The sequence below is a fragment of the Xyrauchen texanus genome, chromosome 14 (assembly GCF_025860055.1).
Source record: "Xyrauchen texanus isolate HMW12.3.18 chromosome 14, RBS_HiC_50CHRs, whole genome shotgun sequence".
NCBI classification, from domain to species: Eukaryota; Metazoa; Chordata; class Actinopteri; order Cypriniformes; family Catostomidae; genus Xyrauchen; species Xyrauchen texanus.
Window position 1 is genome coordinate 2,055,079 of NC_068289.1, and position 144,179 is coordinate 2,199,257.

The following is a 144,179-nucleotide window of genomic DNA, read 5'->3' on the forward strand; positions in this document are numbered from 1 at the left end:
ACACACACACACACACACACACACACACACACACACACATGTTTTGTTTCCATGTTTTATGGGGACTTTCCATAGACATAATGGTTTTTATACTGTACAAACTTTATATTCTATCCCCTAAACCTAACCCTACCCCTAAACCTAACCCTCACAGAAAACTTTCTGCATTTTTACCTTTTCAAAAAACATAATTTAGTATGATTTATAAGCTGTTTTCCTCATGGGGACCGACAAAATGTCCCCACAAGGTCAAATATTTCGGGTTTTACTATCCTTATGGGGACATTTGGTCCCCACAAAGTGATAAATACACGCGCACACACACACACACACACACACACACACACACACACACACACACACACACACACACACACACACACACACACAATCTCAATTGCTATCGGATATCACAATATCATCCTTCCATATCTTTACTTTTCTTATCTTCATGTTCCATCCTTTACTTTTCTCTCTTTTTTCTCTCTCTTTATCAATCTATCTCATTCTCTGCCCCACTCTTTCACTTAATCTCCCTCTTTTTCTCTCTATTTGATCAAAGAGCCCCAGTTCTGTCAATGTGAGGGGCTGTTTGGGATTAACAGACCTCTGGTTCAGGGTTTAATCTAGACTCAGACATGGGAACTGAGAATACTGGTCACAGTTCCCGGCGGAGACATGCTAAGAAGTCGGACCACACCACCGGGCCTTGGCCTTAGACCCAAACGCCTTTCAAAACATTTAAGGTGAAAGGGTATGTGTGGGGGCAGGATTTGCCTACTTTGTGGAAACCAAAATGTCCCCACAAGGATGGTAAAGCCAGAAATGACCTATATTGCAAAGAGCAGTTACATGAGGAAAATGGCTTTATACATATAGTAAATAATGTCTTAATGAAAAGTTTTGTGTAAGGGGATCTAGTAAACAGTATAAACAAAAGAAGTCCAAGGAAAGTCTCCACCATTACAAACATGCATGTGTGTCAGATGGTTTCACAATCTCTCGTTTAATTTCTTCATGGCCTTTTCTCAGAAGTTGAATGTTTATCGAGAGGCTTAAAGATCCTGTTCACCTGTCCTCACTTTTAAAAAGAAAGAAAAACCCCTTGAGTGCTTCTTCTCTTCCCCTCTCTCATTTAGCTGTGCACTCTCTCTAAGATGAAGTGACAGAGCAAACACACATCACACAGCAGTGGAGTTTGAGTGTGACCGGGCCGGCTATTCACCCTGTGTGTTTCATAAACACTGGATTAACCCCACGCACACACAGCACCTATCTCAGAGAGTGATGGCCCTCCAGCCGTAATACAATCTGACATTGTTAGTGAACTCAACCACATTCCTCCCTCTAATTCTCTTTCTGTCTGTCTCCCAACTTCTGCACACACACACACACACACACACACACACACACACACACAACCACAAAGACAGCGAGAGAGAGAGAGAGAGAGAGCGAGAGACAGAGAGAGAGCAAGAGACAGAAAGAGAGAGAGAGCGAGAGAGGGAGGGAGGGAAGGAGGGAGAGAGAGAGCAAGAGAGAGAGAGACATAGACAGAGAGAGAGCGAGAGAGATAGTGAGAGAGACAGAGAGAGAGAGAGAGAGAGAGATAAATTACCTCGTGCGCATGCTTCTTTGATTCTTTGAAGATGCAAAGTTTGCCAATATGATCAACGAGACTTTACGAGAATTAAAGAAATCAGACTAAAGGCAGAAAAATGTGGAATGACGCAAGTAATCGCTCATACTTTGGGTTTGGAATTTAAACAATCCTCCAACCATAAGTATTAATTTCTGTAACCTGTCCTGGACGTTACAGCTAAACATGAGTGACACATCAAATCATGCGGCTTGTTGAAGAGAGGTGTGCTATTGTGCTAAAACACCTTAGCAACCACATAGACCTTATTCACAGCAGCGCCATCTTTGATTTTTGACCGGAATGACAACGAGTCTGTGAGGGATTGACGTGCAGTTGTTTTTGGATTATTCCGCTGACAAGATATTGAAAAAATATCACAAGGAAAGAAATTTCAGTACGCAAAAACATGAGTTGTGTAAATTTGGTTGTGATCAAGGAGCTTTTTGGCAGCTTTATACAGTCAGTGCATGTCATCAGAGACTGTAAATCGAATCACAGCCTCGTTTTCATAACCGTCAAAGATGGCACTGTTGTGAATAAGGTCTATTACAGCACGAATCTGTGTCAAACTCGTTTAATAGCTAAACCAAAATAAAGTATGCTTGTCATGATAACAGTCATAAAAAGGGAAAAATAATAGTCGATCCTGCAATAGCAGCATTAATCCGCCTTCACACAAATCCTAAAGAGGGTGAACAAACATTTATGACTTTTCACTGCAGCAGTTTTGGAGTTAATATAGGATATATCTTTCTTGTTTTTAAGCACATCTCTGGTGTATGGCAATGAAAGTGGTTGAAAGTGCCTCTTTGAAAATGTTAAACCAAACCATGTGAAAATCGAACTGTTACACCCCTAATTAATAGGCTATAATGTATAATATATGAGGCCCCTGAGCTTTCCAGATTTGAGTAGGCCTGCCTTAGTATCACGGCGGTGAGTTTGCATAAATTAGCACAACTCAAATGCACAAGGAAAATGTAAAAATCCAGTTTTATTCTGGAGTTTTGAGGAACAAGGTGGAGTTTTGGGCCAAATCACTTACTATAAAAAAAAAACGATTTAAATATGAAATGTGCTTTAAAATACTGTGAGATGACAACAACCCAAGAAAAAGATGTCGAGCAACACCAACCCTCTGCCTTCTTGCCTCTAAAGCAGATGTTTGACAACCTATTTGAAAGCTCATTCTTTGCACCATTCAATACTTCTTCATTGCACCATGCATTATAATATCATATTACCCGCTTAAAAGCTGCTTTAAGCTGTTTATCTTTCAATGAGTGAATCTCATGAACCGGTCCAGGTCATGTTTCACCACAAAATATTAAAAACAAAATCACAAATGACCAATAAGTTTGCTTTTGCATATGTGACATTAACTTCATGACGTTTCAGCACAACAGCTTGATCATGCAGCCATATTCTTCCCAATCCGCACATCTGCGAGACTTCAAAGACTGATTATGGAAAGAGCTAATTTGACGTGCAGATGCATAGGACTGTAACATTCCTAAAATTATCTATTAACACATTTAATACATACAGTATAGTATGCTAATGGTAGCACACGTGTCAGAGGCACAACTTTTACAGAGACCATTATTTCCTGTGTGTTTGTCTCCCTCTAGTGGATTATAGTAGTACAGCGCGACAATACACATACACAGTGAAAGTATGACTGAATTTCTGGTGCTTTCTGGTACTGCAATACAACATAAAATGTTTAGGTGTTGTAAAGCTCTTGTAAAATTAAGGTTTCCATCTGGTGGCCGAAATGTGCGCTGCATTCAAAGCCTTTATTTAACTAACAACCCAATAGAAATAAATACATGCTTTATTTTTTCTTCATTAAATCTTCATATGTACATTTTATGGTCAGATTAATTAGCTTTACCTGGAACAAATGTGTTTATATATTTTGTATTAGGGAAGCCATTTTTATTGCAAGATCATATCACAAATGTAAGACTGAGAATTAGCAAACCACATTGCTATGATGCGGTTTCCTGTACGAACAGTGCTGAATGGGGTTATGCTGCACTCAGAGATGTGTTTCAATGTACGTCCTGCCCTCAAACAGTTCAAGTGGAAACTCAGTGTCACAAATCATTTTCATTTAAGGAATGTAACAAGTTGATGATATGTTTTTGTCTGGTTTGAGAAAAAAAAAAATACTTATACTTATATTTGGTTTTAAGGAGATCAAAAAAACGATGTCGCCAGACATCACAACAATACAAAGTGGTACGGAACAATATCTAGGCTTATTACGTCTCAATCTGTTGGAAATCATTGCTGAATTTGAACCTTTATAAAGATCTCAAAGCCCAACAGGATTGTCCACACAAACAAATGTAACACATTTCCAAACTGTCAGTCAATATGATCGTTTCTTTCACTACGGACCCTCTGAGATGGTGCTGATCTCCTTTCACCGGTTCTTGTGAGCACGTACAGCGGCCATCTTAACCTGATGTTGTTTCAGGCCTCAGGAAGTGAAGAGTGTGACAGCAGAAGCCCCATTTATGCCCTAATTCTTGCACATCTTGAGAGACCAAGTTTGAGTCTCCCACGTGACTCGTGCACTTCCTCTAAACTACACTTTCATTCTCTCTCTGTCTCCACTGATAAACGCTTTGATCATTATTTTCTGGAACACGACTAAGAATCAGGTACGAGTGTCTACTGTAGTCATCTTTAGTACAAATGATTTAAAGAGATGCAGCTTTTATGGTTTTGTTGTGAAAAGATGAACATGGTCAGAGATGATGAGGTTAATGAAATGTATCTGTGGCAGCGGTTACTGATGCTTTGCATGGTTGCTTACGGTACTTTTTCCTCTGCACAGGTTTCTAAGGTTGACGTTGATAGAGAGTTTTATTACATATCCAATAAATGTTGCTTGAAGAGAGTTTAAGTCCTGACAGGGGCCGTTATGTGCAATTTCCAGTACATGCAATAATATGACTGACTATTATTTGATGCAATTATACATATAAAAGTATTGTTTACCTTGATATACTAAAACATGTAGGGTCAAAATGTAAAGAGGTTTAGTGCGCAGCCTATAGCAGGTCATAAAACTGATTGCATGTTTAATTTGATTTATAATTTTTATTTAATAATTTTTATTTAAATGCAAGTTCAATGATTGAAACTGTTGCCCGCTCTTGTAAACAACCGAAAGAGAAGTGTCTTATCATGCATGACTAAAAGTGGCATTGTGTTTCCGCTATACTTTACAAATGTTTTTATTTTTTTAAGATTTATTCATTTCCTGTGTGTTACCATGTCAACAACAGACTTCATGTATGTGTGTGTGTGTGTGTGTGACTGTGTGTGTGTGTGTGTGTATGACTACGTGTGTGTGTGTGTGACTATGTATGTGTGTATGTGTGAGACTGTGTGTGTGTGTGTGTGTGTGTGTGTGTGTGTATGACTACGTGTGTGTGTGTGTGTGTGTGTGTGTGTGTGTGTGTGTGACTGTGTGTGTGTGACTATGTGTGTGTGTGTGTGTGTGGCTGTGTGTGTGTGTGTGTGACTGTGTGTGTGTATGTGACTATGTATGTGTGTGTGTGTGAGACTGTGTGTGTGTGTGTGTATGACTACGTGTGTGTGTGTGTGTGTGTGTGTGTGTGTGTGTGACTGTGTGTGTGTGTGTGTGTGTGAATGTGTGTGTGTGTGAATGTGTGTGTGTGACTATGTGTGTGTGTGTGTGTGTGGCTGTGTGTGTGTGTGTGTGACTGTGTGTGTGTATGTGACTATGTATGTGTGTGTGTGTGTGAGACTGTGTGTGTGTGTATGACTACATGTGTGTGTGTGTGTGTGTGTGTGTGTGTGTGTGTGTGTGTGTGTGTGTGAGTGTGAGTGTGTGTGTGTGTGAATGTGAGCGTGTATTTATCACTTTGTGGGGACCAAATGTCCCCATAAGGATAGTAAAACCCGAAATTTTTGACCTTGTGGGGACATTTTGTTGGTCCCCATGAGGAAAACAGCTTATAAATCATACTAAATTATGTTTTTTGAAAATGTAAAAATGCAGAAAGTTTTCTGTGAGGGTTAGGTTTAGGGGTAGGGTTAGGTTTAGGGGATAGAATATAAAGTTTGTACAGTATAAAAACCATTATGTCTATGGAAAGTCCCCATAAAACATGGAAACACAACGTGTGTGTGTGTGTGTGTGTGACTGTGTGTGTGGCTGTGTGTGTGTGTGTGACTGTGTGTGTGTGTGTGTTTGTGTGTGTGTGACTGTGTGTGTGTGTGTGGCTGTGTGTGTGTGACTGTGTGTGTGGCTGTGTGTGTGTGTGTGTGTGACTGTGTGTGTGTGTGTGTTTGTGTGTGTGTGACTGTGTGTGTGTGTGTGGCTGTGTGTGTGTGGCTGTGTGTGTGTGAATGTGTGTGTGACTGTGTGTGTGTGACTATATGTGTGTGTGTGGCTGTGTGTGTGTGTGTGTGTGTGACTGTGTGTGTGTGTGACTATGTGTGTGGCTGTGTGTGTGTGTGTGTGTGTGTGTGTGTGCTGTGTGTGTGACTATGTATGTGTGTGTGTGTGTGACTGTGTGTGTGTGACTATGTGTGTGTGTGTGTGTGTGGCTGTGTGTGTGTGGCTGTGTGAATGTGTGTGTGACTGTGTGTGTGTGTGTGTGTGACTGTGTGTGTGTGGCTGTGTGTGTGTGTGTGTGTGACTGTGTGTGTGTGTGACTATGTGTGTGTGTGTGTGTGTGGCTGTGTGTGTGTGTGTGGTTGTGTGTGTGACTATGTATGTGTGTGTGTGTGTGACTGTGTGTGTGTGTGACTATGTGTGTGTGTGTGAGTGTGACTGTGTGTGTGACTGTGTGTGTGTGTGTGACTATGTGTGTGTGTGTGTGTGACTATGTGTGTGTGTGTGTGTGTGTGTGTGTGTGTGTGTGACTGTGTGTGTGTGACTATGTGTGTGTGACTATGTGTGTGTGTGTGTGACTATGTGTGTGTGTGTGGCTGTGTGTGTGTGTGACTATGTGTGTGTGTGTGTGTGTGACTGTATGTGTATGAGTGTGTGTGACTATGTGTGTGTGTGAGAGTATGTGTGTATGTGAGAGAGTATGTGTGTGTGACTATGTGTGTGTGTGTGAATATGTGTGTGTGTGTGTGTGTGTGTGAGAGAGAGAGTGTGTGTGTGTGTGACTGTATAAGTAAGTTATTGCCTGTTTATTCTGACCCCATACAGGGTGTGTGTTTATATGTGTGTGTGTGTGTGTGTGTGTGTGTGTTTTATAATGTTGCGTGCGCTAGACTAACAGCCACGGAAAGGTTTCAGCTATATTTGCACATACTAACGGTGCTTGTATGGCCTTGGCGAGTGAGAAATTGTCAAACTATTTGTTTAATTAAAAATAATAACAATAACAGGAAATAATGTGTTATTGCTAAATAGTGATTATAGCAGAATTATTACTGGTTATTAATTTGTACTTGTGCAGAAATATAATGTGTCTCTGATTTTGATTTCAGATTGTTGCCATAAGTGTGTGTTTACTGAATATACAGTTCTGTGTCTTACATAAGATGTTTCCCAAAAGCATTTGTCTTGAGATGGTTAATTATATCTGCTACTTTAGTGTGTCAATTGGAAAAATACACTTTAGACTCCCAAACATTACTTTTGTGAATAGAAGAGATAAGAATAGAAGAACAGGGAGCCCTGCAACAGATGGCATTGCCCCACAGTGTGCCCACAGTGCCCCACAGTGCCACAGTGCCCACAGTGCCCCACTGAACATGGAGTCAGTCTGAGATTACATGAAGAGACAGAAACAACAGAGACAGCCGAAACAGATAGACGAGATCAGGTTACTGAATTTTGAATGCTGTTAATTGATTAATGAAAGATTGTAAGAAATCGTCACTTTGAAAGTTTTTCACAAGTGCATAAAACTGTTGCACAGTACTGTATTTAATCTTGAATGAATAAAGCACCTAAAAATAAAGTGGACTAGTGGTGGACGTAAATATTACTGTATAAAACCTGCAACACTAAAAACATTTAATTTTGAAGAGCAGTTCGTTGTTTACTGTGACTAACGCTTTAGAGTGAATGATTTCAAATTGATTTGATTTGGTTTAAAATTAAAATTCAGTGCAAACGGAAACCTCAACTTGACCATGAATAAACTGAAAGAGAAAGCAAGAAGGGCTTTCTATGCCATTAAAACATCTTTCCAATCTGAAATACCGATTAGAATCTGGCTCAAAACAGTCAGTCATAGACCCTGTTGCACTATATGGCACAAATTTGACAAATGCGACAGAAATGGGATTGAAGCCCTGCATACAGAGTTCTGTAAAAGCATCCTTGGGGTACAGAGAAACACACCTAATAATGCATGCAGGGCAGAATTATACCCTCTATTAATCCACATTGAGAAAAGAGTCATTACATTTGGGAAACATCTAAAACTGAGTGACCCCAACTCTTATCAATTTAAAGCCCTTAAAAACCATGAAGTGAACGCTGAGAAGAGTCCCATCATTCAGCTGGTCCTGAGGCTCCACAAACACAACTAACAATAATCAGCCTCAGGACACGGACACCCTCATCCACACAATCTGGCCCAACCACATCATTCATGCACAAATAGAAAAGTACCGAACTTATTGACACAAAAACAAAACAAACTACAATGTTATCTGTCCCTAAACAGAGATTACACAACAGCAGAACACCTGAGTACAGTCAGACACCACAAACTGAGGAAACACATGACGAGAGACAGAATGAGAGACCACAGACAGACTATAGAGAAGGGCAGATACAGACAGACAGACAGACAGACAGCACTGGTGATAGAGAAGGGCAGATACAGACAGACAGACAGCCTGGAGATAGAGTAGGGCAGATACAGACAGACAGACAGCACTGGTGATAGAGAAGGGCAGATACAGACAGACAGACAGACAGACAGACAGCACTGGTGATAGAGAAGGGCAGATACAGACAGACAGACAGCACTGGAGTTAGAGAAGGGCAGATACAGACAGACAGACAGGCAGACAGCACTGGAGATAGAGAAGGGCAGATACAGACAGACAGACAGGCAGACAGCACTGGAGATAGAGAAGGGCAGATACAGACAGACAGACAGACAGACAGCACTGGAGTTAGAGAAGGGCAGATACAGACAGACAGACAGGCAGACAGCACTGGATATAGAGAAGGGCAGATACAGACAGACAGACAGCCTGGAGATAGAGAAGGGCAGATACAGATAGACAGACAGACAGACAGACAGACAGACAGCACTGGTGATAGAGTAGGGCAGAGACAGACAGACAGACAGACAGCACTGGTGATAGAGTAGGGCAGAGACAGACAGACAGACAGACAGCACTGGAGTTAGAGAAGGGCAGATACAGACAGACAGACAGACAGGCAGACAGCACTGGTGATAGAGAAGGGCAGATACAGACAGACAGACAGCCTGGAGATAGAGAAGGGCAGATACAGATAGACAGACAGACAGACAGACAGACAGCACTGGAGATAGAGAAGGGCAGATACAGACAGACAGACAGACAGCACTGGTGATAGAGAAGGGCAGATACAGACAGACAGACAGACAGCACTGGTGATAGAGTAGGGCAGAGACAGACAGACAGACAGACAGACAGCACTGGTGATAGAGAAGGGCAGAGACAGACAGACAGACAGACAGACAGACAGACAGCACTGGTGATAGAGTAGGGCAGATACACACAATCACACACACTCGCTCACGCACTCACACACACACACACACACACTGTTTATTTTATTTATTTATTTATTTTCCCCCTTTTTTCCACACTTGTTTAATACAGAATTTGTTCTACTTTGTTCATTTTTATTTTTCATGCTCATATAAATGCTTTTTGCAATACAATGTACAAATTGTCATGCCAGTAAAGCTCATTTGAATTGATTTGAATCGAATGACAAACGAAGGGAAAATGAATTTGAATAAATGAGAATTTCCTTATAAAAATACGTAACACTTTTATTGCTGTTCAAGCAATCTAGCTTAAAATGTAGTAGTTGAGAAATGCATTTGAGTCAAGCATGATAGATTAGTTCCTCAACTATGTGCTGGTGGTGCAATCAAACTGATGTTGCAACTTACAGTAGAAATGTTCGAACGCTGCTTACAGGCAGCAAACGAATGACACTAACAGATTCAGATACAGAAAGCAATACAATTTAATCTACTGCAGTTTAGAAGATGATCAGGAAGTGAATTCAGTCCATTATGTCAGTTCAAAACACATATTGATATATAATGATGAATTGGAACTGATATAGGCCCAATTTTAAGAGCGCCAGGGCTATGCCATATGGTCAATGGTATGGCCAGGAAGTTTTTATATTTTTGTGCAAAAATGTGCTAAGTTGGGGTCTGGGTATCTCAGCGAGTATTAACGCTGATTACCACCCCTGGAGTCGCGAGTTGAATCCAGGGTGTGCTGAGTGACTCCAGCCATGTCTCCTAAGCAACCAAATTGGCCCGGTTGCTAGGGAGGGTAGAGTCACATGGGGTAACCTCCTTGTGGTGGTGATTAGTGGTTCTCTCAATGGGGCGTGTGGTGAGTTGTGTGTGGATCGTGGAGAGTAGCATGAGCCTCCACATGCTGTGAGTCTCCGCAGTGTCATGCACAACGAGTCACATGATAAGATGCGCGGATTGACGGTCTCAGACGCAGAGGCAACTGAGACTCGTCCTCCGCCACCCGGATTGAGGCGAGTAACCGCACCACCACGAGGACCTAATAGTAGTGAGAATTGGCCATTCCAAAATTGAGAGAAAAGGGGATTAAAAAATACTTTAAATTGTGCTAACTCTAGGTGCAAGTGGTTTTGGTGAAACTGCATGTGCAAAGCGCTAATGGGCGGGGTCAAGTGCAATTTAATTAGGACGTTATTCTCTGGCACCGTCTGCATTCTATTATATACAGTAGTCCATCTCCTGTCAAGCAGCAGTGATTTAAACAGCAGACAGCACATTCATTAGAAGTTGCTTGTGTAAATGGCTGTACGCAATGAATTAGAAGTATAGAAATAAGGACTTTTGTGCATTAACTCTTGAATGTCGAGCAGTGACACGCTCCTTTTATACACATGGGAAATGTGGTTCTCACCAGGATTTGTATTTACGCTCTGTTAAATTATAGAGAATGTAAGTATTATTATTAATTTACATCTACTGAAACACAAATCATATTAATACCATGTGATGTTCCACACTATATTTTCAGAGTTTGAACACAAATACTTATTTCTTATTACTTATTGCGCTTTGCGGCACTTCATTTACATACTATACACCAACAATTTGCATGCATACACCCATATACATAGCGCAAACACTCCCACCCATGGCCATTTGTACTTTGCACTGGCACGAAAATTGCGGTTACATATATCGCTCTCACAAAAACGTGATAAGACCATTAGCACACTCATGAAAATAGAGCCCATGCTGTCAAATGTGACCATACTTGCAATTCTAGTTTGACGCCTCCTTTAAAATTAGTCATCATGCAAAAAGAGATTTGAACCATAGTTTAAAATAGGCCTGTACTACAAGACCAACATACAGTTGACAACAATTCGACAACAATTCGATTAGTGACCTAGAAACAGTGCAGAATCTTGAAGCTTAAGTATGTAATTTCTGCGCCACCAAATGGAAAGAAACAGCTTTCTGAAACAGTCTTCCATTGTTCAAATAAAGTGATAGTCCCGCCCCTTACTCATGCTATTGGTTGAGTAACATGGTTGGGGCGGGTCTAAGCAGGTTGCTCAAAACAAACAAGGGTTCATTCCCCAAAAGCATCGTTAGCCAACTATGGTCGCAAGTTCCATCGTTACTAACATAGTTCAACGAACATTTGTAAACCCCAAAGTTACACTGTTGGAACTGCAGGTCTTTAACTGTGGTTAGAAGCATAGTTCCTTGATAGTTTGATGTGTGGACATCATTCGACATTGCTGAGGCTTCTTTCATTCTGTCAAGACTTTGACCATGTTTTCATGCATTTAAGAAAATGATTTTTTCCAGGGTGTTGTCAGAAAACGGCATTCTGAAATGTCACGTAAACACGAGTGCAGCATTTTAAGGATTAATGGTGGTTCAAGTCTCTTTCTTCTGTGCTAGTAGCACCTTTACTACTCCAGCCACTGTGAGGACTTGCCAGTGCGATACTGAAGATATTGTTGACTTCTGTATTTCAAATTTATTTTTTGTTCCTTATTTGTAAGCCACTTTGGATAAAAGCATCTGCTTAATGTAAATGTTAAGATAAAGCGCTTTATCACGCACGGTTTCTGTCGTAGAACACGGCTTTTATGTGTTTATGTAAACACATAAGTGCCATTAATATGTTTTTGAAGAGTGCACATGTGGATATGCTCAAGTGCGTCAGGGGAACACCGAAGACCCATCTATTGCAGCGCAATACATCTGTTGCCTTACAAGGGGCATGGCACTTTCGTGTCTTCAGCAGAGTTCTTCTGGTGTACGTGTAAATGAGATATTATAATTTATATTAATTTAAGTTATTAATCTACCCATCATTAACGACAGCTCAACCAATGTGGTTTGAACAATGGATGTGCGAAATAGTTACTACAGTTTCGGGAAACAGTCCTGACTAGCTTGTTGATTTCCAGAACAAAACATCATACTATGGTGGTTATGCAGTGAGTTACGTCATTGTATGGGAAACGCACGCTGGAGCAATTTTCATAGTCCATCCATCTTCAACCGCTTATCCTAAGTTGGGTCACGGGGGCAGCTGCTCCAGCAGGAGGCCCCAAACTTCCCGATCCTGAGCCACATTAACCAGTTCTGACTGGGGGACCCTGAGGCGTTCCCAGGCCACTGTGGAGATGTAATCTCTCCACCTAATCCTGGGTCTTCCCCGGGGCCTCCTCCCAGCTGGACGTGCCTGAAACACCTCCCTAGGGAGGCAGCCAGGAGGCATCCTTACCAGATGCCCAAACCACCTCAACTGGCTCCTTTCGACGCAAAGGAGCAGCGGCTCTACTCCGAGCTCCTCATGGATGACTGAGCTCCTCACCCTATCTCTAAGGGAGAAGCCCGCCACCCTTCTGAGGAAACCCATTTCGGCCGCTTGTACTCACGACCTAGTTCTTTGGGTCATGACCCAGCCTTCATGACCATAGGTGAGGGTAGGAACAAAAATTGACCGGTAGATCGAGAGCTTTGCCTTTCGGCTCAGCTCTCTTTTCGTGACAACGGTGTGATAAAGCGAGTGCAATACCGCCCCCGCTGCCCCGATTCTCCGGCCAACCTCCCGCTCCATTGTCCCCTCACTCGTGAACAAGAACCCGAGGTACTTAAACTCCTTCACTTGGGGCAATACCTCCTTCCCTACCCGGAGTACGGACTCCATCGGTTTCCTACTGAGAACCATAGTGCCTCAGACAAACATTGTTAACAGTTTTAGAGAAAATGTATATGAATGGCATACTCTGCATAATAAGCTGTGCTAAGAGAAAGTATTCAACACTGAAAAAGTCGATTTTGAATTCACGATTTTCAATGTGGTCTCAGACTTTTGGACCCCCTCTATATGCTAATATAATACAGTGCATGTCCCATGCATCATTACATTTCTGGCAATCAAAAACAACAAATAATTCAATTCAATTTAGTTTTATTTGTAAAGCGACTTTTACAATACATATTGTTTCAAAGCAGCTTTACTGAGCAAATAGCAATAAAAGTTTATAGTATGTTATTCCTTTTTTCAGTGTCACAGCAATGCACAAGCAGCCCGCACTGGTGCTTCCTGGAGCCGTTCAGATGAGGATCAAGAACTCCCAGAGCAGTACTGGAGAGAGACTCAGCCAGACAAAGTCTATGGTCATACCAGAGCCTGAATTACTACAGAAACCAGTGAGCTCTGCAAGTGTTCACATTGACACATTCACGACACATTTATGCCTTTCTTTCATGAACCCTTATACTTCGGGACATCAAGGTTGCATGGATGTGCATAACTGCATTGCATGTAACATGTTATGTGTAGCTTCCTGTTGCATTGGTCGAATGAGCAGAATGTGTCACTTACAGTTAAACAGCAGAGGGCAGGCCAGCACTACTGGAGAAGGCCTGCTGTTCGCACTGCTTTGTTCCTGCACACTGAGGTTATAGATTCAAAATCTATACGACCATGCAAAACATACAGCAAAATGAACAAAATCTGCTTTACATGCTCCTTTCATAAAATGTGACAGTTTCAGGTCTATTCATTTGTTTGACTATCTGTCAATATACACTTTATATAAATACACACTTCAAGATACTTAACAATTAAACACCAGTTACATCAGTTTGTCATTTTTAATTAGAATTCTAAAAAATATTTGAATGTAACTGTGTAAATAACGTAATTTAAATGAAGGTTCTTGAAAGTAGTTTGAAATTTTGTCAGTTATTGGATGTTATTTAAATAAATCCAATTGATCTAATGTCCAGTGACTGTATAAAGCAAACCATAAATTGTAGGAGACATTAAAGCACCAAGTTAATGCATATAAAGTTTAAGGAAATGTCAATGAAGCTATAGTTTAGTTTTCAAAAAAGTCACAAAAGAGTTGCTTCTGAAAATCATCTGAAGAATATACAATTACAGACTTTTGGTTGGTGTTGTAACTTGCTCATTCATAATTCATTTAATAATATTCTGGTAAGAGATAATACAGATTCATTTGCATTAGCAACACATGCTCTTTGTTTAGATCAACCGCCACCGGAGGAACCAGTCTCAGCATAACGTTGATATTGGGCTGCAGGTATGATCTATTGCACCCCTTTCATTATGACATCATTTGAAATTGGGTTTTCAGAGCCAGGGAAAATGGGATAATTAGCCAGCGGTTGCTCACAAAACTTAATAACATAATGATTACTATAAAGAGCTGAAATCAGGGCTGTCTAAACATACAGTAATTGTCGTTCATCACCAGAAATGGGAAGCATGGTTTCAAACAGCAAATTATCAAAACAAAATATCCAATGCATTTTTGACCCATTGTCTCAATGTTCTGATTGTTTTTAAATTCTCAAAGACTAAATATTTTGTGTGATTCAGCCTGTTCTAAAAGGAGAATATTTGAACAAAGCAAAAATTGCTGAAGGAGGAAAGAAACTGAGGTACCCACCAACTTATCTATATAATAATTATACTATTTTATTATAATTAGTAATATCACTAACAACAACAGCAACAAAAATAATAACTGGCAAATGACTTTGCTGTTTTTACAGGAAAAACTGGACTTCAACCTGGGTTGTTCTTTGCTCTAATGAGCTTTTATTCTATAAGGAGAGCAAACAAGAAGCTGTGGCTAATTTGGTAAGACACGTTTGTCAAAATACCTATTCCCAACTATTGAAAACATTGTTGAGAACAATGTACCCATCGTGCAAAGAATTCGACAGCATATAAGTACTCTGCTAGGCAAGTTGCAGTGCAAGACAGAGAAAATGAAACCGATTAAAAGCACAAGAGAATTTGTTACCTTCACTTGTAAATGAAATGTCGTGGCCATCACTGAGGTTAATGCATATTAGTTTCCACATCACTCATGGTCAAGTGGCTTCAAAGCCCCCAAGCTCTCTGCCATTTCTGAGGGCAATACACAGAGGTTATCAGGATGAAGTTAAGTATTTTTGCCACCTCATTAAAACTGCAGGACTGTGAAGTGGCCCTTCATTTAGTTTAAAAGCCTGTGGATCTTTTTCTTTATTCTATATGTGATATTTTATGCTGCTATCACGCAAGAGACTACAACATCACGCATAATGTAGACAATATGAAAGGAAACTTTAAAATCTCCTGACAAATGTCATCTTTTAATATATAATGTTTTATTTAAAGGGTGGCCTGTCCTTCATCAGTTGTTTTATTTCACAGAGTTAAATTATACATGGGAAAAACTGTTTATATTTAGTATCTTGGCCAAAAATGGTCATGTAATTGTGCTTTCTCCGTAGAAACCAGGTTGTAAACCAGATGGTGTGGATCTTTGTGGGGCTGTAATAGAGTGGACAACAGAGAAATCCAGCCGGAAAAATGTGATTCAGGTAGGATAGTCAATAACAGAACACTGAGCCAAATTTCATCCTCTAAACCTCTATTATAGTTTAGAGGTCGACCAATAGTGGATTTTGCCGATACCGATAACTATGGTGGTGGAAAAGGGCGATAACCGATTAATTGGATGATACAAATTTATGTTAAATGTTAAAACAAATCTTAGTCTTTCATTACTATGCTAGGCACAGACACAAAGGCTACAAGAGTCCAAAATAAATAAAATAACATGCAGTTTATTGTTTAACCGAAATCTTTTTTGGTGCATAACGCAGGACTTTTAATTATAAAAAGCCTGAAACACACCAGGGACTTATTTTAAAATTACAGAGACTTGGCTCCATTATAACACTCTATATTTAAGTATTTAACAAATTAAGCTTTTAATAGCTTATATATTCAATTGATGTAGGGATTTGTGTGTGTATATTACATTTACATTTATGCATTTGGCAGACGCTTTTATCCAAAGTGACTTACAGTGCACTTATTACAGGGACAATCCCCCCGGAGCAACCTGGAGTTAAGTGTCTTACTCAAGGACACAATGGTGGTGACTGTGGGGATCGAACCAGCAACCTTCTGATTACCAGTTCAGGGCTTTAGCCCACTACACCACCACCACTCCCGTATATACAGTATTTATACACTTCGCCAGATGAGGTTTAATGACCGTGCGTTCACACCAGAGGCAGCGAGAGCGTCAAATCGACCAGAAGTCATTCATTTTCAATGACATCCAGTGTGTCTCGGCGGCGAGAAGCGGCGCGGCGAGTCTTGGGCGTTGTGGGTGTCATATGAAAGTTCAAGTGCAGTCAACATTATGGTAATGAGCTGTGATGCGGTTTGGTGGCAACTTATTGGAGTATAGAAGTGCTCTGCTCTAGCGAAGTCTAGAGAACACAACCGTGTAAACTTTGGTTCCCACCAAACATTCGTTCCGAAGATAAAATGGAGGAGAAACTGATTATTGCCGTGGCGGGTTTGCCTGTAATATATGACCAAGACCACAGTTATTATTACAAATGTATTTTATTTTGATAACAAACAACTATAATTTTAATTACTTTCTGCCATCGATCGATTTTAAAGAGTTTGTGAGGATATGCGCTACTTGTGATCGGTCGGCAAAAAGTAAATTGGCGACATGTCTGGATGTTTAAATTGCGGCCCCTTTAAATATAGTTCACAAAACAAAGCATTCTGAACAAACGTTACCGCCTATTTCAACTACGTCAGAGCGTCCACGAGCGTCCTCGAGCGTTGAAGGCAGGGCAGCCAGAGCGAATTTTAATGCTCTCGCCGCTTCTGGTGTGAATGTACGGTGAGAAATAAGGTGTATTATTCAAAAGACGGAGCATGTTTCGGTCTATTCACATACTGTGGCTCAGTTGGTAGTGTGGGTCGGCCACTAATCGCAGGGCCGGCGGTTTGATTCCCGCCCCACACGACTCCACATGCCAAAGTGTCCTTGGGCAAGACACTGAACCCCAAGATGCTCCCAATGGCAGACTAGCGCCTTACATGCAGCTCTGCCGCCATTGGTGTGTGAATGGGTGAATGAGTCAAAGTGTAAAGTGCTTTGAATACCTCTAAGGTTAAAAGGTGCTATATAAGTGCAGACCATTTACCATTTAACAAAATACGCATTGAAGTGAGGAAATTGGGATACATTAAATCTCCACAAAGTGTCAGTGATTGTTTTTATTTCACTTCTGCTGCTGTTATAAGAACCGTAGAATCCTCCAGAGCTGCCCACAGTGTAACATGGAATAATAATGATAATAAAAACTTTCAGCAACTATCGGCACAGACTAATTGGTAAAACTGATATTTTGGTTTACCTTATTTATTGTATGCAGGTATTATTCTATACTGTACCGGTGTACAAGTTACGCAAATTAGCAAACACTAGATACAACTAAATAACTGCACTGTAAACTTTAGTAAACATGATCAGAGCTAGATGTCAATTTTATTAACACATTTATGTGATTGGAATTTTGACTCAAAACCCGAGTTACTGGGATAGGGTCCCTTGTGACCCTGTGTGTGAACTAGCCCCATATATTACGCAGATGAATAAATGTCTTGGAAATCTGACGGTGAAGCCATATTGTGACACATTTGTCAGTACAAAGTAAAGCTCTTTGCCATTCATCTTGAAAACAGAGTCACAAGGTCTCACTTCAGATAACATCTTGGGCTCGCTGATCCTTTTTCGACATTGTAAGATCACGGCTTAACGGAGTTGCTCAATGCATTTATGAAGTCTCAAGGGATTGAAACGACCTCAAGAAATCCAATTGCTCAGTTAGCTTAGCAGCCAGGGCTTTGGCCAGGCCTGCTTCTTAAAGGCTTGATATTGTCTGTCATAACTGGTGTCATACCTCTTAAAAACCCTCAAGTATTTCTCAAGAGATTAGCTAGAAAAGATGAGCTGCCTTTGAAATAACCACACAGTCTTTTAGCTGCACACCAACGTTTAAATGGAACTTTTAGGAAGTTCTCGAACATCCAAGAGCATTTCCTGATATTTCTATCCAGTCATTCTTGTTGTGAAGACTTTTCATTAAGACTTATCTAAAGAGAGATAATCTCGACAGTATTTCGAGGCAGCAAACGTTTATCAATAAATTGATAGCAGAGTTAGCTCTCATAATGAGGCAAACTGCGGATAAAAAGCCGATTCCGATCTCATCGCACTCTTATGTCTTATCGCCAGCACTGTGCTCGCTGTCCAGTATTTCGCCCAGAAATCTTTTTCTGCAGGAGAGATTAAAAAGGCATTAAACAGTAATCTTAAATAATCCCAAACTCTCACAGAGGAAAAAAGTGCTTGTAATGATGGTACCAAGCCATTTCGTAGTCTGCCATCGCTGTCAATCAACCTCAACTGGGATTAGAAATTAGTGTGGAAGGTCATTAATTCGACAGCATGGAGAGTCCGATTTGCAATCTCAAGCATTTATCCGAGGTCTTGAAGATCTGCTCGGTTTAGGGCAAGACAAAACACTCGTGTCAGATGAGGGATCGTAGCGATTAAGAAAGTTCAAATTCTTTTATTAGATGTTTTGATCAGAGTATTAAGCGTCTAGTGTTGACTTTTATTCCTTTTTATGCTTCTGTCACTTCTGATTTTACCCTTAAATGCTTGTGCGGATCCTAATATCTCTGCTAATCCAAGGATTACAGCATTTATCAGTTGAAATTTAGAAGCCTTGAATTAAAAAAGCAATGCTGGAGGTGATGTATTTAGCATTTTTTTAAATGAACAAATGTAAAAAAAGACCATGCATTTTGGAATATGAGCACAAGGGTCTGGAGCCTAAACTGTTGTAACACATATTGGCGTACAGTGATAGGAACATTTCATTCGACTATGAAGTCTGTGTAAAGGGATATAGATGGGCAAGGAGGAGGCGAGAACCGGCTTGACGATATAAATAATAGTTTTAAGGATAAAATGAAACAAAAGACACAAACACACACACATGACGGTCAGCTGCCGTAAACAATCTCTCTCTCTCTCTCTCTCTCTCTCTCTCTCTCTTGCACCATCTTCCACAGTCGGCCTTTATCCCTCTCGGAGGCTTGATTAGCCTGAGAAGGGACCGGGTGTGTATGATCACGACCCAGCCCTCCGCCCTGCCACAATCTGGTTATAGCAATACTGTAATTTTGGAACAACATGACATACCATTTGTATCATCATATTAACACATTGTCATCCTAACCACAACTGAAAGCCTGTGAGAAAAGAACACTTTCCATAGTTTTTTTGCTTTTAATCAACCCATGGAGAAGTATTATCTTCCAAAACAGTCGTCCTGAACATCGAACATGTTTCTTGCACAGCCGATCATTTACTGTAGCTGTGCAGCAGGAAACAAAAACGTCAGACAATGGAAATCTGAATCTCATCACGTCCCCACTTGTGTCACCTGCGTGAAAAAGACGATTAAATCCAGAATTTAATATATATTTGATGAATATAAAACAGAAAAGTAACGTCTCGCTTTGGCGTAAGCCCCGTCTGGTGGTCCGAAGTTGTAGTACTCAGAACCATCATGTCCTGCCGGAGATAGGAGGCAGGGGCGAGGAGCCTACCCCCATACAGGACGGGACTCAACAGGTGGTGGTGGGGTGGAGGAGGTTGCCGTGTTAGCACACTGAATCAGCAATGTGATAGATTGTGAGCACACTTATAAAGCAACAGCTTACATGTGATTGGCTGGGAGTTACCCCGCTAATGGTGCCATGATGTACAGCTGCTAGTCTTCCTAGAACTAGACTGCGCTTACATTTATACATTCATATACTTTAAGAGCACTAGCCCTAAGCACAAAGCTTTGCTTTACGTTATAAGTGCAAAGTCAGAATGCATGGCCATGAAGATTTGGTATTTTTTTGCACGCATTTGCTAAGTCTAAGTGCAAGGGGGTTTTGGTCAAATTATGAATGCAAAGCACTAATGGGCTCAGTCAAGTGCAACTTAATTCTGAGTTTTCTCTCTGGTAATTGCAGTGTCTGCGTCCTATGATATAGTCCATTCCCTCAAGCATCAGTGATGTAAACAAAGACAGCACATTCATAAGAAGTTGGAAGTTTAAAAATGGACTGAATGCATGAAATGAGAAGAATAGATATATGGAATTCTCTAATAATTTTTTGTGAATTAACAAAACAACATTTGTATGACAGTGACACGCTCCTTATATATATGGAAAATGTGGTTCTCGTCAGGATTTGTATTTACACTCCATTAAATTATAGAGAATGTTTGTATTATTAATAATTTTCATCTGATGCAAAAATCATGGCTAGTATTAATGTTTTAAGTGAATGCGCTTCACTTCCGGTTCATTTTGGTTTTGAAAAATTGTATACATTTATTGGAACACGAAAAAAATAGACCAAAAATATCTCTAAACTTCAAAAGAAACTAAAATATTATCAAAATAACTAAATAGTCAAATAAATCAGACCAAATCCAAACTATTTACTCCAACTTCTTCCACCGGCCCCTTTTGCAGTGAATTAAAATCATTCTATGACAAATGGTGGAAAAATACCAATACAAATTACAAATAAATCATGAAATATAGGTAGTTTATCACAAATCTAATACAATATTTGTTTAATAAAATGGCTATTGTAAGGGACATTTGATGTTCCACTCTATTTTCAGAGTTTGGTCATTAACTTTATTACCACCTGCTGGTGGAATATCCAAACTGCAAATGCAGGAACTACATTTAGAAATGTGCACCATAACAGGCTGGTTGTGACATCATCATAACGACATTAAGTAGTCAGAATACAGAGTGCATTGCACACCCGATTTATACCAAACCAGCTTCCAAAATTGTAAAAATGACTGTGTTTATAGTTTTATACCATTTCTAAAGCAGCATGTTGCATTTGACATTGTGTGACTTGAAGTGGTAAAGGTTGAAGAGGTAAGACAGGGGCCTTTGAAGATCAGTGATAAGATGATCCAATCAGACGTCACTTTTCTTTGTGCAAAGGACAAAATGGCAAGTTTACCTATTTTAATGAAATGTCAGAATTATAGTCCTTTCCAGGAATATACCGTAACATCTGTTGATGTTTCTGCTTGGGGACTTACTATTGGCTGTTGTGTTCGCATAGTTAATGAGGTAGGTCTGTGTAGGTTTCGGGACTGTTTGGGGGTTTTATTAACTAACATTTAAAAGTAACTGGGGTTATAATTATGTTTCGAGTTCAGCTTAATATTAAATATGTAATTTTATGTCATGAAAAGGGGTTATTTTTACGTTACCCTGGGTGAGATTATTGTTTCTTTGAGATAGTTGTGATCTTGTGCGTCTTCACTGTACATTAAATGCCATTTTACAATGTTAATAATTTTTATTTTAAACAGTAGATAGAAATTTCATCATGCTTGATCAACCAATGTTCTTCCATATAATATCCACACTACAATATTTTTAATGCAAGTACGTGAAATGTACATATTACTGACAGTTGAAATGCAGTTGTGGTGAATATTGTAAACAGTATATTATTAGTATAATATCAATGGATATTCAGCACTCTTACAGCGTATTGGAGTTGCAATTTCAATGTCAAACAAATATACTATAAGTTTACATTGCATAGATGATCTGGTACGAATCCAAAAGCTTGAGTTACATTTGATCAGGAATTACCTGGGGGAAATCCTTGGCTGAGGTCAGTCAGAGGGGCCAAAATGAATCAAAGAATCCTTTCCCAAAAAATAGGCAGAGAATATACTGCAATCTTGATCCAATTCATGCTGTTTGGAATGTGGCCAGTGGTGGCAATTGCAATGTTTATAGGCACTATGATAACTAGCATGTGGTTCATGCCCACACGCCATCTCATGAACTGTCCATGTATGTGAAGATCTTTGGCCAGGCACTGTCAGATCTAGTGTCTTATTACACAGGGCACCTTTCGGGCATGTTTACCACAGATTATGACAGACTGGCAGGCCTTACATTGAGTAGGAGAGATCTGACACTTGCCTAGAAGGACTGCAAAGTATCATGCTGTTGAGAGGACATTTTATAGAATTGAGCTAATGAAGTGACGTATTGTCTAATTACAAAATGTTGTTTAGATTGTCTTTGTAATTCGTAGAAACTTTGTGCAGTTTCAAGCACTACTCAGATCTGTAATATATTACTGCACCTCTAAGCTTCCGAGCACAAAATCTTTCATCTCTTAAAACCACTTTACAAGAGAGTTGGAAGAAAGGTATTTGAAGTGCTTTCGCTTAGTGTATAAAGCTTCTTACATTGTATTGAGCATTAATTTCAGTATTCATAGCAAAACAATATACTGTATATTCGGGAATAATCATGGGGTGAAAGGAAGGATTTGAGATTCAGACAGCAGATTACAAAGGAGATTAAAGCAGCAAAATGACTTTCTTTTAGCCAGTGCGTATGAATTACCACGACTCAGGACAAATAAAAGACATTCTTGCATGTAGTACTGTAGCAATGTCCCTTTTGTAGTATAGGGGAAGTTACAAAACATTTACACATTTGAGATGCACACATTCTTAAAAATATTTTCCAGTAATATTGTGTACTTGATATGATTGTTTAAACTATGTTTCCCTGGATAAGGTGATGGAGGTTATGAACACGTATAGGGGAAGCCGGGGGTAGTTGTCATAAGAGCTACAGTATATCTCAGTAACTTCTTGGTTACTGTCATAACCTCCATACCCTGATGGAGGGAACGAGACTTTGTGTTGATGTAGTGACACTAGGGGTCGCTCTTGTGAGCCCCAAACACCTCAGATCATTGAGAAAAGGCCAATGGGAATTGGTGAGTGGAATTTGCATGCCACTCCCCTGGATATACAGGTATAAAAGGAGCTGGCTCGCAACCACTCATACAGGTTTTGCGTTGAGGAGCCGAGACAGGGTCCTGGCCATTTCAGCGGGTAGCTCAGCGTTGTGGCAAGAGGGACACAAAGTCTCATTTCCTCCATCAGGGAACAGAGGTTACAACAGAAACCAAGACATTACAAATCTGTCACTCATTACAGATTGTCGACACTATTGTGTCGATGTAGTAACACTAGAGGTCCCTATACGAAATGCCACTGTGTTACGTGGACTGGCGGTGCAGGTGCAGGCAAACCACTGAGTGCCTCATAGCAAGTGCACCAGGCCCCCACGTAACCTTCCACAATGCCCCACGAGTGCAGTACAGCCCCTCGCACCCTGGAGACAAGACAAACTCATAGTGGGGACAGGCCACGCCAGCTGTGGCCTCTTATCTTCTTTTTTCTCCCACTTTTCCCAATGGGAAAGACACCACGGAGACCACACCCTGCTCGAAGGGAGGATACGTCACATGGACTTACCAACCGGCAGTATCGGATGTGGAAGAAGTCCCCACGGTAGGTCCTACCTGGAGGGGAGGAGCTCTACAAACACGGCGACCATTGGCAGAGGGAGCTCTGCCTAAGGAAGATGTGGATTTACCAATAGGGAACCAGCACATGTGGAGCACCTACCCCGGTACAGGGAATACTAGCACGTGTGCTCATAGTCCCAAAGGAGGCGGCACGTCCTGGGCCTGGTATGCCAAAGCTATGGCATCCAAGATCCAGTGGGCGATCCTCTGTTTGGAGATAGCCCTCTTTGTCCGCTGTCCTCCAAAGCAGACAAAGAGCTGCTCGGAGCTTCTAAAGCTCTGTGTGCAGTCCATGTAAATGTGCAAAGTGAGTAAAACCACTCCCTTTGGGGTCCCCAAATCACCCCCAGCACTAACCGTCGTGATCTCGTACCCGTAGGTAGAAGGACCGGTGCGGGGAGCGGTTGTAGTGTAGTTTCCCTCTGAAGAAGGAAAGCCTCGACCACAACATTTCGGTCGCAGTGAGAGCATGAGCAGCCTGGTTGCAGTCGTTACCTCTATGCCTCTGACGGCCACGATCGCTGTCTCACCTGTTTGGGCTAGAGCCACGCTGAGACAGTGTTCATGGCCGTCAGAGGCAGAGAGGTAACGACTGCAACCAGGAAGTATTCACAGATGGACAGGCATCTTTAAATAGACACTCAGTGTCACACTTTTAGAGGAAAATACTCTCTCTTTTTAGCTGTCGAAGCACCCAGGGGCGAGAAACCGCTGAAATGCACCATATATCCAACAGCATACACCGAGGTGAATGGATGGAAAAATCTGAATGAGTGGTTGCGAGCCAGCTCCTTTTATACCCGTATGTCCAGGGGAGTGGCATGCAAATTCCATGTGCCCATTCCCATTGGCCTTTTCTTAAAGATCAGAGGTGTTTGTGGCTCACAAGAGTGACCCCTAGTGTCACTACATCAACACAACGTTGAGTGAGTGACAGAAATACAAGGTTTTGAGTCATAAGTCCAACACAAATACAGTTTACCCAAATGAGTGTTTTCTTTTGCAGTGGTTTTGTCTGTTGGTTTCAAACACAAAGTTCAAAATCATCTTAAATAAAGGAATATTTTTTAATAAATTTTCCAATTCAGCAAAAGCAACACCACACTGGCATACAATTATTCAATTAACTAAACATTGGAAATGCACAGTAACGTTTTTCTAGTAAAGACTTAAAAGTATGCGCTTATACATAAATTGATTATTATTGATATTACATTGATATTATTTTATGCATCAATATTTTATCATGTTTTACAATGACTTGCAATTCAGTACTTCAGTAGTGGATGTTTTTGGGGGTTTTTATATTACAACTTACTATTTTAATCAAATCTACGTACCAATTAATCCTTTAAAGAATGGCTTGCTCATTAAAATGGCAATCTAGAGAATGTAGGATACAGAAACAGTATTTCCTCCTTGTGAAACATTTTACGTATATTTTGTTTCTGACTTTTGTTTTTATTATTATTTTTAATCGGGCCTATGCAGTTATAAACAATGAATTAAACATTGCGTGATACGTCACACAAGAGAATGCGTTAGAGAATGCAATGGACTGTCTTTCATTCCCTCTTCTTTTGCTTTTGTTTTCTCTCGGCAGCTGATAGCTCTCTAATCCATCTCAGGAGTTGTGCAAAATTGGAGATAATTAACCCTGCTATCTAAAGCGCTTCAACGTTGAGTTGTGTCTTTATGTAGCTTTCAAATTAATGTTTAATTTAACAGCAAAACACAAATGTTAAGTCACAAATGGCATTCCGGTCTGCATAATTAAACATTAATGAACAAAGCGAGAGCCCAGATATTCAAATTCATCCTCATTAAACAGTGTGATTAAAAGTGTTTTGCTTTTATGATATACTCGTTCTTATTTCCATTCAAAATACACAAAACTTCCCACTAGTCCCAGTTTTCCAAATGTATTCTTTTACATTTGTGTTTTATATACAGAACTGTATTATATAGATGTTAATGTCAGATTGTCTTGCAGTCTATCCAAAGCCAACTTTAATGGTAGTAACAGACACTGTGGGTTACAAAATAAGATTCCTAATGTTAAAACGGTCATGGTATCCCTTTTTTATTAGTTCAATATGAACTCACTGAGCACTTTATTAGGAACACCTGTACACCTACTTATTCATGAGATTATCCAATCAGCCAATCGTGTGCCCAGCAGTGCGATGCATAAAATCATGCAGATATGGGTCAGGAGCTTCAGTTGATGTTCACATCAACCATCAGAATGGGGAAAAAATTTGATCTCAGTGATTTCGACCGTGGCATGATTGTTGGTGTGTATTTTTGTAATTGCTGATCTCCTGGGATTTTCAACAGTCTCAAAGAGTTTACTGGCCAAAAACAACAACAACAAAAAACATCCAGTGAGCGGCAGTTGTGCGGACGGAAATGGTTTGTTAATGAGAGATGTCAACGGAGAATGGCCAGGCTGGTTCGAGCTGACAGAAAGGCTACGGTAACTCGGATAACCACTCTGTACAATTGTAGTGAGCAGAATAGCATCTCAGAATGCACAACACGTCAAACCTTGAGGCGGATGAGCTAAAACAGCTGAAGACCAACCACGTTGGGCTCTTTATTAGGTCTATAGTGTTCCTAATATCATGTTCAGTGAGTGTATATCTTGAGGTTGACTTATATTAGTGGAGTTTGTTTGCACAAAAAACAGTCATATATTTGTAAAACATGATCGTTTTCCACCCTCATTCTGACCCTCTGTCAGAACACTTGGTTTTGGTGCTGATTCTCCTTTAAGACTTGACAGTAAACTCCCACTGTTATGATTGGCTCTCTGCTCTTGACAGACCGCTACTGGGCGGGCTACGAAAGTGATAAGGTAAATTAGAGTTTGATGTGTTGTCGTGGAGGCGGTCAGATGCAAATGTCTACCACAGTGTGACATCACAATGTGGAGAATGTAAACAACGAGTCATTTTGGAAGCTTGCTTTTAACAGATACACTCTTTTTACAGGGAGAAGGAAGTTTTGAGTTCTAAAACATGCAGAATATTTTTATAGTATAATAACACTTTATTGTCAAAAGATCAAGGAAAATTGTATTCCTCCATTTATTCCACATTAATTTCACTTATGGACACAATATTTGCATTATTTCCACGGACTCATACTTTTCTTATTCTGGGCATCACCACATGCATAAATTACGAGTTCTGTTTCCAAACGGGTAATGGTGAATATGCCAATGGGTATTTGGAGAGATTATTATCATTTTTCAGAAATAGAGGGAGCAGATCTCATGATTCACCAGCTAATGTTATCAGATGATTGCCGTGATGTTAAGGACCAATGGTTGACAGGACGAGCTATTTTGAAATAAATATAAAATGTGTTTTAGTTTAACTTAACAGAGCTTTGGTGTTGAATTTATTAAGGCTGGTTTGGCTTTTAAATTCTTTTTGAATTATTTGATCAATTGCTTGCTGTGTTGTGAAACATTACCACAGTACTTTGTTTCAAAGTACATCAGAAGATGAGACACTACGCTTGTTTAATTTTGAATGGTTTCTTCTTCGGACAATGTTATCACGTTGTGTCGCATGCATAAAACATCTGTCAACTCTGCATAAAAGATCACTGATGTTGCACGAGCTTCACACATATGACAACAAGATCAGAAAGAGATGTGTAACTGTCATCTGAAAGTTTTTGATGACCTGCAGCATGGATATCCTTCATTACAGTGGATATGTTTCACCCGTTCAAACCACCAATGAGGACTCCAACAAGTCCAGCCCCATACAAACTATTACTGTCATATCCGTAGGCAGCCTCCAGGAAATACAGCGCTTCAGAACAAACATGCTCTCTCCAATGTTCCACTCTGAAGAATAGAGGGATCGCAAACACACTCTGACAAGAATTGTGCCCCTAACCATTCCCTCTATATTCACTCCATCCCCAAAGAGACTGCTTGATTCCCCCTGCCACCCTCTCTCAAAGTCAGAAAAGTCTGTTTTAAACGGGTGAAAACTTTGGACATCAATGTGGAGTGACTGTATTGGGGGAGAAATCTATTCTGTGATATGGTCTGGTATTTTAAGAGACTGACCACTCCAAAATTATTTAACATTTTGGAAATATGCAATGTCACCTCTCCTTAAAATAACAAGTATCTGTTCGGTGCAACGGTATTTGACAATTCTGACCTTAGCGTTGGTGTTTGCATGTACTTTTCAGGGAAGGCTGCTTATACTATGCGACAATGCCACGTAGTGTTATCCCAGTCTTGAGAAGTAAGTCTAATGTTTAGTCAGGTATCAAATGAATAGCCTTGTCAAAAGGCTTATAATGTCAGACATTTCTCTGTTCAAAGCAAAATCTCTTTAGACTTTGTTTGATTGTGTAATTGAGTACCAGAAGTCATCCTTCTCCAATCCAAATGCTCCAATTGGCATTTAAATGTTTATGAAATGATCTTGTATTGCTAGCTTCTCTTTATGCTTTGTCCATTGTAACCAAAAATATATTGGCTTTATATTGGAGGGAAAATGTAAAGCATTTCAATGCGCTTTAATACACACAAGTCTTACGTTATTGGCAGATGACTGTTAACACAAAGCTCGCTGGCTGTGTTTGAATGTAACTTTTTGGCTTTCTTTTCAACCTTCTATTCCTGACAGATCACCACCCCCTCCGGTCTAGAATTTTTGCTGCAGGCAGATCACCTTCCAACCATCTCGAAATGGCATGATGCCATCAAAAAAGCAGTGGACAGTCTGGTGAGTCATTTTCATTTATTTAACTCAAAATTGCATCCGTATTAGCTGCTGTTTCTAACAGTGTTGCCTGGTATCACTGCAATTTGTTGTCACTGATGTTATTGTCATATCTCAATACATAGAGCTTAGAAAACTATTTCCACTCAGTGCTTATCAGGCATTAGGACCATGGGTCTAACTTCAATACTTTAATGAATATTATAGGAATAGTAATTGTATAAATAAATATAATATTTGACTGTATTAATAATGACTACTGTGACTATTTTTGAACGTTTTCTGCATCAATATGATTATTGCTTTTATATCATGTTTTGTTGTAGTCGAGTGGAGCAGGAGGCCAGAGCTTTGCTAGACCAACCATACAGAAGTCCAACAGTTCAGAATGTTTGTCCAGACCAACTGGCAATCCCCCTAAACCCAAACCAAAAGAGCCCAAATCTGAACACAGACGCTCCATCAGTGAGTAACACTTCTGTGTGTGACAGAGAGAGAAAGAAAAGTGATAACTGGCAATCAACACAGACTTTAGGAACAGTGAGTGTGTCAGTCAAGCAGCCTTGCTTCACCACTGTTTAATATCTACATTAATGAGTTTGCAGTCCTGCGGAGACAATCTGTTGCCCCTTCCAATCTCTTTATTGGCGAATCTCACGAAACCTGTCAAGAGCATGTCCAGATCACACAAATAAGACATTATATTGTGTTAATACAAAATTAAGCCTATTTTTAGGAAATAATTTGTTTATTTAGAATTTGTTGCAATGCCTTTATTGCCTAAATGTCCATTATTCTCATTGGTGGCTCTAATTAGATTTTCATTATAGTAATACAGTGGGCGGGGGCAGGCAATGTAGAAATGCTGCATTACAGTAATTATATTCTAATAATAACTACCATTGAGAATTCTAAAAATTCGCAAAAAAACACTAACAAAAAAAAAACAATTCTGTACACGTTACAATTATGAAAATTTGGAGGTTGGGGAAATGTGCTTAACCTGTTGATACGCCCCCTTTTTGAGCACAAACCATGAAAATGACCTGAACTTAAATGGTTGTATTTACGGGTCCCTTTGGAGTTTGGACACAGTTGTCGTATCTTTTGAAAGAGACACTTTGGGTTTTATTTCCCAAGTTTCAGAATGAATATATGTTGTTATTTTTTAAAGTTAGAGAAGCTGAAGTTTATAGTAATGGAAATATTTTGTGCTTAACATGTTTTTATAATCTAAAAAAACAATAATAAAAGTGCAAAGACAACCCAGAAATACAATGTTCTCAAAGCCACGAGTCTAAAGAAGTTTCGTTTCTAATCTGAAGATGATTTAATAATAAATGAGTTCCTGCAGCTTTAATCTCTGTAAAATCTCTGGAAGTGTTCAGAGTAAAATTAAGGCTCCGCCTCTCAAGACGACACTAAATCTGATGGCACTGCTCGACTATTATGAATAAAACTACGCCACATTTTTAAAACTAGACTTTGGAGACGGGCTGGTTTTGTTTATGAGACTCTAATATATCAGATCATAAACAGTTTTACAACATGAATGCGGCTCAGATTGCAGTTTGTTGAAGAACGATGACGAAGGCGAGATCTCATGTAAACAATGGAGAATATATCAATATTTCTCACATTTATCACTTTTATGGACAAAAAGTGCGATTGGATGTTTGTCAATGAACGCTTGTCATGGACGGTTGACCCAAGTGTGTTGAACTGGATTCATCTGCCGATCGTGTTTTCATAATAAAAGTCCCATTTTGATATTGCATGTTTCATTACTCCTGCACAAATAACTCAATCACTGTTTCTGGAGGATTACTGTCGTGAAACAGAGATCCAATGTTGAACCCTCAGACCTTTGAAAAGATGTATCATTTGTTAACATTAATTACATTTATAGATGGTAAATTATATATTAAACGTAAAAAGAGTGACGTCACTCCCGAGTGCGAGCGATTGTGTATCAACAGGTTAATTGTCATGATGATGACACAATGCAACAGTAAAAATTACGATAGTCCTAAAAATAGGCATCCTTTTGATTTTGGGCTTGTTAGTTCATGTTAACTAATGTTGTTTACTAATTATTAACAAATGGAACCTTATCGTAAAATAGATCAGATTCACCATTATGAGGCATTGATGATCACTTCCTGTTCTGTGCTGCTGGAATATATGCTTGACAGGAAGTACAGCAACACTTTGACCAAACACAGTTTGTTACTGTTAAAACAACATGCCCTTCTGTAATACATGTGACTACTGTAATAAAATCCAGACACATTTTTGACATCTTATTACATCATTTAGCATCTGAGACTGAGACTGATACACTGAACATGCTATAAATTTGACTGAATTTCAGACACTATGCGGCTGTTCTGAATTCCAGTGAGAGATGGAGTGAGACTGAGTCAGGCTGCTCTCTGTCAATCATTATTATAAATTGTAAGCTACTTGACATCCACCAAAACGCCTCACTCATTGGTAATTGCAGCATTTTCTGCCCTGAATGAGTATCAAAGAGAATTCATTTATTACTGTACTGAATACTGGGCAGTAGCTCACATGCTAATCACTGGACTCGCAAAGCTGGTGTAATATTGACACTAACATTGGCCAGAATCAATAAATAAATGCTGCAAAATGAGATATTCCCTTACATCGGAGAATAGTTTACATAAGTGCTGTAGCTCTCTTCTGGTGTGCTTGCCATGTTTTGGAACAATGTGGAGAAAGGAAACGGCCTTATTTGCATGAGTAGGACTGGCACAAAGACAACCTCAAAAGAATGTGGCAAGTGTTCAGTGACAGTATTGTTCCTGTGTCTCTTGTGATCCCCTGCGCAGTGTTCAAGCTGAATTACAGCGCTTCAGACAGCGCAGACAAGAATGGAGTCAAGAACAGACTGAAGAAGTTCATCTCCAGACGGCCCTCTATGAAAACACTACAGGAGAAGGGCCTTATTAAAGGTGAAGGTCTTCCACACATTCAAGCAGCCAAAATCTTTATTTTAGGAAGTCCCAGCAGCAAATTCGGCCATTCGTCAACACCAAACCAGCAATGTGTTTCTTTTATAAACACAAGATTGAAATAACAGATTCTTGTTTTTCATTTTTACCTTTAATAATTGAAATATAGTGTGTTCTGCACTTAAGTGGTGACCTGCAAACCTAACCATTCAATTAGTTTGTTGTAATCAGGTTGAATCAGACATGTTTTGTACTCAAAGTTAATTTAGATGTTAACGCATTTTAGGTGTATGTTTATTTCAGTGTATGTAATGTTCTGAGGATCCAGATAGGGTGGCTGTTTGATTATCATTAGGTAGATAACTCATTTGTCTTGTAGTAAAAAAAAGAAATAGATATCATATGATAGTAAACTTATATAGATATAAAAATGTTTATGAAAATATGATTTAAACAAGTGGAAATGTATATTGTGATACTATTATACTGGATCTCCGGTTACTAAAGACCCTAAACACTTTTGGTAATTAAACAATTTAAATTTTTTTGTTTTGCAATTTTGGCATTTTTTTATGTTGGACTATTCATATGATGTTGTGGCATAACTTCAAAAAAATGTATGAGGTTAAGGGTTAATACGGTACTAAACTATGCTCTAACACAGGGGTGCCAAATACGTCGATCGCAAAGACAATGCTGGTAGATCGCACAAAATTTAAATGTATTTCGTTAAATTTTAATACAAATAAATATGTTTTTCCATATTTTTGTTTCTGTCTGACTTGCACTTGACGAGTACATTTTGACCAGGCGAGATTTTTGTTTATTCAGTTGCCATGACAACTAGGTTCGCGCCTTCAAAGGGCTTCTTAGAACAGAGCGCGAAATTGCGAAGCTAGCAGTTTGAGGCTAGCTACCAGCAGCTAATGCCCGGATTATACAAAACTGTCTGATTCAATTAAGTGCAAATCATCAGAATAAGGTAAATGCCCTGGCTATTGTTTATATTGTGCTGTAGGTGTTTTGGGTTTTGGTTTAAAACTGAATGATATCAACATTGAACATTGTTATATATTTTTCATTAATTAGAAGATGAATTCCATGTAGGCATAAATGCAGTAGTCCCTGCATTTTTTTTTTTTAAACAAATTATTATTTATTTTTTAGTTGGTAGATCTTATTGAGTTGGTCATTTAAAAGTAGATCATCACGCAAAAAAGTGTGGACACCCCTGCTCTAACATATAGTTAACATACAACTTTTGATAAAAAAAATATCTATTACTATATGTTGAAATTAATTTTAACTAAGTTTAATAAAGGCAATATAAGAATTGTTCATTGTTAGTTATTGTTAACTAATGTTGTTAACTAATAGAACCTTATTGTACATCATTAATATTCTTAAAGTAACATTCTAAAAATGATACAATTGTTAACTTGAAGGGATGGAAACAGGAAATAATGTTTGATGGGGAATCTTTTTATGTGCACATGCATGTTCTGCTACAAGAGTTATCCACACAAATATTATTATGTTTTCTGTTCAAATGAACTGAATATGTTAAGCTATTACAGTAATTACCAAAAGAACAAAATAAAAACCACATAAAAACAGCCCATATATTTTTTTAAATCCATTATACGTTTAATAAAACAATTTTTTTCCAAGCAACCCTTGTAATCTGCTTATGTAACCCATAAGTGAAAATCACTGCATTAACACAGCTCAGTGAAAACTGAAAATGTCATACAAATATTTTTTGTACAAAACATATCAGTTGAGATGATCACGTGCAAAACTTTGTTGCAGCCCAATTAATAGTCATAATTGCATGCTTCATAATTACTGGTTACATATTACATGATGACATGTAAACGTGCAATGTTAGGACATTCATTTATTTTGGCTCTACGTGTTTCCATATTAAACAAAACTGTGACCCATTTTATATTTTTTTCCTTTTTACTGTATACCAGTTCAACAAGCAACCCCTGACGCCATTACTTAAAGACTGTAACTAATTTATTCCATTCATGGCATGCACCAAACATAACATTAAAAGGATATTTTAAGCATACTTGGAACCCTCGGATGAAGGTAATGATATCTTTAATTTCCTCTGGTGTCGAAAAAAAATACCCTTTAATGTAATATCTGTAGGGGTAAATGGGAGATCAAAGAGGACAATGTTGAAGGAATGAATAGAACAACTGTGGGATTAACACAATAGCGCAGGTGGCACCTAACGCAGCTTTCGCTGGCAGAGCTCCAAGGCAAGCTTGCCCGCTAAACATCCATCTAAAAATTAGGATCCTTCCATATTGTACAGACTCTTTTTAATAGTAATTATTTAGAAATGCCCCTCCCGTGCAGTATTTCTCTTAAAAAAAACCTTCTGAATGCACATTTGTATGCAAAGGTGGCTTGCTTGCAGTCATTTATGCATTTAGCACATTGCCGCTGCACCCCGCCGCCCCTCCACCCCCTCCTCGTGGATATTGAAATGAGAGCAGGACATCTTTGATGTTCCAGAAGCCTCTGGGACAGCTCGCCTGAACTCAAAAACCCAACTGATGAGGACACTGACTCAATGCACCTCTACACTGACAACCGTAGTTTTGTTCAGTGTGGAATATTATGATCTTCTCTGGGCCATTTTTGAATCGCACCAACACTTTTCGTTATGCGTTTCATCTGTGAAATTAAAACAAACTATGGGGTTGCTCTAATGAACTACATAAATTTAATCTGCAATTACTTTGTGGAGCAGCTTGTAATTACACATTGCAATTATTATGTCTATGGTCATTAATTACTTTAACAAAGCCTACAGTATACATGGACACTCTAATGCAAACCAAACCCTGCTATACCTTAATATGCTTGTTATAAAAATGTTTACAAAATATAAATACTAACATAAATATGTTTTTTCATAGACCGAGTGTTTGGATGCCATATACTGACCCTGTGCGAGAGACAAGGGACCACAGTGCCCAGATTTGTCAAGTTGTGTGTGGACGAGTTGGAGAAACGAGGTACGATTCGAAAAGATGATCCTTGTAGAAGGAATTGTGATGGTTTCATCACATGCCAATCTGACCCGACTGATAGATGTCTTTATCTCATCCTCACAGGCCTGGTGGCTGATGGGTTATACAGAGTGAGTGGCAATTTGTCCACTATCCAAAAACTACGCTTTCTAGTTGACCAAGGTAAGATAAGCTCAGTATCTATTCTCGGTTTGTTTTCATTTAAGGGTGAGGAACCACTAAAACGTGCAAGCAGGTTCTTTTGGACTGTCCTGCTTTTAATGTAATTGGGCAACATTTCTATTCAGATAATATTTTGTAGGATTTGTTGAGTACAGGGTCACCTGGAAACCTTTTATAATTACACAAATAATATATTTACATTTATGCATTTGGCAGATGCTTCTATCCAAAGCGACTTACAGTGCACTTATTACAGGGACAATCCCCCCGGAGCAACCTGGAGTTAAGTGTCTTGCTCAAGGACACAATGGTGGTGACTGTGGGGATTGAACCAGCAACCTTCTGATTACCAATTTTCCAGTTATGTGGTTTAGACCACTACACCACCACCATATATATATATGTTCTCTGTGATTGGTTATACGACTTGTTTTTTCTTTCTTTCTGTTGTCACTCTTTTTCTTACTCACCGTGGGCTTTTAATAAGGCACTACTATTTGGAGCTAATTTAAAGGAACATGCTTTGTGAAAAGCGCTATTGAAATTGAATAGGTTTGAAGGGCACCGCTTTTAGATTTCATTCTTGACGTGACTCTAAAGGCTTGTGTACAGTTTGCTTCAAAGGTATAAAGTGGTTACTGTGAATTAAGTGCCACAAATTGTTTGATAAGGATTTTCAATAGGGTTTCATACGCAGTCAAAATGCAGTCAGGACAACGTGCTCCGTTCTCAAGAGGCGTATTAACGTTGACATAATGATTAGCATTTTTTAATTTCCTCATCAAACGACTGTTGTTCTAATTCTCTCTGTTGGCTTCTCTGACTGTGCCTCTCTTTCCCCAGAGGAGGAGCTTGACTTGGGCGACAGCCAATGGGAGGACATCCATGTCATCACCGGAGCGCTAAAGATGTTTTTCCGCGAGCTGCCAGAGCCCCTGTTTCCCTTTCGCTTTTTCGAACCGTTTGTGGAAACCATTAGTAAGTACCAAAATCAGTTACAATATAAGCAAATCAGTGCTATTGCTACAAATATTGAAAATGTATTAAAAAGGCATGATTAATGACCTTTCTCAGAGATGTGAGACTTCAGAATACCCAAGAATTCCAGAGCAACATCTACAAGTTGTTTCCATTCATTGTTTACAGCTTAGCTTGACCCAGTCCTCTTAACTGTAATTCAAGCTATGGATGGCTAAACCACTTGCCACTCTTGGGCAGAGCAGGGTATTTGGGACTGACCCTCTTAGAAGCATTCGAGCAGATCTGACAGCCAAAAGGGGTCGCTGTTTGTCAGGGAGGTGCTGAGATCATTCAAACTCCCTGTTTGGGGAATGAGGGAATTTCTCAGGCCAGAGGGCAAAGTCAGGGCCTGTGGTCCAGACAGGAACTGTCACTAGATCGGCCTTAGTGTCACGTGTTAGCTCCCCCAAACAGCACAGAGTAAACTCTGGGCCTCATCACAACCGTCCAACTGACGCCAATGTGTTTCTCTTGGGCAATCAAGCTTCCGAAAGGCATACACTTTATGAAATATGTCTATGTACCTTTGTGCTTCAAAACTATTTTCGCACGCTTTTGTTTTATGACTTGTTTTGTTTCTGAAACCTCAAATTAGAGTCAAATTAGAAACCGTGTGAACTGTGTCTACAGTGGACATAAACTATGTTCTGAAAACGTACACTGGCATGTGAAATGAATCCCAAACAATTCCAAAATAGAGAGGGTAGAATGGACTGATTGCACATTGTAGGCAGGGAATGGACAGCAGGAAAAAACTATGTTAAATGGAAATAATTAAGTATAATTGGCCAAATAAGTGAAGTAGGTAGGATAGCTAAATAAATAGGCTGATCAATGTTTAAAAGTGAGTATAAAATGCCTTTCATATCTTTTGCAGTTGATGTTTAAATCCAGTCAATGAACGCTTTGGTATTTTGTAGCAGATTCAGCTGTCAGTTGGTAGAAGCTGGCCAAATTAGACAGATGCCAACGTTAACAGACTGCGTGACATGTCCTCATCCTCAAAAGCATGAACAAAACTATGCAAGGACAAATAATAAATGACACAGACTGCATTAAATACAGGTTCACTTGCCAAAGAAGTATGATTTTCGCTAACCAGTTAGCATGCTAACCTTGCATAACGTGGTTTGCTATGAGCATGAAATAATTTAAATTCAAGAGACATGTAGAAACCAAATTGTCCATTTTTCCTTTTCAGCCTGTCAAAATGATAATGTAGCAAATGATTGGGCTTATGCAGGTCATTGCAATATTAGCACATTTTAAAGGAAATTTAAATGTTAAACAATCTTGTTATTATGCTGGTTAAAATCTGGGTTCTAAAGCAAAACCATTTGAAAACCACTGGTTTAGAGTACAGCATGAGTGTAACCTATTTTAATAACATTTTTATTAGATTTGTACTAGTTTGTTTAACCCGTAAATGCACACCTCAGGTCTTTAGTGACCCGTGACCTCAATCCACTCCTTGTATCTAATCAATTTTTTTGAAGTTATGCCCACACTTTTCTCTTAAGAATAATGTAACAAAAAAAAAAATATATATATGTTGATCTGAAGGCACCAGCTTAAATGTTTGAAATTAGATTTGTAGACAAAAATATAATTGTGCCACCATTTTAATTTATTTCATGATAAAACTAAACATTTTTGAAATTGATGACTTGGACCAAATAATAAAGAAAAGCAGCCAATAAGTGCCCAACATAGATGGGATTTTACATATAAGATTGTTATTTGTTGCAGAAGCAATGCATTAGTATGTTATAGCAGGTACAACACAAGAACAATATGATAAAACTATTGTCATGTGTGTGCTGCTGATATTATTTATTATAGTTGTGCGTCTATTTAGGCTCAATAAGTGCCTGAGAAAAATCATTTTTGTAGCTCCTGTGTAGGTTGTGTGTTGTTATGTGTAGCCCAAAATGTGTTTGAAAGCCAGCTGCGTCTAATGAAATTTCAGTGTGGAAGTAATGAAGGATGTTATGGGATTTCATGCATAATCTCTTTGCTATAAGAAAATAAAACATCAAAATATATCAAAATACACCAATAAGCCACAACATTAAAACCAGCTGTCTAATATATTGTGTAGGTCCCCTCGTGCTGCCAAAACAGCGCCGCTATTCTGCTCACCACAATTGTACAGAGTGGTTATCCGAGTTACCATAGACTTTGTCAGTTCAAACCAGTCTGACCATTCTCAGTTGACCCCTCTCATTGGAGTAAACTCTAGAGACTGTTGTGTGTGTGTGTGTGTGTGTGTGTGGGTGTGTAAATCCCAGAAATACTCAAAACAGCCGGTCTGGCACCAACAATCATCCATGCAATTATATAATCAGCCAATCGTGTGGCAGCAGTTCAGTGCATAAAATTATTCAGATACAGGTCAGGAGCTTCAGTTAATGTTCACATCAACCATCAGAATGGGGAAAAAATATGATCTCATTGATTTCGATTGTGGCATGAGTGTTGGTGCCAGACGGGCTGGTTTGAGTATTTCTGGGATTTTCACGCACAACAGTCTCTAGAATTTACTCCAAATGGTGCCAAAAACAAAAACATCCAGTGAGCGGCAGTTCTGCAGACGGAAACACCTTGTTGATGAGAGGTCAACCGCATCTGACAATGTCTACGATAACTCAGATAACCGCTCTGTACAACTGTGCTGAGAAGAAAAGCATTCTGAGATGCGGGTTGGCTTTGTTTTGCCAGCACGAGGGGGACCGACACAATATTAGGCAGGTGGTTTTAATGTTGTGGCTGATCGCTGTATATTCTATTCCATTGTTTTTAATTGGTAATTGTATTGAAAATGCTTTGAAAATGTGACACTATCTGGGGATTTTGTAGATCCATTTGTGATAGATATACATGCCAGGTCGCTAAATACCCGAGGTATGTAATAATGTTTGATGAAACACTCGTGCATTAAGGGTTAACTCAATGAATAATTTATATTCTCAGCATCTGGAGATATGGACTACCAAAGAGCCAGTTCATGTACTACTATTCAGCTATTCAACTATCATAATGGCAGGAATATCATTATGAAAACAGCACCTTAGTTTTGCCCCACTGGATCAAGATATGAGTAAGACAGAATGGGAACAGGCCTGAGGTGATGTTGTAATTTGCTAATAAATATTTACTTGAGCCGCATGTAGGCCAAAGTACCACAAACTGCTTGTATCCAATTAATCAGTAGATGAGCCTGATCACTTACAGATAGTATTTAGACAACTAATTATTACAGCAAAAAGCCCCTAATAGCAGGAGGTATAATTAGCTCAACCTGCAACATGTCGCATCAAAACAGAGTATATTTTAAGGTTATTTGTCTGCACTGCCAAGAGTTAAATGGAGTGTTCACCCCAAAATTAAAATTCTGTCATCATTTACTCACTCTCATGTTGTTCCAAACATGTAGGACTCTTTCTGTGGAACCCAAAAAAGGAGCTGCTAGGCAGAATGACAGCCTCAGTCACCATTCACTTTCATTGCATAATTTTTCCATGCAATGAAATTGAATGGTGCCTGAGGCTTTCATTCCTTCCAACATGTTCTTTTGTGTTCCACAAAAGTCAACATGAGGGTGGGTATTTGACAGATTTACATTTTTGGGTGAACTACTCCTTTAACCTCATTGTAAAGTGATCAATGGAAAGGAGGAGGTGAGAACCGGCTTGACAATATAAATAATAGTTTAATATAAAACTTAAACAAAAGACAAACACACACATATGACAGAAATGTCCGTTAACGATCTCTCTCTCTCCGGCACGATCCTCTGCAGTCGACCTTTATCCCTCACGGGAGGCTTGATTAGCCTAATACGGGACCGGTTGTGTACGGGACCCGGCCCCGCCCTCCGCACTGCCACATTCCTCCCTCGTTCTCTCAGGCTGGGGAGCCCCCAGCATGATGTACACCCCCCCCCTTTCCCTGGGGGTGGGCGTGGCCTAAGCCCTGTCTGCCGGCAGGTCATCCCCGTCTACCTGGACGAGGGAGGGGACAAGGGGAGGGAAACAGAAATAATTAAACTGGGGGGGTCCTCGATCACTACTCCACCCTCTCAGGCAGAAGACAGCCGCTTCTCCCCGGGCAGACCGGAGTTCAGACTCACGACCCCAGGCGGAAAGAACGCCCCTCCACGTTCTCAGCGACTCGTGGGGACTCTCCTCCGCCCCTGGCAGTGGCCCTACCACTCCAGGCGGTCGTGGAGACACTTCCCTCCTCCCCTCGTGGACGGCAGTCTTCCATCGACCCCTCCGCGTTTCTGGGGGATGGCAGGGCTCTCCTCCGCCCCTGGCAGCGGCACCATCACTCCAGACTGTCGGGGAGTCCAGTCCCCCACTCGCCACGCAGATGGAGGCCGTTCACCGCGTCCAGGCGGTCGGTCTACTCCCTACCACGGTGGATGGCAGCGGAGCTCCCCTGGGTGGACGGCAGTGTCGAGGACTCCGCGATGGGCATCCCTCCTCCTTCCCAGGCTTCGGCACCAGTGTAAAGTGACCAATGGATAGGAGGAGGTGAGAACTGGCTTGACAAGTTTAATATTACATTTAAATTTAAAATTTAAATTTATGCATTTGGCAGACGCTTTTATCCAAAGTGACTTACAGTGCCCTTATTACAGGGACAATCCCCCAGGAGCAATCTGGAGTTAAGTGTCTTGCTCAAGGACACAATGGTGGTGGCTGTGGGGCTTGAACCAGCAACCTTCTGATTACCAGATTACCAGTTATGTGCATAGACCACTACACCACCACACCAATATAAAACTTAAACAAAACACAAACACACACATATGACGGAAATGTCCGTTAACGATCTGTCTCTCCCGCACAATCCTCTGCAGTCAAACTTTATCCCTCTCGGGAGGCTTGATTAGCCTAATACGGGACTGGGTGTGTAGGATCATGACTCGGCCCCGCCCTCCGCCCTGCCACACTCATGTATCTCCTTAGGTTTTTACACTGAAACATGTTTTCGTCAAAAGATTAGTCTCTAGTCTCATCCGCTTTGCCATTTTTTAAATTTGAGCAATTTATGTCCTGCGGTGTGGCAAGGTATTGTACTAGTTTGCCTGGCAAAGGGCTGTGATCAACACCGTGGAGTGGTGGTGGTGGTGGTGTAGTGGGCTAAAGCGCATAACTGTTAACAGAAGGTTTCTGGTTCGATCCCCACAGCCACCACCATTGTGTCCTTGAGCAAGCCAATTAACTCCAGGTTGCTCTGGGAGGATTGTCCCTGTAGTAAGTGCACTGTAAGTCCCTTTGGATAAAAGTGTCTGCCAAATGCATAAATGTAAATGATCTGTCCTGAGACGGATGTGTTTGGCACAATTATGCTCAGATTAAGTACATTTGCAAAACTGTAGAAACTACACAATTCATGCTTTTTCAGTGTTGGTGTAGTTACTGCATTTTTCTTTTGTAGGGCAGTATTTTAAGCAGCATTTTGCCAAATCTTTACAATATAATTATATTACAGGCAGCATTTATGACCTCATTAATTAAGAGACAACATCAATTATGTTGGAATGGAATATTTGTCACACACAGGACCATCTAAAGTGAACTAGGGAAGGCAAAAAGTGGATTAAAACCAGCAATACATAAAATACATTTTTACATGTACAGCGGTCACACTGACGGGTCACAAAAAGGGGAAAATAAACGAAACATAAAACATTAAACTCAAAAGATGAACTCAAAACACTCTAAAATATCGAAATCTTGATGGACAGCTCCTCTAGTCCTTTCTCTCACTATCACTGCCCTTGATTTGGGTGATATTAAAATAAGGTCTCTGGAACCATATTTTGGATAGGGATACATTTCATTAGGACAGCTGCCCAATAGCACGCTGCTTCTGGAACTCTTCAAGGAACTCTTCAAGGAACTCTTTAAGATTGATGGAAGTTCTGACAAATTATTCTAATGTAATCTTTGGGTTGAAGGCTTCACCCAACATTAAATGGCCATTTCACTCACGATTGGTAAGATGCTCCAAGCACATTTCATCTTCTCATTAGCAATCTGTGTATTTATTTAAAATGTGTGTATATGTGCTCGCTTTCTCAAATCAACATTTGGACTTCACGGCGTGCTCAGGTGAACAGTTGGCCTAATTTTAAAAGGTTTCACTCTGTGCCTGTGTTTTGGATGTGGCAGGCACCAGCTCTTGGCTCACAATGGCCTAAATCTATTATTCATATTGCCTGGTATCTTAGCGACATTGTCCTGCCACCTGTCCAATAGACAGGCTTGTCTTGTTATATAAAGCGAAGACATTCTTGTTGACAAATGAAGGCTTTGTTCTCTGGGCCCACACACAATCCAACATTTGTGTGATGATCTGGAAGGTTAATTCATATGCACTGTAACTTTATATTACTTTTGAAGATGGCCATTGCATGCTCTAAAAGATAGACCTCCAAGCTTTTCACATTTGCAAAAATAGCTTTTATGTTGTAGTTTTTCCCCTATAGTGACGCCTCAAATGTAGTCACTAATAATGACAAGCAGACAGTTCATCTGTCACAACATAATTGTTCGCCCATTCTGATGTTAGGCTCTTTCAGATGATAGTTCATACTTCAGCCTGTGAGTCACAAGTCTTTACATTCTATGGAGCTTTTTTCCTAATTTTCGCCATGTGGCCTCATTGCCATGCAAAACTAGCATGCCGAAATCTTTTCAAATCTCTTCCCAGTCTCTATATTTCATCAAGAAGTTTTTCATGTTTAATAAATTACAGCGCCGATCCTCTAAGACTTTGTTATTCATAAAGTAAAGTATTCAATTGGGATACATTTAAAATCTTAATCATAACCTGCAGGACTATTTGCAGTGTGTTAATATTTGCCTTGACAGGGCTTAAAGAAGCCCGCAGACAAAGCTTGCAGATGGGCTTATCCTGAGAAGCAAAGCTGTACTGTGGTAAAGAAGGCCTCATTGTTTGTAATTGGATTATATTCACTGATTTTTGTAAGCAAAAGTGCATCTATTCTTTGCTGTGCATCAGCGCTTTTAACAAAACAATGATGATGCATTTGGTTTGCTTTATAGATAGTTCAATGTAGTGAATTTGGCGCATTTGTGCAGCCAAAGTTAAATAAAAACAAGAAAAATGATAAAAGATGGGGGGAAAATACATCCTAGGTATAACACTCACACAAAGCATATTCACCATGAATCCCCATTTACAAGTAATGACACTTTTAAAATAATAAATCATTTTGTAAAATAGTGAAGTGGATTTGTCTCCAAATGGCAGCATGTCTCATCATTAATGAATCTATTAACCAGGATTTGTTCTGTGGTAAAAGTAGCAGACAATGCTTTTAGTTATGTAATTTAATTACACTAAATTATGTGAATAAACATATTAAAAATGGGTTGTTAACAGCAGTCCATTATAATCTCAGTAATTTACCAGTAATGCTTACCATAGTGCATTCATGCTGATTTAGGGTATAGGCATTTTTAAACCTGCTTTATATTAATGACTCTGCCCCTACCATCTGTCCAAAATACAGGACAAGGGAGCATCTCCAATATGCTAGCCACCAAAGGCAAAGTAATTAATGATAGCAATAATGCCAGCAATAATGACTAGATTAAATATTTTACAGGCCGACTGCCATGCAATGTCCAAGCCAACAAAAAGCTAAATGCCTCTGCTGAGATGAAGCATGAAGAGAAAGCCATAAAAAAGATATTTCTTGTATAAACGTACTGCTGTAGTACAGAATTCTAGTTGTGAATGCACATTGTTTCACTGAATACTATAACTTTGCCACCATAAAAAAAATCTGTTAAAATGTCATTTGTTCAGGCAATTGTTTGCACCATTTCAAGACCCAATGTTGGATCTGCAGTAACTCTATTAAAGAGCACAAAACCCAGTCCCTCTGCTAGTGTTACCTAGAGGAGTGGGTCAGAGATTCACTCGGTGTCCTAGAACATGGTCTCTGTCTGTGCTCAATTGACAGACCTGGCATCTGACAGGGGCATCTGCTCACGGAGCCTGTGCCAGCGCAGTGTATACACGGAGACATCTGCTCCATTAGTGCCCAGGGGGCATCCTCGGTAGTACAGTAGACCGGGGGCATAACTACTGCCAGCTCCCTTCCATGGCACATCCCATGAATAGCACGGTGGAGCTGTTAGCCAGCCATGCTAGGAACAGACAGTGATGGCTTGGGGAGAGAACGTTGCTTTCTTAACTAAGTAATTTACTCTATTCAGAATGTAAAACATACACGGTGTGATTTCATGATGTTTAATCAATATACAGATACACTAGGTATCATCTGATGATGCATTTTTAAGCTTTGAGCTTTTTAGGTACCTATATGTGACCAGTTATTGGGTATACAAGTAAAGAACCAGACTACGCCATCTTGGAATTACAACAAAGGAATAAACCTTTAAAGTAAGCCCAGAATAGTTACCAAAAAATTTAAATAGGGCCCCTTGGTACGTTATTTGAATAAGAGACTGAGGCGTGACTTCCAAAAATAAAGTAGCAACGTTTATTAAACAGAGTAAAAAGAAGAAACTTCATAAAAATAACCACAGCTTGCCAGTTAAACACCCACACATTATATCAGATGGTAAGAGACTAGATTGGGCGATTGCACCATAAATAGATAACACAGTTTACCAATTAGTTACCGGAACAAGGTATCAGAAGGAAACAGACTTGATAGAGAGATTGCAAAAAACAAACAAACATAACAATGTATGAAACATCAATGCAGTAAAGGAGGGGGGGCCAACCTGTATTGCAAACCCCGCCCCTATATTCAGAGGAGACACTTCACACCATCTGTAAAACAACCTCAAATAGCAAAATGATCAACACCACTCACAGAGGCAAGTCATATTCCCTTCTGTTACAAATAACGTACTGAATAAAGAAAACCAACAGTTTTATGAGCTGGCCGTACCAAAGAGCAGCAGGTAAAACACAGCAATAGCAAAACAATAGAAAACGACAGCTAGCGACACATACACACACACACACACACACACACACACACACACAAACAAGGCCGTACCGCACCATTAAAGAGAACGCTTGTGCCACACATGGTCAGACTCGCCACATTGATGCACCTTGACCTGTCATATATTAAAATATAAATTTGCGGGACACTAATAAATTAAATCAGGCCAAGAGGCGGAACTCACCACAGGATAGGGAAAGCGTGCCTAAAGCTGGCAGGTTAATCCAGCTTCTTGTGAAAATGACAAGCACAAGAAGCATTAAACAGCTCAGAGTCTACACGGCTCTTAGGGAACAAACAGCTCACAGGGAGACAGAAGCAACCACACTGAATTCATGCTTCCACTTTATAACGCCACTGCTGATCAAATCATTAGCGTGCACTAATCAAATCAATAGAACACACGTGCGCTCAGAGAATTGAGCCTAGCGCGCACCTTTACTAACAAGTATGCGCCGAGCGCGTCCAGCAGGAAATACACAAACAGAAATGTTATTCTGCAGGTTACATGGAGTTTTTGGACAATGCAAAAAAACTATGTATGTGAATAGCAACAGCATATTATAAAATGTGTGTTCTAAATTCTGATGTTCAAAGCTGTTGTTCAAAAAGCTATAAATGCACACCTGTGACCGCACATTCTATATTAATGCAGCAAGTTGCTGTTGCTTGGCAAACACAAAGAGCCTACAGTTATAGGAATGTTCTGGGTTTTAATACAAGTTATGCTCAATCGACAGCATTTGTGGCATATTGTTGATTACCTAAAATATTTTTGACTCGACTGTTTATTTCAAAATAAATAAAAGCAAAAATCATCTTGATGTAATCCGTCCTCATGTTCACGCAGCGTGTTTTCATCAGCTGAATGGGAGGCTAAACACAAAGTAAAAATGTGACGAGACTGCAGTATACCCAACAGACTCGTGCAGAGCGTGCAAGCCATTCGTGCATCACGAGCCGGCAGCGCTTCATGTTCGGTTAATCACACGAGTAAACACGCCTGCTTTGCTTCGGTCAGGCTGCGCGGATGACAGCCTTCATTCTGTGTTTCATTTGTTCCTTATTACAACACCTCATGTAATAAGGAAAGCACCATTATTAATCCTTGAGATATTCAACCTAGCATACAGGTACACCCAACTTAAACCACGGTCAGACAAATTACATTAAACGATTAAAAATGAAAACTTAAACCCACATCGGGTTCAAAAATGTGTGTTCAAAAATATAAATTAAACCTGGAAATAAGTTGTAGGATTTTGCAGGAGCGATTCACCGAAAAGGCACAGCCATTGACCAGGAAAATCAAAAAATGGCACTCCATGTCAAAAAGGTAGATCATTAATTTTAACATGTTTCAATTGAGTACAAATGTAGAATTGAAATCATATTTTCAAGTTCATTCTTAAACAAACTTATTCAATGTTGAATGTACTTCATCTTTGTGCTATATTTATTTTCATTACTGAGAATAAACATTTAAACTGCAAGCATGCCATATGAATATTTAACTTAAAGTATTACAACAAGAATAATGAATTGCATTGCATCACTGAACACAAAAGCTTGCTCTGCTGCATGTATGTGTAAAGCAATACTCAGTGTTGTACTTATGAAAGAAACTCGTGACTTACAGTCTTGGAGGTCTGTTAATACTGCTTTAAACAATCAGTGAAATTTGACCTGAGAGAGCTTTGAGTGCACATAGGTGGCCCCATGAAACTGGCTCCATTTCAACATCTGCTAAGGTCCCATAATGATATTGATCAAAATCATTGATTACATTATTATTATTAAAACACCATCTACTCTTCCAAATCAAAGCTTAAGCAACACCAAATGATCGTTTAACTTATTTGACCATACAAGCCTCTTGGAAATCATATAAACCCTCAGTGTATAAAATAGTATAATTAGCTACATTACTATATCCATCATAATAGCTCCAGAGAACTTCAATGTGTCATAGGTCATATACTGAGAACAGTCAGCGCACAGGTTGGTGCCTCTCATGAGTTTGCCATGAGGTCATCAGCCATCTGACATGCAAAGAGTAGCAGGGTCAAGAGGTCACTGCTTACAGCTAGTGTTACAGCAAAATAGCTTTTAATGGATGTGGACTCTAACGGACCATTAGCACCACTCATGTGTGCTTTCGTGTTTTTGAAACTTGAAAACTTGACAGCAAAAGTTCAGCATTATATGGGTGAATATGCTATGTTTTTATAGACATATGGGGTTCATTTGAAATAAAATGAACTTTTAGTGCATCTTTATTTCCATCCATCTCGAACACAGACACGTTACGTGGTTTTGTTGAGTGTAATCATGTCAGATAACCTTACAATTGTACAAAATATGTTTGTTTAGCTTCATAACTGCGTAATGGTAATAGCCGCACTAAACGACTGTAATTAAGATTCAGGGTATCAAAGGTCCACCCATCCATCTTCAACCGCTTATCCGAAGTCGGGTCACGGGGGGAGCAGCTCCGGCAGGGGGCCCCAAACTTCCCTATCCCGAGCCACATTAACCAGCTCTGACTGGGGGACCCCGAGGCGTCCCAGGCCAGTGTGGAGATGTAATCTCTCCAACTAGTCCTGGGTCTTCCCAGAGGCCTCCTCCCAGCTGGACATGCCTGAAACACCTCCCTATGGAGGCACCCAGGGGGCATCCTTACCAGATGCCCAAACCACCTCAACTGACTCCTTTCGACGCAAAGGAGCAGCGGTTCTACCATGAGCTCCTCACGGATGACTGAACTCCTCACCCTATCTCTAAGGGAGAAACCCGCCACCCTTCTGAGGAAACCCATTTCGGCCGCTTGTACTCGCGACCTAGTTCTTTGGGTCATGACCCAGCCTTCATGACCATAGGTGAGGGTAGGAACGAAAATTGACCGGTAGATCGAGAGCTTTGCCTTCCCGGCTCAGCTCTCTTTTCGTGACAACGGTGCGATAGAGCGAGTGCAATACCGCCCCCGCTGCCCCGATTCTCTGGCCAACCTGCCGCTCCATTGTCCCCTCACTCGTGAACAAGACCCCGAGGTACTTGAAAGTCAAAGTATCAAAGGTACCAAGAAATAATCTGATAAATGAAGTAAGATTACATACTGTCTATGTGGTAAATCAGCATTTTGGAATGGAGCTCATTTTAAATGTGGCCTTCTCGAGCATGTCTATATAATGAACAGAGTATAGAGAAAGGGGTAATGATGCAGTATTAGGCAAAAATTCTGATGTTAGATGAGCTATGTTAATGAAAAAGTGATGGAAAAGACATTAACTTTCCTGTGAACCTCGAGGTTCAAATGAAGGAGCAATACTGAAATCAAAACATTTCATCATCTCTTCCCTGCCAACAGAAATTAAGGAGCCCACACAGAAGGTTCAAGCAATGAAGAAACTGATCCATCAACTCCCCAAACCCAACCACAACACCATGAAACTGCTCTTTCAACACCTGAGAAGGTACGTTAAAGATTGCTGTGTTTGCTTCATCCATACACAACATCAGGCACATAGCACCACATTTTACGTGCTGAGCATGTGACTACTGTACTTTGGGGCCCATCTAAACTATTTGGTTGGAGCGAAATGTATAATTTTATTTTAATTTTTTAGAACCTTTATAATTGCATCAAACCAGTGGAGGAGGGTTTAAAGTTCAAAATATTAACATATGAAAATTAACAAAACAAGCACACATAATGAGCAAATATTTGAGTATTGCTTGAAGTGAAAACACATTAAGTTATCTTGTTGGCAAACTCACCAGTCATAGTGTAATTGAAGTCACCTTATTAGCTAATTGCTTTTTAGTTGAGACAAGTGCCAGGCTACTGGATATTATTGATCTATAGTAGTTTTTCACAAGCCATTCAGGTTGAGTGTGTCATTTCTGTGCTACCATCATCACAGAAAGAAATTCCAAAAATAATGCTTATTTTCAAACAGGTTTCCAGAACACTCCCCTTTCTGCCATTGATCGGACCTAACAGATAGTCCAGCCCCAAACACACACCATTGGTCTTTTTGGCAGACGCTTTTATCCAAAGTGACTTACAGTGCACTTATTACAGGGACAATCCCCCCGGAGCAACCTGGAGTGAAGTGTCTTACTCAAGGACACAATGGTGGTGACTGTGGGGATCAAACCAGCGACCTTCTGATTACCAGTTATGTGCTTTAGCCCACTACGCCACCACCACACCAAGTTTAGCTAATTTTGCTATGTCGGGCTGATTGGGTCGCTCAACTTATAGTTATCTCTGCATATTAAACTGAGATAAAAGAAAGTATATAAAATGACCTTTAACCAGTTATCTTCAAACTACAAACGCTCTTCAAAAATACTCTCAAACTGAATGTTATTTATAGCATTAAGGATCTTGAGTGGGGAGAGAATAGGGGGACATTATGTGTTAAAAAAACCATTTCATTTTCAAATTCATTGGTGTATTTTCATGACCTGTAATGATCAGAGCTTTATCATACCTGCCAGCTTCAGAATGGGTGCAAACGTTTCGCAAATTTCTTCTGGGGTCTGAAACCTTGTGCTCGCTTCACTAATGATGCAAGCGCAATCAAAAAGACCTTGAGTTTGAAAGCTAGCACTACACTCTCTTCTATCACTAACACTATCACTCTCGTCTTCATTTGCGTCATCTTGCGTGCTCTCATCAGGCATGTGTTTTATTTATATACTACATTATGGAATTGAACAGGACTGATGCTTACATGGCTGTCTAAATATATCTGATGATATTTACCTATCTAGCTAGGTTTGGGAAAATAAGACTGACCTTTCTTCTAAAAGCCAGATTTTTTTCTAACCACTAAGTTACCAATAACAAGTTGAGTCTACTCTGAACTCTTGGCTGAACTTTACAGACAAAACCGGACTAGAAGACCAGTCTACTTTTTTGTTATGGGGACAGTTAACATAGGAGGAGACATCGGGCAGATATGGGGAACTCCGCATATTTACTAGTGGGAAATTGATTCTTGCAACATTTTAAATAGCATGTGAATATTATATAATGTTATCACTATAATATCATGGCTTATAAAACAAGCTCTCTGTGGGGGCTCCATCCAGCATGGGACCCCCATTACCAATGGCCTCCTGTACACCACTCACATTTCTTTGCCACTCTACAAAAAGACAATGAAATGATCCTCCTTTTGAAGTTCCTTTTCAATAAGACTAATAAATAAAGCCAATTTTGAAACCCTTTTATGAAAGGCCTTGGTAAACAGGATGCAACATGAACAGAGGCCCCAATATAAACCTTAATCTGTGTGTGTCAGTGCTCAAGTCCTTGTCCATGATAGCGTTACTGGCACAGCCAGAAGGCCATATGGCTAGTCTCCATCTCCCAGGAGGGGTGTTCTATCCCAATTTACCCTTCTGCACATTTACCACCCTGCACAGGAGGGCCACAGGACTCATCTCAGATTGATGAGCACCCCCTCCTCCCTTCCCCAATGGAACATGCCCTTTGGCACTAGTGCTAAAGTCTGTTGGGTTGTCCATGCCAGGTCTCCAATCAGAAAACACTAATGTGTGTGAGAGACACACTCATTGAATGACAGTCGTTTTCTAGGCAGGAACACAGTATTCTGAAAGGGCTGAAGAAAACTTGGTCTGTATTTCATGATTAAAATTGACAAGTTTATCATCTATTTGGGGTAAACATGTTAAAACTTGCAGCCTCCTTTCCTTTAGTATAGGTCAGTGGTTCTCAAACAGTTCGATGTGTTCGAAAATATGAAATACATGTAATGGGATTACATATTTAAAATATAAAGTAACTGTATTCCACTACAGTTACAATTTAAATCGTTGGTAATTAGAATACAGTTACATTCAAAAAGTACTTGTATTACTGAAGAGATTACTTTGTATTTTATTGTCATTTGTTTCATTTAATATTTAGTGTTTTCAGATGAAAACATTTATACATATAAATGATGTTTGAACAGCGGTGAAACACTTTCTGATGATGTGTGACATTCATACGAGCAACAGAGAAGTACGTTTGAAGTAAATTTGGAGCAGAAGAAATAGAAATAAACCTTGTGTAAATAGTTAGATTTCTGCTACGCTAAAATGCTATTGCTAGCCATTTTATATGCACGTGTTACCAGACATGATCATATTTATTTATCAAGAAAATTCACGTTAGATCATAATTTCTTTTTTCTAGTAAGATCTTTGATATTACGGCAAAAATCATATTCTTGATAATTTTTGTATTGTTTTCCTGTAAACATATCGAATAATCCTTAAAACAAGATCAATTTGATTAATCTCATTTTAGAAACAACACTGCATAAGATATTTAGAAGAGTTTTTACAGTCAAAACAAGTGAAAAAATATACCAGTGCTGAAGAAGTAATCCAAAGTATTTAGATTACATAACTGACCTTGAGTAATCTAAAGGAATACGTTACAAATTACATTTTACAGCATGCAATCTGTAATCAGTAGTGGAATACATTTCAAAAGTAACCCTCCCAACCCACACACCCACACACACACATACACTGAGAAATGTATTAGGAAAACTATGGTTGAAGCCCATCCGCCTCAAGGTTCGACGTGTTGAGCATTCTGAGATGCTATTCTGCTGACTACAATTGTACAGAGGGGTTATCTGAGTTACCGTACCATTTCTGTCAGCTCGAACCAGTCTGGCCATTCTCCGTTGTCCTCACTGACCAACAAGGCGTTTCCGTCCACAGAACTGCTGCTCACTTGTTTTTACACCATTCTGTGTAAACTCGAGAGACTGTTGTGTGTGAAAATACCAGGAGATCATCAGTTACAGAAATACTGAAACCAGCCCGTCTGGCACTAACAATCATGCCACAGTCCAAATCACTGAGATCACAGTTTTTCCCATTCTGATGGTTGATGTGAACATTAACTGAAGCTCCTGACCCGTATCTGCATGATTTTATGCATTACACTGCTGCCACATGATTGGCTGATTAGATAATTGTATGGTGGCTTAGAGGCTAAAGCACAGTACTTGTAAGCATAAGGTTGCTGGTTCAACCCCCACAGCCATGCAACATGTGGCCTTTGGAGGAAAGCATCTGCCAAATGTATAAAAAATGAATAAGTAGGTGTACTAGGTGTTCTATACTAGTATAATTCTGTACTAGTAGGTGTTCCTAATAAGTTACTCAGTGATTGTGTATATATTATATATATACAGTATATACACTGGCGGCCAAAAGTTTGAAATAATGCACATATTTTGCTCTTATGGAATGAAATTGGTACTTTTATTCACCAAAGTGGCATTCAACTGATCAAAATATATACTCAGGACATTAATAATCTGAAAAATTACTATTACAATTAGAAAAATACTTCTTAAACTACTTCAAAGATTTCTCATCACAAAATCCTCCAAGTGCAGCAATGACAGCTTTGCAGATTCTTGATATTCTAGCGGTCAGTTTGTCCAGATACTGAGGTGACCTTTCACCCCACACTTCCTGTAGCACTTAGTACCACTCCTGTAGACCAGGAAAGCTCCGAAGCGCTCCTGAGACGGTCGATCCAGGCAGTCAGATTTACCACTCCGTCGCCCGGTGGAGGGCCGGGAGGAGAATTCTTGTTTTCATTACCCGCCCGGTACGTCAAAAGCGATCGTCCCGTTAGTGAAAATTCCCCTGAGGAAGGACCTTCTTTCTTCGACATAACTTCTCGTTCCCTCCCTCGGGGAACGGAGGTTACAACAGTAACAATTATGTTTTTTACATCTGTAATGTCCTGATTATACTTTGTGATCAGCTGAATGCCACTTTGGTGAATTTAAGTACCAATTTCCTTCTGAAACAGTCAAATCTGTACATTATTCCAAACTTTTGGCCACCAGTGTATATAAATATATCCACTCACTGAGCTTAGCAGTGGGGCTTAGCGAAGGGTCACTCGCAGTAATAAAGGCGATTGGTATATCAAAAATAAATGTATGGACCAGGGCTTTAGTCTCTTTCTGGCTTAACAGTGGACAGAGATGTGCAATGTTACGAAGGTGAAAGAACGCATGCTAATATAGTTTTGTGCGTATAATTACTAGATCCCCAATATATCTAATATGTAATTCTAAGTTGTAATGTTGGCATTGCATTATGCAAATAGTTACAAATGGTCAGATTTGATTTGATCAAATTTGAGAACCTTGGGTAAAGGTGATTATTTGTACGAATACATTCAAAGAAATAGTGTAAAGATTCTGCACAAATTCCAAATACTCAATCCACACACAAGCACAAACATAGAACATTACCATAATTTCATTGAATGGCGGCATTAGAAAATATATTCGGTTTACCAAAAGATTGTTACAGTGGAACTTGTGGTGCCACTCAAAATCCCTGTAGTGCCACCACGTCTGTTCCTTTTCTACAGCGATGTTCCTGCTGCTCCTTTCTCTCACTATTAGAGCAATAAAATCACTGGTGCCTAGAATCCAAATCGCTGGGCTTTGCTTTATGGGAACCACACCCTGGCCAAGTGATGTGGTTCCGTTTATTGAACATTCTCACTTAAGTCATATTTGTTTCTGTCTACCACTTTCCCTCTCTGAATATTAGGATGGTTTTCCCATGAATAAAGGCAAGGAATATGCGGTCTCAAGGAATTGGTTTACAGCTTGTGTTGGAATCTGTTGTTTTCCAAGACAATTGTATTCATTCTGATTTGGAGTAAAACTGGTACAGTCCAGAGTGAGATAAAGAGAGAATAATGAGGTTACTCAAAGTAGAATGCATGTACTAATCTTGTGGTGGGATGGGTCACAAAGGTCGACTAGTTGTCCAACAACCGACTTGTCGATTTGTGAGTTCAAATAATTTGTGAGGTCAAATAATTTAGCCTATCTAGACTATAAAACCCCTCTCCAAGAAGTTGCCTCGATATTTTCATCCCCTTAAAAACCACTACAGCCATATACATTCAGAAGAACACGGCCATTTTGACACTTCTTGCACTGTTTTTTGAGTGTCATGCTACGAGCTTTGCGTTTATAGACCCCTGCTTTCTGTTCCATTCCACTGAGCTACATCCAACTTTTATTGAACACAATAATGCATCTAATGTAAGATTGGGAGAGCAATGTATCCAACTGAAGTCAGGTGAACTCGAAACCAGCATCATTATATTAAGACAAAATAGTCAACCCACCTCTAAATTCATAAGCGAGCTAAGTGCAACACTACGCTACGACCATGGGCAACGTTTTATCCAATTTTCATGAGAGCACTAATTCTAAATAAATAAGTTGGCATGGCTGGGAATTGTTTGCGCTATTTGTGGGTGTATGCGCACAAACTGTGGGTGCATTGTATGTAAATGAAATGGCACAAAGTGCAATTTGTTATTTTCCTGAGAAATAGTTCATTGCACTAAGATTAGAGGTCGACCGATATTGGTTTTTTCAGGCCGATGCCGATCTTTTGAAATCCGGGTCGGCCGATGGCCGATTAATGCTGCCGATTTATTTTGGCCGATATGTGCTTGTTTTTAACCTCTTATTTGAACCTTTTCTTTGAAAGATATAATGTAACACACATAATTACTTTAACTAAATTTCTCAACAAATACATTTATTGAACACTTGACCAATCTGCACTTGTACACTTAAATTAAAAATTTATAATGTAAAAACATATTGTATAAATAATGTATAACAAATATATTAAATAAACAAAGCAGGTGTTACGAACTGCTCCGAGACACGAAGGTTAAGGGCCAATCCAGACACGTAATCCAATATTCAGAGCATCCAAGAGAAGCACAGGCAAAACTAGGGATGGGTATCATTAAGGTTTAATGGTATTACTATCTTACCGATACTGCTTATCGATCCGGTACTTTAACGGTATTCTTAACGGTTCTTTTTGTTATATATATATATATATATATATATATATATATATATACAATTTTATTTCAGGAAGGTCTACTAACATTACTGTTCAGGTGTGGTCTAAAAAGAAATCTAATAAAGTAATCAATTGTAAAATAACACTGCATAGTTTATCATAGATAGATTAATGCTCATTAATGCAGAAGTTATTCATTCAAGAGCTGTAAGTGATTTTCGCTTTGCCTTTGTTGTTTGATTCGCAGTGGCTCAATCGTCACATGTTTAATAGACCGCTTCCCCTTTAAGACCGAGTTCAGATCTAATAGGCTCCTGATGCAGCATATTTTCTCCCAACTATTTCCATAACTACGTCCATTTAAGACATAAACTGTGTTTAAGTGAATTTCCAAGCCGGTCGTTTTGACATATTTTTGTGTATAGTTGATCGTTTAGACGCATGAAACCCAAAGTAGCCTATACTTTGCTTGTCTCTTTGCGGTGTGTTTCGGAGCGCGCGCCACCTTGGGAACGGAATCTCTTGCACTCTTTTTATTATTAAACGCGTCCCGCAATTTAGCAACAGTAGCTTGACTGCATTTTACAACAATCACCGATCGTGCTGATTCTGACGTTAAGTTTGAGTTTTAGGGAGAAATGTCAGTGCACCGCTGTGAAGGGAAGGAAGTTGTGCTAGACAGAATGCGGCTTATGTATAAATATTCTTTTTATAATCTTTGGAAGGCGAAATCTAAAATAAAATCAGACTAATATCACAGATCTAAACCAGGCTACGTTTGAATGTTTAGTTCTGTCACTCATTAAGCAGGGCTCGTGTTGGGCTTGTGTTGTGCTCGCTGTGGCAATCGCGTGAGCTGCTACGCTCTCTCTCTCTCTCTCTCTCTCTCTCTCTGACTGCGAATAGCTAAATTGCATCACAGACAAATGGTTTCATATTATTATACATAGAAATGGCTGGCGAGATAAAATAACTTTCTCTTTATAGCAATAAAGAATGTATTTTCTTAATTTCTCCAGTACTGACAGCAGAACCGATAACGTCCGAGCTTACCAAAGCCAGTCCTTCAATAGCCTATAGTGCGTTGGTATATTTTTATTACTTATTTATCTGCATTGAGTGACAACCCTCTCAAATATAAGACACACAAACAGAACAAATAAAAGTCTCAGATTCACTGTCTGTAATTGCAAAATTCTTGCTTACTTATTGTGACATGATAGCAACCCTTCTGCTGTGATAATGCAACTTCAACTACGCTATCAATATCCAAAGTAGCCGAACGTCATGTCGCCTATCGCGTTTGTCACGTTTTTTCTCGAAGTTGGCAGTAACGTATCAAAAGTTTTTAATTAAATCTAAAGAAGTTATACAAATTTAACCCTTACTGTTTTCTCCAAGGAACTCCTTCCTTATAGGCACTGGATGAGGTCTGCTCACTCTGCTGGAAAATGACTCTAGGGGCAGTGTGCGTCGAACACGTGTTCCACAACAACACTAGGCTGCCCACAGATGCGCCTGCCTAATAATCGGCTTGATATGCGTGGATATTGGCCGATGCCGATTATGTAAAAATGCAAAAAAACGGCCGATTAATCGGTCGACCTCTAACTAAGATGATTCAAAAGCTCGTCTGTTTGCAACGCAAAGTCCAAACTCAATTCCTTTATTTGCAGTCTGGAGATTCCACCAGCAGTAATAAAATTAATGTTCAAACTCTTTCAAAATTCAAATATATCCATAACGATCACTGTTTTAGACATTTTATGAATGAAGATTTGTGTTTAACTATCTTTAGGTCATGGTTTATTTTCCGTATTATTATTATTATGCTTATATTTACTGTTGTATTTATGACATGTATTGTATTGGTATTTGTCCACCTGTTGTCGTAGAGTGATTTTTGCTCAAGTCTGGAAAAGGGGCCGGTGGAAGAAGTTGGAGAGAGTAAAATGTTTGGATTTGGTATCATTTTTTGACCACTTCGCTATTTTTATTTGATTTTTGTTTCGCTTAAAGTGTCATTTGAATTTAGAAATATTTTTGGTTACATTTTTTCGTGTTTCAATAAATTAATTACATATAAATGGTACAAGTGAAGTGTGTTGTGATACAATCTCCGTTAATACTAGCAATGATTTGTGTATATTATCTATAATTTAGATAATACATATACATTTTCCATACACATAAAAGGAGCGTATAACTAGAAATATGCCAGACATTCAACAGAGACACATTTAATGCACAAAAGTCCATATTTCTATTCTTCTAATTCATTGCGTACAGTCCATTTACACAAGCAACTTCTTATTAATTTGCTGTCTTTATTCATATTGCTAGTGCTTGACAGGGAATGGACTAAACAACAGGATGCAGATGGTGCAAGAGAAGAACCTCTGAATTAAACTGCACTTGACCCAGCCCATTAGCGCTTTGCATGTGACATTTTGCCAAACCCACTTACGCCTAACTTGCATGAAAATACCAACACTTTGCCATGCCCACTGAATTTGCATGTATGATGTATGGCTTAGCGTTGCACATAGTGCTAGTGCTCTTAAAATAGGGCCCAGTATGTAGTTTGTAAATAATATAAAAGATACAGATAAACTACAACTGCACTGACATAAAATGTGTCACGATTTACTCTATTTATTATATAATATTACATATTTGCTCAATCATCAGTATTCGCCTGTACACTCCCGTCTGTCTCCACTAAAACAGGTATACTTAACTGAAGCATCCCTTTGAACCTCTACTCTTACGCATCTTTTGTGGGTTATACTGTATTTTTCTCAGCCTGATCTGACAGTGAAATCGGAAAGAGTAGACAGACTTTTCTTTCATCAAAATCGCTATGCGTTGACTGAAATATCGAAATACTGCCCCCAGTGGCCAAAACGGTAAGTGTTTTAGGGCATATTGGCACGTGTGAGCTCCATTTATGTCCAGGAGAGGTCGCCAAAAGCTAGTAGTGAAGCAAGTTTTTTTCAGCTTTACATGATGTTATACGATGTACAGAAAATAATATATTTATATGCTTATATTATATAATCTATCCCCAAACCCAAACCTTACCTTAACCATTAGTGGAGTAAAAAAGTATTTTTAGAGGGAAAAGTGAAACCTCTGAATCATGTTCATTATTGATTATTCAGTCATGGTTACTGCCTGGCTTTGAACCCGAGTCTCCCACGCAGCTGATGCAACGCACTGCCAATCACGTCGGCATACAGTCGCCGATCCTAGAGTACCGAAATTATCATCATGCCGACATCACGTGTGATCATATTGTTTTCTCTGGCTTGGCCCATCTAGAAGCTGTGCAAGTCAAAATGTATTTGTTGTGGCCGCTTTTTATGCCCGTGTGGTACCAATGTTAATGTTTTTCTGGCCTATGAAGCCTGGATTCAATAACCAGTTGTGTGCTTGCATTGTGATGATGTGGTCAAGGCAACCAGATTTTCTCAACAGTACACTTGCTCGGTAGTGCTATTTATGTTTCTTTTTGTGGCAGGTTTTGTCACCACCGCTCATATTTCCAGTTTACCACAAGTGATTTAAAAGGCCACAGGTTTTGTTTTTGATAGTAATTCAAGGGTCCGTTTGCTTTGTGCTGGAAAATAAACCTGGATCAGCCTCTGATCAGGAAAGCCAAGAAAACAACCTTTCTTCTCATCTATGTTTGGTGTCTCTCAAATTAGATTAAAGGAAACTGCTGTTGTGCAACTTTTGATATTCACAAGAGTATACAGTTGTGCTCATTTGTTAACATACCCATATTTCATGGGCAACCTTTTGCAGAATCTGTTTATATACGTATATATATATTAGGGCTGTCAATCGATTAAAAAACTGTAATCGAATTAATTACAATTACAAATGTCCCGATTAATAATCGCAATTAATCGCATATACAAATATATATATATATATAAAATAAAGAATATTCAGATAATTAAAATGCGTTACATTCTTGTGTCAGAAGAGTTCATCATTAATAAGACAGAAAGTGTCTTTATAATACAATGTATTGATTACTACCATATTATTGATCATAAGTCCATCATTGACACACAGTTCACAGTAATCCATTACACAAGTGAATTTATCAATCAGAGATTTATTATGAGGGCTTGTTTAAGGACCGTCAATGAACACCTGCGCCAGACATGCTTGTGTAGCGCCTCGTGTGTGTTAAGCGCCATAAACATACAATGTTTAGTTCAAATATAGTTTAATACTCAATCTTTAAACACATCTTGAGATCTCTTAGTTCAGATTTGCGCTCCATCAAGTGTTTTGAACACAAGAACGTAACGCATGTTTGTGTTGTGGGTTGTTTTCTTCACTGTATAAACTGTGTGTTGCTCACACAGCTGAAGTTTCACTTACTGCCCTCTGGAGTAAACAGGTGGTACTACAAGCATTTCTCAGGAATCTTCCTTATTACGGTCCGGGGGCATTGCCATTAACTCTTTCCAGGTATCCGTGTTTTAGGTGGTATACGGTAAGGAAGACCCGCACGCATGTTTTGAAAGAGTACGCAACTCTTTGATCAAAGAAACAGACTGCGATCGTCTCAAACGTGAAGTGGAACACCATACTAATACTAAAGCACTTGTTTGATAAAAATGCCTTTTTCTCAGCTTTTTGTCCGAAATGTTGTTTTTGACAAAACCTACCTCTGTTCAAGTGGCAATAAAAAAGAACAAATGAAGATAAAATAAAATCGCTTTTTTTTGCATAAAAGCAGAGGCTCAGATCTTTATTTTGATATATAGCATCTTCATATATTCATGGAAGAAAATATTCTATGGGCCATTAAAATTTAGCTTAAAATCGCCAAAAACCCTGGCGGTGGCTGGCAACTTTTTTTAAAAACGCTGGCGGGGAAAGAGTTAATTGCGCAAATTTTTTTAACATGTTATTTTTTATAAAATTAATCGCACTGAATTAACGCGTTAAATTGACAGCCCGAATATATATATATATGATATATATGGATGATGTTGAGATCCAGCTTTGGAGTGGTGGTAGTGTAGTGGGCTAAAGCACATAAATGTTAATCAGAAGGTTGCTGGTTTGATCCCCACAGTCACCACCATTGTGTCCTTGAGTAAGACACTTAACTCCAGGTTGTTCCGGGGGGATTGTCCCTGTAATAAGTGCACTGTAAGTCACATTGGATAAAAGCGTCTGCCAAATGCATAAATGTAAAGTAAAAGTAAGCTTTGCCTCTCAGGGAAATGACTATGGTGCTCAAGTAGGCAACACAATATTAAGAACAAAGGGTATGTAAACTTTTGAAGAGGATCATTTGTGTAAATGAAGTTATTATTGTAGAATAAACTTGAATAGCTGTTTTACTGTTTTGTAAACAAATTATCCTCTTCAAAAGTTGTTCTTAATATTGTGTTGCCTCCTTGAGCACCATAGTCATTTCCCTGAGAGGCAAAGCTGGATCTCAACATCATCCACTGTGGGGGAGGAGGCAACATATACATTCAGTTATTATTATAAATATATGTTGTCTGATAGCTTCATCAGGGCAGTACTAATTTAAATAATATAATATTTTTATGATCCATGATTTTATGATTCAGCAAGAGGCATATAAACTTATGAGCTGAACTGTATGTACAGCAATAAACTGTATGTCCTTCTATACCTAAAGGAAAAAAAAAGTTGTACACAATAAACTTGTCCAAACTGCAAATACCAAAAGATAAAATCAAAGCACAAAATCAGTTCCCCTGATAATAGCTATTCTTTCTTTCATACAGGTTCAGTCTAGGCCATCTTCTTATAAGATGAAAATGACACAGTTTAAAGCTTGGAGCAATTCTGTTACCCCCACCCCACCTCAATTTATTAGTCGTCCCATGATTCTTCAGGAGCCAGAAAGGCTGACCTAATTAGCACTTGTCTCCTAGGCTGGGAATGACGGTATTGTGCACTATCCTCCATTTCCTGTCATACCCCGCTTGCAAACGAGATGCTAATTAATAACCATTGGCATCTTGAGTCTTACACGTCAGCTTATGTACGGGATACCAATGATTTGTCAGATTCAACCAAGCATAGCACAGTCACCTCCGGTCAAGCTGCCCACAGCCTGGCCCTTACCCAGACACCAGAGCAACTTCACTGGGCTCCAAGTCAACCGATGGTTTAATGAGCACATTTTGCCATAAATACCCAGATACTGATGACCAGATTGCATCCTTCCCTTTTCCAAATGAATAAATGTCTTCACTTACTTAGTGTTAATTTAAACAAGGTGGACAAAAATACATTGGTATACAAAAAATAAAAAGGTTATTAAAACATTAAAACATTGCAGTCCGATTGTATGTAATGCTAGTTATTAATGCATTAACGCAAAATTCGCAATTCGCAAAGCACAAATAATTTTTAAACCCGTTTACGTGTAATATGACCCTTTGAATAAACCGTAGCTCACGAGAAGCGAGTCAGTTTGAGCAAACGACACTAATGTCACATGCATTGTGTTTGGAAAACAGATGGTGGGAGATATTATGCTGAGAACTGCACCAAGCCTTTATCAATGTAGCATAGCAGTAAAACATGCCCGCAAAGCACAGATAGAGCTTCTAACATTGTAACATCATTGCAGCGGCACTAGCGCAAGGCAAAAGTGCTTCCGCGTGCTGTAAAGTGGCGGCTATGGCTCAGTTGGTAGAGCGGGTTGGCCAGTAATCGCAGGGTTGGTGGTTTTGTGTGGATGACTGAAAAATACATCTGGATGAAGCATATTTTGTCCACTCATGTTTATAAAGATATTGCAATTAAATCACGATTAACTACAAAAAAATTATGCGATTAATCACAATTAAATATTGTAATCATTTGACAGCCCTAATATATATATATATATATAGTGGCGGAATAATCCCCCCTCCGGCTCGTCATCGTCGCCCCGCCTCTTTGGGCGACCCTTCAGCCAGGCTCAAGACAGGAGTTGGGCGGGAGAGCGAGAAGAGGTGCATAATTAATAAGCCTCTTTTAGTCAGTGGTAAATGAAGCACACCTGATGTGAATTATGCTTCGTCGCCACTGTCTTTAAAACACAAGAGTGCACCTCTTTTCGGGGAGCAGGCTTAAAATCTCCACGTGTGCACAAACTGGCATCCTCGCATGCTGGGAAGGTTCGGAGCTGGACGAGATGGTGTGCTGCCAGACCCGTTCCTCGGACCCCCGGACGTGTTAATGAGTTGCCGGGGGTGTACGGCTAGATGCTGGGCCGCCTTCCCCTCACGCTTGCCGTGGGCCTGGGAAGACAGGGTGCCAGTGATGCTGCCAGCCCTCGCGCTGATGAATTTGGAAGGGAGCGTGAGTGGCTGATTGACCCAGCCCATGCAAAGGGCCATCCTATGGACACTGCATGTGTGTATATACATACATATACACACATGCAATTGTGTGTATATGTCTGGGTGTTATGCCGTAAATATGCAGCATCCTTTACATGTTCCTCTTTGATGAAAGTATGTTTACAGGCCAGAGAATAGTATATTTTTTCCTATTAGAGAATTTATTCATATTTCACATCTTCCCAACAAGATCCTACTGTAATTGAACATGATAATGACTGTAGTTAGGCTTCTATCATTATTTTAATCGATCTGGCATTACTGATAGCCGAAACGAACATGAAGGTGGGGGATGTAGGGGTCATGGTATATAGTGGTGTCACAGTGGCATAATTACCGAAAAACACTAAAAGGTTTGACAAAAAAGCTTCATATTTAATGTTTTGAAAAATCACTTCGGAAATGAAGTCTCTTTCTTTAAGATCATTAGCAGACCATTAGCAATGGCAGCCGGGATCCTTACATCATAGAGCACTAATTAGGTTAAAATGCTCATGGCAGGACAAGCGTCTAGCTGTGATGTACCGGGGAAACGAAATGGCCGAGGTTAATTATACACATTAATGGGGAATTATTGAGAGCGCTTGGCCTGCCTCTTAAGTTGTGTTTTGCTGAAATGGTCTCCCAAAGTTCCCAAAACACTTGAGAAGGGACATCACACATACTGTAGCACAATTATCACCCCCTCCGCACGTTACATACACACTTTGAGAAGAAAATGTCATAGTGAGGGAGTGCGTAAGGGGGTGTCTGAAGTCAAAACAAAAAACACTTACAAAACAGAGCACACATTTTCAACTGCTGTTACATAAATGTTCACGAACAAATATAGCCATGTATTTTGTAACACAGTGGTATTTTGAAAATGACACCTGGATTACAGGTTGAGTTATGCTGCATGATTGTAGACCGTTATTTTGATTTATGTAACCTCAAAAGTAGATGGCACAGTGACGATTACACTATGGGACAACATAAACGAACGCTATAAACCCAACACACTTCAAATTCAGATCTCGGCCACAGCAAAACCATACAAAGTGTGCTCCTAAATGTTAAGCCTCCTTCCCACTTCTTAGTCAGGATCCCATTGACAGCTTGGAACACAGCCCTCCACCACAATCCCTCCCTCACTTTCCAGGCCTCAACCCATAACAGATCCAGAGGGCTCCAATCTGGCTCCTCATAAGAGTCCTTCAATACCCCAGTGTTGATTATGTCTTCACCACAGACTAACCTCAGCTCAGAGAGATTCCACTAAAAGTGCGCTTAGATGCCTCCAAAGACCAGGCACGTGTCCCCAAAAACATCCTACCGATGGTCCTTCACTGATGACAGGAAATGTACACATTTTAGGCTACACGTACGCTGTAGTAAGCATTTGTTCCAATAAGGATATCCACGAGATATCTGCAAAGCTACTACATCTTCCACATCAGTGATCCATTGTGTTTCTCTTTACAGAGTCTTGACAAAGTCACGGCAAAACTTGATGTCGACCCAGGGCGTTAGCATCGTGTTCGGACCGACTCTCATGTGGCCCGAGTTTGAAGCAGGAAACATGGAAGTAAATATGGTATACCAGAACCAAATAGTGGAGTTCATTCTTCTTGAATGTCTTGAGATCTTTGGACTGGAGGGCTAGTAAATGAGTTTTTATATAAGAGACTGTAAAGAAAAGCAAGAAATGTAAATAAAGAGTAAGACATTTAGACTTTTATGATATTACAGTATTCTCTGGTATTTCTTGTTGCTGATGTGTTTATATTTGCTTTTGAAAAAGTGCATTTATAAGTAATATCTGGTATATTTAATTTCTTTTTTGTATAATGCAAATCACCTTTATAGTGTATCTTCCTTAAAACATAATTGACAAAGTTAATGATGTATATTTGTAATGATAGCAATGCTTTTTGTAAATGGTTTTGTACAAAGACATTTGCTATTGGAAACTTAGTAAGTTCAAATGAATTAGCAATTTTTGCCAGTTCTTGATTAGACTTATTAAGCTGCAAATCTGTTGCAATAAGTATTTGTTTTGCTGTTCAAATTCAGTTTGTTGTATTAATGGTAAATTAACACATACAGATATTTACAAATATTTTTTCATTAAAAAAGTCAACAAAAACATCTGCCTAATGAGGACATTTCATGTGCTATTACACGAGGAACGGGAATGTCTAACCTTACTTGTTAATGAGTTTCTATACTGTATATTGTCTTTGCATGCTTCCTATTCGAGGTTGCCATACCTCTCTGAGAGGTTCATCCAACACAACCTCACCCAAGTGCTCTGCTCTTCCTCCACGCCGCCGTATCAACCCTTTGTATTGTCAAGTAATGTTCAGCGTAGCCGCAATCACATCAGTTTCTAATCAAACTGCCGAAGTCCTTTCCAATTCTCTAACAGCAGTCTCTTTTTATTTGCATCCTGCAGGCCAGCACTGAGACTGTCTGCATGGAAAGTGTTTTTAATTCCATCCCAGAGATAAGAGAGAGTCTGTAATTACAGAAAGAGCCATCCCGTCTTGTAGCATTTTCCCTGCATCGGATCCATCATAGTTTGGCATGTTGAATAGTAATGATGAAGGGTTACCGAAGGAACAGGAGGGTGACATTAACCAGATTTGCGGATTGCGCCTTTCTGTAAATCTCAACCAAAAATAATGCGGTGAAATGAGATGCAGCTTTTCGTGACCTCTCTGGCATAGCTGCAGGGCCTTAACGAGTTTGGCAGGCCACAAAGACTTTCGTGGCAAAACCTTTGAAAAGAAACACGGCTTGTTTTTCTCCACAGAAAGTTTACTGCAAGCTTGGATTTGCATTGAACTCGGTGGCTTAGTTTGTTGAGTTTTGACACCTAAAAAGTTTTCACTTACTAGACAAGATTTGTCTCACTTGCTTGAACACTGTGGAATGTAAATTAGAGTAAATGTAAAACAGAAGTACAGGAGAAGAAATAAACCACAAGATGGCACAGACAACCACATGATTATGATTCTAACTCAGATTGACCTTTGATTTCCACTCATTTACCCTATTTATATTCTTAATGCATGGACTTATGGCGTGGTCACACATAACTTAGATAGCGTAGATAGCGTGGTTGGATGTTGAGCGTGTGTGAAACCAGATCAAATATAATTGTCAAGCATCCTCTCATTAATGATGAATCTCAAAACTCAGTTCAAGTTAAAAAGAAACTCACCACTAAATTGATATCTTTTTCCATTCAGTATATATTCAGTGTAGCTGTGCACGAAGCTCTGCCCACACAGAAGTCACTGCCAAACCAAGCAACCTCCCATCAAAGTTCACCAAACTTGAACTCCACACAAAGTCTGCGAAAGGAAATTCTTCACCCCTGGAAATTCATGATAGCGTGGATTCCCATTGAGATGACTGTATTTCGCTTTATGTAGATATGAGACCGCGCATTTACTGTGAACAATTTTTCGGTGCACATAAATGTGTTTTTTTCATAACTTGCTCTTCCTCTCAAATTACTTTTCTGCTGATGTCATTTAGGCTGTGCCAGCTATTAGATAATAATACCCAAAATCCACCCTTTGATGAAATGGTTCCATATAGAACCATAATGGGTTCTATTGGCAGCTTCATATCTGGAACCCTTTTTAAGGATTCTATCAACAGAATCCTAAAGGGTTCTTTGTGCCAGGTGGAAAGGTTCTATATAGAACCTTTTAGGGGTTCCCAACATGCAACTGTAACATTCGTTTTTTGTTTTGTTTTTAAAATTACTTTTTGTTTTATTACCAGGAGAATGATTAATGGATAGTTCATATACTGTATCACTAAGAGAGTGAAATATAAAAGACATTGAAGTATTTTTAAACACTTTTAATAGTTTGTATTTACAACAACACAAGCAATAATTAACACAATTCATAATGCAATAGTTATGAGAATTGACTTAATAAATGTAAGGGTTTGTGATAATGAGCTAAAAGTTCATTCGTAGTCATAAACAATTATTAATTTAACATTAACTATAAGTTAACATTAATACCATAAGTAAGATTAATAAACAAAGTACCAATGAAAAGCTGTTAAACTATTTTAGCACCAGGGCAGATACAGAATCATTTTGTTGCCACTTGTCTGACAAACTGAGTGAGGTCATTTGGATACAACACACTAAACAAAACTTCACTTCAGCCATCTCCGTGTCGTCAGTTCTCGACTCTCTCTGAGGGGTCTGGACGCCATATGAAAGATCAGTTTGAGGATGGATGTGCAGATCCCTGTATGTGAAACCTTTAATAGACCTGATGTCAGTATACAGAGTAATTAAAAACAAAGAAATTGGTATCTCTGTAAACCGTGCTGAGCGGATTACTTGTGAATTGTAACCAGGTAATGATTACAAATTACACAACAAAAAATTCAATCAGTAACATCTCATAGATTACACTTTTGGGTTAACATAATCTGATTACTTTTGGATTACTTTCAACCTTATTCTATTTTAGGCCACGAAGACCCGCAGAGGTGCGCAGTCAGGTCAGTGCTCTCATTTCTGCAGGAGAGGTTGGAGGGGAGGCTGTCTTCCTCCACTTTGAAGGTGTATGTAGCCGCTATCGTGGCCCACCACGACGCAGTGGACGACAAGTCCTTGGGTAAGCACGACTTGATTATCAGGTTCCTTAGAGGCACCCGGAGGTTGAACCCTCCCCAGCCATGTCTGTTCCCCTCCTGGAATCTCTCAGTGGTCCTCTGCAAGCGTTCTCTGTCAGCGACACCTGCCTGGATTTCGGTCCGGCAGACACTCATGTCGTCCTAAGACCGCAACCGGGCTACGTGCCCAAGGTTCCTACGACCCCCTTCAGGGACCAAGTAGTGAACCTGCAAGTACTGCCCCGGGAGGAGGCAAACCCAGCCTTTTCGTTGCTGTGTCCGGTGCATGCTTTGCGTACTTATGTGGACCGCATGCAGAGCTTTAGATGTTCTGAGCAGCTCTTTGTCTGCTTTGGTGGACAGCAGAAAGGGAATGCTGTTTCCAAACAGAGGCTTTCCCAATGGGTTGCTGATACCATAGCATTGGCCTATCACACCCAGGCCGTGCCCGTCCCCTTGCGGGTTCGAGCACACTTGACGAGAAGTGTGGCATCCTCATGGGCACTGGCCAATGGCACCTCCCTAGCAGACATATGCAGAGCAGTGGGCTGGGCAACACCCAATACCTCTACGAGATTTAACAATATCAGGGTTGAGTCGGTCTAGTCCCATGTTTTCTCAGGTCTGCTTCATCTGGTAAGTAAAACATAATAAAAATAATAATATAATGATGATAGCAAAAAAAGAAATCATTTTATGAATTAGTGCTTCATTTCACACCATGCAGACACAGCCCAAGTGAAGATGAAAGGGCGAGCTGCAGAGCTCATCCTTGCATTAAATGCTTCAAATAACAAGAAATAAAAAAGTGTGGGTGGACAGATTGAAGTGGTAAGCAACCCAGGGGATAATACTGGAATAAATAAGCAGTGTACATGAATCCCACGGTCACATGACGCTGGGCATCGTGCAACATTCCTCACACTTTGGGAGCAGTCATGTTGCAGGTGGTGATTTGATCATTAATATGAGCAGAATGAAAGTCTCCCGTTATATTGGCTTCTGTATAGGTGTAATGCAATCATCTGAAATGGTGTAATGCGACTAAATCTAAAAAATAATAGATAAAAACATTTAAAGCAACTATTTCATCTTGGTATTTTGGTGGCACGGCACAATAATGTTGTATATTAAGAACAACAGAAGTTAATGAACAAAACCCTTTTACATAATTGTGTGAATCACGACATCATGTTTGGGAATAAATATAGCAACAACAAAAGTGATGCAATTTTTGTGCCTGCTAACCGTTGTGACCAGTGTGAAAAGCTTCATTGATGCAATGCGGTCGGTGGGCTAGGACCTGTATGACACTGTAGCCTTCGTATTTTCTCTACAGAAGCCAAGACGTTCCACGTGTAATGATTTCATGTAATAACTGGAGACCACTGCGCCTTTCTGACAAACTCCCACACACCCCACCCCCACACTGTTTTCCTTCTTGGCAGAGCTTCATGGAAACAAGCGTCTTTGAAAGTCCGCAAAAAAAAACTGAAAAAGAAATGCAAGAAAGCGCCCAAAAGTAAATTAAAGCATAACAATACAGTGTCTCTGTGAGATGCCTGCCATGTTCTAACCACCAGGCCCCATTAAAAAAAGAGTCTGAGCTCCAAGAGAACATGGCAGCATATTGATAGCATATGACTGTGTCACATGAGCGCTCTCTCTTACTTTGTTATCCATTCTTTCTGTCTTCCTTGTAGATCAGGGCTGAGGGCAGTATTATAGTGTATATGTGCTGGGAGTGAATATTGCATTTTCACAAAATATTAGCAATGCTGAGATACAAAATTAAGCAAAATCAGGATATTTTCATGTACTTTTTATGAGGTCATTAAATTGCCTAAAGGCTAGTTTGGCAACTTGGAGATGTTTCAATGGCATCTCTTACTGAAACGCCATTAGAGGTTTCAATTTATTTTTCTGTGAATCACTTATAAAAAAACCTTCTTGATAAATTTCATATCACTATTCAAATTCTGCTAATTACTTACAAAGCTATGAACGGCCTAGCTGCACAGTACATTAGTGACCTTCTATACCATTATAATCCATCACGTTCATTGCAGTCGCAAAACTCAGGCCTATTTATAATATGGATGGCACCGATCCGATACCTGGAATGGTATCAGGTCTGATAATGGTGTTTTTACTTGGATAAGGTATCTGTCCGATGAGCCAGATCCAAATCCGATACCGCATGTTGGACATTGAAGTTACTAACAAGCTCAAATAATGACATTAATAACCTTCAAATCACCACAAAGTAGCCAATATAACTCGTACATTTTATTCAGGCCCTAACAGTCATCCAAAAGCTTTGTGAATTGCAAAAAGTCTGTGTTTATCAATAAATATGACTCACTATTCAGTGGGGGGCTCTGTGGGGGACCATGCCATTTTTTTTTGAAGGGCTCTCTGTTCTTTTATTCTATTCACTAAAGTAATGTTTGGGAGTCTAAAATGTTTATTTCATATTGACACACTAAAGCTGAAAATATATATATAACCATCTTAAGACAAATGTTTTTTGGAAGCATCTTATGTGCCTAAGACTTTTGCACAGTAGTGTGTGTGTGTGTGAGTGTGTGAGTGTGTGAGCGTGTATTTATCACTTTGTGGGGACCAAATGTCCCCATAAGGATAGTAAAACCCGAAATTTTTGACCTTGTGGGGACATTTTGTCGGCCCCCATGAGGAAAACAGCTTATAAATCATACTAAATTATGTTTTTTGAAAATGTAAAAATGCAGAATGTTTTCTGTGAGGGTTAGGTTTAGGGGTAGGGTTAGGTTTAGGGGATAGAATATAAAGTTTGTACAGTACAAAAACCATTATGTCTATGGAAAGTCCCCATAAAACATGGAAACACAACATGTGTGTGTGTGTGTGTGTGTGTGTGTGTGTGTGTGTGTGTGTGTGTGTGTAAGTGTGTGTGTGTGCGTGTGAGTGTGTGTGTAAGTGTGAGTGAGTGTGTGTGTGAGTGAGTGTGTGTGTTTGTGTGTATGTGTGTGTGTGTAAGTGTGAGTGAGTGAGAGTGAGTGTGTGTGTGTGTGAGTGTATTTGTGTGTGTGTGTGTGTGTGTGTGTGAGAGTGTATATGAGTGTGTGTGTGTGTGTGTGTGTGTGTGTGTGTGTGTGTGTGGCGTGTATTTATCACTTTGTGGGTACCAAATGTCCCCATAAGGATAGTAAAACCCGAAATTTTTGACCTTGTTTTTGACCTTGTATACACACACACATTTGTATTTCTGTAAAGCTGCTTTAGTGTGTTGTGAAAAGATCATTCATACATTACAATAAACTGATTCAAAACTCTGATTCAACTATTTATTTGTGTAATCATTAGAATAATTATAATTATTTTAGTAAATATATATGAAGGTAAATATTGCTACAGTATGTATGTGTTTTATATTTGTGCATAAATGAAATATTATGAAAATGATTAAAAATAATCCTTCATTTTGTGAATCCAAGCAAAGGGAAAACACTCACCCATGATTTTGTACCGTCCTGTGATTTGTGTTTTGTGTGGGGAAACAAAAGAATTATATTATCATACAACCGTATTGTACAACCACAAATAGTAGTACACATCCCTGTTGGTAAGGGTATAATTGGACAGTGTGAAAATAAATAAACTGGCATCCAGCAGTACATAAAGAGGAAAATAAAAGCCTCTTCATGCAGTCTGACCCCAACAAATCTTATTTCCCAGGAAACATTCACCCTTCACTGAAGGTGCTTTTCCTTCCTTTCTTCAGCTTTTGAATTTAGAGTAAAGTAGCGAAGGAAAGGGCAGGCGAGCAGAGCCAAGCGTTCTGCTGGTGCATGAAATTAATGCTACCTTTTCATGTTGATAATCCACTTTAAAAATGTCTCCAATCAACACCTTTTAATCTAAATAGGGACTTTCATAAATTCTTTCATTATTTACTCACCCAAAACCCATATCGAACCTGTATGACTTTCTTCCGTGGAACACAAAGGATAAATTCTTAAAAATGTAATACTATTTGGACGCTCTTATCCATGCAATTACTGTACAATATGCGACTGCATACTTTTTGAAGCTTGAAAGCTTCAAGGTTATTAAAGCCTCATAAAATTATTCCATACGACTTGTGTGCTGTTTTCTAGGTCTTCTAAAGCCATATGAGGAGCAAATCGAACATTAGAAGAATATCTCAGCTCTGTAGATCCAAAAAATGCAGGTGAATGGTGACCAGAGCTTTGAAGCTCCAAAAATCACACAAAGGCAGCATAAAAGTAATCCATATGACTGCACTGCTTAAATCTTTAGAAGTGATACAATAGGTGCTGGTGAGAAAACAGATCTCCACTTTCACTTTTACTTTCAAAATGTGAAAGAATGTGAAAGTGGAGATTTATAATAAAAAAGACAAATTAATATTGTGGTTTCTCACCCATATCATATCACTCCTGATGACATGGATTTAACCACTTCTTAACCACAGTCTTATGGATTACTTTTATGCTGCCTTTATGTGATTTTTGTAGCTTCAAAGTTCTGGTCACCATTCACCTGCATTGTTTGGATCAACAGAGCTGAAATATTCTTCTAGAAATCTCTGTTTGAGTTCTGCAGAAGACAGTAAGTCATACACATCTGGATGGCCTGAGGGTGAGTAAATGATGAGAGAATTTTCATTTTTGGGTGAACTGTCCCTTTAAGTCGTTATTCAACGATTGTCAAGTGTTATACAGGTTTGGAACAACATGAGGGTATGTAAATGTTTTTACATTAAATATGTAATTTTTGGGCGAACTAATCCTTTAAAGTGTATTCAACACGCTCATATGTCTTTGAATCAAAAGGAATATTCATCGCTACTTGTACAGGATAAAGTATTCGAAATTATGCCCCAAGTCTTTTAGAGATAAAAAGGGCATTTCATAGGAATAATCATTTTGATCTGACAAAATTCCACGTTCAAAAAGACGAGAGATTTTAGGGGCAAGTCAGGAGTGAAACGTCAAGAATTATTTAGCTGACCTAGAAGATATTGTGAAATATTATTCCCTTTATTATTTAAAGTTATCTGTGAAAATACTGATAAACTAATAAATCCATTCTGTATACATATATCAAGACATTAATGAAATCACTGCTAATTTGGTGACAGTCATGCCTAAATTGTTCTATGACCACTAAAGTTTGCTCAAGTCAGAACTTGAATGTGCTCATTAAAGTCCCATTTCCATTTTCCATTTCCTAAATCCTTCTGCTGGTTTCAGAGGAGGCCGTGATGATTGTGTGCTGTTAGCCGCTGCTCTGAATTCTGTTCCTCTTACAGCAAACCTCTTATAAATGACAATGGTGACAGATGCCACCCTGGTATTCCACGTATCTTATCATCGATTTTACATTATTTCTTAACATCCAAAAGTCTAACCTCCTTGAAATGGTTCAATGTGCACAGAGTTTTATAGAGGTTGCTATTAAGTTTTTACAAGTGGGGTGACATTTTGCGACTACAGAAAGGGCAGGTTATAGACTTTATGGCGTCATTAGGTTCTGACCTCAGGTCAGCCAAGAGTAGATGGCAAATGCATTTGACACAGAGTTTTCTCACTGACTCTGTTTAGGTGCAAATAGGTCAATCGCATTCATCTGCTTGTCATCAATTATGTAAGTCAAGGTGTTCCTTTGAGCTCAATAAAAATGAGGGAAATCACATCACCTGTTCATGCAGAGAATTCTGGATTTTACAGAAAGTGTGTACATTGATAACTCCATTATCCAGTCAAGTCATTTTCATTTGTATAGCACGTTTCACAACACACATCGTTTCAAAGCAGCTTTAAAGAAACCATCCATTATCAAAACATCAGCTTGTATAACAGTGTAAATTTGCTGTCCCCTCAAAATAACTTAACACACAGCCATTAATGTCTAAACCACTGGCAACAAAAGTGAGTACACCCCTCACATTTTTGTAAATATTTGATTATATCTTTTCATGTGACCACACTGAAGAAATGACACTTTGCTACAATGTAAAGTAGTGAGTGTACAGCTTGTATAACAGTGTACATTTGCTGTCCCCTCAAAATAACTCAACACACAGCCATTAATGTCTAAACCGCTGGCAACAAAAGTGAGTACACCCCTAAGTGAAAATGTCCAAATTGGGCCCAATTAGCCATTTTCCCTCCCCGGTGTCATGTGACTTGTTTGTGTTACAAGGTCTCAGGTGTGAATGGGGAGCAGGTGTGTTAAATTTGGTGTCATCGCTCTCACACTCCCTCATACTGGTCACTGGAAGTATATATTGTTCTTATAAGAACAACATAAGCCAATTTGAACGAACAAGCAGATACAAGTTTGGAAACTTTTGATCTTTTGGAATAGTTTTGAAATGATGAAGGCTGGAGAAAGTTAAATGGAGTGCTGGTTAGTCAGCACATTGTGTTTTAAAGATGCGTATGACCCAGACAAAAGGATATGGAGCCACACTTAATCAATGTTTGGAAGTATATTTTTGTATTTTTATTTGTGAAATAAAAGTTTGATCTTTTTATGGAATTTTACTCCTGCCCGATGAGGACAGGTAATTGTTTGCCCTTGTCACAATAATACCACACACAAGGCACACAAAAATATTACTTATCCCGTAAAATTTGAAATATTTTACACATGGATGTAAGATATTGGTATAATTTATTTGACCTGAAATGGAAGCACTCCTACTTAACCTGTTGATACGCCCCCTTTTTGAGCACAAACCATGAAAATAACCTGAACTGAAATGGTTGTATTTACGGGACCCTTTGGAGTTTGGACACAGTTGTGGTATCTTTTGAAAGAGACACTTTGGGCTTTATTTCCTGAGTTTCAGAATTAATATATGTTGTTATTTTTTAAAGTTAGAGAAGCTGAAGTTTATAGTACTTTAATGGACAAAAAGTGCGATTGGATGTTTTTAATGAACGCTTGTCATGGACGATTGACTCAAGTGTGTTGAACTGGATTCATCTGATCGTGTTTTCATAATAAAAGTCCCGTTTTGATATCGCATGTTTCATTTGTTCTCCTGCACAAATAACTCAATCGCTGTTTCTGGAGGATTACTATCGTGAAACAGAGATCCAATGTTGAACCCTTAGACCTTTGAAAAGATGTATCATTAGTTAACATTAATTACATTTATAGACGTTAAATTATATTGTAAATGTAAAAAGAGTGACGTCACTCCCGAGTGCGAGCGATTGCGTATCAACAGGTTAATGATGAGTAATGTGACTAACTTTGTTTTCATGCAAGAGCCGGCAACGTTATTATATTTGAGCCTTTAATTCATATTCTATGCCCAGTGCACCTGAAAAATCGATGCATGTAAAATAATAATGTCAGCGAGTCCTCAGCTATGTGGAGAGAATGCCTGATAATAAAGAAGGAATTCTTTAACAACTTCTGCAATAAAAGCCTCTTTTAATAACACATATGCTGGCAGGCCTGAAGTGGGCCGAGTGATTGTGGCATTACTGCGATGTGAAAGCAGACACTTACATCTTTCTGGAAAATCTGACAGGCCATTGTTAGTTTGCCCAGTTTCTGAATTTTGCAAACACATATAAATAGCTGGTTACTAGGCCCCCTTAATTATGCAGCGGGTTCCCAACTGTAATGCACAGCCAGATCTGCAATGCAAGGAAAATAAAAGAACCGTATTTAGATTCAACCGCAGTCCTGGGGAAGCCTTGCATCAACCTTTACTGAGCCTCGGGGGAACTTTGTCACAACCTGGCAACCTCAGGTAGAGCGAAAGCCCACAAGGTTTCAAACCACAACTTGGCTGCCGCTCTGTCGGAGTGGGAACCAAAGATTCCAGAGTTCCAGGCTGGAGTACTTTAGCACAAAGGATAAAAATGGATACCAACCGAAATATGAGGTGGGCCCGCCTATGCGCGACATGAAAGCGGTCGCAGGTTTTTGGATTGTTTATTTTTACTTGGTTCTTTTTTCCCCCGTTAACCACAATGTATTTTATTTTTTTATTTGTTTTTTTGCTGCATATGAGGGCATTTGAGTCACCACATAAGCAGAAAGATTGAAACATTTATGTTGATGGTGGTCATTAAAAAGGGGAGTTTGCACTTGCTGGATTTTAAATAATAATATATTTCTTGGGATCACGTCATAACCTGTGCTCATTTGTTAAAATCATGTCACTGTCTGCACTTAGGAGAGACCTGAAACCATCGCCCAGATTGTCCCAGGAGAACTGATGTTCACCTAGGATACAGGGAGAGATGGAGTGGAAGCGGGGGGTATTTTGCTGTATAGTGTGACTTAAAAGCTCCAACCAGCACTAACAAAGTATTTTGGGGGCTGTGGAGCGGAGGGGGGCGGGGCCGGGTCGGAATATCGTGCGCCCGGTCCCCAATCGGCCTGATGAGGCGCGCGACGAATAAAGGCGGCCAGTGACGACGGTTCGAGACAGAGAGAATTACGGGCATGTCCGTCATGTGTGTTTATGTTTGTGCTTTTGGTTTGAGTTTGAGTTTAATTAAATTATCATTTATATTGAAAAGCCGGTTCTCGCCTCCTCCTTGCCCATCCTTTAACTGTGTTACAGGGGCATTGCTTTACAGTGAAATAAACATGTTTTACCTGACTAATTGTGGATGCTTGCAAAAGCCTTGTAATCTCTGACACAGCTGTTCAGGTGTTGAATACAGATATGTTGCTACGAGAGGAAAATACATATTTGATAAGCCTGAAACCTCAAACAGCAGATGAGATAGGCACTTTCAACATTAAAAATGCAGCCGACACCATGCTGGGTGATGTTGTACATTATTGAACCGTAGTTATATTTATTTATTTATATAAAAATGCCAGAATGGTTTATGGCAAATTCTTCTATTGTGCTTTAAGATGAATAAGTCATTATATACATACGTCAAACATATCAGCTTTGCCAATTATGTCAATGAATCTTCTTTTGCATATGAAATTGAGCTAGTTTTATCATCAATGGCAAATCATGCAAATGAGAGGAGAAATTCTGTCTTTACCAGGGAATATGTCAGGATATACCAACGCTTTTGGACACAGGAGTAGCAACCACAATGGACTGCTTCTAGCCCAAAAGAGAATATTTATGTCATTTAAGGTTCAACTTCATTAGTAGTACTGAAATGAGTTGGGGCCAATTCCCCAATGAGCAATTTCTGAAACCACACCATAGCTCATAAGTTCTTAGCTAACAACAAACCAAAACATAGTTGGGAATATGTGAACAACATTTTCTTACCACCTTCCAGCACTCTGGACTACACCGTGGTCAATATCAAGTACATTCACCAGAGCAAACATTTGAAGACATTATTTCATTTCTATCAGGAAGACTCGCAGACTTGAGTGAGATTTAACATGGCATTTATTTGTTGAATATAAAACATGTCTCTCTTTGGCGTCTGGCGGTCTGAAGTTGTAGTATTTGGAACTGTCATATCCTGCCAGAGATAGGAGGCAGGGGCGAGGAGCCTACCCCCGTGCAGGACGGGACTCAACAGGTGGTGGTGGGGTGGTGGAGGTTGCCGTGTTAGCACACTGAAACAGCAACGTAATTGTGAGCAGACTTATAAAGCAATGGCTAACGTGTGATTGGCTGGGTTACCCCGCACATGATGTACAGCTGCTAGTCTTCCCGCTAGAACTACGCTGCGCTTACATATATAGTATATACATATATGTATTGTGATCCTACCTCATAACTACGGCACAGCTTTGCACACTCTCTCACGCTTTAATACATCAAAGAGTTCAATCTAGGGCAAACTTTGCTCCCAACTGATTCAACTCATTTAAACCCCTATAGCTGGCAGTGGAAATGACCTGCTGTTTAAATATTTTGTAGAATGAGTATTACTATTTAATGATTCTATCCATCTCTCCCTTCACCATCAGATCCTCATCTCATTTCCCATGCTAAAACCATGCATATTTTAATATCCGATTAGCCCTCTGCCATTCAGGCCTGAAATATCAAGGTTCTGATTGAGCAATGGGACAAATCTTCTCAAACAATCCTGTGGATCTACGAAAATGGTACAGGGTCGTTAAGCTGTGATTGACAGTGGTTTGTATCACTACATATTTAATGGACACTCATACACTGCTTATACGGTATAAGTAATCAGATCTATGACATAAGAAAACCACATATATATCTATATACAGTGTTCTTTGTTTTTTTGAGATCATTAGACACTTCAAGGGACAGTTCACCCAAATATGAAAATTCTGTCATAATTTACTCACCCTCGTGTTGCGCCAAACCCATATGACTACCTTTCTTTCTGTGGAACACAAAAGGAGACTGACAAGCCTCACTTTCACCATTGCATCATATTTCCATACATGGAAAAGGTAACTGAGGCTGTCTCTCCTTAACATTCTGCCAAACAGCTCCTATTGTGTTCACAGAAAGAAAGTCATATGGGTAGTAAATGATCAAAGAATTGTCATTTTTGGGTGAGCTATCCCTTTATGAATAGCAATAAAGCGAACACATCGCCTTGCTAAATTTCGCCACAAAGATAAACAGTCACTGTCCTTAAGCAAACACCAGACAGTGAAGGTTTAGTGTAGTATTACCTACTCTGCAATGTCAACATCCCCTTCTCTGATCAAATTCACAGGGAACACATTAAATCACAGTGGCACTGTTGGAGTCTATGACAGCCCATCGTATGAAACCCATTAGGGTCAGTTCCATGTCAATGCAGTTAATGTGTGAGCGTGCAAATGCTTATCAGGCTTTTCATCTCAAATATAATTAGGCGATCATTCTGCTTGGCTGCCTTACTGTTTTTCTGCAGGGCACGGATGGGCGTTTGCTGACAATTAATCAGATTAGGCTAATTTCCACGATAACGAGGATGGAACACAGAAAAGTCCCTTTGCTTGGCGTGGAGCCGACCAATGAGGCGCAAGGACTGATCGTTGAAAACGCTCCTTGGGAAGGTGAAGTTCTTAGGTACTGCATGCAATCCGGCCTCTTTCTCATGTAATCAATCCTTTCTAGCTCGCTGCCAGACTGATCACACTGTGAATTCGGCAACCGTAGTTTGAAAGTTTCGCTGCTGTAATCGGTCTTTAACAAACTGCCGTGATTATTGGAGTAGTGGTGGTGGCGTAGTGGGCTAAAGCACGTAACTGTTAATCAGAAGGTCACTGGTTCAATCCCCGCAGTCACCACCATTGTGTCCTTGAGTAAGGCACTTAACTCCAGGTTGCTCCGGGGGGGGATTGTCCCTGTAATAAGTGCACTGTAAGTCACTTTGGATAAAAGCATCTGCCAAATGCATTAATGTAAATGTAAATGTTATTGCTGAAAGACTTAAAGTTGGACCTGTTCTTCACACAAATCCATCACCTGACATCGAATTATTTCAAAATACAAGAAAAAGCATAGATTATATTTATGATCATTTTTATAGTGCTTTTCTCATTTTGTGAGCTGCAACTTGGACATGCAAAACTCCCGTTGTGTTCTATAGCAAACAAAACAATGAGCAAATAACAATAAATAAAGCAATGAGAAAATGATTTGAATTTCAAATAATTTAATAAAACATTTTGTGTTTATTTTGTGGGTATATTAAGGATATGAAATGACTTTTTAAGACATTTAATGCCAAAAATGATTTAAAACTTGTACATTTGTTAGTCATTAAAAAGCGAGGTCAACGTGTTAGTTGAACTACTGTATATATAAATATATATATATTTTGTTTTTATTTGCCTTTTGATGATATTTAATATTCTCAGACATCTTAAAAGGGTGTTGTTAATCCCCCAAAACAAGAATAATTTGGACAAAGTAATAAGATTAAAATTGCATATTTAATTGAAAAAAAAAAAAAATGGTGTTAAATTGCATTTAATTATATGCAACAATTTCTTAATACATATAAATAAACAGCAATAATTACTTAATAACTTTTTGAATATGTTCATTTGATTATTCCTCAGCTCACTTGGCTGTAGATGTGTATATGTGGTGGAGTGGTGGTGGTGTAGTGGTCTAAGCACATAACTGGTAATCTGGTAATCAGAAGGTTGCTGGTTCGATCCCCACAGCCACCACCATTGTGTCCTTGAGTAAGACACTTAACTCCAGGTTGCTCCGGGGGGATTGTCCCTGTAATAAGTGCACTGTAAGTCGCTTAACGCATAAATGTCTGCCAAATGCATTAATGTAAATGTATACGTGCGCAAGCATTGAAAACAGCAATTTAGCTGGTCGTTTGGTAACGCTACATGTTGAACACCATCTGTAGCTATCTTTACAATGCAAAAAGGATTTAAACAGCAGTGTATCGCACGCTCAAAAAGCAGATTATTGATTCTCATGCACATATCAGCAGACAAAAAAAAATGTGTGTGATTGCTAGTGAGTAAAGGTGACTGATGGCATTCAATTTACATAATTGCGGCACTTTAAAGCTGCGTTCACACAGCCAGCGGCACGCAGCGACAAAACGACCTCATCTCATTCATTGTCAACGAGAGCTCGCGACTTCTGACAACACGAGCGACGGCGACCGTTGGCGACTGGATGTGGGCGTGACCAGCAACACGACAAAGTTGAGAAATGTTTAACTTTATGCAAATGAAGAGCGACTTTCGGGAGCGACAGCCAATGTGAGAGAAGATGGTAGAGCTCACGTGATCCTCATATTTGAAAAATAAAATTAATTTTAAAGAAACAGTGTTGTTCAGACTCTCCACACACACCACTAGCGACCGAACCGCCCGCCACTGGCGACATGCAGCGATAAAGTAGCCGGCAGCGTGAACGCAGCTTAACTCAGCAGCAGCGTCTCTCGTCTTTCAGTCAACAATATTAAGACTTCCGTGAACAATATTGTATCATTATTTTCTGTGTTAAGATATATAAGACTTTTTATGCCCTTACATTTTTAAAACAGAATTTAAGGCTTTTTAATACTTTTTAAGGACCCGTGGATACCCTTTTATTTGTGAATAAAACAGAGCTCTTGACTAAGTAAGTATTAATACCCCTTATATGTCTCTATCACAACTGGATGTTTTTAGGAATTTAAACATTATTAAGTCGAGCAGACAGCAGGTGTTTGATCACACACATTGCCTAAGGGCATAATTGAAAACACACACAGCTGAGGAATCTCTTTATCCCTCCTGTCGAATAGACTTTGATCTCATGAAATTGAGAACAACCTCAGCTCTGTGTAGTAAGAGTCCCAAAGGAAACACAAGTCTAAACTGTTACCTCGCACAGTGGAGGATGTTTCCACTTAATCAATGCATATTATGGCTCAAAATACTCAATGATGGTAAGTGATCCTAGGTGAGTAAATTATTTTTGGGTGAACAATCCCTTAAAGATGATCTCTTATATGTATAGAATGAGGCCTGATGGACTCCAGGAACCTCTGATATAGTTCCCTTCATTCTACCTTCGGCATTTTCTAACAACTTTTAAAAGTGAAGCACAGGTGACTGAAGATATTGATTCTTCACACATCAATGGTGGTGCTTTCAAAGGTTCCTCCAGCACACATTCGGTACCCTCCACACTGTGACATCACCCCAGAGGAAAAGGACAGGCCTCTGGGATTGAAAGCAACTTTTCAATTAAGCCAAGAACATGACATGGAGAATGACATTTTCAAGGTAATCTTCGGTATTTACTCATTCTGTGATAACCGAAAACCTGGTATGATGGAATTTGTTTTACTATATTAGAGTCGAAATTTCGTTGTTTCATTGAACAGAAACAGATGTGCCTTTGTCTTACAATTTCATCTTAATTGTCACAGATCTTTAAGCTGATTTGGTACTGATCTTTAGACCGCAGTTCTCAAATATACATAAACGAATGGGGGTTACCATGAATAAGCGATGTCAAAACTGCCGGAACCATTCCTATACTAAATATTATGTTTACTATGCGTCTTAATAAATATTAACAGTCAGGTGGCATACTGTAAAATCAGATTCTCTGTGCATTAAAGGGATAGAGTATTCAAGTTCAAATAAATAAGGCTGGGTATAGAAATGCATCCGTTCTTCAATTTAAACTCTTCAGTTTTGTAAGACATTTTGAGATTGTGTTCTCTAGTTTGTGAGCTTGTGTTGGGTTTTGTTTTTACTGGTGCTGTGGCGGACCTATTTTAGCCTAACAAAAGCTTGAACATCACATCACATGCTAATCACAGGGTTGGCGGTTTGATTCCCGGCCCACACGACTCCACATGCCGAAGTGTCCTTGGGCACGACACTGAACCCCAAGTTGCTCCCAATCCTAAATGGATGGCACCATCGTCATCGCCATTGGAGTGTGAGTGTGAATGGGTGATTGGGATACAGTGTAAAGCGCTTTGGTGACCTCTAAGATTAAAAAAAGCACTATATAAGTGCAGACCATTTACTATAGTTATTGAATCCTCTTTTTGAGTTTAAAGTTTTATTTTGAGCAGTACAAAGGACTACTATTGTAGTATTATGGTTTACTTGCACTGTCCACTGAGACTGTACTGTAGATAAAATAAAGGTCTTCCATTAAATTCATATTAGCCATATCACAAGTTTCCCCTCTTAATATGTGTAGTACAATACAAACATTACTATGGATAAAACACTTAAAAGAGCACATTAAAATAAGTAAATAAGAGTGTTGTTTACCTTCCTCAAAGCAAGTAATATCTCTGTTATAAACAGGGGCGTTTCTAGAGACTCTGGGGGCCCCAGGCAGAAAGGCCCTTTTCCTCCTCCTCATGCTTTCGTTTCCTTTTAATATGCCCGGACGGGTAAATCCGCTTCATGGTCCGTCATTTAATAGCAGCTCTGAAACTACGAAACTTTTGACAGCAAGCTCGTAGCATGGGGGCCCCTTTAGGGGGGTTCTGGACGTGTCATTGCAGGGTCTTGTACCATCAAATAATTGAAGGTGGTTCCATGTTGTCGTTGCTGTGGTCCAATGTAATCAGCGGTTCTTGAGGGGGCCCCCTTCCAACTTGGGGCCCCAGGCAATTGCCTGGTTTGCCTACCCCGTTGCAACATCTCTGGTTATAAGTGTGTAGTCGAATAGCATAATATCAAAGTGAGTTTTTGTTTAGAAATGTTGTTTTTTTTTTTGTGACAGACACCAGCTGAAACTCACATCGCTACTCCAAAAAACTTATGCTTGCCCTTGGAAACGAGGACATCTGCTTGGCATAGTGCTCTGAGGTAATCTTCCTTACTGGGCATGAAACCCCAGTGCTGGATGTGGTCAACCAACTGTTCTTTGGCTTCAGCAAAGATTTCTATAGTGGGAAGAAAGGGAGAAAGGGACAGAGGCCTCAATATGAATGTGTAGTAATTAGCGAAGAGAGGGATGTTTAAAGTTTTGGTCATATTTTGTGAGGATATAAAATAAGCAAGGTCATCATACATTTGGACGTAAAATGGTGAAGGGCACAAATAATCAATAACATGATTCTATTAGCAAAATCAAAATAGATTAAAACCGTTTCAACATGATTGCCTTCCAAGCAATCGTAAACATAATTTCATAACATGAGCGACCTTTACGGCCTGTTTATTTATTTTGGTGCTCCAGCGGCTGTTTATGCCACAATAAAAGTTTGCATCTCAATATAAGAGATTGTGTTTCCTGTAAGTCTCGTTTTGGCAGTGCAAGTCAGTGTTGGAGTAAGCGTGCACACAAATTAAATTAACCCAATGCCATAAACACTCAAGACTGTCCGAAAGATATTAAAGAGTAATTGTCCACTAATGGGGAGTGTATTTTGCCAATGAAATGCTGATAAACAGACACACTTTAAACCTAAAGCTATCCACTTAACAAATTTGTTTCAAAGTTAAATACAGTCCTTGCCATTAAATGCCATTAAATTTATGAACACAAAAGAAGACATTCAACAAAGGTGTCTTTCAACAAAATAATTCAATGAAAAGTAGGGAGAGAAAAAAACTGAATATTAATCACTTTGAGGTCTCATTTGTCTCTTGTGTGTTGTAAAAGCATTACAAAGTCCATTACTTTCATACTTGTACATTTATGTTTAATTTAAATACACTTAATTATATTCATGAATTCAAGGAATCCCTTCAGTACACACAGCGTACCTGGAACAGTGCAGGTCTGTCCCAGGACAGAAACTTCAAAGCTCAGATGTCGTTCTTTGAGTTTCAGTGAGGTCTGACAGAACAGCTGTGGGTCTTTGTCATAAAGACACACATTTGGAAACGATAACATAATTTCACATTAATTATTAGCAGGGAATAACAACAATTATCACCAGGGAATGTTATGAGCCAGACACCATACTGAATAAATCAATTCAAAAATATACAGTAAAAAAAAATTAAATTGCTGGGGTGATTTAAACTCAAATAAAAAATGACATGTTTGGCAGTTTAAATTGGTTTTACAGAAATCTGTAAACAAATCTAAATGCTAATACAATGATGTACATCTGAGGTACAGTACATGATAGGAGTTCTGAACGTTCCCTTTGGACTCACAGACCGTATACCTTAATTACACATCTGAAAGCTGAGGCCACATGTTCTGTCACTGGGATCCAGTCAGGCCGCTGATTGCTGGTGTGCTTCCATTAAAATTTCGAGCTCTGCCAAGAGATCTGGTCCGCAGCTTTCTCAAAGGCTGAATTCTAAGTCAATCACTGGCAATGCTTCATTAGTTCAAAAATAGCTCCCTCTGAAGTGTGCCTTCAATTTCAAGGCACACGTTACAGATTTTAATAACATTACATGTGGAGTGCTTTAAAGAATTATATCTTGCTAAATGCACTTTAAAAGGGTATATCATATGAAATCTTCTATTATTATACCCCCCTCCCCACTTTTTTTTCTACTGTACCTTTAAGACTTTTATTTAAACATGTGAAAATGTGAAATGAGATATACTTTACCTCACAAAAGCATTGGGTAGGACGTTGTTAGCACTGCCCCAATATCAGGCAAAGTCTGCATTACTATGAAATAGGACCCTTGTTAAAAAACAGACTTCAGCTGCTCTCTCTAAAAGGGATAGTTCACCCAAAAACTCACCCTCACCCTCATGCCATTCCAGATGTGTTTGGCTTTCTTTCTTCTGCAGAACACAAAGATTTAGAACAATTTTTAAGCTCAACTCAATCCTCAACGCAAGCGAATGGATACCAGATTTTTAAAGGTCCAAAAATCACATAAAGGCAGCGTAAGTGTAATCCGAAATACTCCAGTGGTTTAATCCATGTCTTCAGAAGTTATACGATAAGTGTGGGTGAGAAACAGATCAACGTTTTAAGTCCTTTTTTACGAGCAATCCCCACGTTTACTTTTACATTCTTCTTCTTATGTTTTTGGCAATTTTAATTCTTCATGCATATCGCCACCTGCTGGGCAGGGAGGAGAATGTATAGTATAAAAGGACTTAAATACTGATTTTTTTCTCACTCACACCGATCATATAGCTTCTGAAGATATAGGTTTAACCACTGGATTACTTCTGGATTGAAGTTATTATTTTGTGCTTTTTTATGTGCTTTTTGGAGCTTCAAAATGTTGGTACCCATTCACTTGCATTGTGAGGACCTACAGAGCAGAGATATTCTTCTAAAACTCTTCAATTGTTTTCAGCAGAATAAAGAAAGTCATACACCTCTGGGATGCATAGAGGATGAGTAAATGTTGGGTGAACTGTCTCTTTAACTCTGGGATCCTTCAGAAGGATATGCTGGCCTAGAGTAGCAGGTACTACACACAGACAGAAACAAGTGTTTTAACTTTTGTTTTATTGAGTAATAATTCAAATTTATCTGAATAGAGGATTGCATATTTACATTTACATTTATGCATTTGGCAGACGCTTTTATCCAAAGTGACTTACAGTGCACTTATTACAGGGACAATCCCCCCGGAGCAACCTGGAGTTAAGTGCCTTACTCAAGGACACAATGGTGGTGACTGTGGGGATCCAACCAGCAACCTTCTGATGACCAGTTAAGTGCCTTACTCAAGGACACAATGGTGGTGACTGTGGGGATCAAACCAGCAACCTTCTGATTACCAGTTATGTGCTTTAGCCACTACGCCACCACCACTCCATCATATATTATGTTAAATGAAAATAGTGAGAAAAATAGCGCTAATTTTATTATGTATTGTGTTTATTTTGAATTGACGAAATCCCCGATTTTTATGCTAAGTATGTACTAAGTATGTAGACAGCAGAGGTGTGCACGGAACAACGCATCACAGGCCCGTTCTCAATAAACTAGAACAAATATATCTGTCTCTTGGATCATTATTTAGAACTTTTTTTAAAGTTTGACAATCTCAAAATATTATTTTTGTTGGTTTTTAGCAATAATAGCATCAATCCTACTTCAAATTCTTTGTAAGAAGTAGCTATATAATAATGATACAATCCCTTTAAATTTGACTTTCTCCCCATGGGAAGCTCAGTAAGCCTGTTTTAGCCGATTTAGCCCGTTCCACAGTTGGATCACCTCTAGCTTTATTCTACGGTCAAAAAGGCCCACTATCACGGCTAGCCCACATGCTAAAAGCCCGTCTAATGAGAAGCTTGCCTCTGAATGACCCTCGATGCATGGGTTTAAAATCCTTTTCTTTGGCCTAAGCCGTGCGCCTCAAGTCCTTTCGAAACCCTGACAGTTAAGAGATCATCCGTGAGGCTCATTCACTTGATAAAACAGAGGTACGCTACTGAACAACGGCCTTGCGGAGCTCATACACATCATACAAAAAGGACTTTGACAAATCTCTGAGCTCGTCAGCACTGCCGTTCCATATACAGTGCCTGAAAACGAACTCTCGTCACAAAAATTATCACGTTGAAGGTCAAAAACAATTACCAGGGCAGAAGCGCTTTGACAAAAGACACCTCCCACTTGGGTGGAATCTCTTTAGATGAGGTATTAGTGAGGGCTTATTTCCTCTCATTTCCGGTTCTTTTATGTTGCCTTTTCCCCCATGGCTTGACGTTGATTCCCTCATTAATTTTGCAGCCTCTTTGATTCGCTACATTGTGGATGTGATTGCTACCTCCTCCGGTCTAAGACTGGTTGACCTGCAGGGACGTGACATGGCGACTGCAGGGATGCCTAATTCCAAGCCTGTCAGTCTAGTAACTAAAACAGACTTCGTGAGTCTGTGATGCCTTATTTCCTACTGACAGCATAGCAGAGGGTTAATTAATATGTCAGTTATGTTATGCAGGGATTGCTGGGGCTCAACGTGTCTCTCACGCTAAAATTGGGAGAGAGGAGACCCACGAACACACAACACAGATAAACACAAGTTCACAGAAATTGCAGCTGATGCTGGTCGAAGATGATAGAATATTGACTGAATGAACGCAGATTAATACATTAAGATGGTGATAAATGAGGTGTTAGAAACATTCTAGCAGCTACGTTTACGGGCGATGTCAAATGTGGACATTAATGAGGTATAACAAACTTACGGATGACCCAAATAAAGTTGCAAAAGGAAACAATTCCCACACGTTGCTTCTATGGATGCTTATATGAAACACACTGACCAAAAGCACACATGAAAGGAATATATAGAGGAGATCAAGGCTAGTTGTCACACGTCATTTTATAGACACATACCCTAACATTTTGACAACACATAAGCTATTGAATATTTATGGAGTGGTGGTGGTGTAGCGGTCTAAGCACATAACTGGTAATCTGGTAATCAGAAGGTTGCTGGTTCAATCCCCACAGTCACCATCATTGTGTCCTTGAGTAAGGCACTTAACTCCAGGTTGCTCCGGGGGGATTGTCCCTGTAATAAGTGCACTGTAAGTCACTTTGGATAAAAGCGTCTGCCAAATGCATAAATGTAAATGTAAATGTTATACGATATTGCTAAGGCAAAACGTTACAGTTCATGAACATACAGTATGTTGACCTTGTAAGTTAGCGGGGCATGCTGTCACATTATATGGGGTAAGTTGTCACAATGGAACCTGCCATTAAACAGTTTTATATATATATATATATATATATATATATTAACACTTCTCAGCTAAATTTAAACGTTAGCCATTATTAAACACAAAACATATTCAGGAAACAACAAAAAATGTCAAAAGTAACATACAAACATATTTTTATTACACCAAATATGTAATAAATACATTTATATAATGCATGAATACATTAATAACATTTAAAAGACCATAGACAACTTGCTCAGGTCCTCCCTATATATATTTGTTACTTCCCACAACCAAAATGGCGAGTTTAGTCACCCTTTGACCTCGGAGTGTAATGAGACAGAAACCAAATAAAACAAATAAGAAAAAAGGGTTCTGCAGGGACCCGACAAATCCTCATTAGCAGTCATCCGGTACCACTTAAAAGAATATGATCCTCTCATTTAGACGGCTATGATTAAATATTCCCCTTTAAGTCGCACCCATGAGGTGCATGTTTTAAAATTCAAACTCTATTTACTGCAAAAGCATGACGTTAAAGGTTTCAAATCAGAAGGAAACGAAAGGGCTAATTAATGGGGCTCTTGAAAGCCCAGGACTCGGTTATCTGGGGATTGATTAGGGTCATCTGAAAATAGCGGAGGCAGAGCTGTCGGTAAAGCAAGACAAAACAAAAACTGCAATCGTGTGGATCGTATTCCTGCTGTTTCTCTGCGGGGAGGGACGTGTGCCGTGTCTTAATGAGCGAGTAACAACTATAGATGAATAGGTGTGAAAATGTATGTGGTGATGTTTTTGATTACGTTTTGACTGACAGTAAACTATTTGCTTTCTGATTCTTGGCAATAGATTGTTTGTGCAGTTTAATGGGCATGTTACCCATACAAAATCTACACCATCAGAATACTGGAGTAAGCTCAGCAGATTTCCTCACAGTCATTCACAAGTTCTACTGTACAAATTCGCCACCCATGGCGTGTTTATTAGATATTCTGGTTTGATTTCAGCTACCAATAAGAATGTAGTACTCAGCAACATTTGACCATATTTAAAATCCATTCCACCGAATTCTGCAGATTTCCCCCCAAAATGAGTGCAGAAGATGCAGATTTAATTGTGTGCAAACATCAAAAGTCAAATATTTTCTTGAATGCTGCCAGGTTAAATTCCTTTGTGGTGTATTCAGAACTCTAACACAGCGAGTCCTTCCAAGCGCAGTCCCTCTATAATGTCGGTCTCAGTGGCATGGCATTGGCGATGAGAAGGGTGCAGGAGGAGCCAAGAGACTGGGCACGATCCGTGCCAGCACAGCGCGGTGATGCGTCAGTGCCCGTGTCTTTTTTACTTAGTGATTAGTGCCCACTGCACAGTCTGGGAGGAACAAGAGATTTCAAGACAGCCCACAGCAGAAAAACCTGCCTGCATAATTGCGTAAATTGCCTACGGAGAATGATAGCTTGAAAGACAAAAGTAAGTAAAGTAAGAACATTTTATTTATATGGCACCTTACAATAGTGCTTCACCATAAAATATAAAAAAACTAAAAAGAGTAACAGACGTTAAATGCAGACAACCAGAATAAAAACAATATTTAAACAAAAGCAAGTCTAAGCAAGTGGGTCTTTAGCTGCTTTTTAAAAATGTCCACAGATCTTAAGTACAAGGGGAAAGAGTTACAAAGGTCTCCTTTTGTCTTGAGCCTAGAGCGAGGAACAACCAGCAAACCCTGATCAGACCTCAGATTCCTAATGTTGTCGTATGGCTGCAGTAGCTCTTTAATATAGGCAGGTGCCTGACAATGCAAAGCTCCAAACATAATCACAAGAATCTGTAACAAAGGTCCAACAGAGCCCATGTAAACCAATGTGACAATCTGCTGTGGTAGAGATTATGCATTTCAAAGGATTAAAGGGATAGTTCACCCAAAAATGAAAATTATGCTTCCAAACCTGTATGACTTTCTTTCATGGTGGAACCCGAGAGGAGATGTTAGGCAAAATGTTTGCCTCATTTAACTTTTATTGCATGGAAAGAAGTTGTGGTGAATGTAAATGGTGACTGAGGCTTACATTCTGCCGAATGAAGCTAGAAAGTCAGCGAGTGAGTAAATGATGACAGAATTGTCCTTTTTGAGTGTACTATCCCTTTAAAAAAATTCCTGTACTGCTATTGGTCACCATGAAAAACAAGGTTGCTACAAAGCAAACTTCAAGGCAAATGGAGTTCTCAGAAAGAAGATATTTATGACGTCACAATAGCACCTGCAAAGAGCTGCCCTCTCTGACCATACACCCTGGTCAGCGCCTGCAATAAGTCCTGTAATCCAATGGATGAAGACCTATCCAGGCCACATGAAGATTAACAATCTGCAACCAGTGATGATGACAAAACAACAGAGGCTGGAAAAAAGGGAAATGGATGAAATGGGACACACTGCCAGAGATAATCCAAGCCCCATCTTATTTTTCCAGCAGCTCTCGCCTGCGTAAATCCTAATTTAACTCGGACTAAAGCCAACGTTTACGAAGCACGGATGTTAACAGCGCTAATCCATCTGTGTTTTGCTCAGTTTTGAAGAGATTACACAATGAGTGCTTTTGTTACTGATACAAGAGTCTGCGAATGACAGAAATATAACACAAACAAACATTGCAAAATCCCCGTGCCAGCATCAAACTTCGACACTGGTGGTCTTTCGGTTGTTAATCTGATTTATGGGTGTTTTTTGGTAAGGAAACATATCATCACTGCCAAGAGATGAGCAAAGAGTCATGGGAGAAATATGCAGCTTGAGCAACAGTTCCTTTTTTTTGTTGTCAGCCTATGGCAGATGAGGTAAAGATACAATGCTGTTTGGTTTCAACACATTCCAAGAGGAGGTCTAAAATATGGGGAGTGGAAGATATTTAAACTTCAACAAAAACCACAGAGCAATCCTGCGGGCAATCAAATATTTTCTCATCCCTCCCTCATAGGTGCTTGTTACAAAAACTCAGGACTACAGAAGTTTTCTTCTCCAGCTATTGAGCAGTTGAGTTGATCTGTATGTACAAACTCATTGAAAAGGAATTGAACACTGATGTCACTGACAATATTCTGATGGTGGCTTTCGCCAAGACTGGCTTCAAGACACATTGAAATGATGCTGAAAACTATTGGCACGAGGGGGTTGGACCAAAGATTACATGCATACAATGGAGCCAGTGGTCTATCTATGCAAGTGTTACCAAAACAAGCATGTTATCCATTTTCCATGCCTTTGCCTTACCGTCAAACAATTCCCTAGACTGTCCAAAGCAAATAACCCACAGAATGGTGTAGGTGTATACAGGTTGCTGTTTGCAGCACTTTCATGTCGCAAGGTTCTTGCATTGCAATTATGCCTGAGTGCTTTGTTAAGTGGGACTAGTGAAAGCTAGTGAGGTCATAATAAACTCAATGGACCAAAACGTATTTCTGCATCAATATGATGAATACATTTCAATAGGTCTTTGGTGTCATAACCAGTAGTGATGCTATACATCGGTGAGCAATAAAAGCAATCACATCTGTGTAAATCTGAGTTTGTGTTTTAATAAAATATACCACCTACGACTACATTGAGCCAATTCTGCCGCATGCACATTAACAAATTTTCATTTGAAAACATTTCTAAGTTTAGGCCTCTCATCCACACTACAATGACCTTTTCCTCCATTGACAACTGAGACTTTCGAATACGCACAATATAACTGCGTACTCTGGAAAACGATGGCGTTGGGAAACTAAAAACGAGTTCTCAAATGGACCATTTTCATAGACTGTGATGACACGTTTTCGCCTTATTAAGCAGCAGAAATCTAGCAAACTTTTTTATATTTGCAGTTTTACATTTACATTTATGCATTTGGCAGACGCTTTTATCCAAAGCGACTTACAGTGCACTTATTACAGGGACAATCCCCCCGGAACAACCTGGAGTTAAGTGCCTTACTCAAGGACACAATGGTGGTGACTGTGGGGATCAAACCAGCAACCTTCTGATTACCAGTTAAGACAGTGACAGTAAATCGTAAAAGGAGCAAATGAATAAGCAAAAATTTTATTTGTGTGACCTCCAACTCACCGCTATCAAAATTTACCTGCAATCATTTGAAAAAAGGTCCATTAAAATGGATTAGTGTGGACGTGACCTTTGTCGGTTGCTTGGTTTCTGTTTTTGCGGTGTCATGCTGGGTAGCTCCACCCACAGTGAAATCTATTTAGCCACAAAAGACATCCTGCTCCACCGAAAGGTCATTAAACGTAAAATATGTTATCTTATAGGCTGTGATTGTGTTGTGATGCAGTCAATTTGGACGCATGATAACATGTGATGTTGTGTCTGATTAGGACACGGTGATGGGTGAAATTCTGACTCTAATTTATAACGTATAAGGAATGAAAATGTAATAATTATACAAAAAAATTAACGATGACAAGACAAAATGAACCTCTGAAAGTATAGTTAAAAAACGATGTTTCTACATATTATATTTCAGTACTGTGCAAAAGTTTTAGACACATGTGAAAACATTTAGCATAGTAAGAATGTCTTTAAATATTGACCATAAACTATTTATGGCATTATATTTGGTCATATAAAGTCCAGTAAACAAAAAAAAGCTAAAGCAATATTTGGTGTGATCAACTTTGCCTTCAAAACAGCATCAATTCTCCAAGGTACACCCGGACAGACAGGATTTTTATAGTATTTCGGCTGTCTCAGTTGCTTCTGCATCATCATGAAATCCCAGACTAGCTCGATGTTCAGAGGGGGGCTCTGTGGGGGCCATGCCATCTGTCTAAAATGTATTTTTCCTATTGACACACTAAAGCTGAAGATATAAATAACCATCTTACGTGCATAAGACTTTTGTAGGTTAAATTAACGATTCATTATTAAAAGTTTATATTGTTATTATGAACTTCTTACCAGCAATGTGGCCAGACTATGTGGAGTGGCCAAAGTTTCCCTCTCTCATCATAATCCCAACCGGACAATGACCGATTCTGTGATGACTCTTGGCGTGGCGTGACACTCACAGGCCCCTGGCACTGCTGCAGTCCTGCCACATTAACGTTCTCCTCAGATTCAGGTGGTCAGACTTGGAGTCCAACGTGAGCTCTGAAGAACTGCTGGGGTTCATGAAAGGGTCATTGCTTTATTTCTTCACAGTCACTTTTGAAAAGTGAACTTTTTTTTACTTGTAACTTATTTATTAAGGGGCAGCATTTACTTCTGAATTAGATTTTTGTGGCGTTATTATTTTTGGTTTTTTAACTTCTATAGGGGCATCTTTTCTTAACTTATTACGTCCAATTCATCAATTAAATCATTTGACTGAAAGACATTTTCAATCTGAACAATTCTGGCTGCTACCATCAAAATCACATCAACATTGAATACCAAAAAAAATGTTTTAAATAATTGTCCGGTCTCTGTGTTATATTATAAATTCTCTACTGTCTACGGTCAGAGCACTATGTTATATATGTTATGTTATATCAGTACAGAGACACCATAGGAGTGGTGGTCTAAGCACATAACTGGGAATCTGGTAATCAGAAGGTCGCTGGTTCGATCCCCACAGTCACCACCATTGTGTCCTTGAGTAAGGCACTTAACTCCAGGTTGCTCCGGAGGGATTGTCCCTGTAATAAGTGCTCTGTAAGTCCCTTTGGATAAAAGCGTCTGCCAAATGCATAAAAGTAAATGTAAATATTTGCCACCACATTTTACCACATCATTGTGTTTTGGGGCAAATTTTTTGTCACTTTTAGTAGCATTTTGTCCTGAACCCTAGCTCATGTGAGGTTATATGTCATTTCAGCATGCTCTCGATCAGTCCTGAGCATCGAAATGTGTAAATGATCTTCAGTGTGTTGGTATGTTACCTCGGAGCTAAAGTGTGAACGTGGCTTTGAGCAGCTGGAGTGTGTATATCCCACTGCACTGACACGCTTATGTGCAGGCAAGAATCTGAGGATGAAAGGTAGTGAGACGATACTGTATATAATTATCTTTTATAAGAAATATAATGAAAAAAGAAAAAAAAGACACTATAGGAAAAACAGACTACAGAAAAAAAGACTGTAAACTTGGATTCTGCGTTCCTCACTGACCCCCCCACCCCAAAGATGTTTTTCTCTAAGCTTTATTGATTTTTATAATGAAAAACAGCACTAAGAGCAAATAATTCATATGCTACCCCAGTCAGAACATTACATGTTTGAGCAAAATAAACAAAAATGGTAACTAAAACCACACTTAAAAAAAAAAAAAGAAAAGAAAAAAAAGGCATTTCATGTGGCATTTCTCTTTCCCCAGCCTTAAAATATGTCGAGTGCACAGCCAGCGTGATGTATTCTGCAACTACGATGATCCTTTGCAAGTTGAAGGAGTTAAAACAAGTCACATTTTCACATAACGCTCTGCCAAAAGCAATCTATAAAACACTGAAAGCACTTTCTCCGTTCTCCGACTGCACAGCCTATGTGCTGCCTCCTTGGCACCGCGAGTCCTAATTGTAGGGTGTGCGATGGACGCTGGCCAATTAGCCGTTTGAGAGCAAGATTCCCCCATGCTTACTGACGCGCTATTATTTTTGAAGTGGAGCAAGACCGAAGGCACTGCTAAAATCCAAAAAGATCTAACCTTCAACGGCCTTATGTGAGCATTGCAGAATGACAGATATATGGCACTATATTTAGTACTGTCTGCATAAGTACAAAAATATGTCAAAACAGGTACAAAAGTGGTTCAAGATATTTTTAAGTGTTCTAATTTTGATATGCATGATGCAACTTTGAGGCGGTATATATCCAAAGATTAATGAGCACTAGTACACTAACAGCAGAGACTCGCAGCTGATGCAAGTTCCATTACAGTACGTTTATTTATATATATATACTGTGTTTTCCTTTAAACCAATTACTTGAACATTTCCACTAACAGGGCACATTTAGGGGAAAAAAGACAAGTTTAGTAGTCGACCTCATCGTTTAAAATATTCTTGAGACTTGATAAGATCAAAAAGAATCAACAATCGAAATAATGAAGCTATACAGTTCATTTAATTGGCTAAAAAACGTTCATGTCCTAAGTGGCACTTATATGTACATTTCAGTGAGTCACACAGTCTCTGCGGTGGAGGGAAGCAACACAACATGACCGACTACTAACCGATTTAGCACGACTTTCCACAATATGTTTTGTGGATCCTTCCAAGCGCTGGAGAACTCATTGACTTTAAAACAAAGGGAGCTGTAAAGGCGGTCGAGTGTGAAGAGAGTTTCTCTCGCAACAATGTACAGATGGCTGCCTCAACTCAATAATGGGTGTATTTCTAACAGACACTTTTTGCAAGTTAGTTGTGTACCAGTCAGAAATGATTACACATATAAATGTCTGAAGTGTTTCCGGGATCTCCCATGGGATACAGGACACAAACGTGCACATGATATTTATTAGGGTTTCCCAAAAATGTTATCATCTGCATCCCGCCCTAATTATTTTACTTGACACCCCTTGTCATTTTAAATGGTTAGTTACCCAAAAACGAAAATTATGTCATTATTTACTCACCCTCATGCTGTAGCAAACCTGCATGACTTTCTTTGTGTAATATAAACCTTTGCATGTTTATTACATTTTAATGAACATTGTTTGATTACATTTAAATTTATGCATTTGGCAGACGCTTTTATCCAAAATGACTTACAGAACACTTATTACGGGGACAATCCCCCCGGAGCAACCTGGAGTTACGTGTCTTACTCAAGGACACAATGGTGGTGGCTGTGGGGATCGAACCAGCAACCTTCTGATTACCAGTTATGTGCTTTAGTCCACTACGCCACCACCACTCCATTTAAAGCATTGGCATTTCTATTACAATCACACAAACCCCCTGAGGTTCCCTCACCAACCCCTAATAGTTCACGAACCCCGTTTGGAAATCCCTGATCTAGGGGAGAAAAATTTTGGGAAAGCATTAGTCAGATACAGATAGGGAAATTGAGGTCTCAACAGAAGAACCTCCAGAGATAGCTGATAAAACCACAGAATAAATGTCTCCGCCATGCTCCTCTGAAGTTGTCATTCCCGATGCAATGGTCCAATCCACATCCGTCATGCTAAATGTGCATTTTTAAGCGATCGATGCTCATCAAAATATGAAACATCGCAGTGCCATCATCATCATTCTCCAAACGTCCCCTAGACAGACAGAGTATCAATGAGAGCAGTCACTCAACAGTTCACCTCCATTAGATTATTCATTGATAAAAGTGCCAGGGAAGAGATTCGCAATTAATGAATTAACTAACAGATGTGGACAGGGGAGCCGGGCTACATAAAGCTGCACTAAAGAGATGACAAGAAGGTGGTCGCAGCGAGGTATGAGCGATGGAGCTGCCTCACAAGCTGGGAGGAAAATTTCATTTCGAGGGCCATTTTGAAAATTACAACGAGGAGGTTTTGACTAAGCAATAAAAACGCAGCCGTGTCCACCGGCGGGAGAGGGAGAATGCCACCAATTAGGTTATTTATAAATCAGATGCAATTCCAGTGATGACTTTTACCTTGCATTTGATTAAATGTGAAAGGCTGGTTGGGGGAAAGAGAGAGAGAGAGAAAGTCAAAAATCATTTCATCTAATTTCCTTTATTGGCAATAATCACAAGCGGTCTCTTTTTCCCAGGCTAATGAAAAATTCTATTGATCTAGAGGTTGGCCCATGCAACGACTCAGAAGTGGAAAGAGCTACTACAAGTGAGCTGTGCCGAGTTTCTCCCTGGCAAACCTGCAGTTTGGGGAGTTCTTCTGTGAAGCTCAGGGGGCTTAGCGCTCTCTGCCCACTGAGCGAAAGCGACCGATCACGCAAAGGTTTAATGCGGCCAAGTGTGTCGTTTTGAAAGCACCGTTGCTAGCATTAGTCTCATCAGCGTGGGCGCTCTGGGTGGCCTGACAGAGGTCTGGCGTGATGGACACAGGAGACCTGAAGACAGTTTCTGAGATGTGAAAGGAGAAGGTCATTACTGCAGATTAACATCTACATTCGTCATTACCAACTGACCTCATAGTCAAATGCCTCAAATGCCCAAAGCTCCTGCCCCAGCCATGGCACATAGCCTGGACTACAGTCTACTCTACGTGACATCGAGATAAAATATCATACCTCTGATGGCGGCGGGACAAGCATTTCAAATAGAACACGGACACAGGGTAGGGCTAAAGTAGGTCACAGGAGGTAACTAAACAGAGGGCCTGTAGAGGTTTTCAATGGCTCAACAGCATCACCTCATTTCCATTTAACGCAGAGGACGGATATGATCGTAGCGGGTTCTGGACCACGTAAGCGATGACAGATATTCTGTATTATGTAATGCGCATATGGCTTACCAAATCTGACAAGGAATGGGGAGATTTTGACACGACTGCATAAGCCATGACATCTGTCGTGTGAAGCTGGCACATACCAGCCTGAACACTTAAAACAAAACATCAGCATTTCTGTCCCGTACAAGTACAAAGCAGTTCAATACATCTATCAATGTTTTCAGAGATCTAGAAGAAAGTTTGAACTTTAATGTTGTTTTGGAAAAGAGATACGGTAACTGTTGGTTTCCCTAGTTTTCTATATGGAAGATACCAGAGCGAGCTTAGTTTAAACGGAACATTAAAAAGATATAGCAGTTCATGTACACGCGTTGTTTTCACTGAGATTAATAAAGGCACGGTTGTGTTTCAGGTACACAGTGCACATACTGCATGATATGATGTCATGTTCCTCAGACTGACCGAATTTTAGATATGCATGTTGACTTGTTCATGAGGATGAACAGGGGTTGGCATGACGAAAAAGGTATGTAGAGAATATGGTAACTTTAGCCAAACACACACATGACTCTTCTGAGGGTTGGTTGGACTTCAGAATTCAGTTAAATTCATCAGTTGGAATTTGAAATAGAATTGCCCCACAGGATGTTAAATTGGAATGACAGGAAGAGGAATTTACTGAATTTCAATTCAAATAAATTCAACACAGTCACACAACAGGGAATTGCAGTAGTCCAACGGTTTTGAGACAAACATAATTATTAATAATTGTGACAAAATATGCCTATTTATTCCCTAATCCATAGAAAAAAACTACATTTCTCAACTGATTAGACATTTCATATTTCTCTAAACCAGTTTTTCCCAACCACTGTACCATTGAAAATTATCAGATTCCACAAAATAAACGTGGGCTCCGGACTGGGACTACTTTTTCAACCATTTTTCCCAACAGTGCGATTACACTTTTGCAAAATGTCGCATTGGTGCGACTACAAAGTTTTGTCGCATTTTTTGCTCCGTATGAGAAATGTAAAACGGTAAATGTCCCAAACGCGAAAGGAAACTTTACCTGGATCAGTCGGTGCTGCTCAATGGACAGATCCCGCAGAGACGTGCATTTACACGTGGACCGGTCTCGAGCGCTCAGCCGCACAGATCATCACAAACAGAGCTGGAAGAAGCACGGGCTGGGTCGCAAATCCAGCATTGATTAAAACCTCTCTGAAAGCCCATAATGTGTCGATGATTAAACCATTTAAAATCGAATTAAACGGCCCTAACATTGACAGGAATAAAGGAGAAATCTGCACAATGAACTGACAGAAATTAAGGTTTCAATCCACATCACAGATATTAATATATATATATATATATATATATACCATGAACTTATATCAATATAATAGTGAGAGAATACAATTAAACTTATGGAAAATGCCGTACTGTTTTAAGGTTGCTGCTACTTTGGGTTACTATGATCATATTACAAATGCCACCGTTAAAACTGTGGATACAAGGGAACTTTCCTTCTGTGTGCAATCTTTTCTAATGCCCTCTGACTGTAGAAAAAGGCTTTGTTTGTCTTCAGATGACTGTATTTTAATCATCCTGATCCTGATAAAAAGAAAACTCATTTTCTTTCAGTTGGACCGGTGCGACCAACTCAAGTGCTGGAGCGACCGTTAGTAGAGCTGAACACCTGAGCTCCCACTCTTAAATGTTAGTCTGGAGACTTGGATATAAAGAGATTCATTAACAATTATTTGCTGTGGCATTGCAAGAACAAATCTAAAAATAAGAAAAGATGCAAATGTGTTGTTTTATTCATTACCCAATTAGCACTCTTGCCACCTGTGATCTCCTACACAGTCCTGACGTGACTTGCATTTTTTGCATAGCCGAATTTCAAACAATACGAGTAAACGCAACTAAAATGGACAGAAAACATGGAAGTTCTTGAAAAGGAAAACTATCACTGATGGTTATGTGGGACAGTGGAATAGAGGTGTGTCATGGGATTTGTTTAATTGTAAAAAGTTTGCAATGACAGAAAATAGGTTGGGAAACACTTCTCTAAATGACACTCACTGAGCACTTTATTAGGAACACGATAGTCCTAATAAAGTGTCTGACGTAGTCTTCTGCTGTTGTTGACGTGTTATGCATTCTGAGATGCTATTCTGCGCACTACAATAGCACAGAGGGGTTATCTGAGTTACCGTAGCCTATCTGACAGCTCGAACCAGTTCTGTTGAGCTCTCTCATCAACAAGGCATTTTTGTCCACAGAACTGCCACTCAATTGATGTTTTTTGGTTATTTGTCACCATTCTGAGTAAACTCTAGAGACTGTTGTATGTGAACATCCCAAGATATCAGCAATTACAGAAATACTCAAACCAGCAACAATCATGCCACGGTCGAAATCACTGAGATCTAAATTTTCCCCATACTGATGGTTGATGTGAACATTAACTGAAGCTCATGACCCGTATCTGCATGATTTTATGCATAGCACTTCTGCCACACGATTGGCTGATTAGATAATCACATGAATAAGTAGGTGTACAGGTGTTCCTAATAAAGTGCTCAGTGAGTGTAAGCACAGGCCATCAGAACAGATTTCAATTTTGCCAAACATGAATAAAGGTTACCCCACAGCATCTAAATGAATTTTATTCCATTGTGATTCTACTTTGTTACATATAAATAAAAATTACAGTTGTGTATCCTGTTTGCAACCTCCAATTTCAGGCTTTGGATTAGAAAGCAAAAGGCATTCTTACTGCAATTCAAAATGGCACGTAACCCTGACTCTCCTGGAGTAACTTGAGTAACGAACTCAGATGCAGAGTCTTTGTCTTCCAGACAATATGAGGAACATGTATGCATGTTAATACGTCTTAACATGGTTCAATAGTCCCCCTCATCAGGCGCAAACAATTACAGAATGCACATTTTTGCATTTGCTTTGTAAAAACCTACTTGTCCTGATTGCATCATGGCAAAACCTATGGCCACGAGCCAGTTGCTTGGGACAAATCTCTGAAGCCTTGATTCATTCCTATTTATCACGGTTCGCTCCTAGCACTTGAAAGCACCATATGGACTCAATTGTGGTTCGTTCCTGGCACATGTGATCTAAAGATCAGACGCATGCCATATCTTCAGGTTTTTACCATTGGATTATTTTCACAGGGCACATACTGAGGAGTCCTCGTGCCACAATAATGGAGATTCCTTTTCATGATGTCCTTGGAGCACGAGGTGGTGGAATACAATGTCAAAGAAACAAATGAGAAAAGGTGCCCGCCAGATGTTTCACCGACAAGATTAAGCGCTTGGCGGTTTGATTAAGAAAGCCCATCTCCTCATCACTCCATCCTGCCCACATTAAGGCTTAAGAGCAATCAAAAAAGAGAGCGATACAGGATGAGTAGCAAGGCGAATGAGGATTTGGAGCGTGGGTGCCAGCTGATGTTTCTGACCGCTGGTGATCAAGTCTGAGGGAGTATGGTGATATCAAGAGTTCCACGGAGACTTGGGCAAGTACTTAGTAATAATTAAAGAAAAATGTTCCCTGCATCAATCATCCAACATTTCAACATTTCAATAATGAAGAAACGATTTGTCTAAAAAAAAAGTACATACTCTTAGATTAGCGTTTCTTAGTGCAGTCAAAGATGCTTCTATGAGGTGCGAGAGAGATTTAAACCGAACCGGACAAGCCGAGACTTTCGTTCACGATTGCCACAGTTTCAATCGCAATCCAATTTCGATACTGATACATTGCGATGTACAGAAAAATGTCTTAACTCTACATATCATGATGTGTATCTCATCGTGAGGTACTTGCCGATACCCAGTGTGACACTAATGTTCTACCCGGGGTGGTGGTGGTGTAGAGGTCTAAGCACATAACTGGTAATCTGGTAATCAGAAGGATGCTGGTTCAAGCCCCACAGTCACCACTTCTATAGGGGCATCTTTTCTTAACTTATTACGTCCAATTCATCAATTAAATCATTTGACTGAAAGACATTTTCAATCTGAACAATTCTGGCTGCTACCATCAAAATCACATCAACATTGAATACCAAAAAAAATGTTTTAAATAATTGTCCGGTCTCTGTGTTATATTATAAATTCTCTACTGTCTACGGTCAGAGCACTATGTTATATATGTTATGTTATATCAGTACAGAGACACCATAGGAGTGGTGGTCTAAGCACATAACTGGTAATCTGGTAATCAGAAGGTTGCTGGTTTGATCCCCACAGTCACCACCATTGTGTTCTTGAGCAAGGCACTTAACTCCAGGTTGCTCCAGGGGGATTGTCCCTGTAATAAATGCACTGTCTTGTAAGTCGCTTTGGATAAAAGCGTCTGCCAAATGCATAAATGTAAATGTAAATGTTCTACCCGCTCCATACGGGACTCGAACGGTGTGGGAGGCGGGTGCTCTAACAAGGAGGCTAAAGGCTACAGCCTCTAGCATCAGTCGCTAGTGCACCTCTTGAGGTCAGGAGAGTGAGGTTTACCAGTTACACCAGCCTTAATGACTATGATGCAAAAGCAGCATTTAACAGTTTTGAGTATTTAACATGTTTGTGCTGGGCCAATTTCCAAAATACTGGAATAGTTTTCTCAACTCTCTAGGATCAAATAACTGAATGAACTCCAAAATGGTGTATCAATTCAGTGTTCTTCAAATGCCAAGCTCTACATTTCTTTTTGGGACCAAAGGACCACGCACACTCTGTTCTTCTCGTAATGTTCAATTAAATAATGTAACCCACACAGCTATGAAACTGTGGCACTGGTTTATGTAACAAGGTAATCGGTGTCTTTGATGCAACTTCATTACTTCGAAATGGGACCAAGGCACATCCTTTCCACTGCCTCGTTCCCTTTGAACCGTTCTGAGACAATCTCTACAGCAGGATATCTTGCCATCTGCTTCAGTAACAGAATCGCTCCGCCAGTCAGACGTTGGCGGCAGAGAGTCACATCCATGCCTTTGAACTGCTTTTTAAAAAGCAGCCAAATACCCTCTATTCCCCACCAACTTTGAAAAGTAGCTTCAGTTATCTGTGCCGAGTTAAATGGGCTAATGAAAACCTGTCCCTCCTGACAATGAAAGTCTAGCAAGAGATTCCTGCAATGCATTTTCCCCTCGATGAGCTTGATAGCACTGTGGTCCTCGTCATAGGAGCAACTGTCATTGTTTTAGATCACAGTGTTGGGATCAATACAGTGCTGGCCATCAATCTCAGCGCTGCAAATGAATGCAAACATCTGATGCCAGTTAAGTGCTATGGAAAGAAAACTCACTCTTCTGCCAGAGTGGAGAACAATGGAAATCAAAGCAACATTATAATGGAGTCTTCCAGGAGTGTCTTTGTGATGTGGCGGTTCTGTAGGTCTGAAGCTCACAGGACACCTGACTCTATGCAAACAGGCCTAGTCAGCCTGTTGTGTTTTAATACTATGAATGGCCTTTAATAGGGGCCACCAGCGTTGCGGATTTCAGTGATTGATGATGTGGTATGGCCTCGCTCAGTTGGGCTCCTACTCGCAAGGGTCAATCACGATTGAATTACTGCTTTACGCAGAACGCCAATTAATAAGCGAGGTCTGATAAAGTTGATCCAAAGGACACTGCGGGAGAATAGAATAGCCTTTAAAAGGGAGATTTCTTTGGATTACGCTACCTTCAATGAGATATTACAAAAGATGTTTTGATTCTGAGGTTACTTTTACCTTGTTTATTTTTCCCTCTCTCTCCCTCCACTAAATGGTGATGTGACTGCGGGCTAACCCTGGGTTTTATTGACTTTTAGGGGAGTTTTATTATTGTAACACATCTGGGCAGTCCTCTAGCACCTTACTTTTTATAATTCTGTTCTTGACATTTATCTGTCTTTCTTTTGAACAAATATGTAAATGAACAAAGCAGATTATTCAATAGCATCTATACTGCTGTGCAAAGGCAAAAAGCAGTAACTACACGTTTTCTCGATGATCCAAGATCGTCTATGGTCTGTCCTGTGACAGATGGGTTTAACTCAACTTTGCAAGAATACAAATTGCAGTGACTACAAAATCCACACCATGAAATCCAGAAAGCTCAGTTTTACTGCATTTTGTCTCACCCAAAAAGCAGAAAGAGAACAGAAGAATGAAGCACATAAAGATAACGTATCATACGAATGAAGGACAAACAAAAGTCCACCTGCGAGAGATTTCATTTCAAACACTCTGTTTCTTCTCTGTTTGTCTCTGGGAATATTTTTACATTCTTAAAAGGCTCGGACAAAGTTGGTTGCTTAGAAAAGAACCCAGGGCATGTTGACGGATGGCCGGCCATGCATATAATCGTTTCCTTACACTCTGTGAGTTAGCTTTGGAAGGGGCGAATTACCATCTGAAAATGAGCTAAAACACTGTAGGCGAGAGTCCCGCGTCATCAGTGTCAGCTTACTTACATCGTCTCTTACCCATGATACGGACACGCATTAGCATGGTCCAACATTTCTAATGTCATCTTAACCCACATTTTAAACACGAGGAAAATTTGTCTTCCAACCAAGTGTAGGGGCACATCCATCCACATTCATACAAACTAAACACATACACAGACAAACACGCAAAAAACAAAAACAGAGATCCGTGACTTTTAGCTTTGAGCTTTTTCCTCAATAAAGTGCTTTGCATTTAGTTAACATATATTTATATATTAGGGCTGTCAATTGATACAATTTTTAATCGAATTAATTACATGGTGTCCCGATGAATTAATCGCGATTAATCGCATATACAAATATTTGCTGAGAAAGCCCCTCATATAACAATAATTCAATATATAAAGATTATACATATTTATATCAATATATAATTATACATAGTTATCTTTAAATATTTAAAATTATATATATATATATATATATATATATATATATATATATATTCAGATAATTAAAATGCATTACATTCTTGTGTCAGAAGAGTTCATCATTAATAAGACAAAAAGCAGCTTTAGAATACAATGTATTGATTACTACCATATTATTGATCATAAGTCCATCATTGACACACAGTTCACAGTAATCCATTACACAAGTGAATTTATCAATCAGAGATTTATTATGAGGGCTTGTTTAAGGACCGTCAATGTACACCTACGGCCAGACATGCTTGTGTAGCGTCTCGGTGTGTTAGCGTCATAAACATACAATGTTTAGTTCAAATATAGTTTAATACTCAATCTTTAAACACATCTTGAGATCTCTTAGTTCAGATTTGCGCTCCATCAAGTGTTTTGAACACAAGAACGTAACGCATGTTTGTGTTGTGGGTTGTTTTCTTCACTGTATAAACTGTGTGTTGCTCACACAGCTGAAGTTTCACTTACTGCCCTCTGGAGTAAACAGGTGGTACTACAAGCATTTCTCAGGAACCTTCCTTATACGGGGGCATTGCGATTAATTGTGTTATTTTTTTTAACGCGTTATGTTTTGTAAAATGAATCACACTGAATTAATGCATTAAATCGAAAGCCCTAATATATATATATATATATATATATATATATATATATATATATATATATATATATAAAATTCTGCAAGAAAAAAGGGAGCTGTGCCTTATGATACTCAATATACATCACAATGTTTATGTATTTATACTCTAAAATATATTAGAGTAATTTTTGTTCAATCCAAATAGTGAAATAAAGTAAAATGTAGTTTTTTAAAAATCAAGGCATGTTTTTCCACACTGTTTTTCATTAAATTAACAGATGGAAGAATGATATTTAATATTTTTTTATTAATGCACTAATTTAAAAAAAATACAAAATCAGTATTTTTCACTATAACACTTTAAAAGTATGTAAAATGCCACATGGACACTATAATGAAAATTTTTGAGTGATGGTGCAAACAATTAGTTGAATCAGCTCATTGAGACAAGCATTTCATATGAACTGATTTGCAGAAATAAACCCTATCAGCATTTTAATAAGGATTAATTCAGCACTCTTGTTATCATGACATACAAAAAGATGGTTAATTTTATACGGCTCACAACATATTATTGAATATTGTAAATTGTCAATATATCTCCCTGCCCTACAATCAAATGAGGTAATATTAATTAACATTTTCAAAAGATACAAGCATCCACAGCTGATTTAGTGATGACAATTACGTGACCTCAGTGGTGCATGCTGGTCTGTCTCCTTTAGATTATGAAAAACAAACTTGATAACAGGAAGGGGCTGGATATTTCTTACAAGCATGCACTAAAAATCTTGATTTTGTCAACCAAGAATCCACTGACTAATATAACAAAATCATGGATGAGAAGGATAATGGGAGTAAACATATTAAACAGAAAGATGCACATCCTGATGTGATTCATATTCATGCAAAGAAAACAAAGATGGACAAAACTATTGATCTGTTAACATTTTTACAATGTGTGTTACACTGCACATACGCCAGCAAAACAATGCCTTGAATTAAAAAAAAGTAGCAATATTGTTCCACTCATTTTGGGTCCTGCTTGCTGTTCATTAGGACTCTAATAAGAAGCAGGCCCTTCTGCAGAGTCGCTTCAAGCCAACTTGCTCTTGACATTGCTTTGGGTGATGAAAAAGTACCACCATGCTTGCTGGTCCAAGATGACAAATTCTGATGCCAATCTAGATGGCACGAGGAGTCAAAACAAAGTACACAGCACAAGCTGTGGGGGGAAACAGTGTGTGCAGAGACCCCAAATAACAAAGCTCACAAAGACTAAATCACCAGGAAAAGCATTGCATATACAATGGACGCAGCATGAAGCGTAGATCACCGTATCTACAGGTGCTTGCTTCTGTGTAAGGAAAATGGTAAATAGTGGACTTTGGAAGGATTTAGAAAGATTTTGATAACATTAGTAAATGCATTAAGTATCATCAAATAACAATGAACAATATTTTCTCAGCATTAATAATTCTTGGTCAATGTTCATTTCATTATATACTATTGTAATTGTAACTAATGTTAACATATACAACTTTTACTGTTAAAAATTTATAAGAAATGTTGAAATGAACATTAACCAAGATTAATAAGTGCTGTAAACGTATGTATTGTTAGTTCATGTTAACTAATATACAAATATACAGTATACGTTCACCCATATGTTCTCTTTTGTAATCCTGCGATTAACAAAATGACACATTTCACATAAAAACAACATTTAAAAAGGTTTCACCTGAACGACTAGTCAAACAGACTATAATATATGAAGAAATAGCATCCTATCCCATGACTGATGGCACGTTTGTGTATGTGCTTGCGTGCCCGAGCACATACGTCTAACTGCAGCCGCAGCATGTCAAGTGATCCACACAGGATATTAAAGCTGTCTATTCTAATCACTTTCTTACACAACTTTGCCCACACGCCATTAACCACACTCGCATACGCAATCAGCTTTTGGGGGCGGATTAAGAGTGAACTCGCAAAGCGTTATTTTTTTTTTTTTAATCAGTGGAAGAGTGATCCCTAGAAGGCTGAGGTGAGGAATTAGAGGACAAACCTTGTAACATCGAGGACACAACACTTGGGCCCGATGAGCCGGTCCAGATCTTTGGGTCGAGGGTCAGGAATGGGCTTCATAAAGGTGGAGATGGAGGAAAGGAAGGACTCCGTGTTGAACACCACTGCATTAGCAACCAAGCTGGAATCATAAGTGGTGGCAGAAATGCATAGGCATTTCAGATCATGGAGACGATTTAAAGGAGTTAAAAATAATCATGGCATCTTCTTGAAGGGGTCACTTTTCAATATAATTGCAGGGAGCCACAAAATGTCGCACCTACCACAATAATGTTCTTTTATTAAATTAATTCATGAAAATGAATGTTATTAAACAACATAACTTCACTCATATATTGAATGTCGTCCTTTACAGACTGTCTAGAAAAACGAGGCACTTTAAATATCTAATACATGTTGATTAGAATAAGCAGAAACAAACACGCATGCTTTCAAATGGCGCACAAATGAACCCCAATTGCCAGAATCAATCGCCGCATTGCACTCAATTAGAGAGTGAATTAGAGGAGCTCTTTTTTATGTCACTGTTTTGCCACGTTAATAAAGTTGCACAAGCAAAGGGCCTTTGAATTATTGACATGATACTCTGACAGACAATAATCACAATGCATTTCCATAAGAGCTCTTAAAACCCTTTCTATCAAGCATCAAGACTGATTGTGACATTAGGGTTTAAAACATCCAGTTCTTAAGAATTAGAGCAGCATTATAAACTCCCATAATTAACCATTCACATCATGCCAAGTAACGTGCATGATCAACTAGTCCGTCTCAGACACACTGACTCACTTGTGTATTAAAATGCACCCCGTGACAAAAATGTTTGTTATTAAGCTATACATCATACAACATATGTTAATATACTCTGGGGAAAGTTCACTAAACAGTTGCACAACTTTTACAGGCAATATTTCAGTGCTAAAACGTACCCACCATCAACTCCCAATCCCGTTTAACCAGCACTATAATGCACTTAAATAGTGATGTGCCGTAGTTAAATGTGTCATTCTTTTTAGCAAAAACATGCTACCAAATATACACGTGGTAGATTGCAATTCTGCATTTAAAAGAGCTGATTCAGGTGACTGGACTGCAGTGGTGGAGCAATGATGTACAGTCCCAGCAAACTCTGTCTGTTGCATCCCACAAAACCTAGCACCAAGGAAATTGTGCAGTGCTAATTGTATTCAGAAGCTGATAGCATAATTCCTTTAGTGGATCAGGATGTTCAAATAAGCGGTGCTATCGGTAATCGCAATTCATTCTTAGTAAATTGCCCCTCTGTGTGTGTTCTTGCTCACAGTTACTTTTGTAAAGTTGGTAAAACTCTGCGGTTACCGTGAGAGGATCTGATTGTAGCCATATTGGAAGCCTCTCTTTTGGCTCTTGCGGACTGGATAGACCAGCTGGTTCTCATGGAAGTAGAGAACCTTCTTTAAATGGGCAAGATTGGGCCGCTGGGCTACAAGCTCAGCAAGATTGAGAAAAAAGAGGAGTCATTAGTTTGCTTTCTGCCATGTTGTTCCTAGATTATCAATGTTCCCTGAGAGACACAAGCTTTTATATTGATGAAGCATTTTCAGGTTGTCAGAAACTCAGATAGTACCCCATATATGCTATGGTATCTGAAAATATATAAAGACAGATGTCTACAGCATTTGCTTTGACCTTTAAAAAACACCAAGGCTGGAAATCATAAGGAATAGTTTATCTGGAGTTTGCTAATGGTTGATGTGTTTCTATAACATAAATGGCCAACTAGGTGGGATATGTCACTCAGTATGCATTGACCATGTTGTGCGATTTTGGCATGCTGAGAGATAGATTTGTGGTCAAAACTTGTTGCTATGATACATATCAGAGTGTGAGCTGCTGTTGAAAGTGATTTTAACCCATATATAGAAAAATGGCTTTATTTATGCACAATACTTGCACAATACTACAGATATATTTTACAATAATGCCAAGACATTATATTCATTACATAGTGTAATGGTTTTCAATGCTTTGGAGTTGTTGGAGGTACAAAGAGTATTTAAATAATATTTTAAGTCTTTACAAAAAAGTGCAAATAGGGGCTTTATAGAAATAAATTTACACTTATGTATTAAAAACTTGGCAAGAAAAATAAACAGATTAATCAGAAAATATTAACTTAAGTTATCAAAATTGTGAAAACCAAATAAAACGTCTTTATAAAGCAAAGATAATCTAGTTAAAATAGAGGTACGAACAAACAAACAAACTTTTCATCACAGCATTACAGGAGCAGCAAAGTGGATCTATTTCAGGGAGCATGTTTCTTAAATAAAGATTGACGGGGTAAAAACGCTGTAACAGTTTAAAGGACACATCGTTAACCTCGTTGGTAATTAAATATGTATGAGGTAAAGACCGTACGACCTGCGTCAGACATGCTTGTGTCGTGTCTCGGGTGTGTTGCGTCATAAAAATAAAATGTTTAGTTCAAATATAGTTTAATACTCAATCTTTAAACACATCTTGAGATCCCTTAAAGATCGCATTTGTGCTCCATCAAGTGTTTTGAAAGCAAGAAATTGTTTTCTTCACTGTATCTGTGTGTTGCTCACACAGCTGAAATTTCAATTACTGCCCTCTGGAGTAAACAGGTGGTACTACAAGCTTGAATTTCTCAGTTAAGCACTGCGATTAAAGTGCGTTAATATTTTTAACACGTTAATTTTTGTTAAATTAATTGCACGTTATTAATGCGTTAAATCGACAGCCCTAGTTTTATTTAATCGCATTAAACAATTGTTGAAATGTTGCTAGTGTGCGTATCTGTGGGTTAAACAGAAGTACAGTATTAGCACTGAAGCTGTGGTTGGTCTTTAAAAGGTAATGTTATGAACACAGTTTGGGTATTCCAAAATACTGGACTAGTTTTCTCAACTGTCCTGGGAAATAACTGAATGAACTCCAAATGCCAAGTTCTACAAGTTCTTTTTTTGGGACCAAAGGACCAAAAACACACACACTGCTCTTCTCGTAATGTTCAATTAAAGAATGTAACCCACACAACTATGAAGCTTTGGCACTGGTTTATGTAACAAGGTAAAAAGCGTCATTCTGAAATGTCATGTAAACAAGAACGGCGATTTCCTTGTGCCATTTAAGCGATTAAGAGAAAGCAGTTTGACACACCTGGGTTTATCCGGGAGAATGTGGCTAATGTGGCCATGTAAACACATAAGTGCTGTTCTTATATATTTTTGAATAGTGTGCATGTACACATGTGTGCATAAAAGACCGGATAACACATTTCATAGGATGGAGCCAAACAACGAGTCAAGAAAATGAAAAAAACTCTTTCTGGTAGTACAGTGGAAAAAGCACATACACTATAAACCATACCATTTATACACACCAATGGGAAATATCGATTTGTGTATATGCACTCAAGTACACTGGGGGAATCCCTGAGTTACAAGTAAGAGGGAAACCCCACTATTGCAGAGCAATTCCGCTGCAGGTCACGATAGAAAGTTAAGGAAACAAACAGCAACATCTATAGCATATCTGGGAATAAAATTAAGCAACAGACAATAAAATAGTAAAGTCTTTCTCAGATGCCATATTTGTTACTTATACAAGCATTGCAGGAAAATTACGTTGCTATGGAGAAATCTGCTTATTGACTGAGCCGCCGTAATACGAGAGTAAAGAGTACACCGTGTGCATGCTAACGGGAAAATCACTTTCTCAAAACAAATCGTTTTCTGGTGTCCATGTAAACGTAGTCCTTGAAAACACTGAAGTCAAGAATCTGACAATATAAAAGTATTTTTTTATAGTTATGCATGTGACAAAGGTCTCGGTTGACCTTTTACCTATGATCAAAGAAAGCTCTCCCAAACCATGCAATTATAAAAAGCAGCAAAAACGAATTCAGGTTCTGCAAAGGAAAAATAAAAAACATTTTCCAACACTAGAGAACACAGAAATCATCATGCTGAGTGAAACATTATTGAGGTTAATGAACACAACTTTAAGACGTTATATACACAAGAAGGGGACCATTGAAGATTTTACCCTTGTATGTGCTAAGAGCCATGGGACAAGGTCTTTAAACCTCAGTTCTGGTCTCCCTAAATGAACCCAGCCCCCTCTTCTAAGCCCCCACTGCCTGTCAGTCTAACCCTGCAGCCTGCTCGTCAGTCTCTTTGATGTGGGGAGCCTGCGGCCTCGCGACCGTGACTCTGTCTCTGTCAGAAGTGTCCCTTTTATGCTAATCTACAACCAGCTCCCCTTAACCAATTCCTAATCTTAACTCTATGAAAAACCAATCACACTGCTTTCAGATCAGCGTGAAAGGGTAACTTCTACCATCCCGTGCCCTGTAACTGTGCGGCAGGATTACGTCTCCGTTCGATATCTCCATTAGGGAGCACGAGCGCCGAACAGTACCTCCCATCCCAAATCCTCAACCGCACACAACTCTGAAATCAAACCAGATGATGGGAGTAACTATTTTTAGGCTGGCTTTCCTGTCCCTGCTGGAAATTGTCAAGTGGAGTGAGTCCAATACTAATGAAACAGGAGGGCTTACTTTGGTTCCCTTTGAAGTGGAGGTGAAGACAGGCACTCAAGTCTGATGCATCTTTTTAGGTCATTCTAGTTGATGTGGTTGGGAGGTAAGCAAATGTGTATCTATGTGCATATAATGGCATCAGTCCTACTGCAAAAACCCTAGCAAGTGAGTTTCGGCCCTGCAGCTTAAAAACTAAACCTGACTAATTTATCTTCATGAAAGGTGCTTTTATCTTATGTACCCCCACAAGTCTCAACCAACACTTGTCAACATATTAAACTAGTGAAACCCATCATTTTAAAGAACGTTAAAGGGGATAGTTCACCCAAAAGAGAAAATGTGTTATAACGTCCTACAACTCCACAACCGCTTCTCTTCTCAAACTAATACACTCGTAGATATATCCTTCATCCAATTACCAAGAAGTGTAGACAAACATTCTCACTGTACTACGCTTCTGGCAAGCCATTGTTGGATTCCTTTCTACTGTGACATGAAAGTAACTGTCGCCCACTGATATTTTCCAGCATAAACTATTAACCGTAACCAACCCAGACATTTTGGCTCTGTGAGCAACCTGTAAGATAAGAGACAAAGTGGGTGGGCAAGCTGCTTTCTGCTGAGTCAAGTTAGTAACTGCATACCGGTTTCCGGATCAAAGGTTCCGATTTGGAAAAGCGTTGCTCTTGGCACACTATAGCCTTGGTACCTTTTTAATTATTATTTTGGATTAGCAAGGATGAGTGGCGTAAGAGTAGAACCATGTTGCCCATCTCTGTTAAGACGGCCTATACACAAATATTTTCACAATGGTTGCCCGTCTCTTGAGGACAAGTTGCTAATGGCTTGACAGTTCATACAGATGTCTACGGTGTGTCCACGGTTGTTGACACATGCAAGGTTATGACTGTGCAAATTATATATATATATATATATATATATATATATGGCTTGAGGAATGAACGGCATGGTTTGTATTTTGCTTAACTTTGAGAGCAGCAAGATGAGATTGCAGCTGAAGGAATGCTCAGGGCTTCCCCCACCCACATGCGGTTTCGTCGTCCCTGAAAGGAAGCAAGAAAGTCCCCATCGAATCCTATTCTATAAACGTGTTTGTGTCCTTGTTTATGCAGTTATAGAAACTGTATTTGAACCTACACATGAGGCTCAATAAGTGATATAGAGAATTTATACACTCTGCCTGTGAAATGCAATTTGCATACAGGCACATTTATATCAAGTGTAAATGTCATTGCTGGTTGAAAATATTCAGACTCTCACATGGAAGACAATACAGGCAGCTAGAATTACATTACTTACATGCAGCTCAACGTTGGCGTCTATCTTGCTGTTTAATCTGGAGTCAATATAGTGACTAATCAAACTATGTACCCACATGTACCAGTAACACTTTTAAAAACATACTTACTAAGAACAGGTGTAATAATGTCAAACCACGTTATCCTCTTGTTAAGATAAAAAAAACATCCCTGATGTGTTTTACAAACATTTCAATAGACAACTACGGTATATTTGGTAAAAATGTGCATGTGTCCATTTACGTTTTTTGCTTCCTTAGGTTCAGTTGAGATACACTGAAGTTTCACGTAACCAGAGATGTAAGTACGCTATACGTGTATGTCTGGGCTCTATAGCAGCTTCAATTGGTCAAGAACCCCCCATTTTGACAGGGAAAGCCATCTAACCGTTATTGTTTAGGGGCAGGGTTATCGGATGTATCATACCATAATAAAAGACCAATATGGGGGAAAAATAATGTATATATTGGCGTGCGAGTCTAAATGAGCGACTGCACAGGAAACATACTGGAGGATAGCAGAAAAAGTGTAAGTACAGCACAGAAAACCCAATTCTAGAGAATTTCACAGACATAACTATGTAAACAAAGCAAATAATGCAGCTTCTCATATATATCCACTTCACATTCTGCTACTTGCCTCAAACGAAGCAAAGTAAATAATGCTTTGGAGTGGTGGTGGCGTACTGGGCTAAAGCACATAACTGGTAATCAGAAGGTCGCTGGTTCGATCCCCACAGCCACCACCACTGTGTCCTTGAGTAAGGCACTTAACTCCAGGTTGTTCCGGGGGGATTGTCCCTGTAATAAGTGCACTGTAGGTCACTTTGGATAAAGGCATCTGCCAAATGCATGAAAAAATCACAGAGTTTGCCAGATTAGTGGCATCAAATCATTGAAAGATATTTTGTTTACATATCTTTCAAAGATTTGATGCCACTAATCTGGCAAACTCTGTAATTATTTCATTGTCAAAAGCGCTCATTCTTTCAATGCGGAACCATGTGAACACAAGTCGGCTTCAAGGCGGACTGATAAAACCTCCTGTGTGGGTCTACTTGCGGAAGCTCCATCGAACCAGCCAATCAGATTTGCGCTGAGTTGATTGTGAAAGCGTTTTTCAGTTTTATCTGCATCAGACAGATAGAGAACGGACTATGGACGGCCCATGGGCATGCCGTCTGAGGCGGAGACTAAGATATATTAAACTCCACATTGATTGTGATCTTCAGCTATGTTTTGCAGTTGAGAGGAAACCCCAGCTGTGCGGCTTTAAAATATGGGACTTGTGGGAGGACAAATGCTTGGTATACTAGGATCTAGAACTAGGACTGCATAAGTCACTTTTAACTTTTGCATGACCAAATTGAATGAAGAAAGTTTCTCAAACATATTTTGCTTCCCCAGTACAATCAAAGTTTATGTTATGTAATTGTAAAATCTAAAATTGTCTTTGTAACTATAGATTAAGATGCACATGACAGAGGTCTGACTTCACCTTTTATCTGAGATTATTTGTATCCAGGATTACATAAACTCTACCCAGCCATATGATAATATTTAAAGAGTCAAAAACCTATCCTAGATATTCAAAAGTTTCTGTGTAGCATAGTTACTATTATTAGGCTTTGTAGGGGAGTTTAAAGGACACCACCAAAACCTTGACCTTTGCTGACATGTATGAGGTACTAGCTGGAACTGCTTGCATGAAGCAAAGAGCAGAAGTTATCATCCTCAAGTGACATTTCTTAGCAGGTAGAGTGAATCATATGCAGTCTTCAACACTTTCCTGGAGAAGATCACCCAGCTGCTTATGGGAGCCAACATTGAAGGCCTCCAGCAACAACACACTCATGGATACAGACAAAAACGTTGGTTACCAATCCTGATATCTGCAATGAGAGAAGTGTGTATTCCTGGTATTTCTGTAAAGTTCAAAAGAATGGAAAGTTTCAATCATAAAAAACTCTAAAAACATTTAGTTTCGATGACTCATTTGAAACCAAAACCAAAAATCATAATGAATATAAAATTTCAATAGCCTATGATTAATGACCACATATTGGAGAGGTTGTTAATAATAATTGCACTGGCAAAATTCACCCACGTACAATTCTTTCTGAGTTGCCTAGAATTTCATCAAAGATGCATCATAACTAGTGGCGGGCCGTGCATTAAAAGTCTAGACCTTCAGTGTGATTCATACCAATAAGAAAACACAGTTTCATAATTAATAAGACACCCTATGCCTTTAGGTCTCATACATTATGCCGCAGCTAACTAATAATACCAATTGACATTTCATCCACACATGAAAGCCAGAACCTCAAATGACACTGTAACAGGCACGTAGTCACTTAAACACATCAGTTTCACAATAATATTTCAGCTTCACTGTAAGGCTCTCGACCCAGTCTCTCTCTCTCTCTCTCTCGATTTGGTGCAGGCATGGTCCTTTTATGCCACTCTCCCCAATCTTAATACAATGTTAGTCATAATTTGGCTCAGGTGCATGCACCCTTACCGCTCCCTCTCTCCCGACGGACTCTTGAAAATCCCTCCACTGCCACAGACACTTAATGCTCAAGCAATTCTAATTTTAACTGCAGCATGACCGTTTTGTGAAATGAACGTCTCCCGAACAGACATTAAAAAATAATAATGTTTCATATGAATCTACCAAGGAGGTCTATAGTACATGGAAAAATCCATCTACTAACATTTGTGATTTAAATATTGCTTGCAATAAATTTCGTTTCGTCAGGGTACACGGTTCTGCTGTGTTCCATTCAAGTTGGATGTGGGATATTCCTACTTGATATCTCCGACCATAAATGCATCCCATTCCCCGATATTCAGAAGATGACATTTAAGGAAACAAAACTGCTCCCGTTAGCTTAGCAGGGGTTTGACTCTCATTAGAGATGTCTCCTAGCAACCCAACTGATAAACAATGCTGCGGTGCTAGCATTTGTGCTACTTATAAAGTTTTATACACCTCTTTCTGCAGGTGTTTGTTAAACAAGCTTTAATATCATGTAATGTGGAAACAAACTCATTTATGGATATTAATAAAGTGAATGTTTATCACTTACTCTGTAGATCTCCCTGAGTGTGGACATGTTTGTGTGACATCATGCACCTGCATCTCGGCGAAATCAGAGTTGAGAATTTCTGCACGAGCTACAAGTTGTAATTCTGACTTCAAGATGCATTTCATTGCACTTTTCCTAGTAGGAAGTTGTAAAATCTGACATTCCGAGTTGAATGGAACGCAGCACGACCTTTCTAAACTTGATCTGACACTGAATGCTCCAGCAGCCTTATTTACACTTAAACTGCTGATGTTGCTATAACAACGCTAAAAGCACTTACCAATTTACTTGAAGTGAAAATCAGTCCTCCTTTCCTGTTTAATAATTGAGCAATCACACAGTCATGCAGAACATCTCGTGTTTTTAAATCCATAAGATCTCTTTCTCAATGGCGATAGCGGCAGTGATGACGATCTTGCACTCTTTGCTTTCAAATTACGTCACTTAAAGTGTGATTGCGTCCCTCAAGGCCAGCTAGAAGGCCTCGACCGGGACATATCCTAAAGATCACACCCACCAACAACAAATAAATCAATCTGATTGGCTGATGAATCTGACAATCTGACTTTAGTTCTCATTCATTTGCACTGTTGAGGGATTCTGTGGACACTCTGAAGGCCCGAGTTGGTGGAGCTCAAACGATTTGTGAAACAGTTGTCACGCTTCACTTGTAAGCATCAAGGAGTTCCTTCTGGCTGATAAACTTTTCATTTTTCTCTCTTTGTTTGTAGATTAATTAAGGTGGAAAACGATAAAACAATACATTGGCAAAAAGGTGATTGAGAATGAAAGGATGAAACATATTTAATTATTTGGGATGTTAGGCCTGCAGAGAATGCTTTGCTGGCCCTGAGAATTCACCACTGATCACAACAAAGGGTTAAGTCATAGAGTTGAATGAGTTTTGCAGCAAAAAGGAAAAAAGAAATATATTAGCTGATCATTTGGAAATTGTGACAATTCTTTAGCACTTGGATGAAGGAGGAAGTGGGGCCAGGTGAATAGTCGAAGTAAATCTTTATTTTTACACGCTCCAGCGTATCCCAAAGCTCTTCCTTTCCAGCAGACAGACAGACAGACACACACACACACACACACACACACACACACACACACACACACACACACACACAGGATCGTGTGTCACTCTCCCTCTCCTCTGGCAGCCTGGATTGGCCTTTAAATCCCTCTCCGCTCTCACTGCAAACACAAAACAGATGTTAGAGGTGATTTCCCACAGGTGTCAACCCTTGCAGTTCTCAATCTCTCAGCCTCGCTCGCCACAGACGTCGCTCGACCACACTCCCATCACCACAGAAATTTACCTTGCAATTAAATTATGTTTCCACAACTAAATTAAAAACCTAACTTCTGATATGTAAAATGGACGCTGTCAAATGACGCTCAAGTTCAGCTTCAAATGAGTGGTTACTTCTTTGGCCAAATTTGACTGATTTTAGTGGTGCCTTGTGGTGAATTAACATGACCATGCAAACATTTCCCCATTCATTAAAGTCAGATAAGGACCCTACCACCGATGTGACAAACATTGCTTGGCGCAGCACTTCATAGCAAACAGAACTGTAAAAAATAAACCAAAACTTTGCAAAGGGAACTGGAAATTTGATAACTAAAGTAGGTTTAAGCACCTAACCTGAAAAACAGGGGTTTTCCAAACGCTCGGATACAGTGAGTGGGATTTTCTCTACCCTTTTATCTCAGAGTCTCCGTTTTTCACAGGTAAGGCGTCAGAAGCATTCAACCTCAAGCTGGAGAGAAAAGTGAGGAGTTAATGTCGCTACATTTGCCCCCCACACAGTTTATGCAAAAGGGAAACCCCACAGTGTCCGACCTCACAACAAAAAGCAGCATCATCATGACTGTCGATGGATGTTGAGTCATCGCTCAACTGCGTTCAAAAGGCTCGTCTGTGCTGGTGTGAACGCTTGTGAAGTAACGCCGTAACAGAAGGGACGGGAATTCAATAAACTGATTTAGTCAAAATCAGCATCCAAATGATGTAGGGTCTGACCCTTGAACTTATCCAAAGCAAGTCCAAACAAAAGGTTGGGTAGTGGCCTTAAAAGCCTGTAATCATTTTACATACATGTTTTAACAGTGTTTTCAAACATTCCAGTGACCATAAAAGTTACATTACTAGTTAGTCAGAAATCACATTCTTCTGTACAATTAATTTATTTTGTAGAGTAAGAGCTGTGAGTAATGTGTTCACACTGAAAATACAAAGAAAGTAAGAGTAGGCCTACTCCGAGTACTTGGATATTATTACTTCAACCAAAATTATGGAGTGTGGAATGTTGGACACTTCATGCACTCAGTGCCCATGTATTAACCTATGTAGCAGAAGGGGCAGTGTTACCTGGACATGATACTGGCCTAAAAATAAAGGGTAATTAATGGTGAATGTTGCAACTAGTGAAACTTCTGTGAAGAACTCACAAATGAGAGCTGAATGCTTTACCATCACACCATGCTGTGTCAATATATATGTTATTTGAGATATAAGAGTGAGGTTGGCTAAACCGCTAAGGCTAGAGGCAACACATCTTGTGCGTTTGACATTTACATTTATATTTATGCATTTGGCAGATACTTTTATCCAAAGTGACTTACAGTGCACTTATTACAGGGACAATCCCCCCGGAGCAACCTGGAGTTAAGTGTCTTACTCAAGGACACAATGGTGGTGACTGTGGGGATCGAACCAGCAACCTTCTTATTAACAGTTATGTGCTTTAGCCCACTACGCCACCACCACCACTCCATTAAACAAGTTTTTAGGTAACTAGCTAACCTACTGCCAACTACCCTACTGCCAACTACTACATCCATATAAAAAAACACAAACAGAAATAATTATGCATGCAAGTCATTTGTCTTGAATTAAACTAATAACAGTGAACCTTACAGTGCACATGAAGACGTGAATAAAAATCTTGATAAAATGGATTTTGACTGACACCTCCAAACAGAAGGGCGGTCAATGTGCAAGGCCTGGCACCATGTTTGCCCAAACATTTACCCATAGAAATCAACTGCAGATATTTCTTACTCTGTTCTTGCAGAAAAACATACTTGTTCCCCGAGGAGACAGGCCGTTATCTAATCTGCATTATTCCAGATGAAATACAGGATTTCCTTCGGCTCTTCGAATATTGGGGAAGATGCAGCTTTAGAGAGAAACAGCCACAAGAGTACGCAAAACAAAACACTCAAGGGATGCAGCTGATACATCCGCAAGGGCAGCACATGAGGACGTCATATCAAGTGCCAGTACCAATCCTAATGATTAAACCCATCCGTAAAATTGACTCTACCAATGGCACCAATACAGTAAGTGCCAGTATAAGGAGGCGGATAGCATGGCACTGCCCAGTGACAAGCACCCAGAAACATGGCGCATTGGACCGTGTGCGCCAACTCCCGACACCTCGTTTTAACAGCCTCTAGCCATCCGTGGATATCTTGAGTGTGTATGCATGTGTGAATGTGTGTGTGTTTGCGTCATCACCCGCGACTGACTCTGACAGGGCGGGAGGAGGACTTAAATTGATGTGGTCTTTCTGGAGGGCTAATTCAGCCAGAATGAAACATCCGATTATGTAGTCCCACACAGCAGACCAAAGCTATGGCTGATCACTTGAAATTATACTCGAACGATATGGGAAGACAACAAGAGGATGAGCTTTGACCATGCTGCTTCAGGATTCAGGACTGTATCCCAATTTAAACAACAACAGAATAAACTGGACTATTCAAATAATACATGCAAATACATGAAATTTGAAACACAATTTGCTGCTCATTTTGCAATAGTTATGAAAAACCACCAGGTACTGACCAGGGGCGTCGGACTGGGGGGGTAAAGGGTACCGAGTACCCAGGGCCCGAGGCAGGGGGGGCCCCTTAGAAGTCAGTTTTCTATACATACATATTTGGTACGGGGGCCCAGCAAGATGGTTTGTACCCAGGGCCCAAAATTTGGTGCTACGCCCCTGGTACTGACTTCCTTTCTGAGTCATGCAGATGAGTGTTGGTAGACGTGTTTTGATGAAGTGTGTGAAGAGCTGCAGTAAAAAATCATGTTTGTTTCCACTCCCACGTGTTGCTCAAATATAAAATGCAAAATAATGCCAACAATGTTTTCTGTCCATCTTAGTAGCGGGTTTACTTGAAATGTTTGAAACACAAAAAATGTTAAAAAATAAAATAAATCACAGAGGTCGGCTGCGCTGTGTGAGGTCACAGGTGGCAAGAGCGCTCAATGGGTAATGATAAAACAACAAATTTGCTTCTTTTCTAATTTGTAGATTTGTTCTTGCAATGACACAACAAATTACAGGGACGCAAACTCATGAGGGGCGAAAAAGGTACGACAATCACTGGTCCACGAACATTTTGTCTCGGGATAGTTTTTTAAAGAATAATCTAAAAGCACCAATTCCATCTATTTTAGTGATTCAAGTTTATTCAAGTTTACAATTGTGCAGAATTACCGTAATTTCCGGACTATAAGCAGCAACTTTTTTCCCACGCTTTGAACCTCGCGGCTTAAACAATGACGCGGCTAATATATGGATTTTTCCCGCTTTAAAATTTTATAAAAAAAAAAAAACATTCTGTGACGTGCTCAGTTTTTTGGCGGCATGAAGCTTTCATTAGACCAATGAAACTGCCGAACGGGTTAAGGTCAAACTACTTTTTTGTTTACTGTTTAGATTAAATCGAGCACGCTCAAACTTCCCATCATTCTGATTACGGTAGTCATTTTGTCACCCTCACCATGGCAAAGACATGGAGAAACGCATATGATGCAGCTTTCAAGTTGAAGGCGATTGATCTGGCTGTTGGAAAAGGAAATAGAGCTGCTGCACGGGAGCTTGGTCTTAATGAGTCGATGATAAGACGTTGGAAACAGCAGCGTGAGGAATTGACTCTTTCTTGGTTCTTAAAGGCTACTGTTTACTGCTAATTTTTTATTTTTTGTTGCAAGCCGTGTTTCATTAAAGCCTGTGTAAAGTTCATTTGTTTCAATGTACCGGTAGGCACCTGCGGCTTATAGACACGTGCGGCTTATTTATGTTCAAAATAATATTTTTTTTTAAATTCAGTGGGTGCGGCTTATATTCAGGTGCGCTCAATAGTCCGGAAATTACGGTAGATGCAAAATAGAGTATTTTGGTGAGGCTTCTGTTTCACAAATTTGTTCAATTTTATAAACTGATTTGTTCAGTGACCCCTTCTGGAAATGTCACTAGGTGGCGACAAAAGAGAGTTTTGTGTGCTATGAGTGAATCAGTGAATCATTTTGAGTCGTTCATGACCGAAATCTACCGAGAGACTTTATAGTGTTTAAGCATTGAAAGAACAAAACAGATCGAGAGTCTTCCTTCAGTCTGAACATTATTCTTCATCCAAAAAGACAACAATAATAGTGAGTTTTAATAATGTCCTTCTCCTTTATTAAATCTTGTATGGCTACAAATCTCCTGACTTCAGTACAAGAATTATAAACATAAAACAGATCTATGGATCATTTTCCTACAGTAGTCTATTTAAACTGCTGAGCATGACTTTTATCAGAAAAGACCACAATAATAGACAAATAATAATCATTTTGAGTTTCATTAATGTTCTTTCGTCATTGTAAAGTTGAGTTGAGTCGAGGCATCAACGCTCCGTTCAACGCCAGCGTCAAGCGCCGCATTGCCCTCCACATGACAAGAGTTGCAGAAAGCGTCACAGTAAAAAAGCGGGAGGTGTTCACAATAAACATTGAAAACATGTATTTGGAAGAGAGAGAAAGTTTGCAGTTGCTTTGATAGCAGAAAGTAATAAAGGACTTGTTTATGTTTAGAAGCGTTTTCTTGGTGAATTTAAATGAGTTCAATAACTGGTGTCTCTGATATTCATAAACGATAAGGTCATATTTTATTAAAAGATATTATGAGACGGTTAATGTCTCTTCACAAATTTTGACAGTTTTTAAAAATTTCTTGTTGCTCAAAGACATTATTGTTGAAGCAAAAATGTAAGAGTGAAAAACACTTTGGTGTGACGTCACTTCATAGACTTCAATGTATTCTGCAGCGCTGACGTGAGTCATGTGATGACCCTTAACGCGTATAAATATCAGTCACATTTGCACATGAATCATTGCTCTTCACAATCGCAAAAGAGACCGATTATGGTTTCAAAACGGCAAATTTCCTCGAAAGGTGATCCCTGTGGACCAGTGACCCAGGCTGGATCCCTGAAATTATTATTATTATTATTTTTCATGCATTTATTTGATTTGTGGAATTTGATAATTTTCTACGGCAAACCTGACAATCTTTCATGAATCATGGTTACATAAAAACTCACCATCTGTGGCATTAGATGTACCTAAATATAACTTGTTTAGATGTGATAGAGGTGGTGAAGTAATGGTCTACATGAAACATCATATTCAATGCAGCCAGAATCAATTGTCTACTGTTGACTACACATTACATTATCTCTCATGTCATTTGTTCTTGTGGTGTTATATCGCCTGCCTTCTTTCTAACAATAGTTTTTAGGATGAATTTAAAAAGCTACTTAAAGAATGTAATTCTACAAAAGAAATTATACTTTTGGGTGACCTCAACATAAATTAGGAAGACAAGACAAACAGGAACTCTTTGAAAAGAAAATTACAGATAATGCGGATCTAACACAACTAATTAAAGGACCTACTAGAATAACAGCATCCTCTCAAACTCAGATTGATTTCATTTTTAGCAATAGGCCAGAAAGAGAAGAGAAAGCATGCAACTTTCTCACTGGATTATCTGACCATCATTTGATATTATTAACCAGAAAGCACTCAAATAAGAGATTTCAGATCATTAATAAACCCTCTGAGCACCTTAAAATTCCTAAAAGTGAACTTGGAAATTTTCAAACAGCAATAAACCAAACAAATTGGAATGAATTCATATTTGTTGTGGATGCAGAGGAAGGCAGCAGTATATTTATGAGCAAAATTCAGAGTATAGCCCAAAATTTTACAAAGAAGTTCCCAGGAAAGAAACTGTACCCTGGTTGAACACAGATTTACTGAAACTGATGAAGGAGAGGGATCATGTCCTAAACAAATTCTTAAGTCTAAATTGCACATCGATAAACAGAAATGTACAATTCTACACAATAAGTTCACTAAAGAATTGAGAAAGGCCAAAGCAAACATTTTTATTAGTATTATCTTTGAGGCAATAGGTCACACTACACAAATTTGGGAGCATATTAAGAAGCTAATTGGTGTCAGTTATAATGGATTATCAAAACAGTTACAGTTAAAACTGAATGGTAGCACATCGCAAGATCCAATAGAAACTGCTGAAGCCTTTAACAGATCATTGATTCTGTTGCTGAGATTGCAGAGTTTTACAGCTATAAATGACAGAGTACTTGTTGATGCCTCCAAACCCCTGTTCAGTCTAAGTAACATCTCTGAGCATGATGTAATAAGAATAATCAACTCACTTAATACCTCCAAAGCCAAAGATTGCTATGGTATGGACTCTATAATGCTTAAGTCTTTGAAAGTGTCCTTGGATTCAAACATCACAAATATCATTAACCACTCAATCTATCAAGGGGTTTTTCCAGATGCATGGAAAACTGCTATTGTATCACCAATCTTTAAGGCAAGGTGACCCCCAGCTTATCGGTAACAATCGGCCTATTAGCATTCTGCCTGTTGTATCCAAGGTGGTGGAGAAGTGGGTGTCAGAGTGGATAGTTTCTTATTTAAATAACAGTCCTTCTACCTTGCATCCCATGCAATTTGGATTTAGAGCTCACCACTCCACAGAGAGTTTTTTGTTTGTTTCTTTGGAAAAGATTAAATCAATGATGAATGAGGGAGGTACTGTAAGGCTGTTGACCTCAGAAAGGATTTCAACAAGGTAAACCATTGAATACCTCTTAGTATTTATTAGTACTTATAAGAACACAATATGTGAAGGTTCATAATCATAAATCCACTGTTCTTAACACCCCTACTGGTGTCCCACCAGCATGGGCGTAGATTTGGCTTGAACATGGGGGGGTTACAGCGTGAAGCATTTACATGTTTCCATTGATCATCGTATGGGTTACCCCCCCCCCCCCACCCATTAATTTACATTAATATTCTGTTTGTCCTGATGTAGAGATCCAGTTATATGTAGATGATACAGTAATTTATGCACACGGTTGCACAAAGGAGCAAGCTGCATCTAAACTTCACAGTGCAATGAGCCATATTACAACATGACAAAATTGATCATGTCTCAAGCTAAATGTAACCAAAACTGTTGGTATGCTTTTTTCAAAACGGCCATGCGCTACTCCAGCGCCAGATATAATCATATCTGGGCAAACGTTGCAAGTTGTGATTCAGTTTACATATCTGGGTGTCTGGATTGATTCTAATCTTTCCTTTAAAACTCATGTAAATAAAATATGCCAACGAGTTAGGTTTCATTTAAGTAATTTTAGATTTATCAGAAAATCACTGAACTATGAATCAGCTATGATATATATGAACACCATAATCATTCCACATTTCACATATTGTTCAACAAGCTGGGAACAGGCCTACAAATCGACAGTGAAGCCACTTGAAATTTTATTTAAACGTACCCTTAAAGTTCTAGATCTGAAGCCTAACACCTTTCACAGCTGTCAAATGTTTTCTGTGGCAGGCTGCATGAGTGTTTGTAGCTTGCTAACCTGCTTAGCATTGCTTATTCTCATTCTTATACTTTCATCTTTTTATCCTTTGACATTTTACCACTTGCTTCGTGATTTTCCGCTTTTCTACTGTTTCAACTGCGTGTATTTTACCGCACACCCGTTTCTCTCCTTTTTTTTCTTTTCCCACTTGTTTACGTCTCTCATCTCGACTGTGTGTATTCGTTTTCCCCACTGTGTTTTACACGGATTATTGCATCAATCTCAAACCTTTGCCGCTCAAGAACAACCATCCATCCATCCATCCATCCATCTTCAACCGCTTATCCGAAGTCGGGTCGCGGGGCAAGAACAACCATAACAACATAAACAAACAAGTGCGGTAAGTCATGGCATCAGCTCATGTTATTTCTTCCTGTATTGCATGCCACATGTTTACTATAGCTTCTTCTGTCAGCAGTGAAGGATTCACATGTGATAAATGTAAGGAATTAGTCAGGCTGACGGGGAAGGTTAATGAGTTAAAGACACGCATCTGAACGCTAGTGAAGGTCAGTGAGAAAGGGAAGCCGGTAGATACTGTTTCGGATGTGGGTAGAACAGCGAGCAACACACATACTTTGGTTCCGGCTGAAGACCACCCGCAGCAGGGTGTTTGGGCAGCATACTCACTCAGAAAAGCGACCGTTACTGTTAGGGTTTCCAATCGATTCTCCCCACTCAGTGATGCAACCAATGAGAATAATGTTGAAAGAGCCTTAATAATTGGTGATTCTATTGTAAAGGTGGAAATAGAGACTCCAGCCACCATCGATAAATGCATTTTGGGGGGCTCGGGCATCTAAACTTAGAATTTCTAAAATTCTTATTCATGTCGGCACTAAAGATAATGTTAAAGAGGTGTGTGAACGTGCAAAATCGATGTCAGACACTCTTAAATGCTCTGGCCCCCTCCCTGCTCATTGCGGTGACAAGGTTTATAGTAGATTAGTGTCACTGAATGGCTGGATGTAGTATTTGACTAATTGGGGACCAGGTCATGAAGCAGACAAACTGGCTAATCCAAACATCTGCTAGCTGCCTTGAGACGTCACACAGGTCACCTTGTAATCTACAACCAGAAGATCCTTTTCCTATTTGGCTCCTAAACTATGGAATAGTCTCCCTAACACTGTTCGTGATGCAGACACACTCACTCAGTTTAAGTCTAGACTAAAGAATCATCTATTTAGCCAGAAATACACCTAATTTTTCCATCAACTCAGAATTAGGCTGCTTTAGTTAGGTCTGCCTAACTAAATTCATATCCTGAGGTTGCCAGAGCTGGCCAGATCCAGCTCCGTTCCTGCTTGGTGTCGGACTTCACTGCAATATCTCTGAGTAATGATGACTAAATGCAGCCAGTGCAAGCCAGACTTCACTTTAGTCTTTTACAATGGACTTCAGACAATGAACTGATGCCAACTCCAACTGTAAGACATCAGATATATGCAACTGCCAGAACCTTGGATTTAGGATGGACCCCACCGAACCGAACCGAACCGAACTGATCTCTGCCTGCATCCCCTTTGCCTATTGATAGACTACACTCTTGAAATGGAATATATAGACTATCATTTAATTGCCAACGAAAGCCTTCATCGGCCACCTAACAAAGTACAATGCATCTATGTGAACTTCTGCAGTTATTCCAGGATGGACTTCAAAGACCGTAGTCTTACCGTTCATAAAAAGTCTGACTGGACCTTAACACTTACTTAGTTTACTAATCTTAAACCATGACCTGCCTGCATATAAATAACTAATATTGGGATTATATTCATGATGTTAGCCAGAGTGGAACTGGCCCCCACAGTGAGTCTGGTTTCTCACAAGGTTATTTTTCTCCATTAATCAACATCTTATGGAGTTTTGTGTTCCTTGCCACAGTCGCCTTCAGCTGCTCCCTGGGGTTATAAATACAATTATTATTTAATATTTATACATCATTTACAATCATAGTTAATCAAACTACATAATGATCACTCTAAGACTTAATAGATATCACAATTGTTTTTTAAATGCATGATTTTCTGTAAATCTACTTTGAAACGATGTGTTATGTGAAAAACTACTTGACTTGTATGTGATATTTGAGTTATTATATATGAGTTATTTTATTTAAATTTTAGGTTGCCTTTTTAAGAACTGGCCAAGGACAACAGATGAAAATGATTTGATGTCTCATTTACAGTCATTCTGTTGATTACTGAGTGCTGTCCTTGTCAAATAAATAAAGATATATGTACAATGTAAATACCATGGCAATAATTGTACACCTGGGGTTTTCAAACTGGGGTCTGGGGACCACCAGGGGGCCAGAAAGTGGTGCTAGGGGGTCTGTGTAAATTGTATGAAAACAATAACAATAAAAAAAAATCTAACATTAATTTAATAATGGGTAGAAATAAAATACACTTTGAACTTAACAAAAAGTAAATATGTTCTATCTACAGCAATATTTAAATGATTTATTTTAGCTTAAGTACAAAATAAAAGCCTATATAATATAGCATAATATATTGTAATAATGTTCATAATATCTCATAAATCATTCAAAATACATGAAAATATAAAGCTGCTCCTATATTTTAAGAAGTGTGTCCCTAACAAAGGGGTTTATCTTATTTGGGCATCCTTAGCATCAAAAAGTAAAAATACAAAATAAACCTGTTCTTCTGCCCGAGGCCTAAACTTTTACATTTCACATCCTAAAGGTTGTTAAAAACAGAATAAGGTAAAACACAAGAAAAGGCTATTTAACAAAAATGTCCTACTATGCAACCATCCATCCATTTCCATTTAATTGTAATTGGATATATGGGTAATCAAATTTGCTCAGCTTAAGCAGCATGACATAAATGTGTCAAAAAAGCTTTTCTATGATTATATTGTTTAACAAACTGGTTCAATGACTGTTGCCTACACACACTCTTCAAGCTCCCGACAGCCTCTGCCGAGCTGAGTGGCAACCCAACTAAAACACTATTAAGCCTTATAAAATGATAGTCATTTGTTCCTGAAACCTTTTAATTTGAAGTGCTCTGACACTGACACTTTCAGAAGGTTCATCGCGCACACCAAGGGCACAAAGTGCTTTTCATAAACGCCTTTGATCTCGTGTTAGAAAAGCGAGAAGTTAACATTTTCCATGAATTACATTTTCAGACCATCCAAGTGTCTGTTCTGTCTTTTAATAGAGTGAACTGTGTCCTCGTTCACCTCGTCAGAGGCTTTGTGTTAACGGTAATCACTAAAGGAAAAGAAGCTGCTCTGTAATTACATGCTAGCGCTTACATGCTAATCACTGCACACTCGGCTGAAGGAGATGAAGTGAGCAGAAAGTCAGGCGTGGTAATCATACGCCATAAATTGAGAAGTTTAACCTGACTCTTTATCATTTATGGGTAAAAATTAGGTGACAGATTGCAATATTTTGAATTAGACTTCACCACCACCTACTAAGCTGTAGTGTGGAATGACACAAGAAAGTTTTTCAATGGAGTCAAATGTCAATTAAAAATGAAAGTATGTTTAAGTAAAAATAACATTATTGTTTTATTCTATAAAGAAATGACAGCATTTCTCCCAAATTCCAAATAAAAATAGTTTTTAGAGCATTTACTTGCAGAAAATGGCAATTGGTCAATATCTGTGATGATCTGGGGGTGATTCAGCAAGGCTGGAATCGGGCAGATTCGTCTTTGTGAAGGACACATGAATCAAGCAACATACAAGGTTACCTAGGAAGAAAACTTGCTTCCTTCTGCCCAGACAATGTTCCCAACTCGGAGGATTGTTTTTTTTCCTCCAGCAGGACAATGCTCCTTGCCACACAGACAGGTCAATCAAGGTGTGGATGGAGGACCACCGGATCAAGACCCTGTCATGGCCAGCCCAATCTCCAGACCTGAACCCCATTAAAAACCTCTGGAATGTGATCAAGAGGAAGATGGATGGCCACAAGCCATCAAACAAAGCCGAGATGCTTGAATTTGTGCACCAGGAGTGGCATAAAGTCACCCAACATCAATGTGAAAGACTGGTAGAGATCATGCCAAGACACATGAAAGCTGTGATTGAAAATCAGGGTTATTCCACCAAATATTGATTTCTGAACTCTTCCTAAGTAAAAACATCAGTATTATTTTGTTTAAAAATGAATATGAACTTGTTTGCTTTACATTATTCGAGGTCTGAAAGCAGTGCATATTTTTTGTTATTTTGACCAGTGTTCATTTTCTTCAAATAAATGCTCAAAATGACCAAATATTTTTATTTGGAATTTGGGAGAAATGTTATTTTACAGTGGTCTCTTAATTATTTCAAGAGCTGTATGTGGAATGCAGTTCTGCCCCCAATAATGGTATGAAATGTAAATCTTGATAAATATCGTTATCGAATGATACAAATTTTGTGATAATTTGTTTTGGCCATATCACTCAGCCTTAATAGTAACATCCCGGTTAAGTGGAATGTAACCCTGAATGGGAACGAGATGCCGCGTATTCGCTATGGGACACTGTCTGAGTGTCCGATTCCCTAATACAATCACAACAATTTATTGGCTGTGGGGACTAGGGTTATAGTCCATGTAAACGAGACATTCCCTTTCGTAGGAACTCGAGCTGCGTATTTGCTAGGGGAAATATATACATTCACGCAACAGTAGCTACCAACTGTCTAAGCCCATTAGGTAAGCATATAGCGCCACACAAGCAAGCTAAAGCATCCAAATAAAAAGGGGGAATTATGAGTTTACTCTTGTTCCAGAGAAAACATGGGAAGCAGGAGTCAAACCATCATCCAAATTATAAAATCTAACAAATATATATGGAGAGGACAACCCTGCCACCATACAAATATCCTCTAAGGATGCACCTCTAGCCAAAGCCCATGAGGATGCCATACACCTTGTAGAATGGGCTCGAATACCCGAAGGCGAAGGTAAACTGCATGCTTCATAAGCACTTAAAATTGCATCAATAAGCCTTTCCTTGTACACTAAAACACCCGTTGCGTCTAAAAAAAGCACACAAAGAACTGTTCTGACTTACGCTACTTGCTAGTACAGTCAACATAAACTTGCAGTGCCCAAACTGGTCAAAGCATATGCAACCTTTCATGCTCCTCCGTCTCAAATGGAAAAGGATAGTAAGCCTGAAAATGAATAGTCTGCGAATGAAATATGTTGAAATAACCTTGGGCAAATAGCCCAAACGAGGTCTGAACCCCTTGAACACCTTGTGTCCAAACATAAGGGATTGATCAACAGGGCACGCACATCACCAAATCTTCTAAACGATACCACTAGCCACAATGCTACTAGCAGGGCCATTTTAAGAGTCATAAACTTATCAATGACTGTTGCCAAGGGCTCAAACAGAGCACCCAAGATAACCTCTAAAACAACAGATAAATCCCATAAAGGAATGCGGATGGGATGAAAAAGTCTATGCCTGCGTACCCAGAGCATAAAACGCAAGACAAGAGAATGTCTACTGACCGAAACTCCATTGATAAGTGCATGCTCAGCCACTGTAGTGGCAACATAGATTTTTAAGCATTGCCAGGGCAACCCGGGCCCCAAGAATTCTAGATTTTCACTTTGCAATGTACACCAAGAAGCAAAAATACACCAGCTGAACATATAAAGTTAATGGAGCTCTAGATCCATTAGAGCTAGTTCCTAGTTAATGGAGCTCTAGCATTTAGAATTGAATCAACCACAAAGGGCAATAACCCATCATTCAAAAGTGTGCCCCATTGAGGGGACATACTGTACCATAAATTCCACAAGTTTGGCTGGGGCTGCCTCATGCAGAAGACCGATCTATAGAAATGCGTAAAGACGTGCTGTCGGCCACTGATTCGCCAACTCATCGATGCCCCTCGGTGCCGGGGGCGAGAGGGAAAACCAGTGGGGACAAAGCGTCCTCTCACTCGAAGCGGACAGGTCTGCCGAACCTTCTCCAGATTTTATCCATAATCTAAGGATGTAATGTTGACTCTTCAGGCACCAAGCCCTGTCTGGACAGGAGACCTGCCCCCAAATTCAACCGGCCCGGAACATATACGGCTTTTAGAGACAGCACATTTTGTGCACACAGAAGAAAGCGACATGCCAGCCTCAGAATTCCAGCTCAAATTCCTATGAAAGGGAACCATATGGTGAGAGGGCAAGAGAGGCTGGATCTTCCCTGAGAACAAGGTTGATCCTAGAGTGCAACATCCAGCGATTCATCAGGAGAGCTGCTTGTGCATGGGCACGTCCCAGGCGGTGAACACAGCACTCATGCTCATCAGGCGGCTTTAAAAAGACATGTATCAATCAAGCAGCTCTTTAGTTGATATTGTATATATATATATATATATATATATATATATATATATATATAAATAAAGAAGAGCCCGACCGATATGGGATTGTTGAGACTGATACTGATTTTAGGGAGGGGGGGTTACCGATTCCCGATATGGTGGCCGGTATAGTTCATTTCTTAGCTACAAATTGGTGGTATTCTTTTGGCTGGATTTGCTAGATTTCTGGCTTATCTTTGCTTTGCAGGTATTGCAAACAACTGCATCACCATCTTTGGAGAAGTAGTTCCACACCTTACTGCCCGTTCGCTGTCCCATTTCAGACATCAATAGGTGATAGAGGAAAGAACGTTTAAGGTGGGCATTTTTATGATGGGTATTTTTTAAATGTAGAGATAACAGTTCATTTTAACTGATAATATATTTTACATATAAACTATACTGATCTAAAAATTAACTTGTGACGATAGCTGATAAAAAATAAATGCAGTGGAAAAAGTACAATATTTCTCTCTGAAATGGATTGGAAGTTTAAAGTAATAGAAATAGTAATAATAGAAAGAATAATAGAAAGTAATTCTCAAGTACAATTACCTCTACATTTTACTAAAGTACAGTTTTCTTGCTTATCAAAACATCATCAGCAATATTTCAATATTTCATTGTATAACAAAACAGTCATACACAAGGTTCGCTGCTGCCGAGTCAAGAGATAAACAGCGGCAGCAGTGTTACTGCTCTATTCTGCTATACAAGTTTAGGGGAAACTTTCAATGGTGGAAATCCAGACACCGCTTAACTCTGCACTATCTGCAGAACCACTGTCAGCTCAGCTCTGTAAACAATGGAGTCAGAGCGCTCTGCAGGACAAACTACATTATGACACAATTTTAAATCACCCCAAGCACTGTTTTCTGCATTATATGTTCTGAAACATAAAACACATATGCTGATACTATATATCTGTGAAAGGCTAATATCGCCCAATAATATCGGATATAGTAACGGATATAGTAACTCCAGCCAGAGCTCTGAAGGAAGCAGGTAGGAGTTTCGCTGAAGTGCAGCATTGATCAATGACGAACGTCTGAAGCAAAGAACCTGTTCACCGAGAGCGTCTTCAGTGGTGATATGGAGAACTCTGCCCCAGAACACACAGGGGAGCGGAAAGACTCACGGCGCAGGCACTGAGCACAGGTGAGGAGTTGTCCTGTTCGCGTCTTGCTTAGAAGTTCCATCCGTTGTACGTGTATATCGACAGTGAAGCAAAAGTGTTCCAAGACAAAGTTTGCAGTCTTGAAGGAAAGAAATGGTGGCTGATCTCCCACTTATATAAGCCGACTGCATGCCTAAAAGGGCGGGGCTCAGACACATTGGCCAATCAGAAGATTGGTGTGATTGTATAAGGGTTTCAACAAGGTCATGTAAGGACACTTTGCCCATAGTGCTTACAACAATGTCGAGTGAACTGAATCGAAAGGGAAATATGGTAATAAAAATAATTATTTTGTGGTTAGTATGGTTTTACTACAAACACCACAAGAATTACCATGGTTACTCTTTAGTAAAACCATGGTTATTAAATGGACACAGTATACTGTATTAAAACCATCGTTGCCATAAAAATAAACATGGTTACTTTTCATAGTTACTACAATATTATTAAATTATTTCCACCAAAATCGTTGGTTACTAAAGTCAACAATTTTACTACAGTAAAACCAAAATAACCACAAAATTATGATTTTTATTACCATAGTTTTCATTTTCCTGTATTGTCACATAGGGTTTCACTTCGCATGGCTAAAATATTGTTAATGTAGTAAAACCTTACGAGGGAACGCAAAATATTGCAAGGGAAAACAAAACTTATTGTGAGGGCATACAAAACTGTTTATTTTATTTTTTAAATTCACCCTGTTCTCTAAGGGGTTTCATACTGTCGCATGATATGCATGTGCTCTCGACATTTAACAGTATTATAATGCCATAGAGCTATGGTCTGTTAAGCTGAACTGGGATCTATTAAGCTTTTAATTTATGTCACAATACTTTTTATTGTTGTGACAGGGCGGAGGGCGGGGTCGTGATTATACACATCCGGTCCCTTATCAGGCTAATCAAGCCTCCGAGAGGGATAAAGGCCGATGACATACGGTGGTGCGACGAGAGAGAGAGATCGTTTACGGACATGTCCGTCATGTGTGTGTTTGTCTGTTAAGTTTATCATTAAAACTATTATTTATATTGTCAAGCCGGTTCTCGCCTCCTCCTTTCCATTGACTACATTACCATTGTATTTTTGTATTTTTTTAGATTCTGATTTGACTTGAAATCATTTGAAAACATGGGTCTACCACAAACAATGATTCCTCCAGAAACTCTTACTGGAAGGCTAACTTAAAGTGTCACGGTAAAAGATTTTGATCAAATGACAGAATATGCTCTCTATCATAGACATGAAGTTGAAAAAATACAATTGAAAAGCGCCTTCTTTAAAGTAAAATATGTTTTAAGTAAACAAATATGAACTAAAAATCTGGTGACAGAGATACCTCAAAACTCTTGACTCCAAAAGCCACTATTCTTATTTAGGGAATTGTCTTATGATACTCCCCAATAAGCTTTTTCCTAAGAATTGCAGGCCTGATTGTAATATTTCTGGTTATCATGAGGCAACATGTTTCAACAAAGGAGCCCGCATTTCCACAGATCTTTCCATGTGTATGTCTTTCCAATTGCAGGTAAGAGATACGTCCTGTTTAAAAATGAATGCGACAAACAGGTTCTCCTTAATTTACAGGTCATATCACTCTAGTGTTCCAGTACTGTCGTTCCTAACTGCACATTGAACAGAAATTGGCTTTGCAAGATTATGTAGATTATGTATCTACTGTATTATTAAAATTACATTATAAAATAAGAGCAATTCCCTTTGTGAAGCCCTTCTTCCACATACCTTTACTCTCTTAAAAACGACAACAGGGATCAAACACATTGATGCACGTTTAAGCCAGAAGGATGACAACAATCTCAAGAGAGGTTTTGTGACATTTTAATGTAGCATTCTTCATTTCCTCTCTCTGACTCATTTCAAGCAAACACAGCTGGTCCTGCTGAAACCATGTGAATTAAGATCTGAAGCAACTACTCTGCATCATATTGTAGCATTTAGCGTAAAGGCTTATGATATTCAGGGCTATTTTGGTTGATCTAAAAACATTGTGGCACTATTGGAATATAAAGGATATGATACATCAGATAATTACAATCGTGTTTACATTAATTTATCTCACATTTATTACGTTTCTGTCATGCCAAATGTTCATAAGCATGATCAATATGTTCATATTAATAAATTATCACTATGCAGCATATGCACTACATAATAATAATATAATATAATATATAATAATACAAATAATAATCTGGACAATTTAAGACTAAAAGGAAATTGATTCAAGACTTTCAGATAAAGATCAAACTGCTGTTCAAATTCAGCCAGTGTTTCTTCAGCAAGCAAAGTATTTGGACAAAAATAGGCTAATAATAATATTAATAATGTTTCCCTAAAAATGTATTTGTACACTTCAGCCAAAATGTATGTGTTGCATCATAAAACAATGTGGTATCCACGAAATAACTTTTGTGGAATGTTGTGTTTGCCCTTTATTTCATTACAATAAATGACAGTGTGCTATTTTGTTAACTAATGCATTGACATTTATGCATATATTTTTGTCTCACTTTAATTAATTTACCATAGTACGCATTCCTAGCCACGTTTTAAATTAGTAACGGAGTCTGAAATCTCCGCCTGTTTAATCCCTTCTTCGTTCTTACCTCTTTCTGAAAGCCCAGCTCCGGTTTACGTGATGACGTCACAGTGCGTGATGACGTATTCCAGGGCTGAAGCGTGAAATCCCTGAGCGTCTCACAAACATGTGCAGGCATCGATGTGCTCATTCTCCACACTTCTATTATTTCTGTAAATGCATGTCTCCTCAATATTGTATGTGTAAAGCGACATTTTTCAATCGGTATACCTTGCTACAACACACACAAATACAGTGTATGTATGTACTCCCAATTTCTTAAAAAATTAAAACACATTATTACAGAATGTAACTATAATGTAAAATCATAAATGACTATGGGATCTTCTTCAGTGTAAAAAAAAGTCCATAATCTTACTGTGATTTTGTTTAGTTTCTTTTTTATCACAGTGGTGTGCTAATACAAATTTACCAGAGTTTCACTGTTTTAAAAATATTTATAGCCTATATATAAAAATATTTCATATATATATATATATATATATATATATATATATATATATATATATATATATATATATATATATATTGTTTCTGGATGTGTTGTTTAATAAGTGGTGGTTGTGCATTTATGTTCACAGATAAAGGGCAGTGTTTGGTCAAAAGCATTTATTTGTATTTTATTTATCGATATAATTGAATAAAAGTAATTCTTCATTGACAACATACAAAATTAATAGGTGATACGTACAGTTTATCTAAAAACCTTTCAATAATAAGGGATGTTCTTTTAGTGTCCAACAGCATTTACTGGCCTTTCAGATACTCACCTGAATTAAATACATATATAGAACCACTGCAGTCTCATATCAGATCAATTACAGCTTCAACCTCACTTGAAATGTATTTGCATTTTATATATCTATTCTGTAGAGATTGTCCCAGAAATGTTGAAGTGATTTTCCCATATGCATTTATTTATATTTCAGACCCATTAACAAAAATGAGTGAAGAAGATGTGTATTGCAGAAAAATGTAGCTAACTGTATATAAAAGTATATGCTGATTAATTTGACAGGGCCACTTTATACAGTAACCTTAGCTTCTCAAATGAAATGGACTGTACATCCCTGCGGTAAGAAAAGTGGCTAGAATAGATCCTTGATAATTAAACTTGAGATGAGTGTTTAAGTTGAGAAAATTAGCAAGGTCATGGTTAATGGAACTCCTTATAGTTCCAACATCAAGACTTCACAGTCAGTTTGGCAGCCTGCAGCTGATGTTAATTTAGCACAACCCAACATCATTCAACTTCAAAGAGACTAATAGAAGGCTATCATACTGTGAGAGACTTTGATAAGGTGGATTATAATGCCATGTGTAATCCACATCAAAAGGTAAAGGTTCCAGTAATTAATTAAATGATCGCGGAGAAAATGATACCAGGGAATATTATAATCTGACGTTTGCTAGCTAGTTTTTTTTTTTTTTTTTTTTGTTTTTTCCATTTTATGGAGATGAATCATAATATGGATGACACTAGCAGCAGATATGAGAAAGACACACACACACGCGCACACACACAGAACCACACACACACAGACACACACACCCACACACAGACACACACAGAAACAGAACCACACACAGACACAGAACCACACACACACACACACACAGACACAAAACCACACACACACACACAGACACACACAGAACCACACACACACACACACACAGAACCACACACACGCACGCACACACAGACACAGAACCACACACACACACAGACACAGAACCACACACACACAGACACACACAGACACAGAACCACACACACACACAGACACGCACACGCACACACACAGACACGCACGCACACACACACACACACACAGACACAGAACCACACACACACAGACACGCACGCACACACACAGACACGCACGCACACACACACACAGACACACACAGACACAGAACCACACACACACAGACACGCACGCACACACACAGACACGCACACACACGCACACACACACAGACACAGAACCACACAGACACGCACACACACGCACGCACACAAACAGACACAAAACCACACACACACAGACATGCACACACACACACACACACAGAACCACACACACACGCGCACACACACACACACACACAGAACCACACACACACACACACACACGCACACACACACACACACACAGACACGCACACACACAGAACCACACACACACACATATACTGTAACCAAAGATGTTAAACTATTTAAATTAAATATGTTTGTTCTTGGGTGTATGATTATACTGTATTTTAAACTGAAATGTGTCATATTGATGTTTGTCAGTGTAACAGGAGAATTCAGTGACATACAGGCTTTCAATATTAAATTGGGCTACATTTATTCGAGCAAGTTCCTTTTCAAGAGAAATTACAAATTAAAAATTAAATTATACTTCAACAGACATTTAAAAAATCCCAACAACCACAGCCCCCCCTTTATATCTTTAGCTAAAAAGGGAAAAAGGAAAAAACAAATAAGATGAATAAAGTGGATTTTTTTTTTTCCTTTTAGTCAAAAATACAGTGTTTTCACAATATTGTATCAAAAGTTCTCAAATTGTAGATTCTCCTTCATCAGGTAAGTGTAGTATGAAGAGCAATTCACATCAATCGCTCCAGATACAATAAATGCTCTCTTTACGTAAAATTTGCTCCACTTGTAAGGATCCTTATTTACTAAAATATATCTATATCAAGGAACTATAATACTGTACACTACAGTATGAAATAAATATAATTAGGAAATATAAAATGAGTCACATAAATAAAATGGTAGTTTAAAATAAAAATGAATTTTGTATTGAACAAAATAAAACAAACCAAGATAATACTGACAGATGACCTTAAAAAATACAGAAAATTGCACAAACAATATGTAAACTAAACAACTGCAGTCTAGATATACTAATACTGATGTAGGTATTTCAAACGACAAGGTGAAATATTTAATTTAATACTAAAGCAGGTGCAAAGAGAACACTAGTTGACTTCGCTTTATACTGTACAAGGATGGCACTTTCAGAAAACACAGGTGAAAGGGTTTGCATATAAGGCTTTTCTCGAACAAAAAAAAACAAAAAACGGGTTCTGGCGAACATTCATACAACGAGCCTTCGTCATCATGACAGTTTCTCACACTTTTCATCCACCCCTGGCCAACTTTAAGACTTTGTATGTTTAAGAATCACATAGGTATTTTTATTTGATTTTCTTTAGTTAAAATAACGTTATAAAAAGCCATGGTGGGACCCCCAAAATGGTGTGGCTGGTCAGGAAAAGAAAGGTAAAATCTGGGGTATCACAGTAAGTGATAGACGAAATATAACACTGACACACTACTGCGTCTTCAAGCGCAGTATAAGTACATATAGGCAATGCTTTTTTTTTACCTATAAGATTTTTTTCTTTCTTTTCTTTTTTTTTTTGTGTGTTTTATTTTGCCTTTTTTTGTAATACTTTCAGAGTGTAATTTCCAGACTTGTGCTACAACCACAATCAAATACAGGAGTTATATGGAAATCAGCACCGCACAGCTGTCTTGCTGAAAACTCTGTACATTTGTTGTTTTTTTCCTGACAATCGTTAACACATTTAGTTTTGCATAATATGGATTTCTTCATGATCCGACCTAGTTTATGATGCTTGCTTATTGGACTTCCACTCTTTATATCGACGAGCACAAGCCTCCACCAAGACGTGGCATTGTGGTACAAATGTGAATCTGGCTCAAAGTCCCTCCAAAGGGGTGGAAGAAGGGCAAATACAAGCTTGAGGGAAAACGAAAACAAAGTATGCAGTAAGCGTAATCCGAAACGCAGTAGTTAATCAGCATCCTCATTCTCGCCGTAAGGATTTATTCTGCTCGCCAATTTCCCCTCTTCCGAGCTCTCGTCCTCTGTCCCTCCCGTTACTTCACACTCTTTCTCTTCTTTTGTTGTCCCATCTGGGCTCTGAGTGCCAAATCTCGGCTTCTCTGCCTCCATCTCCTCTTCCAACCCTGTCTCTTGCCTGTCAGTCACTTTCGGATACGCCTCTACCTCTCTGGCCCTGTCCTCAGTGCCATCTCTCAAGATGGTGTTGCCTCGTGTGATGTCCTCAGTCTGGTCCTCTGGATCTGAAAACCCTAGGGGCCCGAGTCCTTGAAGGTAAGCCCGACGCATTAGGAGCTCTGTGGGCTCAAGGGGTCTGCTGTTGTCATGACTATCTTGTTTGGCAGCCTCGCGCTCTTCCGCCTCCCGTTTGCAGTAGGAATATCTGTGGTTCATGTGCTGCGAGTAAGAGCCGGAGTGGGAAAAGCGCTTGCCACATTTGTCGCACTGGTAGGGTTTCTCGCCCGAGTGTAGGCGTGAGTGCTCGATGAGGTGGTGCTTGTGTTTGAAGGCCTTCTTACAAATCTGACACTGGTGAGGCCGCTTTCCTGCAGACACACAAAAAGAGAGGAGCCAACAGGTTAGCACAGCATCCAAACCATCTTCGAGCATAAAAAAGCTATTTGAAAAATGTCAAACTCTGTGTGTAGGATGCACAAACTTACACCCTATTGTCTTCATTTACTCACCCTTATGGAACACAAAAGGAGATATCAGGTAGGGTTAGCCTCAGACAACATTCTCTTCCACCGCATCTTTTTGATGGTGAATGGTGTCTGAGGCTAACACTACCTGATATCTCCTGACTGAGGATATCATTCTGCCTAACATCTCCTTTTTCTATTCCACAGAAGAATTAAAGTTGTACAGGTCTGGAACAACATGGAGGTGAGCTAATGATGAAAGAACTTTCATTTTTGGCTGAACTATTCTTTTAAATGTAATATGTATATAATGATTGCATTACAGTCAAATGTAGGTAAAATATTACAATTTACTGAGACACACATTGTTTCAAGTAACTACACAAAACCCTACTCACGTTTTAAAGTCATGATGCATTTTGTCAAAAAATATTTATCTTTTCCTAAAATTCCTTATGATATACTAAATGGAAAAATAATTGGTCCTGACTAAAATGCCCTCCATTTTGAGCAACACAACCCCCCCGGGTTAATTTTAGATGTTCCCAAAAACCATGCAGCGAGGTGAGGGGGAAGCCACAGTCCTAAGGTGCTATTCTGAGGCAGTCTGTGACTGTTCTGAATGCAGCCAAGAAGATCAGGTGATTATTGAGCCATGCCGCACAAGGTGAAAGCAAGGCAGTCAGCATCACTGAAACAGTTTGATGACATCATGTCTCTAGATTTAAGAATGCTTAGATAAGACACCAGCCTTGTGATGCATGTATCACATACACCAAACAAAACATCTCACCTCCAGCACATCTTTCTCATTTTGAAGCTACAATCACAACATCTATAGAGACTCTTAGAAAGAATAAAATGAATTCTAGTGCACTTGCCATAAAAACCCACACACTCGCCATTGGCTCAGAGCACATGAACAGATGTACTATATTCTTGGCCATGAATAGCCCTGGCATGCCTGCAACACCTTCCATAGCAGCCATACTTGAGATGGTCCCCTTCCCCACCTCCCCTCATCAAGTTCAAAAATAGACAAGATGGCAGATTCCTCTCTATGCATTCCAACCGAAGAATGTAAGTGAGGGATGATGCAAACGTGTGAAAGTGAGGAGTCCCCCAGGAGGGGAGGTCACATTGTGGCGTAGAAATGCCACTCACACATCAGGCTTTCATACACCTGGCATACTGTGCCATGTTGGCATGCCAGTTAACTGCACTAACAATGTGTCTCCATACTGAATGGTGTTCCAAAAGATCAATTTACAAGCTATGTGAGATTTGTTGTTCATTGAACAAAATGAGTATCAGTGAGCATGTGAGTGCATCTGCCATTTAAAGAGGGAAAATAAGTGGCAATTATTTATGTAATTTTAGCTGGACTTAAAATATCATCTCCCAGAGGGATATTTTATTGCTTCTTTCATAGCTCAGGAGACATAAGAGAATTCTCAGTTATGATTCATTTCAGCATTAAGTATTTTGTCTCAGTGGTTTCTCCGAAAATTACATTGGAGAAATAAAAGAGACATCAATGAGACAATTGTTGACATACTGGAAGAGTATAGAACTATACAATTCATGTTCAAAGCATAGCTCTGACAATATGGTTTTGGAAGAATTAAATGATACATTTTTGAGTTCATATTGAAATACCTGACATTTGATTGCAGATTTTGGTGTCTTAAAAAAATCTGAGCACAGTTTGAGACAATGTTGAGGTCTCTTCTAAACTCAAGATGAAACTTATGTGAGATTACCGGAATCTATTTCTCAGGAGTAAAATTTGAGAAACAGGAGACTTACACCAAAGTCTACTTTTGGTCTGTATTACATTTGATTGCTGTCTAGGAGAAACAATGGAGATTTTAAAGAGATCTCATTTATGATTTATATTTCCTATGGGCTGTGTCAAGTGCTAAATTTAAAATATCTCCCCTTTAGAGCCTGCCAAAATCAAGAAAATGTACACTGTTGTCATGGGTTTGAAATGTACAACCAAAACATGGCAATGGACAGAAAACAAAGGTATGAAAAAATTAAGCTGGAAAGGAAAGAAGAAATAATAATAAAAAATAAAAACAACAATGTGGTATAAGGGATTCTTTGGGGGGATGGGCGAGGGTAAAAATAAAAGAGTTGTCTAAATGTGATATACCTGTGTGCTCATATTTGTGTCTTAGGAGGGAACTGGTCTTCTGGAATGTTTTGTCGCACAAGTCACACACGTACATACCACTTTCAGTCTTCTTAATCTTCTTCCGGGCGAGAAGCGACTCGCTGTCTGTCAGGTCCTCTAGCCCTGACAGATAGTCCCCTGCACTGTCCAGTAGCTCCCCCTGCGAGACAAACAGATTTTAGACACTTTTCGGACAATCCTAACCTGCCACAAATCCTAATCCTAACCTGCCACCTAGGAGGAGACAGCCTCTACCCCATGTTTGATCCCAAGTCTGGACAGAGCTTATCTCTGTAACCTGTGTAAGGAATTATCGCCTGAAGATGTCTCAAAAAGAGTGGCATACGTGCTTGATGCAGACAGAACACTAAATTGTGCTATATAAGTAAACGCCCACTGTTACACATTGAGTTTATTTGCTTTATCAAACATTCCATAACAATTAAATTACCTGTAAGCCTGGTTTCCGCTGGTATTTCCGACGTTGCTGCATCTCAGCAAAGCTGGCTGCCTCCGCTGAATAAGTATAAGCCATATGTGGTAGGAAGCTCATAGGATCCAACCCTGGATAAGGCCTGAGTCCTGGGATGCTGGCCTGAGCCGGTGACATGAACGTAGGTGGAGGGAATGCTCCATGAGGGGGAAGCGAGGTGTACATATGGCCGCCACCGAAAGGGTTTATGCTAAAGATGGGGCTTGAGCTTTTCTCCAGATGATTTTCATTGGACCCATTGAACTCCTTCTTGATGTGGGCCAAGTTTAAAGGTTCTGTTCCCTGTTCATGTGCAGAAGAGTCACAATTGTGGTCAAGAAAAAAACCATTCAGTTTGGGCCTCCGTTCTGCCTTGAAAACTTGTTTTGGCAAAGACAAGTCTAGTGGTTCCCCATGGGCATCCTCTGAGGCGAGGCTGTTAGGGGTGTACGAACTGCTATGAGAGTGTTTGGATGATGACGATGAAAGGTTCAAAGGTGAGGGTGTCTCACCTCTCAAGTGGTCCACAGAGTCAAGTGGCTTTTCATTGGTCTGCCTGATGCCTGTAAACTGACGCGGTTTGGACAGCCTGTGTCCTGAATCGTCATTGATGATGGCTAGGATCTCAGCTGTCGAGTCGCCATATTGGCGCAGGGAAACTGGTGACCGGTTAAGTGCTGACTCTCGGACCAATCCATGGTTGATCTCTGCACAGTTTCGTTCAGGAGATCTTTTCCTAGACAAGCTGTGAGGAGATTGAGCTTTCCATTGCACAAACCAATCCTTCACAAAATGCTGAGGAAGACCCACTGCCATGGAGATCTTCCTCAGTTCCTCAGAGTTGGGCTCAGTGTTCATGGCAAAGTAAGCTTTCAGTACTGACATGTGATCCTTGTAGGGGTTGACCGGGCTGGTGGCATTCCTCTCAGAAATGGATGAGGCCTGCTGCTCAGTACTGAAAAGACCCCTGCGGCTTGGTGGTACAGTTTCGTTAGGTTTGAGGACAGCCTTGATCTCCTCGTTCATCTTGCAAAGATAACGCTCATGTTGATGCAATGGAATAGGGCCAGAAAACGTCTCCTTGCAATACTGACATGAGTATGGCACATATTGTGCATCTCTCACCTGTGCTTTGTCTTCAGATCCAAGATCCATGCTATGGCTGGGTCTTTCTTTCTTGATCTCCACAGTCCGCCTCTTAGAATCTTCCGTTAAACTCTGGAGACACGCTTTGGCTTCATTGACCTTTTCCAGTGTGTAGTCAATGATGGTCTTGGTTGGACTGTTATGACCAACACCAAGGAAAGCTTGCTGGGAGGCCAGCGCAAGCTTCTGCTTCTCCATCTGGGTGCCTAATTCTTTAATGTATGCTCTGAGCTTAGAGATCTCTTCTGGGTTGCCATCCATTTTCTGTCGGAAAACTGTGTTGTCCACGATCTGAAGAACTTTCTGAACCTCACTCATGTTGTTGCTGAACCCTGGATATCCCAATGGATGACAATTTAACTCAATACCCAAGTGTTGCATACCTAGAGGGCTCCCCCCACGGCCACCACCATTTATAAAGGCTCCTGACCCTCCATATTCTTGCTGAGATGCGATCATGAGACGGTATTCATTGAAGTCCATGGGCTCAGACTTGATGTCCGAGTGGGCAGATGGATCTTGGAGACTCATGGACCTGCCGTTCTCCAGTTTGTGACGGAGCTGAGCTAAGGCAGGACTGCCAGGGGAGGATGCGGCAGAGTTTGGTGATGAACCTGGCTTTGTGCTGACTCCATGGCGTACCCGTCCATTCATAGAGATGAGGCCAATGCACTTCTTGCTACTTATGTGGGAGCTGTAGGAGCCAGAGTGGGAGAAGCGCTTCTTACAGTTGGAGCACTCATATGGCTTCTCTCCTAAACAAAAAATATCAAAACAAATCTTATTTACATTTTTGCATCAATACAAATATTCAGCAATGTTCCTTTAATTGTTTTGAGACTTAAACTGTTATTTTACTGTTCCACTTGATGAATGAAGGGATCTTAAAATATTTCTGGCATAATTATATCATTATGGTTTTAAATATTCATCATCCACCCTGACTAGCCAAACCACAGTGAATTACCATTACGCAAATTAGAAACATATGAGATAAGATTAGCTATATATTATATTGTCATTCATCTTATGGCTCTTATGTAAGCAGGTTCTCAACTTAGCATTGAATGAAAATAAAACTCTGCTTACCACTGTGTATACGGAGGTGCTCTTTCAAATGATGTTTGTATTTGAAGGCTTTTCCACACTCTGTGCATTTGAACTTGCGGTTATCTGCCCCTTCGTTTAGCAGTTGTGGCTGTGAAGGAGAGAAAGATATTAGATTATAGAGAGGCTATAGATCATTTTACACAGGTATACAGTCACAATAGAGTTGATGATTACTTCCGAAGCTTAAACCATTCATTATAATACAATTGTATTTAATAGAACATATGATGTGCATATAAAATAGTCCAGTTAATCGAGATTTTTGGAACTTCTGTATATTTAGCTTCTATTCTATTCTGTGTACCTTTTTCTGTAACTAATTAATCACATTCTTTTCAAAAGTTTTGTGTCTAGATTATGTTAGAAAAGTGTAGGCTGCAACTGTATTCACCATTCAAAGTTAAACGTAGGTGCTCTTCCTGCATTCGAAATTAAAATGTGGGCCCCAGATGCACAACAAAAACAACAGCATTCACCCTGCACCCCACACACAGACACAAAAGGTCTTTAAAAAATGTGTGGGAATCCACAAGTGCACGTTTAATAGTCACAATGTAAAATACTATGCAGAAGTTCTTTCTTCCAAAGTTCAGTCATACTTGTGTACATAAGCCAGTTTAAGATGGTAACAGTGTATTAGGGTTTCCATACACTGTAAAGTGTATGAAAATATATACACTGAACACACCATGACATATAAAACCAAAACTAGCAAGGTGAATTTGGAATTAATGTTCAAAGCCTTTCAGGAAAATACCCCGTGAGAGCAAATAAACAAACACTTAAAGTCATTTAAGGATTAGGATAATCTTGATCGCCGGAGGAAAAGCCATCTGGTCATTTTTAAATCAGTCTGGAGAGGTGCACATACAGGTATGTATGTGTGTGTGTGTGTGTGTGTGTGTGTGTGTGTGTGTGCGGGCATGTTTATGTGGTTTACGAGGACAAGTTTTTAGGTTACAAACTTGTCATTTCAAGGGTATTATGCTATAAATGTGGTTTATGAGGACATTTCTAGTGTCCCCATAATTTAAATAGCTTAAAGAAAATGTATTAAATTATGTTTTACTGAAAATGTAAAAATGCAGAAAGTGTTTTGTGAGGGTTAGGTTTAGGGGTTGTGTTGGGTTTAGGGGTTGTGTTGGGTTTAGGGGGTGTGTTGGGTTTAGGAGATGTGTC

General features: G+C 39.3%; 2 protein-coding genes and 1 pseudogene across 8 annotated transcripts in view; 1 reads left to right on the forward strand and 2 right to left on the reverse strand.

Moving 5' to 3' along the window:
- Window positions 1-4,222: 4,222 nt before the first annotated feature.
- On the forward strand, window positions 4,223-64,167 carry arhgap15 (Rho GTPase activating protein 15). The gene is made up of 14 exons (XM_052141929.1): window positions 4,223-4,317; window positions 13,434-13,578; window positions 14,424-14,477; window positions 14,777-14,838; window positions 14,953-15,040; window positions 15,682-15,771; window positions 28,393-28,491; window positions 28,815-28,953; window positions 31,347-31,469; window positions 34,412-34,510; window positions 34,610-34,687; window positions 35,531-35,665; window positions 48,103-48,208; window positions 63,515-64,167. Exons 2-14 carry the CDS (start codon window positions 13,444-13,446, stop codon window positions 63,693-63,695), a joined length of 1,389 nt encoding a protein of 462 aa, XP_051997889.1. The 5' UTR covers window positions 4,223-4,317; window positions 13,434-13,443; the 3' UTR covers window positions 63,696-64,167.
- A 10,685-nt stretch (window positions 64,168-74,852) lies between these two features.
- LOC127655013 (glycosyltransferase-like domain-containing protein 1) lies at window positions 74,853-113,399 on the reverse strand (annotated as a pseudogene).
- A 22,617-nt stretch (window positions 113,400-136,016) lies between these two features.
- LOC127654655 (zinc finger E-box-binding homeobox 2-like) overlaps window positions 136,017-144,179 on the reverse strand; it is a 71,790-nt gene continuing 63,627 nt past the window's right edge. For 6 of the 7 annotated variants that reach the window (XM_052141905.1, XM_052141906.1, XM_052141901.1 and 3 more), the window contains exons 7-10: window positions 142,980-143,088; window positions 140,724-142,645; window positions 140,252-140,432; window positions 136,017-137,994 (exon numbers count right to left, since the gene is read on the reverse strand). In XM_052141905.1, coding sequence (XP_051997865.1) covers window positions 137,399-137,994; window positions 140,252-140,432; window positions 140,724-142,645; window positions 142,980-143,088 — 2,808 coding nt within the window. In that variant the 3' untranslated portion in view covers window positions 136,017-137,398. The remainder of the gene's footprint in view (window positions 137,995-140,251; window positions 140,433-140,723; window positions 142,646-142,979; window positions 143,089-144,179) is intronic. The other variant, XM_052141907.1, reaches the window with a different exon arrangement.

Coding starts and splice junctions, on each gene's coding strand:
- arhgap15 (XM_052141929.1), top strand. CDS start 13,444: ATGCACAAGCAGCCCGCACTGGTGCTTCCTGGAGCCGTTCAGATGAGG. Junction 34,511..34,609: donor GGACGAGTTGGAGAAACGAG/GTACGATTCGAA, acceptor TCATCCTCACAG/GCCTGGTGGCTGATGGGTTA. Junction 34,688..35,530: donor ACGCTTTCTAGTTGACCAAG/GTAAGATAAGCT, acceptor CTCTTTCCCCAG/AGGAGGAGCTTGACTTGGGC.